The sequence below is a fragment of the Pelobates fuscus genome, chromosome 1 (assembly GCF_036172605.1).
Source record: "Pelobates fuscus isolate aPelFus1 chromosome 1, aPelFus1.pri, whole genome shotgun sequence".
Lineage (NCBI taxonomy): Eukaryota > Metazoa > Chordata > Amphibia > Anura > Pelobatidae > Pelobates > Pelobates fuscus.
This window is the reverse complement of record NC_086317.1, coordinates 22,301,994-22,446,172: the sequence shown is the minus strand read 5'-3', so window position 1 is coordinate 22,446,172 and position 144,179 is coordinate 22,301,994. Positions and strand designations below refer to the sequence as shown.

At 43.8% G+C, this 144,179-nt stretch overlaps 1 protein-coding gene across 1 annotated transcript; it reads left to right on the top strand.

Annotated features, from left to right (window-relative positions):
- Positions 1–35,918: 35,918 nt before the first annotated feature.
- Positions 35,919–114,783, top strand: MAEL (maelstrom spermatogenic transposon silencer). Its single transcript, XM_063446606.1, has 12 exons — positions 35,919–36,083; positions 68,641–68,751; positions 71,397–71,463; positions 71,683–71,838; positions 80,405–80,446; positions 96,910–97,037; positions 98,123–98,177; positions 101,878–102,019; positions 102,135–102,197; positions 104,951–105,074; positions 110,130–110,193; positions 114,627–114,783. Exons 1-12 carry the CDS (start codon positions 35,952–35,954, stop codon positions 114,740–114,742), a joined length of 1,200 nt encoding a protein of 399 aa, XP_063302676.1. The 5' UTR covers positions 35,919–35,951; the 3' UTR covers positions 114,743–114,783.
- Positions 114,784–144,179: the final 29,396 nt, after the last annotated feature.

Here is a 144,179-nt window from a genome sequence, read left to right as displayed (position 1 = left end):
CACCAGAACGATCAAGAACCACACTAGTGCACTGTGGGAAGGACAGGGGTGCCCTTTTATAATGAGGTGTGTTTCTCTTTAAAGCCACGCCCCCAAAAGGTCCGGGAGCGTGGCCACGTTTGAATTTTCGCGGCCAAATCCTGATGACGTCGGCACGCATGCGCCACGTCATAAGAGGGATTTTGCCGCGAGCGGCTAGCGTCCGACAGGCTGCGCCGCCTCCCGGAAGCAGCCAGAGGGATCGCCGCGCTGTGCGGGTTCAGCGGAGAAAGGTAAGGTATCGTCACAGTACCCCCCCTCGAGAACCGCTCCCAGGGCGGGGAGGACTCGGCCCGCGAGAATGACGTCTAGCAAAAGAACGAACCAGGCGAGGCGCGTGCACATCTGAGGCATCCACCCACGACCTTTCCTTGGGACCGTACCCTTTCCAATCCAATAGATACTGGAGACGACCTCTAGAAACACGAGAGTCTAAAATAGATTTTACTTCATATTCGTTTTGGCCTTCAACGAGCATAGAAGGAGGTCTCCTGGGTTTTCGAGTAAAACGATTACAAATTAAAGGTTTAAAAAGAGAAACATGAAAGCAATTGGGTATCTTCTTATTAGCCGGCAAGTCCAGGCGATAACAGACTGGATTAATTAGTTTGAGGATTTTAAAAGGACCAATAAAATGCGGAGTGTATTTCATAGAGGGGACTCTTAATTTAATATTGCGTGTACTCAACCACACTCTATCCCCTACTATAAAATTTGGAGTGTTTTTTCGCAGACTGTCTGCTTTACATTTTTGAGTTTCAGCCTTTTGAGTCAGGATACGTTTGACCCCTATCCAAGTTTCCTTCATATTCTTAACAGTGTAGTCGACGCTTGGCACTGCCGTGGATGAAAAGGAACTCGGAAGAGTAGTAGAGTCAAAGCCATAATTTATATAAAAGGGACTATGTTGTGTAGATTCGTGAACCCAGTTATTGTGGGCAAATTCAGCCCACGGAAGTAACTCCATCCAATCATCTTGGTGATCGGAGGTGAAGCAGCGAATGTATTGTTCTAGTGATTGATTCATCCTTTCTGTAAATCCGTTGGATTGGGGATGATATGAAGAAGAGAGATTAAGTTTGATACCCAATTGAGTACAAAATGCTTTCCAAAACCTGGAAATAAATTGTGGGCCTCTGTCTGAAACTATATCCGCGGGTATACCGTGTAAACGAACCACCTCCCTTATAAATACCGTGGCCAGTTCGGAGGACGAAGGAAGTTTTATTAAAGGGACAAGATGGGTCATCTTGGAAAATCTGTCTATGATAGTCAGGATTACCCGGTGATTTTTGGAAAGTGGTATGTCCACTATGACATCCATGGCGATACTAGACCAGGGCTTATCGGGAATAGGCAACGGCATGAGGAGGCCTAAAGGGCGACCTTTAGGAGATTTATTAGAGGAACAGATGTTACAAGCTAGAACAAATTCTCGGACGTCCTTCTTGTAAGAGTGCCACCAGAATAGTTTTTCGAGTATTTATTCTGTCTTATGGATACCGGGATGACCAGCAATCTTAGAGTCGTGTACAAAGGATAGGATTTGTCTCCTATAATTTAAAGGTACGTATAATTTCCCCTGAGGGATTGTTATGGAGTTGTGATCTTGGCATTTGGACAATACCGCCATTAAACTAGAAGAGATTTTAGCATGAACTGTGGCTACTATTTGTGAGGTAGGGATTATGGAGGATAAATGGGTTACGGGAGGAGATAGATGTTCATGTTGTCGAGATAGGGCATCCGCTTTGGTATTCTTATATCCGGGTCTATACGTTACTATGTAGTTAAATCGTGTTAAAAACAAAGACCAACGAATCTGCCTTTCAGACATTCTTTTCACCTCTCCAAAATAGGAAAGGTTTTTGTGATCAGTGAGAATGGTGATCGGTTCAGATGACCCCTCTAATAGATGACTCCATTCTTTGAGCGCTGAAATAATAGCCAACAGTTCCCTATCTCCTATACCATATCTTCGTTCAGTTTCCGTCAGCTTTTTAGAGAAATAGCCACAGGGATGTAGGGGTTGATCATTCAAGGATCTCTGAGAGAGTACAGCCCCTATCCCTGTCTCTGAGGCATCTACCTCTAATAGAAAGGACACAAAGGATTAGGGTGACTTAATACCGGGGCTGAAGAAAAAGCTATCTTTAATTTCTCAAAGGCTTCCTTAGCTTCGGGACTCCACACCGTATGACTTCTATTCTTTTTTTGTCATGGCGGTAATAGGAGTGGTAATAGAGGAAAATCCTCTGATAAATTTTCTATAATAATTAGCAAATCCCAGGAAACGTTGCATGGCCTTAAGTCCAATGGGTAGGGGCCAATTTAAGATTGCTTCCAGTTTTTTAGGTTCCATTTGAAAGCCTGAACCTCAAATTATATAACCCAGGAAATTAACCTTTTCCACGTCAAACAGACATTTTTCTAGTTTACAATAGAGTCAGTTTTTCAATAATTTAGATAGGACCAACCTAACGTGTCTATGGTGCTCCTTGATATTCTTAGAGTAGATGAGTATGTCGTCTAAATAAACAACAACAAACATTTGTAGATAATCCCTTAATACATTGTTTATAAAATCTTGAAAGACTGCAGGGGCGTTGCATAAGCCGAAGGGCATAACCCTATATTGATAATGGCTATAGCGAGTATTGAAAGCAGTCTTCCACTCATGTCCCTTCTTAATTCGAACTAAATTATATGCTCCCCGTAAATCTAGCTTAGTGAATATGGTTGCTCCATTCAACCTATCAAAAAGATCAGTTATAAGCGGGATAGGATAAGTGTTTTGTACGGTTATTTTGTTTAAACCCCGATAGTCGATGCAAGGTCTCAAGTCTCCCTCCTTTTTAGAAACAAAGAAAAACCCGTCTCCAGCCGTGGAGGAAGACTTCGTAATAAAACCCTTTTTCAAATTCTCTGTGATGTACTCTTCAAGTACTTTACTTTCGGTCACAGAGAGGGGATACACGGTACCCCTACGGGGCATAGTACCGGGTAATAGGTCAATAGCGCAGTCGTAGGAACGATGGGGTGGTCATTTTTTTGCTTCCCTTGGTTCAAAGACCGCCTGGAGATCCCGATATTGTTCGGGTACTTGGGTGGTTAAAGGTTCCATGGTAGGAACGTTAAGTAGCCCTATAGGTTTGACTCGACTGATACACTCCTTAAAACTCCCCATTTCACAATCTCTTTTCTCTCTCAGTCTATTAGAGGATTGTGTTTGGTGAGCCAAGGAAACCCAAGTATAACCGGAAAGGTGGGAGAAGGTATTTGCTGTAGGGTTATAGTTTCTTTATGCAATAAACCTACAGTCAAGACTAAGGGAGTAGTTTCCTGAGTAATAAAAGGAATTGATAGTGGTCTACCATCTATGGCCAAGGGTGTTGATCTTTCTTGGAATGGGAGATTGTGATGCTGACCGAATGTACGATCAATAAAATTCTCTGCTGCCCCAGAATCTATTAACGCAGTTACTATCTTTCCCTCCCATTCTATGGTTATAGGTAGAAGAAGCCTGAATTCTTTCCTGTCATTGAAGGAGGACATACACATTACACCCAAGGCCTGTCCTCCTTGAGGGCTTAGGTGTTGGAGTTTTCCGGCCTGCTTGGACAGTGTAAGCAGGAATGCTCTCTTTTCCCACAATACACACAAAGTCCCTCCCTTCGTCTATATTGTCTCTCTGGTTCACGTAACCGTGTGGTTCCCAATTGCATGGGTTCTGCTGGAGCGACAGCGGTTGCCTCAGATGAAGGGAATGTCAAAGCCAGGCGTTCCGGCACACGTCTAGGTCTATCCCTGGTGTTTTGTCTATGTCGGAGGCGTTCGTCTATATGTGCTAGGTAGGTAATTAATTCCTCAAACACATTAGGTAGATCTCTGGTAGCCACCTTGTCTACAAGCTTATCAGAAAGCCCATTCATGAACACATCTACAAAGGCCTGCTCATTCCATCTAACCTCAGCAGCATGAGTGCGGAATTTCAGGGCATAGTCAACCAGGGAGCGAGATCCTTGTCTCATTCGTAAGAGGGTTTTAGCGGCATTAGTACGTCTTCCAGGGGGATCAAATGTTCTCCTAAAGGCGGCGACAAACTCTGCATAGTTAAAAACCACAATAGTTAACAACCACATTGTTCTCCCACAATGGATTGGCCCAAACTAGTGCTCTATCCACTAACAAAGTTATAATGTAACCAATTTTTGATCTATCAGTAGGATAAGCCCTAGGATGAAGTTCAAAATTTATGCTAACTTGGTTGAGGAAACCACGACATCCTTTGGGATCACCCCCATAACGAAGAGGGGATGTAGCGTGGGCAGAAGCCCCCCCTGCCACCATCTCCATATGAGGTTCCTGAGGTCTATGACCAGGGATATGTTCCTCCGGCTGGAGATGAGCAGTACGGGCTAACAAGGTCTGAACAGCTACAGCAAACTGGTCCATACAATGGTCCAGTTCCTCAAACCGGTTATCAGGAACCGGCCCATGAGGATTAGCACCTGCAGGGTCCATGGCCCTAGTGTAATGTCACGACAATGACCCCTTCACACAGATGGTAACCCAGAGAGAGACGTATACCGGACCTTAGGGTGGCCGGACTTAACGTCATAGAATAGTCAAATGAATAGCCAAAGGTCAAGGGAGTACGGAAAACGGAATACACGAGAAAGCCAAGCCAAAAGTCGGGGAGCCAGAGAGGAGAATAGTCAGTAAGGAAGCCAAGGGTCAAAATACCAGGAAAACAGATGAATATTATCAAGAGCACCAGAGGGAACGATCAAGAACCACACTACGGCACTGAGGGAAGGACAGGGGTGCCCTTTTCTGATGAGGTGTGACCCAAAAGGTCCGGGAGCGTGGCCACGTTTGAATTTTCGCGGCAAAATCCTGATGACGTCGGCGCGCATGCGCCGCGTCATAAGAGGGATTTTGCCGCGAGCAGCCAGTGTTCAACAGGCTGCGTCGCCTCCCGGAAGCAGCCAGAGGGATCGCCGCGCGGGTTCGGCGGAGAAAGGTAAGGTATCGTCACACATAGAAGCCTTCGGTCCCCAAAAGGATCTCCAGATTGGCAAAAGAAGACTGAGCACCTCCTGCCGCTTTGTGATCAAGATGCACTCTGAAAACCGCAAGTGCCAACTATCCTACTAACAGTTTACTAATGTTGTTAAGCAACTCAGTGTTCCTATGGCTCCCAGTGTCTGTGTCCCCATGTCTCCCAGTGTCCCTAGTGTCTCCCAGCCAGTGTCCCTAGTGTCCTAGTGTCTCAGTAAACTATGCACCCCTGGAAACCATAAAGAACCATTGTTGCAAGCATTGCAAATAAAGCTTTTATTTCCCCTACACTCCATATTGTAAACCTATATACTTGTGACTTGGTTTTTCATTGGCATAATGTACAGATTGGCCCATACGTCATTACGCATCCATATATCTTGTGTATCCAGTGCTGGATGGGTAGGGACTTATGGGCCACCCTGTACGTGTTTTCTCTGTACATGTATATCCTGAAGTGTGTACTTCAAAAACAGTCCAATACATTTTTTTTTTATTTTTTTTTTAATAGTGCCTCTGCCCAACCCTTGACTTCCTGTCTGGCCTGTAAGGAATACGCCTAATTCTTCATCCATCTCCCACACCCCTCTGCTTAAATACAACAGCTCCTTGATCCCTTGCGCAATTTACTAAATTCAACAATATCAAGTTCAGGTACTCTTATTCTATTCTCTAACTACTCCATAACTTTAATGATAACCAGATTGGCCAATCACAATTAGGCAGCACTATTAAGCTCTGCAATCATATTTAGTGATTGACTTGTCAGGTGCCCATCATACCATAAATATCAAGCAAGGTGTAGTGTATGTGTCTCATTACAGAGGGAAACTATTCAATTAGTGTATTTTCTATTTCCAGAGAGCCTAAAAGCAGCAGCAGCAGCAGCAGCACATTCAGAGCTGAAGTCCCCACAGTGATGCGCCACACCTGAATCGAATATTAATTGATCTGGGGGCGGGGCCTGACTCTCAAGATGGCTGGACGTGTTTGCCAGGAGCTCTGGTAAACCTGAGACTACTATAAGATGATGCGTGCTGTCCGGGAGCTGGTGACACACCAGAATCGAGAGCGGGACATACCTAAAGCCACACAAACCCTGCTGAGCCTGCTGCTGCTCCGACCGGAACATTACGAAACCAGCCTGGCGATCATCAGAGGTGCGCGGCCTACCGTCTGGGGGGAGGTGGCCGATCCCCCAGCGTTGGTTGCATTCTCACAGCGATTGGATTGCAGCCCTGTCACCCCCCTTCTGGACCGGTGGGGGTTATCCCGGTCCCCACTAGAACGAAGTACCTTCTCGAAGCAGCAGACCTGTTTCCAGCGGACCCTGAGTGGCACACACGCCTCCAGTGCGGTGCTACCAAGATGGCTGCCGATCCACAATCAAAGCATAGCCACCCGGGCCTAACGTTCCAAGAATGGAGGGAAGCTTAAAATCAACTCAAGATCTCACCTGCCAGCCTCTTCTGCCAAGAGGGTGCCCAGCGCTATCATTCCGGCTTCCCGCAACACTTCTGGGCTGGAAGCCCGCCAAGAGTTTACTCCACGCCGTCCATACACCCTAGGGAACGTCCGGCACAAGGAAACCCGCGGGCCCACGATCCAACCACCAAGATTGGGAGGATCCATAGACATACGGCAAGGGCTGTCACTAAGGCCTGGAGCCAAAGAGGTGGGAACTTGGGACACGGTGGGATCACCCATACAAGGCGGGAAACTCACCTGCGCAACGCATATACCTCTCCATTTTGCGGTCGACGGACACAAGTTCTGGCGGGGTAACAAAATGTCTATCTATGGACAACGACCGTGTGCTTCACCGAGGTGACTGACGACGGCGGAGACTGGAACTCTCCCTCACAGGGAATCGGTTGATGGATCCACCGCCCTGCCAGCAGCCTGGCATTCTGCTACATACATGCCTACACAGTTTTTGTTTGTTTATAGATGCTAAAACTTGGGTGAATGCTGGCTATCGTTATATAATTAGACCCAGTGGTTTAGATCTACCCTGTAATTCTATCACCAGTTCCATGTTTCTGTGTGACTCTCTCTCTCTCTTATCTACAGAGAACTGAGTACCTAAGGTTTTTTCTATTATTTATCATATATAGAGCACATCCAAGCTATGTTTATATCTTATTTTTTATTTACTCTTGTTCATTACTCTCACCAATAACAAGATAGGATGTATCTCTTTGACATTAACCCATAAACTATGTGTGTGCCAGTATGTCCCCTATTGCAAAACCCAGCCTATAACCTATTGCACATACTAATCTTGTATACCCCTGAATGGTACTTAGTCAGTTTGTTATTTGTTTTACTCTACCAAGACAATATAGCTACTATTTCTTGTTACCTTTTCTACCAAAAAAAAGTGCAGTATACCTTGACTTTTAGCATGTATAACATCTGTCATGTCATTCATCAATATTGATTTGTGTACTTAACTCTGCACTTTGAAAAATAAAGAATAAAAAAAAAAAAAGAATATTCGCTGATCTATTTCAATGTAGCTCGTTGAACTATATGATACATTACGCACCGAAATCCAGACTAAGGTTCTATTAATATGAAAAGTTCCTTGAGGTATGTTGATGCCTAGTGTTAGAGCTAGCGCTGCCACTAATTTATGTACTTGGAAATTAGGCTAATCTAAAGAGTCTTGGGATCAGAACGCTACTATTGTGGAGAGGGGAATGATGAAGACATGCAAATGGTCAATATATTAACTTGATAGACCTGGAAGTTTGCTTCTTTACAGACATGAACCACTTCTGACAATGTTCTTTTGACAAAAGAAGAAATACATGTTTATAATAAAACCTAGCAATGCATAGTAATGTTTAAAAAGGCAGCTACATGAATGACTGTTCACAAAGAACAATGTAAGGAGTACAAGCCTCAGGGTCCAAGAGAGTGAAAATATGTTATAATTGTCATTTTTATTGGCAACTATTTATAGCTATTCTGTTTCACTGTTTGCACCTGTGCTTTAAGGTGCAAATTAGCCAAAACAGTGATAAGAGTAATAGACAATTTGCATATTTTGCAGATGGGTACAATTATCACAGAAATTGGAGGATGATTCTCCAGACTCTGAAGGGGCTTTGAACAATAATTTAATGCAGATTATGTGGTTTGCATTTCTACTGGAGGGCAAATTAAACATAAACATTTATTTAATTTATCCTATTTTTAACTGCATAAACATCAGGAATGTGGATGGGTATTGTTCTTTGGGAAACATATTATTATTATTATTTATAAAGCACCAACAAATTCTGTAGCACTGTACAATAGGTGGACTAACAGACATTTGCAACAAGACAAGCTGAAAGGACAGGAACAGAGGGTGCTGATGGACCTGCTAAAACTAGCTTACATTCTAGAGGGAATGGGGTAAAGAGGTAAGGGAAGGATGTATTAGTAACAGGAAGATGAGCCTCGCAGCCGCATTCATCATAGACTGTAACGGGGCCAGCTGTGAATCTGTAAGACCACTGAGAAGCAAATTGCAGTAGTCAAAGCGAAAGATGATAGCGGCATGGACCGGCACCGTAGCCTCATCCAGCGTTAGATAGGGGCTAATGTGAGCTATGTTTTGAGATAGACTGGACTCGAGGGCAAATGAGAGGTCGGAGTCAAATAGAACAACTAGGCAGAGAGTCTGTTGTCAGGATCCTATCATAACATCCAAAATCAAGTTTCATTTCTTTTGTTTTGTTTCTACAACTTCAGTTTTCCACCACTAGTGGCCTCCCTAGCCAGTAGTCTTAATCCACAATATCTCACCTGCCTTGATTGAATGATTACATCTGAATATAAAGAGCCACACCCTGCTCAGAAGGGGGCCTTTACATTGATTGAAGTTTATCGTCTGCCTGAAAGAACTTCTGATCCTGGCTCCTATAAACTTACCTGCTTTATACCAACCTGATCTACACTACCAAAATATTTAAGGTTACCAACCGGCTTATACTAACCTGATCTACACTACCAACCTGCTTTATACCAATCTGATCTACACTACCAGCGTGCTTAACCCCTTAAGGACACATGACATGTGTGACATGTCATGATTCCCTTTTATTCCAGAAGTTTGGTCCTTAAGGGGTTAAGGATACCAACCTAATCTATACTACCAACCTGCTTAAGGTTACCAACCTGCTTTATACCAACCCGAACTACTTTACCAACCTGCTTTATATCAACCTAATCTATACTACTAACCAGAAGTACTCCTTCTGAAACTGGGGGCTGATTATTTAAACATCTATTTAACTTGCAATTCTGAAACCTTTCAGTTCTATTCTGTTCTGTTTGTCTTGTCCCTCTATAATTTCCTCTATAGGTTTTCTCTACTATCTAATTATATCTTGTTAATAACCTGTCAGGGGCATACTGCCTAACGCTTGATTTCTGTTTTCCCTGTTTATGTATGCCTATAATATTGTTTATAGGTTCTCTATCTGCCTTCTGTCAATATCTCACTTATTGTCACGTATTCATTCACACATAAAAATGTGGTTAATGGCGTTTACTGTCCTGACAGGAAAAGTTGTGCCAAGCAACATTACTGTCCTGACAGGAAAAGTTGTGCCGAGCAGCAATCAAATCCACAGGAGGGTTTGTGCTGAGCAGCAATTATGCAAATGGAGGTCAAAGGTCGGTTACAGCAAATCAGATACACAGGAGGGGTATTTAGGCCCAGTTCTCCTCTTGCTCATTCTTGGAGACGTTAAGTCCAGCCATTCTAAGGTCCGGTTATACGTTATCCTTATTCCTGGGTGTGCTGGATCAACTTGTAATCCTGACACTTATAGATTAAAGGGACACTCCAGGCACCCAGACCACTTCTGCTCATTGGAGAGGTCTCGGTGCCAACTCCCAATACCCTTAACCCTGCAAGTGTAATTATTGCAGTTTTTTTTTTAAAACTGCAATAATTACCTTGCAGGGTTAACTCCACCTCTAGTGGCTGTCTACTAGACAGCCACTAGAGGTCACTTCCTCCTTCATAGCACAGATTATCTGTGCTAGAGCGTTGCTGGACGTCCTCACGCTGTGTGAGGACCTCCAGCGTCGCTCATTTCCTCATAGGCTTATGGTGTATTATAGCTACCATGGTAGTTATGGTGTAATGGTTTAAATGAATTCCCAGAAAGATCACTGCTCCCCATCCACTTCTGAGTCCTGTAAACAAATAGACACCAAGCAACTAGCCTTTTAGAACAGTTACCAACCCTAGTAAACACTACTGAATTGTTAACTTGGGAGCATTGTACTGTGCAGGTAGGTTTAAAAAAAGCAAAACAAAAAAAAACACACCATGTTCTGAACAACTTTGCAGGACTCACTAAGGAATATACAGAGAAATATTTATGTATTTATAAAATATTTTACCAGGAAGTATACATTGAGAGTTCTCTTGTTTTCAAGTATGCCCTGGGTCCACAAAACATTGCATTGTTACAATAAAATCCCAAAACAATAATAATACACACATATACAAACTTCAAGATAGAACAGGTAAAAAAATATCGTATTTATTTGAATCTAATGCACATCTTTTTTTGGAAAATAAAAGTTCCAAGTTTTGAATGCGCATTAGATTCGATGGCGCATTACATTCGAAATTTTGAGACGAATTACATTTGGCAAATTAAAACCGGTGAATTCAAACACACAAATTTATACTCACAAATTCAAACTGGAGTTCTTAAAAAAAGAATAGACTGGGGGCGTGGCCTGCTGCTGGAGCTGAGCGGACGCATGTAAGACCAGCTCCGACTTATAGAGACCAAAAGAGCAAAAATAAACGGCACACTGAGCGCAAAACCATCTACAAATACATATACTGACGGGGGAAACAACCACCATGTCGCACAGACAGAAAAATAAACCGGGTAAAACTGACAGAGCTTCATTCTTCTTAACAAAAACTGCGGCCTCCAGATTGAGGGAGAATCAGGAGCCTGCACAAGATGGCGACGCCCAAGAAAGGCGGGAAACTTCCCCCTCACCGCACACATCACCCTCTCGTGCACCAGACGAACAGCCCCTAACAATGGGAGGCATAAGGGAGATGATGGAAGAGTTCACTACCAATATACAAAACAACATGAAGAAGCAACTTCAGGAGCTGAAAGCTGAATTGCATAAAGAGGTGCAAGAGATCGGTAACCGCACCGCATTACTCGAAACAAAACTGGACGAACATGCTGTAGCCCATAACAGCCTGGCGGACAAACTCCAAGAACTGGACAACATTGTGGAAGCACACAGACTCAAATTGGCAGATATGGAAGACAGAGCGAGGAGAAACAACCTCAGGTTCCGAGGCATCCCAGAATCTGTCCAGACAGCTGACCTTCATAACTATCTGTCCGACATGTTCCAAGCTCTCACTCCAGAAATCCACCCTGACCAACTTATAATCGATAGAGCGCACAGACTGCACAGGCCTAAACATCTACCGCCTACAGCAGCAAGGGATGTGATCGCTAGAATTCACTTCTTTCACGCCAAAGACCGAATCATGAAAGCCAGCAGAACGGCAGGCATGCCTGACGAATATAAAGCTATCAAAATCTTTGCGGACTTGTCAGCAGAAACCCTGCACTTCAGGAAATCGATGTCGCCCATCACCACGACCCTGAGAGAACAAAATGTAAGCTATCGCTGGGGATATCCTGCTAAACTCCTCATCTCACATCAAGGTGCGGTCCACATGGTCGCTGATCTACCACAAGGCATTCGTAAACTGAAGGACGGGGGACTGCCGCTGCCACCCGGTGGACCTGAAAAACCGACGAAAGTTCCAAGAATGTCGCCAGAATGGTCCTCACAGTGAAGAGCTCGAGATATACGTAACTATATTACACAAACACACGCACACCTAAACAACATGACAACCCTAGACTCTGCTAAACCTCAACAGAACTTTTTACCCTCAATGCACAGCACAAGTTCGGACTGATTATGGTCATATAGCCATTAAGCCCGGGACATTGGCAGCTATCGCAGCTGGTTAGACTTCGACTCTGCCCCACACACAACAGATATCGCAAAAGGGCATGAACTGTGCACAGGGACCTTGTCATTTATCTCAATTAAGAGGTCAAAAGATGTGGGCTCTTGGCCTGTAAACTTAATATTTGTTTTGAATAATAATTGTTTGGTTAAAATGTATGTTCTACTGTTAAAATTGCTCTGAGGCCCCTAGGTGAATGACTAAGTTATTAATAGGCATCACCTGCACCCCCCCCACTACCCGCACCTACTGGTTAGGTGGCGGATCGCGGCCCCGAGTATGGGAGCCCGTCTGGGTACACCACCCATTGATTGCTCTGACCCCTCCCTACACCCCTCACTCTCGGCACACTAGTAACTTGTTACACCCCAAGAAAATGCATTCCTCTATTCAAAACCAAAGTTGGGCGCTCAAAACCGCCACGAAACACAGGGCACACTTAAAGAAACCATGGAGGCACAAAATTAGCACAGATAACACCTTTACCCCAACATGAAACTGGTCACCTATAACGTAAAAGGTCTAAACACACCAGGCAAGAGACGCCTTTTATTGCAAGAACTTAGATCTAAAGGGATAGATATTGCTTGTATCCAGGAGACGCATCTCCAAAACGCTAAGACACCTGAATTATACACTAAATACTTCCCCAATCAATACCATGCGCTGTCCGCAAGTAAAACGAAGGGAACATCCATTTTAATACACAAGGATGTAGCATTTATTGAGCAACGAAAACTAATAGACCCACAGGGCAGGTTCATCGTGCTGGTGGGTCTCTTTAATAATACTCAGTACACCCTGGTCTCGGCGTACTTCCCCAATACAGGGGCAGAGACCTTCCTTCACCGTCTCATGCAAAAGATTGAACTGATCAAATTAGGGGGGCTGATCCTCTGCGGCGACTTTAATTTTATCACTTCGCCAGAGGAAGACACGACAGCGCTCCCACAAGGTGTAAGACGGGGGCAGATGGTCTCCATATGTAAATCACTCTCAAAAAAAATCATACTACACAATATATACGACAGCTGGAGGGTGCTTCATGCAGGGGAGCGTGACTACACGTTTCACTCGAAAGTTCACAACACTTACACAAGGATCGACACCTTCTACGTAGACCAACAAACATTGGCACAAGTCTCTAGCTGTAACATTGGGGAAATAACTTGGTCGGACCATAGCCCAGTTTACCTAACCCTATTTGACTCTTTCCAATTTAAAGGAAGAGGAACTTGGCGAATGAATGAGTCGCTCTTACACGACCGCACTTTCACGTCACAGGTACATAAAGACTTGGCGAATTACTTTAAAGAGAATTCTAACGGGGAGGTGTCGGACCAACATGTATGGCTAGCACATAAAGCTGTCGTGAGGGGAATTTTCATTAGGCGCTCCTCTTACCTCAAAAAGAACAGACAGAAAACCTTACTAGAATGCCAAAAGCTACTGGCAATAGCGACATCCCAAAATAAACTTAACCCGTCCCCAGCCCTATTAGAACAAATACAAACATTAAATATCCAACTCATAGAACTGAATGCAGCGAAAACTGCATACTGTTTGCAAAAACTGAGGGCAACGTCTTACCACCACAGTGGGAAAGCAACTAAATACCTAGCCAATCGGCTAAAAACAAAGCTAGCCCAATCCAAAATACCCTTCATACACACCACAGACAACAAAAAGATCCAAAACCCCCTAGATATCTCTCAAGAATTTGCAAAATACTATGCAGATCTTTATAACTTAGGACAACGTCCCGGAACAGCTCCTCTAGACGACAACTTGATTAAAACGTACCTGGCAAGACTCCCCTTACCACAGCTAGACCAGGCACAACTTTCGACATTAATTGAACCGATCACACTAAATGAAATTCTAAACACAATCCAACAGCTACCAGTGGGGAAATCCCCCGGGGCGGATGGCCTCTCTAATTCGTATTATAAAACATTCGCAGACATATTGGCTCCGTGGCTGGAGCGGACGTTCAGGTCGGCAACAGACACGGGTCAACTCCCCCCTGAGATGCTTCTAGCCACGATAGTGACCCTACCCAAGCCAGGAAAACCCCCAGACCAATGCAAAAACTTCAGACCCATATCACTGTTGAATTCTGATGCTAAGATCTACGCCAAGATACTAGCCACCAGGATGAACAAACTACTCCCAACACTGTTAAATGACGACCAAACTGGGTTCGTACTGGGGAGACAAGGGACAGATAATAACAGAAAATTGTCCCTAATTCTGGAAAGAATGAGGGGAGCTGGTCCCGGTGGTCTACTCTTGGCCCTAGACGCCGAAAAAGCCTTTGACCGCCTGGGCTGGCTCTTCCTCCGCCGGGTATTGGAAAGGTTTGGGTTCCCGCAGCAATTCATCAAGCAAATATTTGCCTTGTACTCCCGCCCCACAGCCCAAGTCCTGCAGGCTGGCTTCATGTCCACACCATTCGATATTACCAACGGCACGAGACAGGGGTGCCCTTTGTCACCCCTGCTTTACGTGCTCGCCTTAGAGCCTTTACTCACTGCAATTAGAACCCATCAAGAGATAGAGGGAGTGGACTGGCACGGACGGCAGGTTAAAATCAGTGCCTTTGCGGACGATATTTTACTGTACACTACAAATCCAATAAAATCATTACCCCATATTATGCAACTCATTAATGAATACGGGGCGTTGTCCTACTATTCCCTCAATACTACTAAAACACAAGCACTGGGCTTGAGACTAGACCCAAATGTACAAGCGAGACTTAAGAGGGAATACGTATTTGAATGGAGGACGGACAACATAAAATATCTGGGCCTGACATTTACTAAAAACCCTCAAGATATGCTCCCCTCCAACTACATTAGGGTCTGGAGGGACTGCACCGAAACTCTGAAGGGCTGGGGAAATCTTTTTCTGTCCTGGACAGAGCGTATCATAGCAATTAAAACGACGATATTGCCCAAGCTTCAGTACCTGTTCAGGAACCTGCCATGGCAAGTGCCAAATTCCTATTTTAAAAATGTGCAAACCAAGTTGATACAATTTGTGTGGGGAACGGGACGGGCGAGAATATCCCAAAAAATACTAATGGCACCCGCAAAAAAAGGGGGGATGGCGTTCCCCCACATTAAGTCGTATTATCAAGCAGCAATACTGGCATCACTATTAACGCATCTTAAAGGGTCAGACCAACCCCAATGGGTACTTATGGAGAACCAAACCATGACCCCCTTCCGGGTATCTAGAATACTATGGCTCCCTAAGCCCCTCAGACCAGTAATCCCGTCCATGCCGACACAGCTCAGCTTAGCCTTTAAAACTTGGGACAAATATAGAATGCACTTCGAATCGCAACATCCACTACCGTTAGCTACCCCTATTGACGCAATCCCGTACTGCATCCCCACATTCCACGCAGCACCTTGGAGAGACAGGGGAGCCACTCACTTGACGCATTTATGCAAAGGTGGTAAATTATTGCCGTTCTCGACACTATGCAGCAAATACGAGATACCTCCCTCCTCCCACTATTCATACATCCAACTACAATCCTTTCTCCACAAACAGACTAAAGACAAACCACATGAGCAACCCCCAAAAGGGAAAACAACGATCTGGGAACACACGGGAATCACAGGGGTACTCCCTCAAACTCTCAAACCACTATCTGAATGCTACAAAAGTATTCAGCCCTACCAGCCGCTCCACAGCTCCACTCAGGCACAACAATGGGCTGCAGACACGAACAATAACATCACAGACGATACATGGTCACACATAGTGACATCAGTAAGGAAACTGGTGAAGTCAGCCCCACTGGTTGAACAATATTTTAAAACAATATATAGGTGGTACATGGTGCCAACCCGCCTGCACAGAGTGTTCCCCAATACATCCCCGACTTGCTGGCGATGCACCAGAGACGTAGGCTCCGTCCTCCATATCTGGTGGCGATGCCCAAAGCTGGTAAGGTACTGGGAGGAAATAAAACTAATCATAAAACAATCCACCAAGGTCGAACTGGCCTTAGACCCCCTGACCTTTTTGCTACTAGACATACCAACCGACTTACCTACCGCAACTAAAAAATTGATATATCACATTCTATTGACGGCACAGAGGGTCATAGCGAGAGCCTGGAAATCCCCTACTACACCGAAAACCCTTCAGCTCATACAAGACATTGACAAGCAACTCATATATGAAACCCATTACTCTGCGACACAAACGAACCAACATAAACACACAGACGCATGGGAAATGTGGAGATCATGGAGGGCGGACACACGATCTACCCCGAGTTAACACTGCTTTGTAATGACACGCAACAGACATAGACGTTCCATAGACATAGGCTGGACACTAGACAGCTATCCACTTGGTACCTAACAAACTATGCCAGGTAGCAGCGAGACAGACAAGGCGGACTCAGCAGAAATTACTTAAGTCACCGCAATCCCTATAGGCACGCAATTGTCGGTTGGGTACCACAACATACCAGGGCAAGCGGTTTGAAATATTATGCTGGGAATGTAATCACTAACTGTAAAATATGTAACGTACAATGTAAAGTGAACGTATGCCTTCCCTTCCCCCCCCCCCTCCCCTCTTCTCTTCTGTATCCCTCCCCCCGTTACCACGACTCGTGGAAAATTCAATAAACTTCAAGTTTCAAAAAAAAAAAAAAGAATAGACTTAACATGTATCACTAAAATTGAAATGCCATCAATGTTACTATGGTACATGGCAATAAACTTTTTCATAGTAGCACAATGTTGTATAGTAGTATAAATGCCCATTCAAATTTTCAGCTTCCAGGTTTCAAAAATTGAGGTCGCATTAAATTTGATGGCGTGTTAGATTCAAGTAAATATGGTTTATAATCAACCATGACAGTCATTGAGCATTCTGTTTTGAGATATGTAGAAAGGGATCTCTTAAAGGCTTTTAGGCATGGGGAATATTTGAAAGTATGCGGGAGGTCGTTCCATGATTGCAGTGCTCTATAGGAAAATGAGGATCGAGACGCTTTCTTTTTGTGTTGAGGTAGACTAAATAAAGTGTAGGTACTGGATCGGAGGTTATAGGAGGTGGGAACAGCTGGGAAGAGCATTCTACTCAGGTAGGGTGTGAGCTTCCCAGAAAAACTCAAACACAAGGCTTGAAAGATTAAGGGTGCATGGATTCCAGCGATAGCCATTTTAGCTCTTTTAACATGTCGATAAATATCATTTAAACGAAAAAAGACTAAAGTGAAATTGGGTGTTCCATTACAGTTGGAAAAAAAATGGACCCCTGTTTCACTAAAAGATATCTCTAGAATAAATTGAATAAATGTACGGTATAACCTTTATTTGGCCGCTTACGGACAACACAAAAAACAAGTGAAGTAATAGTGACACACTCGTGAAAATACAAGTGAATTAAAAACTGAGTAAATGCAGTATGGATATTGTCCACAGGTAATGGAAATGGCAGTGATATCTGAATTGTAATTAGAGTATAGAGTACAATATATAGTACGGTATAGATTAAGTCAGATATCACATACACCAAATTCCTCTAGAACTAGATATCCACAGTCTGTAAGACTTTTATAGGTATCTCGGCTATAGAGGTGGGATTGCACCGTCAGGCTGAGATGAGTTGTATATCAATACTATTATTTGTTAGAATCAATAGTAGTACATAGGAGACTGTTTGGTCAATGAAGACCGTAATAGCAGCCCCTATGTATATATACATATACACAACCACACAGAATACGCCAGTGAGTACCGTCTAATATCCAAAGTTCTCCTTGTAATAGTATACAGTAAACGGGAGATACATTTGATAGTGGATATATGGTACTTCACTGGGTCGAAACAGTAGTGAGGGGGGGTGTCTCAGAACAAGCGATAGGGGTATATAGTACAAAGGTATAGGTTGAGGGTGAAGGGATTGGTATAGCAAGACGTTTCTAAGAGTAAGTAATAGTAACTGGTTAGGCATACAGATCCCATACACAGACTGATACTCGCCAACCACCCCAATATTTCTCAGATATAAAAGCCACTTAACCATATAAACCACCTTGTTATTAGCTCAAAAGTAGATTCCTCACACACTGCTGCTTCGAGGCAGCCTAACGCTGATAGAGATAGCTATCTAACTAACTTAGGAGAGTAGCTGTTTCAAAGGCATCTAGTACTGAAAAGGTTTGCACTAATACTGCTGTTAAGAGGAGTATCTCGTTCTGTCTCCTATCAGCCTTCAGTACTGCTGCTACATCCAGCACTGAAAGGGTGTAGACCTGGTGCTGGGCTGGCTCCAAAGCACATCTCGATCTGTCTCCCCTTATCCCTAAGTGCTACTGTAACACACACTAACGTGCAGGCAGTCTGGTACTGCAATATGCCTGAACGTCCAGTTGAAAAAGGTTTCTATGAAGTTAAATCCCCCAATCTAGAATAGCCGTTTGCATTACTCAGTGTTAAAATAAAAAACCGGCAAACGCCTACTTCACTTGTTTTTTGTGTTGTCCGTAAGCGGCCAAATAAAGGTTATACCGTACATTTATTCAATTTATTCTAGAGATATCTTTTAGTGAAACAGGGGTCCATTTTTTTTCCAACTGTAATGGAACACCCAATTTCACTTTAGTCTTTTTTCGTTTAACACATATGGGGTTCATGCCCTTCTGATATCTCTGTAACCCATTGGGAATTTTTTGAGATAGACTTGCTCCATCTCGAATATTTCCTTTCTTGTTTCCAAATATCATTTAAATGAATGCTTGGGCATTCCTTCAGGAGTGCTTAACCCCTTAACACCGCAGCCAAATGTACAAGTTGTGAACGAAACAAAACGTAAACAAAACCTGGCATTTGCGCTATATGTCTGTCCAACCGTAATTCACCTCTTTCATATTAAATGCACCCCCCCTTATTATATATCATTTTATTCAGGGGAAACAGGGCTTTCATTTAATATCAAATATTTAGCTATGAAACATAATTTAATATGAAAAAAATGGGAGAAAATAAGATTTTTTTTTATTTTTTTCGTTCTACATGACATTTTAACTGTTAATGTCATAATACTGTTTGCTTTTACTGCAATAAAATACACATATTTGTATTCAGCAAAGTCTCACGTGTAAAACAGTACCCCCTATGTACAGGTTTTATGGTGTTTTGGGAAGTTACAGGGTCAAATATAGCGTGTTACATTTGAAATTGAAATTCGCCAGATTGGTTACGTTGCCTTTGAGACTGTATAGTAGCCCAGGAAATAAATTTACACCCATAATGGCATACCATTTGCAATAGTAGACGACCCAAGGTATTGCAAATAAGCGATGTCCAGTCTTTTTTAGTAGCCATTTGGTCACAAACACTGGCCAAAGTTAGCGTTCGTATTTGTTTGTGTGTGAAAAATGCAAAAAACGCCAATTTTGGCCAGTGTTTGTGACTAAGTGGCTACTAAAAAAGACTGGTTGTCTACTATTGCAAATGGTATGCCATCATAGGGGTAATTTTCATTCTTGGGCTACCATAGGGTCATAAAGGCAACGTAAGCAATCTGGCGAATTTTAATGTGAAAAAAATTAAACACAAGCATTATATTTGACGCTGTAATTTTTGAAAACACCATAAAACCTGTACATGAGGGGTACTGTTGTACTCAGGAGACTTCGCTGAACACAAATATTTGTGTTTCAAAACAGTAAAAAGTATTGCAGCAATAATATCGTCCCTGTAAGTGCTGTTTGTGCGTGAAAAATGCAAAAAACGTCACTTTTACTGGCGATATCATGGTTGTAATACATTTTACTGTTTTGAAACACTAATATTTGTGTTCAGCGAAGTCTCCCGAGTAAAACAGTACCCCCCATGTACAGGTTTTATGGTGTCTTGGAAAGTTATAGGGTTAAATATAGTGCTAGCAAATTAAATTCCCTATACTTTCGGCATGGGTGGTCAGGCAGGTCCCGCTAATTGTAATTAATTAGGATACCTAATTATGTAAAATTATTACATAAATATATGTGTAGAATTAATATATGTATATATATACATATGTGTATATATATATATATATATATATATATATTTTTTTTTTAATATTTTTATTTATATATAGGTATATATATAGTGATATATACGTATATATTTATGTATATAGATATATATATTATTTCGTTCTACGTGTATTTTGATAAATATATATATATTAATATCACAATACAGTTAGAACGAAATAAAACACATCTATATATTTTTTAATATTTTATTTTTAATTATTTATTATTTTTTTTTTTTTACGTATTTACATATTTTTTTTATATTATTTATAAATATATATATAACAATAATTATATATATATTTAATCAGTATCAGTCTACGTGTAATTTGATATTAATATATATATATATATATATATTAATATTTAAATACACGTCGTGTATGTGTAAATGTGTGTGTATGTGTATATATATATATATATATATACTTAGATCATATATATATAATATATATGATCTAAGTATATTTTATTTGTAACTGTCATTTTTTTTATTTCTTTTTTTAACTAATATTTTATTTTTATTACAGGACAGGGGGCAGAGACAGTGTCAGCCAGTGATTTCACATCACTGGCTGACACACAGGATCAGTGATCACAGTGACTGCCTGTCACTGTGATCACCTCCTGCAGATTGGGTAATTGACCACTGGGGGGAGTGCCTGGGTGGTACAAGCACTCCCCCCTTCCAATCTGCAGGGGGATCACTGTGCCAGTTACATGTGTCAGCCAATAGGCTGACACATGTAACACTGATCGCAGTGACAGGCTGTCACTGCGAACAGAGCGCTCTGAGATCGCAGTGACAGGCTGTCACTGCGATCAGAGAGCTCTGAGATCGCAGTGACAGCCTGTCACTGCGATCTCAGACTTAGCAGATCGCGGTCACTGACCCCAGGGGGACTGCCTGGGGGGCCAGGTAAGTCCCCCGACCGCGATCTGCAGAAGGGGAAAGCCGCCGGCCGCATGTGTCAGCCGATTTGAAATCGGCTGACACATGCTGAATACTGGTCGCAGTGACAGCCTGTCACTGCGATCAGAGACTGCAGATCGCGGTCACCGGCCACAGGGGGGGTTGCCTGGGGGGGCAGGCATCTCCCCGACCGCGATCTGCAGCGGGCGATTAGCGCCGGCCACGTGGGCGGCCATTATGGCGAGGACGTACTATTACGCCCGCCGGCGTTTAGAGCCGGTTCCTGCAGGGCGTAATAGTACGTCCTCCGGATTTAAGGGGTTAAATGGACACTAAAAGCACCAAAACAACTTTAGCTTAATGGAGTGGTTTTGGTGTATAGATTATGCCCCTGCAGTTTAACTACTCCATTATCTGCCATTTAGGAGCTAAATCACTTTGGTTATGCAGCCATAATCACATCATCCTGCATTTGACCTACACAGTCTCCCGCAAACCTTCTGTAAAATGGGATCTAATGTTTAAACTTCTTTTATTGCACAGTCTGTCTAATTTAGAATTACTTATTTACTGCTCCATTAAAAGCTTGCTAAACCCTGCGACAGCCTCCTGTGTCTGATTAAAGTTGAACTAACAGAGCAGGAGATAAGCTCTTCTACAGTGAACACATTGTGTTGATTGAAAATGAAAAAAAATTCTCATGCAGGTTTGTGAGTTACAGCCAGGGGAGGTGTGGTTAGGACTTCATTAACGGAAACAAAAACTCCTAAGTGGCAGAGAATTGAGCAGTGAGTGCGCAGGGGCATGATCTATTAAACTAAAGATTGGTTTAAGCCAACCAGAGTGCTCTGACAGGTAAATGAATAGACTGACAGGTAAGTCTCTACATTTACCTGTCACAGCACCCTGACTGGTTGGCTATAAATCCAACCAATCAGAGTGCTCTGTGTCATTTTACACAGCGTGGGAAAATTACAAAGAACTTTCCCACGCTGTGTAAAATGACTAGCACTCTGGTTGGTTGGATTCCAAGCCAACCAATCAGAGTGCTCAGAGTCAAATTGCAGGGCGTTGGAAGGCTTTATAAGCATTTCCCCGCCCTGCGGAGCTCAGTCTGCGCCGTGCAAAGAGATTTATTTTTTAGCGTCAGGTTTTATTCAGGTTTTATTCTTTTTCGTCGAGTTTTTTTTTGTGCTCTGTTTTTTTTATTTTATTTTTTACAAATTCGACGAGTATTATGGTTTTTATTTGGCTGTTTTGGGGGTTTAAAAATTAAGATTTTAGAAAAAAGACATTAAATGTTTTTTTGTTTTTTTTTACAGGTACTTAGTTCTTTTGTTCCCCCCTCACTATTGAGCGAGGTGGGTAGGTAGGCGTTTATTAAATTTTGTTTTGGGTGGGGGGGGTGACTAGGGGCTTGGGGACCCCTAGTCGCCTTGGGGGGGAACATTTTCATTTAGGACTGCTCAGGGGTGGGGGCTGAGGGGATCATATTGACCCCCATAGAGTGAGGGAGGACATGGGGGGGTGGGGGAGGAGGCTTAGGAAGTGGAGGGGAGCACTGCTCCAAGCTGCTTCTATTTTTACATTTTACAAGGAGGGAGCTGACGAATGAATGAATACATGAAATTCCCGTTCGCATGCCCAAGTGTTTAACTGGGCATGCACAGGAATTTCACAGCGCTATCTAGTCTGGGCAGATGACGTTTCCCACAGGGACTTCATCTACCCACACAAAGATGGAGGTCTGGGCAGAAAATAAAGTTTAAAAACTAGGTAATATGGGGGGCTTAAGGGCCTTTGGGGGTGACTATGGGGTCAATTAGATGTAGTGGAGTCGGGATGTGGGTAAAAACAAAAAGGGATTCGGCCATGACAGTGCCGCTTTAAGTATTCATCCAGAGGAGATGTAAAGGGGTTATCAGGTGATGGGATATAGAAAACATCCTACTGTTTAACTAGGATAAATTAGCTCATGTTAGAAGGACAGAATTAAAGTTAGAATTACCTGTACCATAAAATATAAAATTGCAGAAAACATAACCAAGTTGCTACATTTTAAAATCCTTGATTTAGGAATGGGAAAATATCGTTTGGTAATTTGGGTGATACCACAAAAAGCTTAGTTTCTTATAAGCAGGGCTCGAGTCCTGCAGGAACGCGTGGGAACGGCGTTCCTGCACTTTTTTTAGTGCAGGAACGCCGTTCCCGTTTATGGTCCTGCAGGCACTCAGGGGGCGGCAAAAAATGCCGCCCCCAAATGTCCCCGTGTTCCCCCTGTCATGGGGGGTCCAAGAGGTGGCCTAATGGCCACCTGAAGGACCCCCGGCCGGCTCTTGTCTTGCTGTCAGACGCGGCGAGGGAGCTGTGTCCTCTCTGCTCCCTCTCGCCGCGCCGTTTGCTGATGCTGGGAGCTGGAATATGACGTCATTTCCGGCTCCCGGCATCAGCAGACAGCCCGCGCGGCGAGAGGGAGCAGAGAGGACACAGCTCCCTCGCCGCGTCTGACAGCAAGACAAGAGCCGGCTGCACTGAAGCCCCACTGGACCCCAGGGACAGGTCCACGCCAGTTCTCCAGGTAGGGAGTCTGGGTGGACATTTCTAAATTGAAAAAAAAAAAAATACAAATAATTTTTGTGTATGTATCTGAGTGTATGTGTATGTGTGTGTGTCTGTGTCTGTGTATGTGTCTGGGAGTGTGTATGGTTGTATGTGTGAGTGTATGTGTGTGTGTGTGTGTGTCTGGGAGTGTGTGTGTGTGTCTGTGTGTCTGGGAGTGTGTATGTGTATGTGTGTGTGTGTGTGTGTGTGTGTGTGTGTCTGGGAGTGTGTGTGTGTGTCTGTGTGTCTGGGAGTGTGTATGTGTCTGTGAGTGTATGTGTGTGTCTGTGTATGTGTCTGGGAGTGTGTGTGTCAGTGTATGTGTGTGTGTGTGAAAGTTTTTGGGTTGGGATGGGTGGGGTTCTGTGTGGTGTATAAAAATAAAGGAGAATTACAAAAAACATGTAAGATATGGTCAACGGTATCAGTCCAAATATGGGTGGTGTCTCAACACATGTCCTACTTGTTTCTTGCTCTTCCTTGGAAAGTGACAACCTGGGCATGTGGCTGGTCTAGCTAAACGGAAATCTGGACCTGGTAACGTAAACTGCTCGGCAGGCTGTCTGTAGCTTCAGGGGCGGACTGACCGGTCGGGCACTTCGGACATGGTCCGAGGGCCCGGCCGGGAGGGGGGCCCGCCATCAGGGGGCCCGGCCGCCCCTTTAAATGCTGCAGCCGCCTGAGCGAGCGCTCAGGCGGCTGCAGCTTGTCACCTCACTCCCCTGTAGCGTGGCCGAGCGGCTTTCCCGTCCGCGGTGCCGGCCGGAGTGATAGGAAGGTGCACACTGAGTGTGCACCTTCCTGTCAGTCCGGCCGGGTACAGGAAACAGAAACTTCTGTTCCGCGCGGAACAGAAGTTTCTGTTTCCTGTACCCGGCCGGACTGACAGGAAGGTGCACAGTGTGCACCTTCCTATCACTCCGGCCGGGCACCGCGGACCGGAAATCCGCTCGGCCACGCTACAGGGGAGGGGGTGAGGGGATTAAAAGAGAGAGAGGGGGGGGTTAAAGAGGGAGGGTGGGGGTTAAAAGAGAGAGGGAGGGTGGGGGTTAAAAGAGAGAGAGGGGGGTTAAAAGAGAGGGGGGGGTTAAAAGAGAGAGAGGGGGGTTTAAAAGAGAGGGAGGGTTAAAAGAGAGAGGGGGGTTTAAAAGAGAGAGGGAGGGTTAAAAGAGAGAGGGGGGTTAAAAGAGAGAGGGGGGTTAAAAGAGAGAGGGGGGGTTAAAAGAGAGAGGGAGGGTTAAAAGAGAGAGGGAGGGTTAAAAGAGAGGGGGGGTTAAAAGAGAGAGGGGGGGTTAAAAGAGAGGGAGGGTGGGGGTTAAAAGAGAGAGAGGGGGGTTTAAGAGAGAGAGAGAGGGGGGTTAAGAGAGAGGGGTTAAGAGAGAGAGAGGGGGGGTTAAAAAAGAGAGAGAGGGGTGGGTTAAAAGAGAGAGAGGGGGGTTAAAAGAGAGAGGGAGGGGGGTAAAAGAGAGAGGGAGGGTTAAAAGAGAGAGGGGGGTATAAAAGAGAGAGGGGGTATAAAAGAGAGAGGGGGTTAAAAGAGAGAGGGGGTTAAAAGAGAGAGGGGGGGTTAAAAGAGAGGGGGGAGTTAAAAGAGAGGGGGGGTTAAAAGAGAGGGGGGGTTAAAAGAGAGGGGGGGTAAAAGAGAGGGGGGTAAGAATAGAGAGGGAGGGGGTAAGAAGAGAGAGGGAGGGGGGTAAGAAGAGAGAGGGAGGGGGGTAAGAAGAGAGGGAGGGGGGTAAGAAGAGAGGGGGGGTAAGAAGAGAGGGAGGGGGTAAGAAGAGAGGGAGGGGGTAAGAAGAGAGGGAGGGGGGTAAGAAGAGAGGGAGGGGGGGTAAGAAGAGAGGGAGGGAGGGTAAAAAGAGGGGGAGGGAGGGTAAAAAGAGGGGGAGGGAGGGTAAAAAAAGGGAGGGGGTAAAAAGAGGGGGAGGGGAGTAAGAAGAGAAAGAGGGGGCAAGAAGAGAGGGGGGAGCAAGAAGAGAGGGGGGAGTAAGAAGGGAGAGGGGAGTAAGAAGGGGGTAAGAAGAGGGGGAGGGGGGAGTAAAAGAGGAAGGGGGAGTAAGAAGAGGGGGAGGGGGAGTAAAAAGAGAGGGAAGAGGGGGGAGTAAGAAGAGAGGGAAGAGGGGGGAGTAAGAAGAGAGGGCGGGGGGAGTAAGAAGAGGGGGCGGGGGGAGTAAGAAGAGGGGGGGAGTAAGAAGGGGGGTAAGAAGAGAGTGGGAGTAAGAAAAGGGGAGGGGGGAGTAAGAGGAGGGCAATTGCCCCCTTCCCTGTCCGCATGCACCGTGCGGGCAGCCTGCAGGGGAGGGAGGAAGAGAGGACCCGGGAGCTCAGCCTGCAGCTCCTCTGGGTCCTTCTTGCGCGAGCACAGATCGTTGCCGCGGTTACCACGGCAACGTTACGGCTCTTGCAAGAGTAAACTCTAGCCCTGGAGCTACGGGCTAGAGTTCACTCTCAACACTGTGACCACCAGGTATTCCTGGTGGTCGCAGTGGTGAGAGTGAACTCTAGCCCAATAAACACACTGCCCCCACACACCATACACATTCACACACTGCCCCCCATACACACACACACTGCCCCCACACAGACCATACACATTTACACACATTGCCTCACACACACACACATACACTGCCCACCCATACACACACAGCCCCCAATACTAACATTGCCACACACATACACAGCCCCCTCGTACACACATTGCCCCACACACCCTACACATTCACACACTACACCCCCTCACACACACTGAACCTTTCACACACACACTGCACCCCTTACACATTGCACCACTGCTCCTATACCCTACTACAGCCTCATATCCCAGCAGACCCCAGGTAAGTTGTCAAACTGTTCTTAAACGGTTTGACTACTTACTCTAGGAGGGGGGCCCGGCCCTCCTGGCACCATAACAACTACACAGAGCAGTAGTGGTTATTGTGCATGGATTATTTCTTTAAATAATCTACGAGTGCCCCAGAAGCCAGCAAGCCAGCCAGCCCACAGGCCGGCCAGCCAGCCAGCCCACAGGCTGGCCAGTAGCCAGCCAGCCCACAGGCCGGCCAGTAGCCAGCCAGCCCACAGGCCACCAGTTAGGCTTAAAGCCAGCAAGCCACAGCCTGCCAGCCAGCAAGCCACAGCCTGCCAGCCGCAGCCAGCAAGCCCACAGCCTGCCGGCAGTAGCCAGCAAGCCCACAGCCTGCCAGCAAGCCCACAGCCTGCCAGCCGCAGCCAGTAAGCCCACAGCCTGCCAGCAAGCCCACAGCCTGCCAGCCGCAGCCAGTAAGCCCACAGTCTTCCAGCAAGCCCACAGATTGCCAGCCAGCAACAGTAATTAAGGTAAGAGGAGCCAACTTGGCCTAGGTATCAGCGAGCTATGTTGTGTTGCTATATTGTGAATAGGAACCAGAGTGTTGGAGAGACCCCCCTCCAGGCCCCATTAGACTCCATTGTAGTCTCTAATGGGACCTGGAGGAAATTATTTCTAACACACTCTCTAAAGGACACTGAGATAGCCTCTGCTAGAATGCCCCCCCCCCCCCTCCATGGCCCATTAGCCCTCAATTGTAGTCTCTACTGGGGCCTGGAGGCGACTGTTTCCAGCAGGGACACTGAGATGGCCTCTGTTAGAAAGACCCCCTTCCAAGCCTATTAGACTCCATTGTAGTCTCTAATAGGGCCTGGAGGGTATTCTTTCTAACACACTCTCTAAAGGACACTGAGATAGCCTCTGCTAGAAAGACCCCCCTCCATGGCCCATTAGCCCTCAATTGTAGTCTCTACTGGGGCCTTGAAGGGATTATTGCACTTTTGTTCCTTGTGTCTAAAGATTGTGTAGGGTGTGGCTGGAGGCAGTGCATGGAGGCGGGACATGGGTGGCGCTTGCTGCGGAGTATGGGTGGGGCCTGTAAGGGGGCCCTTGATTTATTTTGCCCGGGGGCCCTGAGGGTTCTCAGTCCGCCCCTGTGTAGCTTAATAAATAGGGTTAGGCAATATCAAACAGAGGTTAAAGGTAAAGACACGTGAATACCTTTACAAACCATTCAATGAGGAATATCACGTTTTTGCTTAAGAACTAAAAAGATCCATTTGATGGCACATTTTTAAAATTATTGTATTATCTTCAGCAGTGTACTAGGTTGTTTAGTCTACCAGTGTTTACCTCACAAAACTAAAGAGAGCCTTCCGTACAATGTATTATCCCTAGTAGTGTGTGTGAGTGTATGTATGTGTGAGTGTGTGTGTCTGTGTCTGGGAGTGTGTATGTGTCTGGGAGTGTGTATGTGTCTGGGAGTGTGTATGTGTCTGTGAGTGTATGTCTGTGTATGTGTCTGGGAGTGTGTGTGTGTGTGTGTGTCTGGGTGTGTGTGTGTCTGGGTGTGTGTGTGTCTGTGAGTGGATGTGTGTGTGTGTCTGTGTATGTGTCTGGGAGTGTGTGTATGTGTCTGGGAGTGTGTGTGTGTGTCTGGGAGTTTGTGTGTGTGTATGTGTCTGGGAGTGTGTGTGTGTATGTGTCTGGGAGTTTGTGTGTGTGTATGTGTCTGGGAGTGTGTGTGTGTATGTGTCTGGGAGTGTGTGTGTGTATGTGTCTGGGAGTGTGTGTGTGTGTGTGTGTCTGTGAGTGTATGTGTCTGTGAGTGTGTGTCTGTGAGTGTGTGTCTGAGTGTATGTGTGTGTGTGTCTGAGTGTATGTGTGTGTACGTGTGTGTGTGCACCTGAGTGTGTGTGTACGTGTTTATATATGCATGCAAGTTTTGTTTTTTTCTGGTGGTGGGGTGAGGGTGGAACTCGAGTGAGTTCCCACACTTTATTCCCCAGGACTTGACCCCTGCTTATAAGCATGTTAATAATTGGGAGGGAAAAAAAACCACAATGGGAATCTCAATAGCAGTACCTAGGTAGCAAGCATGGAAAAGGCCAGGGAGAGATTTTATAAACCAGAGCAGCAACAAAGCCAGAAATAACTATTAGCTTTAAAGTAGTTATGCAAGCATGTGCACTAGCTAAAGAAAAATAGCCCAGCTGGAAAAAAACAGTGGACTTTATAAGACACGAAGGTAAAAAATACACTATTAGTAAAGTTTAACAAGGCTAATGCAATATGTACTCTCTATCACACTGCAGGAAGCTATGTTAGGATATTAAGAGATGTCTCAAAACAGAATGTGAATGAAAGGGGCAGACTGTAGACTTAAAGCAATATATAATAGGGAGAGATTGTCCAAATCCTTTGATTTTCAAAGGTCTTTACATTCGGTGCAAGCACGTACAAAAAAGTTTAAGCCCAAAGTTGTGAATGCTGGATTCAATGCTTTTCATAAAGAGATATCAGATTGGTGGATCACAGCGATTGCTTGGCATGCACAGTATGTCGGTGATGCTTCTCTATAAAAGCATTGCCGTTGAATGAGGTAAAGTTTGATGATCTCACAGAAAGACGAATAAATGATTATTGCAATATGTAATGTCATTGTAATATGTAAAAAGAGAAGTGGCAGGGAGGAGAGCTCCCCGCCACTTCCTAAGCCCCCATGTCCTCACTCACTCTATGGGGGTCACTCTCTGGGGCGATGCTTCTCTATAAAAGCATTGCAGTCGACTGAGGTAAAGTTTGATGATCTCACTGTGAGCAGATTGGGTTGCAGTGAGTAGACAGCTCCGGCACTTTAATTACATACATGTGGAATGAAGACAATGTTTGGGCCAGCCTTTTGTACCACCTTGCTGTTAAAGAACATGCTACTAACAATCATTACTATTAAATATAAATATCAGGCCCATTACCACAAGGAACACTTCAAGCACCATTACAGTATGCTGTAGATATTGTAATTGTCCCCCTAGTCACTCCCAAATGCCCCTAAGCCTCCTATATAATCTATATTTCTAATCTTTATTTTCTGACCGGACCTAGGTTCTGGGCGCCGTCATCTGTGTGTGAGTAGATGAAGTCCCTGTGGGACACGTCATCTGCCCCCACTAGATAGCGCTGTGAAATTCCAGCGCATGCCCAGTTAAACACTTGGGCATTCGAACGGGAATTTCATCTATTCATTGATTCGTCAGAAATACAACTAAATGAATAGAAATTTCAAAAGAATGAACGAAGACCTCTTTGTTTGTTCGGTTTATTACAAGGAGGGAGCTACCGGCGTGCAGCTTCCTCATTGTAATATGTAAAAAGAGAAGTGGCAGGGAGGAGAGCTCCCTGCCACTTCCTAAGCCACCCCATGTCCTCACTCACTCTATGACCCCCATAATAGCAAAAGGGAGCTCCCAAATGTCCCTACTCACTATGCCGTGAATAGATGTCTACTAAACAGTGGCTGCTCACTGTTAAAAAAAAAAAAAAAAAAACCCTAGCGTCCCCTCCCGGCTCCCACCTGATGTAGAATTATTAAAAATCTTTATTGAACTTGTACTGAATTATTGTACTAACTCCATTTTAACCTCACACTGTAACAAACCCTCCATTTTGTCCTCATTACCTGACAGATTCTCCATCTTAAACTACATTACATGACAGAATTTCCCAGCAACATTTAATACAATGAACAGAGACTGTATTTTCTATAAAGACATAGCTGACTCCGGAATTATTGAATCTCCTGTAACATGCAACAAAGTATAACCAAGGCCAGAGCCAAGGCCATGAGAACACTGTACTAATGAAATGTTCTATTCATAAAAGAACCTTGGACCTGACCACAAGACCTGACATCACTGACTGTGTAAAATGACGCTCAAGCCCCCCTTTCCACAGAGTAAACCTCATGCTGGGAAAAATGGCGCCTGAGCCTTCTGTCCACACCCTTATCCAGAACAATACCACCTCCCGGTGGGAGGACACCTAGCTAGTCACTCAAACCCCTGAGCCAATTAATAATATTGATGGGTGGACACTGATATAGTCACATAACATTTAATCCAATTAATGAGGTTTATTTGTTATTATCTGATATTCAATGATGATGTCATTTTGCCTTTAAAAAGGTCTGCATAACTGTTTTCCAACCAGATGGCATTAAATTTTCTGAAGTGCTTTGAACCTGAACTCCATGTGTCAGTGTGAACTTACTTCTGCGTATACGCAATTTAATCATCTCAGATTTGGACAGGAACAGATAGACATTTAAACATATTTGTTTATTTCTAAATTAATCTACATCACACCCATGAGCGGCAGGTGGGGGCCCTAAATGAAAGTGGGGGAACCTATTGTCCTCCCCCTGCCCATGAGCGCCGGGTGGGGACCCATTGGGGCTCTGAATGAAAATGAGGGGGGACCTATTTTCCTCCCCCCCCTGGCCACCACCCATGAGCGGGCGGTGGGGGCCGTAATTAAAAATGGGGTGGTTGACCTATTGTCCTCCCCCCCCCCCGGCCCCCACCCATGAGCGGCGAGTGGGGGCCCTAAATGAAAATGGGGGCGGGGTGGACCTATTGTCCTCCCCCCGGCTCCCACCCATGGGCGGCAGGTGAGGGCTAAATGTTACCTCCCCCAGATGATTAGCCAAGCCCCTAGCCACCACCCCCACCCAAAAAGAAATTAAATAAATTCCTACCTAGCTCCCCCCATTAAAAATAGTGAGGGGGAACACAAAAAAATAAATACCTGTAAATAAAACAAACTTACCATTTGATGTCTTCTTTTTCCTAAAAAACTTATTTTTTCAGCCCCCAAAAAAGGCCAAATAAAAATCCATAATACTTGTCGAACTTTGAAAAAAAAATAAAAAACATAATACAAATTAAAAAAAAAAAAATAATAATCTTCACCCAAGGAGGGCATGACACAGACTGAGCTCCGCAGGGCGGGGAAAGGCTTGTAAAGGATTCCCACGCCCTGCAATTAGGCTCAGAGCGCTCTGATTAGTTGGTTTAAGCCAACCAATCAGAGTGTTCTGACAGGCAAATGAAGAGACTGACAGGTAAGTCTCTACATTTACCTGTCACAGCACTCTGATTGGTTGGCTTGAAATCCAACCAATCAGAGTACTCTGTCTCATTTTACACAGCGTGGGAAAGTTCTTTGGAATTTTTCTATGCTGTGTAATTTTACTCATAACTCTCTGATTGGTTGCTTTCCATTTGAAAAGCAACCAATCACAGTGGTATGATTTATCTATTGTCCTCCCCTCTGCCCCCACCCATTGGCGACGGGTGGGGGCTAAGTGTAAAAATACCTCTACCGTGACTACGGGTCCCCAAGCCCCTAGTCACCCCCCCACCTAGGGATGTATTTACCACAAGGCAAACAAGGCATTTGCCTAGGGCGGCACTTTCAGGTAGGGGCACCAAAAATGCCACCCCAAGCTCCCAGACAAATGCCTTGTTTGCTTCGTGTTCTGGGGCTGTCCACCTTACTGTGAGTGAGTATAGCTGTCAGTGTGTGTCTGTGAGTGAGAATGGGTGTGCCTGTGAGTGTGTGTCAGTGTGTGTATGTCATTTTATGTGTATCTGAGAGTGTGTGCCTGTCAGTGAATGGGTGTGTCAGTGTGTGTCTGTCAGTAAAAGTGTGTGTTGGTTAAACAGTGTGTGCGCCAATGACTGTGTATCTGTCAGTGACGTAAGTGTATATCAGAGAATGTATCAATGAGGGCATGTGTCTGTCAGTCAAAAAAATGGCCTTAACACGAATTGGGGGGGCAAATTTAGACTTTGGGGGTCCCCGAATTTAGTCATTCCTAGGGCAGCACAAATCCAAAATACACCACTGCCCCCACCCAAATAAAATTAAAATAATCCCTACCTATCCCCCTCACCCTAAGGTGGAGGTGGAGACATTAAAACTAAATACCTGGGAAAAAATCATACTTACCATTAGTAGTCTTCTTTTTTCTAAAACCTTTAAAAAAAAAAAACATAATATCCGTTGAACTTATCAAATAAACAAAAACCAGAGAGCAAAAAAAAAAAATCTGCCGGAAAAAAAAAACCAACACAACGCTAAAAATTAATCCATCTTCACCTGGCGAGGGCAGACTGAGCTCTGCAGGGCGGGGAACGGTTTATAAAGCCTTCCTACGCCCTGCAATTTGACTCAGAGCACTCTGATTTGTTGGCTTGCTCCCTGCCACTTCTATTTTTACATTTTACATGGAGGGAGCTGCACGCCGTTAGGTGTTTGTTCGTCTGACATTTCTGTTCATTTCTTCGTCTATCTGACAAATGCATGAATAGATTACATTTCCATAGCGAATTCCCAAGTGTTTAACTGGGTATGCGCAGGAATTTTACAGTGCTATCTAGTGTGGGCAGGTGACGTGTCCCACAGGGCCTTCATCTACCCACACAAAGATAACGGCGCCCAGAACCGGGCACAAAATAAAGATTTAAAAAACAAGTAATATGGGGTGTCTCAGGGGCATTTGGGGATGACTAGGGGGTCAGTTAGATGTAGTGGAGTCGTGAGGAGGGTTAAAAAATAAAAATGGAATCGGCCATGACAGTGCTGCTTTAATGCCTTAGTGCTGACGCACGTTGATATCATAATTTGTAAAGGAAGGGTGCACCCGGAGGACTTTGTTCACAAATTAAATTTACATTTGTCTGATTAAAGTTTCGACCCATTTGCATCTTTCTCAAGATCAACAGTGCAAACAACACAAATACACTATATAGATAAAATATTAAGTGACTTACCAATCAATGTGAACAGCCCTCCTCCTGATACGAACCAGATCCGGAAGTGCTTATGACAGCGGGTCGCTACAAGGTGACGTGTATCACCCAAGTGCTTCCTGCATGGTTGCTAAGTAACTTGTAAATAAAAGAATATCCCATTACTACAGCGCAAGTGCATATCATAGTATGGAGGCAACTGTATTGCAGAAACTAGAGTCGATCACAGACCTATAGTGAGAGGGAGTAACATTACAGAAAAAGGATCAGCCACATGGAGCAGGATCACAATATGTCATATTTTCCAAATTGTTCATGATAAATTTCACATGCTTGCATTCAGGTTGCTAAAAATTAAGAGAATAAAATATGCTTTGTTGCATAATTTGAGATTTGCAAAAGTAGACAACCCAAGGTATTGCAAATGGGGTATGTCCAGTCTTTTTAGTAGCCATTTAGTCACAAACACTGGCCAAAATTGGCGTTCAAATTAGTTTTCTGAATTTTTCACACACAAACAAATATTAACACTAACTTTTTTTTAAAAAAAAAAATATAAAAAAATATTATGGGAGATGTATAAAAAGTGCTTCCTGCGCCTATTTAATTCCCTGTGTGTGACACATTTTATGGTATGATTATACATTAGGCCGGTGCTGCATTCAGAAAAAATAGCCATAGGTGTGAAATGAAGCACACCAATTTTAAGATCACCATTATTATGTGCAAAGTAATAGTGTTATTTTAAATAAAACCATGCCAATCAATGGCTGATAGTGATAATCTGACACGCGGACTTTATTCGGTCAATTTGATTCAACTGAAGTTGTTATGGTGTCTACAGTTTATCCTAAAATAAAAATATTTTCTTGCAGCATTTCCCAGCAATGTGTTCTACATGCTTGTCAGGGATAATAACAAAATAAATAAATATGAATAATACACTAGGAAAAATGTACAAATGAACATCTAAAAAAAAAAAAAAAAAAAATCATACCGAAGCTGGAAACAAAACTGACATAGAAAATGTTTCTAACTGGTTCAGTTTGGGCTAAAATTTTCGAATATATGAAGAGATTTGTTTCTTAATTACCTAATTTAAGAAAGTGCATTTCTAAATGCAAAATTTAACCAAAATACTGCAACCATGTCGGCCCCAATACCGGGACATTACATGATGTACATAGTTCCTACTGTTTGCAAAACTGTTGCCCACCCATATGCCTATATAATGTGATCCCATTTACTGTCCCAACTACAGGTGCACGGTAGCGCATTGACATGCTACTCGCCCAGGCAATGCATACAGCCAACACAGCCTCACGAACCCAACAGACACTCACCGGATTGACTGACAGGCTAGGCTTCGCCCTTAGCTCGACACATGCCAAACGCTTAAGAGTATGGGATGCCCACATACATCAGGTTTAGCACCCACACCATATGTCCGCCTTAATAGGAGTATCGACCTCCCATCTGTCCCATAGCAATACAGTACACCACCGCACATAGACCACATCTTGGCGCAACACTTGCTTCTGCTATGCATTGTCCACACATTCCTGATTACAACATACTAAACTCAAACCGGACTAATATCGAGAAAAAAGCCCAGACGGCCTAACTCTTGTCCACCTTTACTTATATCCTTACCCCTATTACCGTACAATTATGCAAGCTTAATACGATGCCCCATATGACCACATGACATTCACTTCGACGATTGCTAACAAGACGCTTCGACACTGTATATTTTTGCCTCAAACACGACCTGCTAACACTGTCATTGGATTAACAGCAGACATATATAGGCCGGTCAACATGTAAGCTTTACTTTTATAATTAATGCCTCACTAAACACAAATTGTTTATATAAAATTGTGATTACTAACCCTCTGCTTGAGCTAATCGAGAACACTGTTGCAACCTAACTATGTATATCCCAAAAATGTGCCAGCTTACCGCATGCTACAACTTATACGAATTGTTTACTGCTCTAATTTGACGTCGCTGTTGTGGCGCACCAAAGTTTATTGTTATTCTTGTGCACAACAAAAATAAAGAATTTAAAAAAAAAAAAAAAAATTTAACCAAAATGTGCTTATCTAGAAAAAAAATACAAATCCATTAAATGCAGTTATATCACACGAGGGGAGAAAAACCTCGGCCAAAAATTACATGATTTCACTTCCAGAGTCTGAAGTGATTTTTATTTTCTATTATCAGCTACAAAGCAGATTCCAGATTATGGTTTTATAACAAGCAGGTTACCAGGATAGCTTGTGTCTCCCCCAGATGCTCTGCCATCTCACTCACCTCTGACAGACTGGCTCTACAGCACAGCCGCCATTTTGTCTACCCAGTCAGAGGTGACACCTTTCCCTAACTGAGGGGGAAAGAGAAGAATGAGCCTGGGCCAATCCGAGTCCAGAGCTGTGGAGATGTTGGCGGGGAGAATGGGCCGCGGCCAATCAGCGTCAAGCTCGCCGTGCACGTGATCAGCAGCCAGGGCGCGCCCGCTGATATCTCCCGCGCGGAGCACCGTGGGCGGCGGCCATATTGTGGAGCTGATTGCTGAGGGAAAGGAGCGAACCGCGGGGATGCCGAATAAGAAAGCCGCCAGGAACGCGTACTTCTTCTTCGCTCTGGATATGATCCCGGAGCTGAGACGCCGCGGCCTGGAGGTGTCCGGGGTGCGGGATGCCATCCCACTGTGCTCGGAGTACTGGGCGGTGAGTGATAGACCCCCACCTCGATTTATTCACTATAGTGCGAGCATGGCGAGCCCTGGGCGGTACAGCTGCCCAGCGTGTCATTCCCCTGGGTTATTTACCAACCATTCAGGGCGAATTTAACCGTCTAGGCCAGAGTAGCCGAACTGAGAGCCGGTTTAGAGACCTTTTATCCAGTTCGGCTATTTTGGCCTTGCAGGTTACATTGACTTTGGTCACTTGGAGACTAACCCTGTAGGTGAGCTACACCAGGCTGTTAAGTAAAGTGAGAAGAATTGTCAGGAATCGAAGATAAATTTCAAATTTTAGACCAAAAGAGCTGAACTGGAAGCGTAGCTGACATGGAGAATACTCCCAGTTCAGCTCTTTGCATTTAAAGATTCACTTTGAATTCCTGACAATTGCCCTATAGTAAAATGCTGACAGGGTGGGACTGTGTAGGTCAGGTAATGGCCATTAAAAGTACATTGCTTGTTGTTAAAGGGACACTATAGGCATCCAGGCCAGTTAATCTCAGTAAAGTGGTCTGGGTGCCCTGTCTTTGTGCCTTTGAACTTTGCAATGGGAAATATTGCAGTTTCATAACAGTGGTCCTCAAACTCCAGCCCTCCCCTCCCCCCCAGATGTTGCTGAACTACAACTCCCATGATTCTCTGGCTATCTATGTAATTCAAAGAATCATGGGAGTTTGTAGTTCAGCAACATCTGGGGGGGGCGGAGTTTTAGGACCCCTGCATTAAAACACAGCTTTCCCAACGTTGTGGCTACAGTGAAGTGCAGTTCACATGTACAGCCATGCTGCATGCAGTGACCGGTAGGACAGGAGTACTGCACAGCGCTTCCCTCCTGCCGATGACTACGGTAGAGGAGCTTCTGTACCCCCGACCCAGTCTGACAGGAAGTGCTCACGGAGAGTACAGAGCTGCCTCCTGTCAGACCATTATATAGGAAACTGAGGCTTCTCTGCTGCAGACTGCCCCCTCGGCCACGCTACGTGGAAGGAGGCACAGGGAGGGTAACAAAAGAAGGTTCCAAAGAGACACAGAAAGGCTGAGTGAGGATAAAGAGAAATCCAGAGGGGAAAACAGACACTCGAAGGGAATGAAGAAAGAGGCCTGTCAGCTGCCAGTCTGCCAGCCAGCAACAGTGATTTAATGTGAGAAGAGCCAATTTTGAGCTGGATATCGGAGAGCTATATTGTATATTACTGTATTGTGCATAGGGGCTAGACTATTAGAGACAGTTGAGTAATCATTGATGTACTGCACATACGCAATCGTGTAAAAAACAGATTTCTCGTCATCTCTGCTGACACCTCCGCAACCGAATGAAATGTTTGAGAAATAGAACACCATCTTGACCCCCGCTGTGTCCCAAAATGATGCACGTCTGAAAAATGTGTGAAAGCTTTCCCACACAGCCAGTAGAGATGCTTACTGGGATTTCACAGCGCTTAACTCCATGAAATGACGCTGGATGCCCCCACACTTAAAAAAAAAAAAAAAAAAAAACGCCATAGGAAAACATTGATTCAATGTTTATTTTTTTTTATTTGTTTGCGTGTCCCCTGGCACATGTGTGCGAGCCAGTACTTTAGCGAGTGTTTGCACTTGTGCCAGGGCCGGACTTAGAACGGTCACGAGGGACAAACTGAGGGAGGAATGAGACTCGTGCACATTGAATATAAAATGACGTTGCGCTTGAGAATATTAACGCGAATTAGAATTAAAAAAAAAAAATCACAAGTACACGGTGACTTACGGGATTGAGGCGAAAAATAGAATAGACAATTCTCTGTGAAATGACTGAAAGTCAGTTCCGGTGAAAAGGAGGAGGTCTTACAAAGGCTGTAGTCCTAAGAAAAGCAACTTTTAAAGCTGTTTTGGACTATTCCCCCAGTGAATACATACATAAAAATAAGCACTTATTCATTGGGGTATATCTATTAAATTTTGTTTAGTTTTTTTGTTTTTTCCCCAAATATGGAGTGGTCCTTTAACATAATGTTCCCCTACCCATTGGCGACGGGTCCTCTTAATAATAAAGTAGGTGCAAAACCTATTACCCCAACACGCGCACACACAACGCATTTAATAACTCCTAAATGGCATATAATTGAGCAGTGAGATTGCAGCAGCTTAAAGAGTCACTATAGTGTCAGGAAAACAAAGCTGTTTTCCTGTCACTATAGTGCCCTGAGGGTGCCCCCACCCTCAGGGTCCCCCTCCCTTGGCGCTGAAGGTGTTAGAACCCCTTCAGCAGCTTACCTTAATCCAGCGCCGGGCTCCCTCGGCGCTGGTGACCGCTCCTCCCGGTCCTACGTCACTGCAGCCGAATGCGCGGCAAGTGCAGCGAGCGCATTCAAAGTGTCCATAAGAAAAAAAAATTCTTAATGATTTCCTATGGAGGTGAAATTCACCTCCAGCGTCGTTGATGCACCTCTAGTGGCTGTCCGGAAGACAGCCACTAGAGGCTGGATTAACCCCAAATGTAAACATAGCAGTTTATCTGAAACTATGTTTACATGTGAAGGGTTAAAACCTGAGGGACCTGGCACCCAGACCACTTCATTGAGCTGAAGTGGTCTGGGTGACTATAGTGTCCATTTAATCTATACACCAAAACTGCTTCATTAAGCTAAAGGTGTTTTGGTAGTGTACCTTTCACATTGGAAGGAATCAATTTTTTTGTTACTTAGACAACCTCCTTATTGTGGCAAATTCAAAGAAACAAGCAGTGAGTCAGACCAAGAGAACTCTGACAACTTAGCAATTATTAGTTAGAATTGGTTAGTAAACTTCCAAAAGAGCCAATCTATTCCAGCAAGGAAAGTAATATTCCTAGGAACAGACATAGACACAAGAAAGAGTTGGATTTCTCTTTCAGAAGAAAGAAAAGACTGAATCATGAAGAATTTTATAGAATTGTGGGGGGAAAATAACTACAGCATCCTGGTGTGCAGGTCTCCTAGGTTCCCTTTCATCGATAACTGGACTGGTGAGATTGGCACACCAGCATCTGAGGAAACGAGGACAAGTCTTCCTTTAACCCAAGCATGTCAAACTCGCGGCCCACAAGGACCATCTGCTGCCCAGCGAACTGCAAGTGCATGCTCAGTGTTCTAGCAGAATAGGCAACTGCTTTCCCCATATTGCAGGTGCCTACTCTGCTAACACTTACCCGGCTGGGAGGTGGACCGCGAAGGATCTCAGTCTTCCAGCTCCTCACTACTCCCTCGCGCACGCCGACTGAAGTGAAGCCGGGCGACGGAATATGACGTCATATTCCGGCTCCCGGCATCACTAAACCGCGCGAGGCAGCAGTGAGGAGCTGGAAGGACCCCAGGGAGATGCCCTCCATTGGCTCCATAAGGTAAGCAGCAGTAATGAAAAGTGTGTGTGGGTACAAACATGTATTCCTGACCCTTTAGTGTTAAAACCACTATCTAGCCCCCTTTGCCTCCCTAAAGATAGTAAAATCTTACTTGTATTCAAGTCTGAAGCTGCTGCCTTTGCCTGTGAACTTCCTCTGACATCATCAGAAGTGATGACCTGATCCAATCACAGTGCTTCTCCATAGGATTGGCTGAGACTGACGGGCAGAGCCAGCACAATTCAAACACAGCCCTGGCCAATCAGCATCTCTTCACAGAGATAAATGAAATCACTGAATCTCTGAGAAAAGTTCAGTGTCTGTATGCAGAGGGAGGAGACACTTAATGTTTGGATGCATTTTAGGCAGCCATGACACAGGATGGATCTCTAACAGCCATCTGAGGAGTGTCTAGTGAAGTAATCACTAGGCATGGGCTAGGCAACCTACGGCACTAGTGCCATGCACTGCACTCAAGGTGTCTTTGCACGGCACTCAAGGCTGCTAGAGCTGTTATGGTACTTTTTAGCAGTAAACCAAAATGTTTAAATGTCTATCTGTTCCTGTCCAAATCAATAAAATTAAATTGCGTATATACGCTGAAGTAATTAAGTCTGACACACAAGGTTCAGGTTAAAATAACTTCGAGAAAATTTATTGGCAAGTGCTTAAAAAGCGGACGCGCAGGCCCTTTTAAGAGACATTTTACGTCATCATTGATTATTAGAATATCGGCAAATAAACCTCATTAATTGGATTAATTGTTAAGTGTCGGGATTAGTGTCCACCTATCAATATTATTAATTGGCTCAAAAGCTAAGTGGTTAGTCCCGTGTCCACCCACCAAGAGGTGGGATTGTTCTGGACACGGGTGGGGACAAGGGGGTCTTGAGCGTCATTTTACACGGTCGGTGATCTCAGGCCTCGTGGCCAGGTGCAAGGTCTCTTATGAATAGAACATTTCATTACTACTGTGTTCTCATGGCCTTCAAATTATACTATGTTGCAAGTTAAGGAAAAGTCAGCAATTCCTGTGTTAATCATGTCTTTGTTAGAACATACAGTCTTTGTCTTATTGTATTAGATATGCTGGGAAATTCTGTCATGTAAGGTAGTTTTAAAATGAACAAGTTAGGTTATGAGGACAAAATGGAGGATTGAAGAAGTCAGGTTAGGAGGACAAAATGGAGGATTGTCACAGTATAAAGTTAAAATGGAGTTAGTGCAATAATTCAATACAAGTACAATAAAGATTTTTAATAATCCCACATCAGTCCCCCCTATGAAATGTTGGATTCTAAGAGATAAAAACTTTATTAAGTTAGTACCAGGAAGACGTGTTAACCCAAAGGCACAGAAACCCCGTGGCCACTAGCTAGGTGTTAATGCAAAGTGCAAGACTGTCCCTAGATCTGACCCTGATAGGCTAACTCATCCGTCAGTTTTGCTCTTGAACACTTCACTCCCATGGGTGTCCCATGGCGGCTAACCCACCACTTCTCCACACGGGGACTTTACCATTCACTGACAGATGCTGTCCCTAGGCTGGTCCCTTCCTAGAATTCCTGCACTTTATCAACAAAAGGGATTGTTTGCAGCGGCAGACAGGGTGAGTTGATGTCTTGGAAATCTTGGTCATCAACTTCGAGATGAGTAAAAGTGGGTGCCGCTTGGTCAACAGTCTTCATGAGGGATTTTCTCAGACATGGGAGGATACAACAAAAGAGAAGAGCAAAGATAAAAAGAAAAATTAGTATAGCCATACCAATATGCATTAAAGCCTTTTGCCATCCTGTCATCCAACCAAACCATCTTTCCCAGGGATCTTTTATCCCAGAATTCCTTTTTAACTCTTCAGACAGGTCATTTAATTTCTCTATGGCTAATGTAACTTTACCATTAGGGCCTGTGTTTTCTGGGATATAGGTACAACATGTCATGGTGTCGGGCAAAATTTTACAAACCCCTCCTTTTTCGGCTAAGATCATATCTAGGGCCATTCTATTCTGAAAAGCCATTTGGGATGTTGCCTGCAACTGTTCGGCCAACCCCTGGAGGGCGTCTCTGGTATAATTAACAAAACGCTGTTGATTATAATAAATGTAATTTATCCAATTTAAATTCTTGTTCGTGGTAACTATGGCAAAAAGTGATTCAAATCCTGCAGCAACTTCATCTCTTGCCTTAAACTCATTGGGCACCCCCCTAGGCACTCCAATGGCATCAATATAAACATGAGGATCAAAACTTCCTTTCACTGGGGCGTCACGCTTAACCTTAGTGTGCCTGGACTCATGGGTGACGAGGTGTGTGTCAGAGATAATATGTATAGGCATAATAGCTTTAGCCAGAGTACACTCCCCCCACCACTCTTTGTCCATTCTGGATCTTAGCTGTAAATCCCCACACAACCAGTAAATATCCCCTAATGACCTGGTGTGAAACTGCAACAAGTTCATAGAGACATTTCTGTAGGTGGCACAATACCCCTTAGAGAAGTTACCCAAGAATTTACCAATTCCATCATAATTAGCATAACAAGTGTAATTACCTTTATACACGGTAATACCATCTGGGGGTTTGACATCCTTGGTTAGGAGAGGATACTCCTTTGTCCATGCTATACATATGGACCTGTTAAAATCATAGTGATAGGCAAAAAGGCTTAAAACACATTCTTCTATATCTACTGGCAGGATTAAAGGCACAGTACCCAGGTGAGGCCGGGCACCGCCACATACATAGCATGCAGTCTTATTATGCTTATTAGCATTATATTTCATCCATTCTAACCATAAATTTACATCATTAAAACCTGTTTCAGCGGCCATGGTATCTTCAAAGGTGGGGTTAGCAATGGCCATCATGTCTTGAAAGGTCTGGATATGAGGTTTTAATGGGTTAGGGACCATATGGGTGGCCCCTTGCCACTCAGAAGAGTTGCACATATCTTTTAGGAAGAAATGCCCTAATTTACGGTAGGAACCCTTTTTCCAATACATTCCCATCACATACTGGTCTGCATCCGTTGGGCTTGGATGCTCAATGTTAAGGATTTATTTCATTGGTGTACCCCCCCCAGGCTTTCTCAAAGTCATTCTCTGGAGAAGGGATCTACCTTGATCATCTACTTTAGATAAGGCACTTTTTGGTTTGTAACCCCAGGCAGGCCCGGCATTCCATCCCGCCGCCCCCCAATGGTTACAATTGTGCCCCCATTGCTTGTCAACTACACAAACATATGGGTCTTTTGAATGAGGGATATCTCTGTAGATACTCTGGATTTGTGATGTGGGGAACGGGCATTCTACAATATCACAATAGTCAAGGGTGTAAGTAGCCACATGGGTGCATGATGAATTGTACCAGAAGGTATACCCACTAATATCTTTGGTGATGGCTACTTGTTGGGCCTTTATGAGGCTAATTAAGGAGAAGGTGTACCAGAGGTACATGCTTGTGTGGTATCTGCTTCCTCGGGGGCTGGAGATTTCTTGCAGTGGGAAGCATGGATCCAATTTGGCCTACCGGCCAGTTTGACGGAGGTTGCGGTAATCAGGAGAACTTGGAATGGACCGTCAAATCTTGGTTCCAGGGTATTTTTCCGCACAAACTTCTTGACCAGAACCCAATCTCCGGGAAGCAGGTTATGGGTACCTGTATCCAATTCGGGATCTGGAATTGAAGAGAAAACTTGGGCATGTATTTTGTTCAAGGCACCTGCAAGTTCAGTTACATAATCTACTAAAACATCTGATTGGAGCTGTAACTGCTGCGGATAATAACAACCTAGTCTGGGTGCTGTCCCAAATAGAATCTCATATGGGGACAGTGAATGCTTCCCTCTAGGTGTGTGCCTAACACTAAATAAAGCTATTGACAGGCTTTCTGGCCAGGGCATTTTCGTTTCTTGTGACATTTTTAACATTCTGGCTTTTAGAGTGCCATTCATGCGCTCTACTTTACCACTACTTTGTGGGTGGTAAGGGGTGTGGAAGGCTAGGGTCACCCCTAGAGCAGTCCAAATTTCTTTAGTCACTGTTGCTGTAAAGGCTGGGCCTTGATCACTTTCAATGACTTCTGGGAGTCCGAACCTACATACTATCTCTGTAAGTAGGCGTCTTGCGGTTGTTTTTGCAGTGATATTGGCCACTGGGTAGGCCTCTGGCCATCCTGAGAACATGTTCACTATGACTAGTGCATATTCATGGGGCCCACTCTTGGGCATTTGGATGTGGTCAATTTGAATTCGCTGGAAGGGGTACATGGGCTTTGCCAGGTGTTTTGCGGGCACCTTGATTGGTCTTCCTGGATTGCATTTTGCACAAATGACACAGGCCTTACAGAAGCTGCTGATCAATGTTGTGATTCCGGGTGCTTCATAATACTTCTGTATGAGGGCGGCCATCAATTCCTTTGACAGGTGTGCAGGCCCATGTGCCCATTGGACAACTGCTGGATATAAATTTTTTGGAAGACAAAATTTGAAGTTGTTGTAATATACTCCGTCCTTTTGGACAGCTCCTTTCTTTTTCCATTTCTGGATTTCTTCAGGAGTGACTGCAGCTTGCTGTTCTCGCAAAATTCGCAAATCAGTAGGAAGAGTTTGCAGAGCAAAAATAGGGACTTCTTCTTCTTCTTGTCCGGACACTTCTTCATCCACTTCCTGCAGATCCCTGGCTGCTAGCTTAGCAGCCTGATCAGCCAAATGGTTGCCCTTTGCTTCATCTGTATCCAATTTCCCATGGGCCTTTACCTTCAAAACGGCCACTTCTTTAGGGAGTAGGAGGGCGTCCATTAGCTCCTTGATTGCAGTACTATGCTTGACTGGTGTACCGGCGGTGGTAAGAAATCCTCTTGTCTTCCAAATTAGGCCGAAGTCATGTGCCACGCCCAGAGCATATCTTGAATCTGTATAGATGTTGGCACGTTTTCCTTCGGAAATTTTGCATGCTGAAGTCAGAGCCTGTAATTCAGCTTCTTGCGCAGACATTGCTGGCGGTAAGGATGATGATGATTTGATAACTTCATCTGTTGTGGTTACGGCATATCCTGTATGATATCTTCCTTCTTCATCAGCATATCTTGAGCCGTCCACAAACAGGGTAAAATCTGGATCTGGTAACGGATTCTCATGCACAGTTGGTAGGTGCACTGTCTCCATTTTCATCTGTTCAAAACAGTCATGAGGTGTTTCGGGGTCATAGTCATTCACTATGACCAGATCTTGAAATTCTTTCTCTAGGAAGTGGCGTGGCCATGCTTCCAGAAGGTCAGTTGTTGGGTATTTGACAATACCATTTTCCTGTAGCTGTTCTTCATCCATGGTGGCCCATAACTTTGCCATGGGCCCAAGATCATTCCATGACCTTGTCTTCAATTTGGTAACAGGAATATGTGGGATAGCAGTATCCCAATGGCAGTAGAGGTAGTTAAGTTGTTGAGGTAGTTGGACCAAGACCATGCTATTGCCTTCAGAGTCACAATAGAAATCTTGAGCAGTGAGCTTCACATCAGTCCAGTGGTAAAGCTCATCTTCATAGCAAGGTTCGGGAGTAATGTTTGGTTTGTACCACATGGTACAGAAGGCGTAATCTGGGCCTTCACAGAGAGGCTTTTCATCTTCATAAAATGTCAAATGTGGATGCATGACTTTCTTGATACATCCACAAAGCAGGTAAATGTAGGTTTCATCCGTGATAAATCCATAATAGATACCCCCCTCAGGGAGTGGAAGAAGAGTGGATGGGTTAAGAACTTGACATCTTTGGATGGAAATGTTGTCAGGTAGAAGAAGATGGCACTGGAGGCGTAGGTGTCTGGCTGGAGACACGTGCTTGAGCTGGACTTGGTTGATGATGGCAGAAATGTCATGAGGGGCCAAAACAACCAGAGGGTGGCCAAGGACCAGGTCTGAGGTTCTTTCTATGAGCTCTCTTGCAGCAAAAACAGCCCTGAGACAGGAAGGAGTCCCTCTGGCCACAATGTCCAGTTGACATGAGAAATATCCAATAGGCCTCTGGCGGCCTCTTAAGTCATTAGTTTGGGTGAGAACTCCTGTTGCGTGGCCTTGTCTTTCAGAGACAAATAATTTGAAAGGTTTTGGAGTAGTCAGGTAGGCCCAAGGCAGGAGCAGAAGCAATGGCCCGTTTGAGAGCATTGAAATTGTCCAGAGCTTCATTAGACAAACAGAAAGGGTCAGACTTAAGTGCGTCATAGAGAGGTTGCATGAGCAGGGAGGCTTCTGGGATCCATGCTCTGCAATAGGAAATGAGGCCTAGGAAGGCATGGAGAGATTTTGAAGTCCTTGGAGTTGGAATATCCAGTACAGCTCTTACCCGGTCCCGAGTAAGATGTCTGGTACCTTGAGATAGGCAATGTCCAAGGAAAACTACTGAGGGTTGGCAGAATTGTAGCTTGATGAGCGAGACTTTGCATCCTTGTTCTGCCAAATAACAAAGAAGACTAATTGAGCACTTTTCAGTAGTGGGTATATCATCTCCACAGAGCAGCAAATCATCCACATACTGGAGCAGAACAACTTCTGGGTGCTCAGCTTGCCATGGGTCAAGGATGGTGGCCATGGCCTTTGCAAATTGACTTGGAGAATTTTGTGCCCCTTGGGGCATGACAGTCCAGGTATACTGTTGCATCTCATGGGTGAAAGCAAACAGGTATTGGCAGGATGGGTCCAGTGGGACACTGAAAAAGGCATTTGCTAGGTCAATGACTGTGAAAAATTTTGCAGATGGTGGGACTCCAGAGAGCAGAGTATGGGGATTTGGTACAAGAGGGGTGTCCAGGACAGTGGCTTCATTGACGGCACGGAGATCCTGAACCATCCTGTACTTCTCTGGCTCACCTTTTGGAGTTTTCTTTTTCACAGGAAATAGCGGGGTATTGCATTCAGATTTACATTTTACCAAGGCACCCTTCTCCAAGAGTGCCTTGATCTGGGTAGAAATGGCTGCAGCCTGTGCTGGTTTTAAAGGATATTGTGGTTTTCTTGGTAACTTCGCTCCTGGGATAAGCTTTACCACCACAGGGGGAACATTTAGGTGACCTATGTCCTCTGGGCCTGAGGACCATAACTTGGCGGGCACCTGTGTTTTTAATACCTCTGGGAAATTGGACCTTAATTCTGCTGCTTTCTCACTGGGCTTTTCTAAATGCAGCATCAGAGGCAATGAGCACAAGGCTGAGGTGTCTGATTCAGATAGGGGTGTAGACATTTCTACCTGACCGTCTGGGGTAAAGGTGATGGATGCTTGCAGGCGTGAGAGAACATCAGCACCTAACAGGTTAATTGGGCATGTGGAGGATACCACAAAGCGAGCAAGCAGGCTAGATCCAACTCGTAGTGGAGTTGTTAGAGGGCTATGCCTTGGCTGGCCATCCACTCCAACACAAGAAACATCAATATTGGACAGGAAGGATGGGTCTGGCAGGTCTTGTTCTCGCAGAACACTACGGGCTGCACCTGTGTCAACCAGAAATGTGGTAGGGTGGCCTTCAATGGGCAAAGTCACTGTGGCAAGTGGCCCCCCCTTATCCCCTGTAGACACTGCCATTACAGGGGTTACAGACACAGGCTTGCCAATTTCCTAATCATCGGGTTCCTCAATTATCGGAACCTCTTTCTCGGCCTTGGGGGCCGGGGCAGGCCTGGATGGCTTTCTTGGCTCTCTCTTGGGTTCTGGGCAATCACTTTTAAAATGTCCCTTAGCCTTACAATTAAAGCAATGGCCATCCTCCGGTCGGACGCCCTTGGGAACAGGGGTAGAGCGGGAGACCATGAGAGGAGCTGAAGTGGGTCTTCTTGGGGTCTGAGCAGATTCTAACCCTCTGGCAACTAAGAGCAGGGTATCCAGAGGAACAACCTTATATTCTGGGCGGGCAGCAATAATTCCCTTGCGTATAGAGTCTTTAACACCTTGGACAAACGCACCAGACAGCATTTGTGAATGAATCTTGTCAGTAAGATCAAACCCCAAATCTGTAAACATTTGATACAGTCTTGCATGAAACCTTTCCACTGATTCTCCTTTATCTTGCATAACATCAGTAAGGCCAGCAGCCTGATCTGCAAGTTTGTCCTTGGCCCAGTCTCTTAATTGGCTACAAAAAGTTACTCCAGAGGGGTAATCAACGTCACTGCCGAGCAGATCTGTACTGAGGTGTCGGGCCATGCTTGGCCAATATGCATCCCCTGCTTTAATAGCACAAATGCTCAGTAGATCACGCCATGCGGCGGAATAAGTCTTTTGAGTTTGAACTATCCCTCGGTAGAAGGGCATAGGCTGCTTTTCTGGGTCAGGGAGTGATTTCATTAGAGCACTAGCTTGAGTGGGGTTGAAAGCAACATATTTAGGAGGGGCCCGTTCTCCCCGACCCTTGTGGCCAAAGGGGTCATCGATAGAACGATGAGCTGAGGCTCCCGCAGCAACCTCCGATGAGACATGGGACACCCTGTCCTCCTCTTCGTCATCGAATTCTATGATATTGGCTCTCTTACGCGGTGTAGGGCCCGCGTGAGGTGAAAGGATCGGGGGTTGGGAAAGAGCCCCAGATGCAGGGGTGGCTAGCGAGTCATAACCTGGGGACAGGTAGTCACCGGGGATTACCGGCATCAGGGCTGAACTGGGGTCCGCCATATTGGAGGCGGGGAAAGGAGTTGCATTAGGATTAAGGGAAGAAGTGGCGGCCATGTTTGATATGGGCACTTCCGGGGCAGACTGAGCCGGACTGGGCATGACCGGAACCTGGGGAGTGGCTTGGGGAAAGGGAGGGTAACCGGGGTAGGGCAGGGCCATGGGATATGGGAAGGGGTAGGGCCAGGCAGGGGAGGGCAGAAGAGTAGGGTGGGTAGGTACATTTAAGGAGGTAGGATATTGGACTGGGGCGGAGCCGGTTATGGGAGGAGACAGGACGGGAATAGTAGGGATGGGTGCAGAGGGAGGAGTTGGAGCAAGGGAGGGAGGGGTAGTTAGTTGGGCGGATGCTGACGGGAGGGGATTAGCCATGGAAAGGGATTGCAGGGAGGAAATGGCAGATGAAATGTTAGGATTGGGCATGGAAGGTAGCGTGGGGATGGATGAGGATGATGGGACTGGTAGAGAAGGGGAAGGGGTAAAGAAAGATCCGTCAGAATTCAGGACCGGGCAGACAGGGGAGGTGATGGGATGGGATTCGGGAGGATTGGGAGTGGGGAACATAGTCAGCTGGCTATCACCTATTGCTGACTGAACCTTGGGGATAGACATCCCCTGGGCGCCATTTTGGGGCGCCGGCTGAGGGTAAACCCCAGCAACACAATTCTTATGATACACAAACAATTTCACACCTTTGTGATTTATCTCTTCCTCAACCCAACCTTCTAACTGAATAGCCTTCGCTACTCTGTACCATGCTTCAGCAGTCTTTAATAAACCATTATCTGTAAGCTTGCCTTTCATTTCTGCCAGTAACTTGCGCCAACTTTCTGGTTGCAATCTTCCACATGTCGGTACAGCAATTTTACATACTTTTGCAATCTTCTCAACACCTTTAACCATCTCTTCACCCTCTCTGTTCTCTACTAAATCACATGCTAACCAGCCCTTGCTGGGCTTATCTAAATCCTGTCCCATAGTCCCTTTACCCCTATACCAGCGTCCTAGATATAGAGAGAGAGAAGGAAAATTGAACAGGAACGTCTACAATGCTCGACTGCCACCCGAGAACCGTGGGACTTTCTCAGGTGCGTCTTCCCAAAACGTAGACCAGTCACTGAATCCGCCTACCCGGGGTGGTAGACACGGATTGGAGCGAGGTGAGAAGTGTGTGACCAATCACTTCTCTTTTAAGAGGAATGGGAGTGGATAGTATAATAATATAGAAAGTGTAGAAAAGATGAAAGGCAAGGAAAAAAATCCTTAGAGACAGACACAGGAGTTCATGAGACTCCTCATTAAACAAACAAGACAACAATACAGTTGAAATACAGTGCATGCATCACAGTTCAAATGAAATCAACAGTAATTCCTTTCCTTTACTCGTGTGCTTACTCCAAAGTCACCTCCCTCAATCCCGTAGTGTCTCCACTACCTGCAGCCGCGGAAAACAACTGACACCGGTCCGAGTTCCGCCAGCCTCCCTCGACACAGCAGCCCACTAATAGTGTCTGCGCTACCCTCACCCTTGTAGTGCCCCTATAAAAACCCACTTTATAAGTCTCACTACTCCGTGGCGATGAAAACAGCAATGCCTGCCCGAATTCATCCACCACAAATAAAAAATTGGAATGGCTCCAGCTCAGCGCTCAAAGCTGGAGGGTACCACCACTCTGCAAGCAGAGTAACGTGCACAGAGAAGCTAGCTAGGCTATCAAAGTGACACAAGAAGGATCCCCAGGAAACTATGAGTCTACACAATCTCCACAGATCCAACACACCTCTTTTTCCCTACAGCCCCAGCCACGAGGCTCCTAAAAGAGTTAAACAGGAAAAGATGACCCCCAGGAACACATCCACAGGTCAACCCCCCTTTTTCCCTACAACCACAGCACCGTGGTTCCTAAAAGGGGTAAAACAGGCAACAGAAGACCCAGGCAAATCCCCTCAGGTCCACCCCCCTTTATCCCAAAAGGGGTAAAATACAAACAGACAGATATACTGAAGACCCAGGCAAGTCCCCTCAGGTCCACCCCCCTTTATCCCAAAAAGGGGAAAACAAGCAAGACAGAACCCCAGGCAAATCCCCTGCAGGTCCACCCCCCCCCCCCTTTATCTCAAAATGGGGAAACAGGCAAACAATTCAAACACACCCAGGCAACAGACTAAAATGCAGGTAAACAAGTGAGTAACGAGGCACCGGGCAAGATATTACCTGTCTTTGATGTCCTCCCGGGAAGCAGTCACAGACACGTGGACGGGTCAATCAAAGGGGCCGGAACATACCGGTGGCTCTGCAGAAGTCTCTACCGTGTACCTGGAGGTGATCAATCTCCTTTCCTTCCCCCTGGATTCCTCCGTCCACTCTTGCCTTCCTTAGGACGGCTCACCGGCCGGACATAGCCCGATGCCCCACGTTGGGCGCCAAAGTTGTTATGGTACTTTTTAGCAGTAAACCAAAATGTTTAAATGTCTATCTGTTCCTGTCCAAATCAATAAAATTAAATTGCGTATATACGCTGAAGTAATTAAGTCTGACACACGAGGTTCAGGTTAAAATAACTTCGAGAAAGTTTATTGGCAAGTGAAGAAAAAACGGGCGCGCAGGCCCTTTTAAGAGACATTTTACGTCATCATTGATTATTCGAATATCAGCAAATAAACCTCATTAATTGGATTAATTGTTAAGTGTCGGGATTAGTGTCCACCTATCAATATTATTAATTGGCTCAAAAGCTAAGTGGTTAGTCCCGTGTCCACCCACCAAGAGGTGGGATTGTTCTGGACACGGGTGGGGACAAGGGGGTCTTGAGCGTCATTTTACACGGTCGGTGATCTCAGGCCTCGTGGCCAGGTGCAAGGTCTCTTATGAATAGAACATTTCATTACTACTGTGTTCTCATGGCCTTCAAATTATACTATGTTGCAAGTTAAGGAAAAGTCAGCAATTCCTGTGTTAATCATGTCTTTGTTAGAACATACAGTCTTTGTCTTATTGTATTAGATATGCTGGGAAATTCTGTCATGTAAGGTAGTTTTAAAATGAACAAGTTAGGTTATGAGGACAAAATGGAGGATTGAAGAAGTCAGGTTAGGAGGACAAAATGGAGGATTGTCACAGTATAAAGTTAAAATGGAGTTAGTGCAATAATTCAATACAAGTACAATAAAGATTTTTAATAATCCCACATCAGAGCCAAACAGGCTCTGGCCTATCAGGAGTCCCAGTAAAACTTCAGATATCTGCTAATACGAAGAGGTGGTGAAGGACAATCCTCAATTTATGCATTGCAGTACATAGAGGAAGTTATCTCAGATCTCTTCCTCTCAGCACTTGTGAATGTGAATCCACATTGTAGTATCCTTGACCTGTACCTGGCCAGCCTGGTCCCCACTGGAACCCAGGGAAGCCACCCACACTTCTAGATATACACAGAAATGCAGAATAACCCTCCCCTCATACAAATAATGCGAACAGCCCACAAACAAACATCCGCACAAACATAACCCGCTAACAATCCACATACCTGCACACAACCCCACATGCAGCCTCTCACATGCAATACCCCAAACAGCCCCTCACATACGCACACTACCAAACACACAATGTGACATTTCCATTCACACACACAATTCCACAAGCAGCCCACATTCATAGGTATCATACACGATACTATAAACTACTAATGAACATATACAATATAATAGCTCATATATGCACAAATACAACAATACAAAAGCAATTACAGTATAAATAACAACCTCAATTTACAAAAATAGGACCGACACGGTATGGGACATCACAATCTTATATCGGCACAGTGCTGCTAAAAGGTTGCCTACCCCTGCACTAAATACTGCATTTTCTCTGAAAAGACAGTGTTTACAGCAAAAAGCTTGAAGGTAATGATTCTACTCACCAGAACAAATTTAATAAGATGTGGTTGTTCTGGTCACTATAGTGTCCCTTTAACCCTGCAGCTGTATACATAGCAGTTTCAGAGAAACTCACAGTGAGAAGACTCTGACGTCAATACTTTCCTATGGACTGATCGAATGCGCGCGTGGCTAGTGCCGCCATCGGAAGAGGGAGATTTCCATAGCGCCGCGGGAGCCTGGCGCTGAAGAAAGGTAAGTGATTAACCCCTTCAGCCTGGTAGGAGTAGGACCCTGAGGGTGGGGGGGAACCTAAAGACCCTATAGTGCCAGGAAAACGAGTTTGTTTTCCTGGCACTATAGTGGTCCTTTAAGGACACAATCCTTTTTTGCGGTTTGTTTTCAAACGCAATTTGCATCTGTCATTTATTGCACCGTCACATATTATACATTTATACATTGTTTTTTAGAGGTCAAATGGGACCTTAACTTGATGTCACATATACAGATACATTCTCATTCATTAATTATAAAATAATTGAACAAAAAAGAAATTTGCAGTTTTGGCAATAATAGCGTGTGCATAATATGTCCAGCTTAGAAAAAGTAATTCAAAATAAATTCATTTATGTATCTTTATAGAGTACATCATATTTATAGGATTTCGGCTTATTTTGAAATTTACGGGTCACAAAATAAAGACTAAAATAAAATTTCAATTTGCAGAAATTTTAGAAGTTGGTATGTTTCTCGTGTAGGTTTTGCCACACAAGTATATATTTATATAAAGTAGACAGGCTATTTACCTAAGGTTAGCTTGACACTTTGTACATCTCTGCTAAATATTGAAGTAAAGTTGTGTTAATTCTTTATTTTGGCATATACACATATAACAAGGTTTTTGTAATGTGTATTTCGTAAAAAGCTGGTGTGGTATTCCTGCACAGAACCCCATATTGTGTTCAGCTACATCTGCTGAGTAGAACGATTCCCCCATTGTATGCCTTTGGCACTTTTCTGTAAAGCTACAATGCCATATAAGATATATTTCAGTTTCTAAAGTTAAATTTTTTTTAGATGGGTTTGACGGGCCTATGTCTCATTTTAGGGTATTATAGCAGTGTGACTGTTCAAATAACCCCACAAAGGGCTTTCATTTGATAAAGCAGACTCCCCAGGGTATCTTATACGGTGTAGATTGTGCCTTAACTTGTCACCATATTTTCACCAATTCATGTCAATGTTTGTGGTGAGGGGGTAAAAAAAAAATAGAATTTTTACATATATGTTGCATTTTTGCCGAGTATTTCTTACACTTACCGGTAATATGTACCACTGTCATAAAAATCCCCAAATTATGCCCAGTTACATCTTCTGAGTACAGTATGCCCAATGTATGACCTATACACTATTTTGTGAAGTTACAGTGCTGTAAAAGAGACGTGACAAGTTCAGGTTCTTAAAGCGGCACTGTCATGCCGAACTTGCCTTTCTTCGATTCCTCTTCTCTCCCTCTGTCAGGATCTTTTCTTCATTTCTTCCTGTCTGCTCTAGTTTTCTTTAAAATATAAGACAAAGTAGGGACTATTTGTCTTTTTTTTTTTTTTTTTTTGGACAATCTGTATTTATCATTTTTTATGTTTTCTTGTTTCCAAGATCACATGGGGTACAGAAAAGAGTAAGGGGCGGGGGTCAAATTGGATTACAGGACACGCATTAGCTACGACTGACAGGTACATGCACGTGTGGAGATATACAGTAGTTTATTTTTGACTTCATGCGGTTGTCTGAGGTTGGATGACCAGAGTAGCATTTATTGTTTGTTACAGTATTTCGTAGTACCGTAGTTCTTTTGCGACCTATCGTTGTACATCTCACCCATGTGTTTTTTTTGTTGTTCTGTTGTATTTGACTGTGAGGGTGTACATGGTAGGTTTGAGAGCTTAGGTGGGTCGAGCAGCGAGCTACAGTCGCGCGTAGGGTGGTAACCGGCCGAGTTTGTGTACTCCTGTATCGGGGACAGGCGTGTTACCCGGGCCGCCAGTCCCGACCCATTCTCGGATGGTCGATCGCTATATGTGTAGTGTTCCCTCTACCTCAGGCGTTAGTGCTTAGGTCGTCGTGTCGCCTTTTGGGTGTGCCCATTATGTCGGGGTGTTGCCCGTGTGTTGATTGGCCGGGCAGAGGCGCCTGTGTACTTGGGCCTATCGCAGCGTCTGCTATGTGCGTGGTCATGAGCTGTGGGGTATCTTAAGGCGACTTGGGGGCTAGCGATGTCGCTTCCTGTCTGTGTGGGGCTCCGTCTACTGGCCGTTCCTTTATCTGTGCGCAATCGTTCGCTCAATGCGTGTTCCGATCCAGTTCAGGGTATGGGTCAGTCATGTCTGGCTTGGGTCTGAGGTGGGGATGGGGGGGCAGGTGAGGAGGGGGTGAAGAGAAGGAGGGGGGTATAGCTGAGAAAGAGGTGGAAGAGGAAGTGTAGAGATGTGGGGTGGATGAGGGCCATGGTTTGAGTATAGGTTTCAGGGGGTTGTTCTGTCTGCGGCAATGTACAGAAGCCAGGGGGTCCACGTCAGGTTGCGTTTCTATGTGCGTCCTTGGAGGGATGCCGTCATAGCTTCCATGGTGCGGATTTCTCCTACCCTATCCACCCATTGTTGGAAGGTGGGGGCAGCAGCCTTTTCCCATAGAGTGGGTATTAGGGACTTTGCTGCTGTCAGCAGGTGTTTCGTCAAGGATTTCTTGTATGTTTTTAGAGACATGCTCGTGTGGTGTAGCAACATGGGGAGGGGTTGGAGCGGGAGTTCCGGGTCTGATATTTCACGGCTTTTGGTGTTAATATTCTGGTTATCTCCCAGAAGGGAGTGATGGCTGTGCATGACTACCAGATATGAAGCATAGTGCCTCTCCCCTCTCCGCATCGCCAGCACGTCTCTTCGATGTCCGGGTTCATGCGGTGCAACACATCCGGGGTTCTGTACCAGGACGTCAACAGCTTGAAGCTCATCTCCTGGTATTTTGAGCTGATGGAGCTTTTATGAGTGAGCAGGAATACTTGATCCCATTCTTGGGCAGTCAGGGCAACCCCAGTCTCTCTCTCCCATCTGGCAATGAATTTCGGCGACGGTCTGTTTTCTCCTTCCATAAGCATTGCGTACAGGTGGCGCCTGGCCATGCAGTGTTTCTCAAAGGGTGTGAGATCTCGGTGGAATTGTCGTTTGGCTGCCGATGTGGAGTAGTAAGACTTGACCTGTAGGTACCGGAACCGATCAAGGGTCGTTGGGGTGGTGTCTGGGAGCAGGTCTGCCAGGGATTTGAGGGTGCCACTGTCGCACCATTGGTGTCTGTAGATCCAGTCTGATCAAGTGACATTTTTCAGGTCCGCCGGTACCAGTCCTCCCCCTATGTTTGGGTTGCAGGTGAGAGGCGTTAGCGGGCTGGTGTGGGTGGTCAGCTGTTGTGGGTACCGAAGGGTGCACCAAGTCTTCAGGGTCTCATCGATCAGGGGGTTACCCGTCTTGAGGGTACTAAATGGAGTTCCCGTCCTCCATAGTTGCGATGGGATTATCCCCTCTGCCTGTGTTACCTCGGCTCTCACCCAGAGTTTTTCTGTTGGTTGGACGTGCCAGTCGGTGACCCTCAGCAGATGGGTAGCTCGATAGTATCCCAGAATCGAGGGGAGCCCTGCACCCCCACGCTGTTTAGGTTGTTCCAGTTGATGTTTACTGATCCTCGGAGCACCCCTACTCCACACGAATCCCCGTATTGCTGCTGAGATGGAGCGGAAGAACTCCTGTGGCAGGGAGATCGGGATTGTCTGGAAAAGAGAGAAACGGCGAGGTAGAATATTCATTTTTATTGCGTTTATGCGTCCAAACCACGAGATGTAGAGGTCCGTCCATCGTTGCATATCGGCCTGTAGAGAGGTCAGGATGGGGGCAAAGTTTGCCTGGTAAAGGTGTGCAAGCTCTTTAGTCAACCAGATACCGAGGTATTTCAGCTTGGTGTCGCACCATTTGAATCCGAATTGTGAACGTAAGTGCATTTCGGCTTCGGTGGGGACTGAGATATTGATGGCCTCCGACTTCTCCGTGTTAAGTTTCAGGTTCGAGATCTTCCCGAACTCACGGAAAAGACCCAAGAGGTTTGGTATGGAGATCAGCGGTTGCTTCATAAAGAAGAGCATATCGTCGGCATATGCTGCGAACCGATGCTCCACTCCCCCATTGTATGCCCCACTATTCCCCCATCCGCCCCGGACTGCCCCCAGGAATGGTTCCAAGGAGAGGGTGAACAGAAGGGGGAACAGGGGGCATCCCTGTCGCATGCCATTTCGTATGGGAAACAAGTCCGAGAGAGCACTGTTAACTTGGATTTGGGCCGTTGGGGTCGTGTATAATGCTGCTATCCAGGTCCTGATATTGGGACCGAATTCCATGTGCTGCAGTGTGGCCTCGAGAGGCCCAGTCCACTGGGTCAAAAGCCTTTTCCGCGTCTGTGGAGAGGAGGACCAAGCCTCCTCCCCGTCCCCTGGCCGAGTGAATGATGTTAAGGGCTCGGATCGTGTTGTCTTGTGTTCACTGCCTGGCACAAAACCCACCTGGTCCGGGTGGACCAGCTCAGGTAGCACCTTGGCGAGGCGAACGGCCATGACTTTAGCAAATAGCTTTAGGTCAGCATTTTTGGAGGGAGGTGGGGCGGTAGCTCGCACAGCAGGCTGGGTCCTTCCCTTCCTTCGGCAAGACTGTTACTACAGCTCGAAGCGAGTCTACCGGGAGCTGCCGGCCTTCTAGTATCGAGTTTAGGCCCGTCAATAGGTGTGGCAGCAGGATATCTTTAAAGGTGCGAAGGTAGCTTGCGGGGAGGCCGTCCGGTCCCGGAAGCCCTGTTGGATTTAGTTAGCTTGAGTGCCGCATGCAGCTCCTCGGTGGACACAGGTTGTTCCATGTCCGCGGCCCTCTCGGGGGTGAGTTTGCAGGTGACATGCGTGGCGAGATAGCCCGTTAGTTCGCGTCTGTGTCGTGCCGGTTCAAGCGCTTTGGTCGTATCTGCCAAGTTGTAGAGGCCGGTGTAGTAGTCGCCTGTAGGATCTCCGCTGGGAGTAGTGTTTCTTTCCATCCTTGGGTATTGATTTTGTGTATGTGGTTTTGCCTCCGTCTCTGTTGCAGGGTCCGGGCCAGTAGTCTACCACATTTGTTGGAGTACTCGTAGAAATAGCGGTTGGACCTCCGGAGCACATTGAGCAGCTTCTGTGAAAGTATGTCTCTGAGTCGTCTCCTCGCATCCGTCAATTGTAGATATACGTCATCTCTCAGTTCCTGTTTGTGTGGTTTCCAGGTCCGATATCTGCTTGGTCAGTTCCAGGACTTGTCTGGTGTTTTCCCGTTTGCGCTGCGTACATAGGCTGATATAGTGCCCTCGTACTACGCACTTATGTGCCTCCCATGTAATCAGCGAAGATACCTCAGGGGAGGCGTTAGTTTCAAAGTATTGGGTGAGCACTTGTGAGGTCAGAGCCGTGTATTCCGTGTCAGATAGTACGGCCTCGTTTAGCCTCCACTGGCGTTCCTTCGGCTTAAAGAGGGGTGATTTGAGTTGGATGGTTACGGGGGCATGATTGGAGTCACCGTGGATCTCTATATCTGCGGACATGAGCAAGGGGAGGTATTCCTGTGCCACAAAGATGTCGTCTATTCTGCTGTATTGGTTGTGTGGGGCGGAATAGCAGGTGTAGTCCATACCGTCGGGATGTGCTGCCCTCCAGCAATCGACCAAGCCAAGTCTAGTTAGTGTTTGTTTGGCCTTGTGCATACAGTGGTCTGGTATGGTGCTGGAGCCCCGGGATGTGTCCACCCGTGGGTCCAGTGGCAGGTTTATGTCCCCCGCCAGTATCAGGAGGCCCTCCCTGAACTTCTCCAGATGGGATAGCGTCCGGGCCAGAAATGAGTGTTGGCCGCGGTTAGGGCAGTAAACATTGGCCAGGGTATATGTGCGGTCCGCTATGGTTCCTTTCACAAAAAGGAACCTCCCCAGTGGGTCTGCACGGGTGGCAGTGCATTGAAACGGTACCGTCCCCGCAAAGAGGATGGCAACTCCTGAACGCTTGGAGTCTCGGTGGTTTGCAAAGAATCCCTGAGGGAATCGCCTGTCCCCCAGAGTGGGGGCACCCCCGTCTTTGAAGTGCGTCTCCTGAAGGAATGCCACAGACACCCTGAGGGACCACAACGTCCTCAGGAGTTGTCTGCGTTTTTCGGGGATGTTGAGGCCTCTGGTGTTATTGGTCTAGAACTTGAGTGAAGCTGGCTGGAATCCCTATGACATTGCTGCGGCCCGTGTGTGTGGGGGAGAATGGGGAAGGAGAAGAAAAGGGGGGGGTGGGAGAGGGACGTGTAGGAAGAGAGATGGAAGGGGGGTAGCTAGAAACAGATAAGAAGAGTAGGCAGGTGGGGAGGATGGTTTGTGTCAGTCAATTAGTGTCGGTCAACTGGTGCCTGGAGGGAAGGAAACGTCGGGTGTAAATAGACAACTATGGCCCTAGATCGGACGAGCGCACCAGGGTATATGTAACCCGTCCAAAGTCAGCGGGGGACCCTGGGCCCGATCTAATGTACAGTTTGGGTCTGCTGCGCGGGGTTGTAGTGACCAGGTAGAGTTAAAGTGTGTTAGAGGTCGTGAGGCTACTGCTTGTGTCCGGCTCAACAAAGCTGCTCAGTGCTCCTGTGCCTGGTAGGGGAGCCATGTAACAGGTTGTCCCATTCGTGGACGGCATGCATATAGTACAGTATAGGTAGATACCCCCCCTCTCCGTGGGGCCCTACCCCTTCTGTTACTGGGGTCTGCGGGATGTTGTGGCGGTCCCATCAGGATCCAGGCCACTGCCGTCAGGTCTAGGGCTCGCAGGAACCCAGGTACATTGTTCGGCCATCGTAGCGTGTGCCAGGCGTTGTCTTTACGTGCCTGCAAGCTGAACGGGTAGCCCCATTTGTACGGGATCCGTCTGTCTTGAAGCAAGCGGGTGAGCGGTCTCAGTGCACGACGAGCTTCCAGCGTCAGGGGTGAAAGGTCGTGGAATAGAGACACCTGTGCTTCCATGAAAGTAATGGCCTGCGGCCTGGCTGCTCGCATGATGGCCCCTTTCAGGTGGAAGTATTGCAGGCAGCATATAATGTCCCTAGGCAGACCATCATTCCTCGGGGGTCGGAGGGCTCTTTGGGCCCTTTCAATGTTGTATGTGTCAGGTGCATTCTCCCACAGTATTTGTGTGAAGAGTCGGGTCAGTATGGTCACGAGGTTTTCCCTACTTGTTCGGTCAGGCCTCTGACGCGTATGTTGTTACGGCGTCCGTGGTTATCCAGGTCTTTGACCTGTCTTCTCAGGTCCAGGAGGACCGCGCCATGCCGTGAAGTGGCGTTATCCGCTGCTTGGGAGTGTTGGGAGGCCTGTATGCAGTCTGCCTCCAGGTCTGTAACCCGTTGCTCCATAGCAGTAATATCCCTCCGCACCTCCTGGATCTCCCTGATGGCTGAGCGCATTTCTTTCACCATGGCTGTCTTGTCAGCCTTAGTCAGCTTGTTGGAGGCTATTGTTGCCAGCTCCGCCGAAATCTGTGATATGGAGTCTGTATGCATAGATCCCGCCGTGGATTCAGCTGTGCTGCTGGCGCCCGGTGAGTCGGCGCCATCTTGTCCGCCAGCCGCATGGATTTGAAGCCGTCGGGGGTGGACAGATATCCGTCCATGGGACCTGCCTGTCGCCTCGGGGAGGTGGTCCCTGGGGGTCCAGGGGTCATCTGGCGCCTTGTTTTCCCCATTTCTGGCTGCAGGAGGGCTATTGATTTGGGGCTTTGTGAGCCAGGGTTGCAGAGTCTCGTGTGTGTGCGGCTTACTCCATGTCCGGTTGGCCATGCCCCCGACCATTTGTCTTATGGTGGTTTCCTATGCCTGACCAGCAGAGGAGCAAAGTATGCTACATTTCCGGTGGTAATATAAATTTCCCCACAATTCTTAACTTTCCTCCCTGTTCCCACGATGCTTCCTATCACTTTTACTGAACGTCCTGTCACTTAGACAGAGTGCCAGCGAAACTACCAAATTGCGTCCTGAATGAAAACCGTTTCCAATACTAACAAAGTTCAGAATTGTGTCCTAACATGAATGAACAAACTGTTCTCATTCGTTAGGACGTTCGGGAAAAGTGATGGGAAGCATTGTGGGAACGAGGGGTGGGACAATAGGTCCCCCTCCCCCACATTCTCATTTAGGGCCGCCGCTCAGGGACTTCAGTTTAATATCCCCCACTTGCAGTGCTCGGGAGGGGGGTACTAAAGCTTTTCTTTTTTTCTTTTTTTTTTAAACGGCATAACGAGTAGTGGGCATTCGGGAGATTTTAATCTCCCCTATTCTATTATGGGGGTCATATTGACCCTCATAGAGTGAGGGAGGGCATGGGGAGCTTAGGAAGAGGCGGGGAGCTCTGCTCCCTGACTCTTCTATTTTTACAATTAGGGAGCTGCACGCCGGTAGCTCCCTCCTTGTAATATACTGAACGAACACTGATATTCGGTGTTTGTCTGACATTGCTATTCATTCGTCTTTCTGACGAATGAATGGATAAAATACCTGTTTGCATGACCAGGTGTTTAACTGGGCATGCGCGGGAATTTCACAGTGCCGTCTAGTGTGGGCAGATGATGTGTCCCACAGGGACTTCATCTACCCTCACAAAGATGGTGGCACCCAGAACCTAGGTCCGGGCAGAAAATAATAAAATACCTAGGTAATATGGGGGAGTTAGGGGTATTTGAGGTTGACTAGGGGGTCAATTAGATGTAGTGGCGTCGGGAGGGGGGTTAAAAAAACAAACTGGGTTCGGCCATGACACTGACGCTTTAAGTGTGAATTTTCATGGAGGGTTTTGATGCGTCCGTGTCCCACTTTGGAGCACTTGAGCAGGCTACATATAACGACTACACCATAAAGGCATACCATTTCTTAAAGGGGCACTATAGTCACGAGAATAACTAACTAACTAACTACAGCTTATTGAATTTGTTCTGGTGAGTAGAATCATTACCTTCAGGCCTTTTGCTGTAAACACTGTCTTCAGAGAAAAAGCAGTGTTTACATTACAGCCTAGTGATAACTTCACTGGCCACTCCTCAGATGGCTGTTAGCGATCCTTCCTGCGTCATGGCTGCCTAAAATGCATCCAAACATTCAGTGTCTCCTCACTCTGCTTGCAGACACTGAACTTTCCTCATAGAGCTTCATTGATTTAATTAATCTCTATGAGGAGATGCTGATTGGCCAGGGCTGTGTTTGAATCATGCTGGCTCTGCCCCTGATCTGCTTCCTTGTCAGTCTCAGCCAATCCTATGGGGAAGCACGGTGATTGGATCAGGTTACCACTTATGATTATGTCAGCAGACTGCTTGTTTTTCTGAGGCAAACAGGATGCAGATCTACAGCTTCAGGCTTGAATACAGTAAGATTTTTACTATATTTATGGAGGCATGGGTGGCCCATGGGGGCTAGATGGTGGTTTTAACACTATAGGGTCAGGAATACATGTTTGTGTTCCTGACCCTATAGTGATCCGTTAAAGAAGACATCCCAGGGTATTTCAAAAGGCATATTTTGAACCTTGGCGTGGGATCATTTTTTTTTCTAGTTTGTTCCAGGTGTAGTGGTAATGAGCATTTTAAAATGTATTTTATTTTTTAACTTTTTAAAACTAGTTTTTAAACTTTGTGGGTTTTTTTTTGCTGATTTTTTTTTTTTAAACTTTCTTAACATTATTTTTTAGAGTTAAAATTATTGTAAGCTTTTTTTTTTTTTTTTTTTTTACCATTAACCTCTAACTAGCAGTATGCAGCACTAACCGTAAATTCCCCAATTTCCCATATCGCCCACCCACTCCAGCTAGCAAAATATATAATTTTAAAATCTTTAAATTAATTAAATAAATTGAACCCCTGAGGGTTAAAAAAATAAATAAAAGTTAACCCTAAGGGTTTAAAAAAAAAATTGGATCACGGTATAATACTGTGATCTGCATTTTGATCACTGTATGTAGTGATCAACTGGCAGGGAAGGGGTAATTTTTTTATTAGGACTGGGTAAAGGGGGCTGGTCTTACCTTTTATTTATAAAAAAAAAAAAAATTTAATGTTATTAAAACATTATTTTACTTTTAAAAACCCATAGCTAGCCTAACACAAAATTCCCCAAATCCCCACTAACTTCCACCCACTCTAGCTAGCTAAATATATAATTTTAATATATTTAAATTAATTAATAAAATTAACCCCTGAGGGTTACAAAAAATAAAAGTTGACCCTCAGGGGTTAAAAAAAAAAAATCAGATCACAGTAAAATGTAGTCCTTGCCAATTGATCACTGTAGTCTGTGATCAATTGGTGGGGGTGTGATTTTACCAGGTCCGTCATCCGGTGGGAAGGGGTTAACAACTTACACTATAGAAACCATGGAGCCAGAAGATTTATATTTCACGAGATCTGAAGATTCATTTGACATGGTGGCTGAAAAGAACCCTGAGAATGGAGTTCCCCTGGAAGATCCAGAATAAATACATATATCAACAGACGCAAGAAAGGATGGGTGTGCTCACTTAGGGTAAATACAGTTGTATAAGATGTTTGATCAAATAAAGTTTACCCTCAAATGTACTGGGACTTCAGTTTTCAGACTTCTGCTCTGTTTCAAGAACCTGATCCTCAGACCGTGTGTACTGATTCAGACGGAAAACAAACCAGTAGCCTCTTGCTTAAGTAGGCAAGGATGAATGAAAAGCAGTTTGTTAAAGAAAATGAAACCACTCATGATATGGGCACAAAATAATTTAGAAGTTGTAAAACCAGTATACATTCCAGGGAAACAAAAGGCACAGATTATTTAGGTTGACACAAAGTGGACCCAGGCAAATGGATATCGGATCCCAAAATATTTATGAAATTAACTCCCAATTGGGGTTATCTGGAAATGGATATGCTGGCTACAAAGGAAAAACACAAAAGTTAAAGGATCACTATAGTGTCAGGAAAACAAACTAGTTTTCCTGACACTATATAACCTTTAGCTAAAAAAAAGTCATATTCCCTGGTGGGGATGATACCACCTATGCCATACTGGCTAGAGCAAGTTGTGCTCTTGCAAATGTGTACATTACTATTGTTTTTTATTTTATTTTATATTTTACCAATATATATATGCATTATGGGATTTCTATTTCCCCACATATTACCTGTATTCTGCTCGGAACTGCTAAGACTCACTCTGCAGTATATATCCTGAGACGGGGATTGTACCGTCTACGCGCATTAACAGCTGAGCTCTGGGAAATGTGAGAAACCACTTTAAAAGTACCCACACAATCTGCTTGTTATATTTACGATATTGCACTATTGTTTCTTCTAAGTTCTTTTACTTTGAGGTCAATTTCGGCGACGCTGGAGGTCCTCACATTTTTGTTCAGGAGAAACAGGGCTTTAATTTATCATTAACTATTCATATATGGAACATAATTCATTATGAATAAAATTTAAAAAAAAAATGTGAGAAAATAAGATTTTTTTTTTAAAAAATTTGTATTTCCGTCTGACATTTTAGCTGTGAATGTCATAATACTGTTAGGTTTTACTGCACAAAAATGCACATATTTGTAATCAGCGATGTCTCACGAGTACAACAGTATCCCCCATTAACAGGTTTTATGGTGTTTTGGAAAGTTATAGGGTCAAATATAGAACGTTCCATTTTCAAATAGAAATTTTCCAGATTAGTAATGTTACCTTTGAGACGGTGTGGTAGCCCAGCAATGAGAATTACCCCCATAAGGGCATACCATTTGAAAAAGTAGACAACCAAAGGTATTGAAAGTGGGGTATGTTTAGTCTTTTTTTAGTAGCCACTTAGTCACAAACACTGGCCAAAGTTAGCGTTCATATTTGTTTTTGTGTTAAAAAAGCAAAAAACTAATATTTGGCCAGTGTTTGTTACTAAGTGGCTACTAAGAAAGACTGGACATACCCCATTTGCAATACCTTGGGTTGTCTACTTTTGCAAATGGTATGCCATCATGGGGGTAATTCTCATTCCTGGGCTACCATACGCTCTCAAAGGCAACATAACCAATCTGGCAAATTTCAATGTCAAAAAAATGAAATGCAAGCCTTATATGTGACTCTCTAACTTTCCAAAACACCATAAAACCTGTACATGGGGGGTACTGTTATTCTCGGGAGACTTCACTAAACACAAATATTAGTGTTTTAACCCCTTAAGGACCAAGCTTCTGGAATAAAATGGAATCATGACATGTCACACACGTCATGTGTCCTTAAGGGGTTAAAACAGTAAAACATATTACAACAATAATATAGTCCATAAAAGTGCCGTTCGTTTGTAAAAAAAAATGCAAAAAACGTCACTTTTACTTAAATATCATCATTGTAATACAATTTACCAATTTGAAACACTAATATTTGAGTTCAGCGAAGTCTCCCGATTAAAACAGTACCCCCCATGTACAGGTTTTATGTTGTCTTGGAGAGTTACAGGGTCAAATATAGTGCTTAAATTCTCTGCACTTTCTCCCTGTGTTGTCAGGTATGTCAATCAAATTTTAATTAATCAAATCACCTAATTATGTTAAAAGATTAATTAAATATACACGTTGAATTTTAATATATATGCATTTATAGGTATTTAAATTCTACGTGTATACTAATGTAATTATATGTATATATATATATATATATATATATATATATATATATAGAATGTCATTCCAAGTGTATTTTGTTACATATATATATATATATATAAATACGTATAATTACAATAATAAATAAAATTAATGAATAAAATATTGAAACAAAATTTAATATAAATTATATATACATATGTAATTTCATTCGAACTGTATTTTGTTATTAATATATATATATTAATAACAAAATACAGTTCAAATGAAATTACATATGTATATATAATTTATATTAAATTTTGTTTCAATATTTTATTTATTAATTTTATTTATTATTGTAATTATACGTGTGTGTGTGTATATGTGTGTGTGTATATATATATATATATATATATATATATATATATATATGTATATATGTATATATATATATATATAATATATGTAACGTCATTCTAAGTGTATTTTAATATTAATATATGTACTTATTAGTATTAAAATACACTATGTATGACGTTAAATATATATAATATACATACATATATAATAAAAATTAAACATAAAATAAAAAATTAAACATGTTTAAAAATAAAGATATAGATGGATATAGATATATAGATATATATATATATATATATATATATATATATATATATATATCTCTTTATTTTATTTTTAAACATGTTTAATTTTTTTTTTTTTTTTTTTTTTACAGATCCCACCAGCAGGGGGACTGTCTGATATTTCAGACAGTCCCCCTGCTGGCAGATCCATAGCCAGCTATAGGGGGCCATGTGATCGCTCTTTGAGAGCGATCACATGGCCGCCGTGGGGGGGCTGCCTGGGCTGTGAGGCAGTCCTCCCGAAGCGGAGCGCCGGTAAAGTAAGTATACTAGGCGCTCCAGGGCTCAAAGCCGTTACGGCGTTCTATGCCGTCGCAACGGCTTTAAAGCGCAACGGCATAGAACGTCGTAACGGCGTTAAGGGGTTAAAAAAAAAATCATAAAAAAATGCTCCCTCAATTACATACACAAACACACATACTATTATATACACATACACTGCATTATATAAACACACTACACAAACACACTGTGTATATAATGCAGTGTGTTTATATAATGCAGTGTTTGTGTGGTGTGTATATAATGCAGTGTGTTTGTGTAGTGTGCATTATATAAACACACTACACAAACACACTGTATATAATGCAGTGTGTTTATATAATGCAGTGTTTGTGTGTAGTGTGTATATAATGCAGTGTGTTTGTGTAGTGTGCATTATATAAACACACTATACAAACACTGCCTTACATACACACACTACACAAACACACTGAATATAATGCAGTGTTTGTGTAGTGTGTATATAATGCAGTGTTTGTTCAGTGTGTTTATATAATGCACAATACACAAACACACTGTGTATATAATGCAGTGTGTTTGTGTAGTGTGCATTATATAAACACACTGAACAAACACTGCATTACATACACACTACACAAACGCACTGTATATAATGCAGTGTGTGTGTGTTTGTGTAGTGTGTATATAATGCAGTGTTTGTTCAGTGTGTTTATATAATGCACAATACACAAACACACTGTGCATATAATTCAGTGTGTTTGTGTATTGTGTGTGTGTGCGTATATAAAGCAGTGTGATTATATAATCACAGTGTTTGTGTAGTGCACACTATACAAATAAACACACTGCATTCACTATACGCACACTACACAAATTTAGTATATACAGCATTCACTTTACGCCCACTACCCACACTGCATTCATTAAATACACACTGCATCCACTACACAAACACACACAGCTCCCCTGTCTAAATGCACTGCATCCACTACACATGGCATGTATATTTTGTGCATTTACCTTTAGAAATGTTTTATTTTTTTCCAAAATGGTAAATGTACAGAATATTGGTAAGTTATCGGCCTGAAAGTTCACAAAATATCGGTATCGGCTCTAAAAAATCAATGTCGGTCGATCCCTACAGTGTTTACATGAAAAGGCCCGCAGGGACTGACTATACTCACCAGAACAACTACAATAAGCTGTTCTAGTGACTATACTGTCCCTTTAAATTGTCTATTGTCCATTTCAATCAAATGAAAAACAAGTGCTACCCTACTGTGCTACTATTTTAAATCTAGGGTCAAGATAAGTCAGAAATAAAAATTAATACATGTAGGTCACTCTGTAATCAAGCAAGTAGAAAGGGAGGGGAACAGCGCTACAGTACTGATCACAAGGGGGGATAGAGCTGCACACCTGAAAGGAAGGGTAACCCTCAAACCCTTCAGAGAATGGAGAGAACAAAAGACAACAAATACAGGGTGCGCTAAAATAAATAAAGGGAGATGAAAAGGTCTCTATAGGTACAATGTGGACCTTGAGTGAGTGTTCTTATGTTCTTTCTTTGGGATCTCAGTAGTTGAATATGGAATACAAAAGCAGAGAGGGGAGACCAATAGTGCAAGACCGTAATGCGGAAAGGATCACGAACAACACATGGACGTGGAGAAGTGCCAACTTACAATTTAAAGAGCTAAGCCCAGCTCTAGGTAAAACGGCATACAGTGGTATTTAGTACTCCCCACATGTAGGATATTGCTGGACAATTGGAGGTGTCTTCACAAGATTCCTTACACCATCCCAGACAGACGTCAGCATATAAAAGATGGAAAACCCCAATGGTGCAATAACTTTGGTAATACTGCAACAACAGACAACACTGAGGTCCTAAGAGTGCCAACTTACAATTTAAAGAGCTATGACCAGCTCTGAGTAAAACAGCATGCAGTGGTATTTTAACTCCCCACGTGTAGGATATTCCTCTAATGATGCTTGCCGTGCCGGTCTTATGAAAATAAAATCACAAGAGAGGGCCCATAGTGTCTTCCATATATAAAATGACAGTGGAATAAAAATGAAAGGTACTTACAGTGTTCAGAGCAGCCACACTGCTCTATGAATTAAGCGTAGGTGGAATAATCCCCACCAGGGATATCTTTTGAAGTACTGGATCTTGTTAAAAAAATCAGCCAGGATAAAACGGCAACATGTAAAGTAAATGTACTAACCAAAGGTAAGTGGTAGTCACAAAATACTTTAATTAAAAACAAAGTAAAAATACACAACGTGTTTCGCCAAACAGTCTGTAATCAAGCCCTGACCTGCATTTCACTGAACAGTTCTTCAAATGTTGCCCCCCTTGAATTTCTCACAGTGTAATGCACATCAAGGCTTCATTGGTTGCAAGAAAGATTATTTTTGATTACTGTGTGAGTCTTTCATTCACTTTGTATTCTCTCGTGCCCAGATCCCTTTTTTTTTTCTTTTTTTTTTCTTTTTTGGTCACTAGGTACCCATTTAGGGCTGTCTGCTCCCTGTTTTAGAGCTATTTTTAAGCTTTGTATAACATTATCATGCCTACTGATTAAATTAGGCAGATAACAAGGAACAAGAATAGCGACAGTTTTATGAACATAACTTGACTTATGTAGATTTTTTTTGTAGAGCAATATATATATATTTTAAACCAGAAAGCAAACCCTTTAAAACAAATATACAAACCAAAATAAAGCAAGAAAAAAAATGTAATTAAAAAGTATGTAATAACCATTTATAAACTTGGTCAGAATGTATTATTGTTTACGCCTCTGATCTAGGGGAGATTCTTTAGCCTCCTCTTACCCACACAGCTCTGTTTCAGACAATGTAATTGCTACTTTGTTGTGTCTTTTAGCTGTTTTTAATTAAGAATATTTTAATACAGAGTTTGTTTATGAAACTCTTAAATGTATTTTTTGGTTACAGACTTGCTTTAAATTCTTTACTTGCCGGCGAGAAGAAATTCTTCTTCTTTTTTTTTACATTTATTTTGCATTAAATATATGATGTTTTGCCTTTCACTAGTTATTGTCCAGTGAGGAAAAAGAAAAATATGCAGACAAGGCCCGGGGATTTAAGAACAATCCACCTAAAGAATCCCGTCCAAACATAAATTGTGTAAACCTGGGACAACAGGTGAGCATTAACATTGGCAGAAGATACCCTAACAGTGTACTGTGAGTATAACTGTAAAATGTCTTAACATCAAAGCATCAATTTTGAAGTCTTCTCTTTTTGCAAAATGGAAATAAATAGGACTCTCTTCACACACAAAGCTTTTTAGCGTGCTAAAGTATTTAGGGATATGGAGTGTCCCTTTAAAATGCATGGGGCGTAAGGAAAGAAAACCCAAAAAGAAAAAGGCATGGCTACTCTAAAGCTTCACTTTCAGTTGGTTAAACTGGTTTGCTTATATAATCTAATATATTATTACAATTTTCATCTATTTGGAATGTATAACTTGGAGCACTCTCCTTTGGAAAAGAGAGAACCTACCTTCAATTTTTATGTGCCAGTTGTAAACAACTTGTTAACCTCTAAGAAAATGTACTGTAGCAGGAAAAAATGAAAACTGAAATCTCTGCCTTACCTGTAGCTTTGCTAACACAAAAGACTATTCTTTCTTCTTCCAAACAAAAGCTTAGGCTACAAGATCATCAGTAGCTTGAGAGCAAAATAAGTTGATAGATTCTCTCTTCTTGAAGATGGTGCTGAGATTCTGGCTAAAGTTCTCAACAATTTTAGAGAGATTCTTTGATTTATCTATACAAGTTCTAAAGCAGTCTAGTTACTGTAGCCAGCAGAGCTATATGGTTAGACCCTAGACTGACTATGCATCTTGGCGCGCACAAAAAGTCAATCTGCCAGCAAGATACTGAAGTGTTACTCCTAGCAATGTGAACATATGCAGGACCAGCTCATTTGCTGAGAGTGACCGCAATGACATAAACCCTGGTTCTTGTCGAGAAGGTGACTGGCACCTGCCAGATCCCATGGAAGTTGTCAAAGCATTGGCAGTCAGTTCAGTCCAGGAGATAAACACCTTTTCGGTTCCCTGAACTGAGCTCCCCCTCCATTTTCCTTCTGGAAGCATGGAAGTACCATTCTGAAAAGGCTACAATGATTTTCATGACTTCCTTCATCTACAGAAGAGCTTGATCTTCAACACTTCTCAAATTAGTAAAACCAAAATATTAGAAACCTTCTCTTCAGCCATCTTAGAAAAATATTTTCTTCATGAAGTTCTAGTACTTGAATTGTTCATCTTTTAGCCTACATTTTTTGCAGTCTAAATAGTTACAACTGGCATTTACTAAAGGTTTTTCTCTTGCAAACTTAAAAGTGCACATTTCAGCCATACGCTATTTGTCTTGGAAATTATACTTCTCGTCCATTTTAATCATTCAGTTTGTAAAAGCCTCCTTGGGACTTTCCTATAGGAGAGCATTGGATTGGCTGAGATCATCAATTTTAATGATCTAAACATAGAAACATAGAATGCGATGGCAGATAAGAACCATTCGGCCCATCTAGTCTGCCCAATTTTTAAAAAGACTTTCATTAGTCCCATGCCTTATCTTATAGTTAGGATAGCCTTATACCGATCCCACGCATGCTTAAACTCCTTTACTGTGTTAAACTCTACCACTTCAGCTGGAAGCCTATTCCATGCATCCACTCCTCTCTCAGTAAAGTAATACTTCCTGATATTATTTTTAAACCTTTGTCCCTCTAATTTAAGACTGTGCCCTCTTGTTGTGGTAGTTTTTCTTCTTTTAAATATAGTCTCCTTTTACCGTGTTGATTCCCTTTATTTATTTAAATGCTTCTATCATATCCCCCCTGTCTCGTCTTTCCTCCAAGCTATACATGTTAAGATCCTTTAACCTTTCCTGGTAAGTTTTATCCTGCAATCCATGAACCAGTTTTGTAGCCCTTCTCTGAACTCTCTCTAAAGTATCAATATCCTTCTGGAGATACCTTCTCCAGTACTGCGTACAATACTCCAAGTGAGGTCTCACCAGTGTTCTGTGTAATGGCATGAGCGCTTCCCTCTTTCTACTGCTAATACCTCTCCCTATACAACCAAGCATTCTGCTAGCATTTCCTGCTGCTCTATTACATTGTCTGCCTACCTTTAAGTCATCAGAAATAATCACCCCTAAATCCCTTTCCTCAGATGTTGAGGTTAGGACTATATCAAATATTCTGTACTCTGCCTTTGGGTTTTTACATCCAAGATGCATTATCTTGCACTTATCCACATTAAATGTCAGCTGCCACAACTGACCGTTTTTCTAGTTTACCTAAATCATTAGCCATTTGGCTTATCCCTCCTGGAACATCAACCCTGTTACATCTTTTTGCTGATGATACTAAAATATGTATCTTACCATCAAGACCTTCTGCAATATCACTAATAAAAACATTAAAGAGAATGGGTCCAAGTTCAGATCCCTGAGGTACCCCACTGGTGTCAAGGAGATGTGGCCAGTGAAAATGTGAGTAAAACACTTACTGCAGGGACAAAGAAGATGCAGTGGTCTCTAGCTTCATTTACTGCACTCTGCTTTCATGATTTCCTTTAACTGGCAAAAAATTATGGGAAACAAAGAGCATATCTTAAATGCAGATTTTCCCACTACAACACATGCCATCTGCAATCTTTAAAAGTGGAATCCCTTTACATTGCCAGTAGGGAAAGTATAATCTGTTACATCATGCCGAACGTAATACCTTAACAATACCAATAGTTAAAATGTTTATTTTTATTAATGAAGGCTCCTGGAAAGACTGTGATACTACTACCTGAAGATTCTCATCCTGATAAAAATATGAACCACAAAGGTATGTCAGTGATTTAAACTGTCATTTCATACACAACTTGTTCAGCACTGAAACTGTGATACTCAATTTGATGTGTGTAACCTGCAAATTCCAAAAATAGATTAACACCTTAGCTAGACAATATACTCTAAAAATCTATATAATTAATTTAGCCTTTGAGGAATTCTTGTTTAAAAACTGTAAAGTGCCTTTATTTACACACCCATTTTATTTACTAAGGTTTGGACCAAAGTGTGTTTTACTTCCTGAACATCTTCAGTCATGGAGAGATGCCCAGTTTGTGTGAGCAGAGGTTTGTCCCTTGTGAGATTGGCTGTGTACGTTATTCTCTACGGGATGGCATAATGGGCACTTTTCATAACTTCATTGATCCTGGTAAGGGCGTTTTATAATCTTAATAGAGATATCAGTTTTGCAATGTTAAAACAAATGTTTGGGAGGGTTTTCTGCTTTCAACGGCATTGTGCTGCTACACACTAAAATACCACTGTGGTATTCTTTAAAAAAAAAAAAAAATAATAATAATTTTCTAGGTTAATCTAAAGGAAATATGTATATTGAAAAATGGACAATAAGCTTTACTTTTCCCTTCGTATAGTGGCAGTACTTACAAGTGGGATGTTCCTTAGGATTCTGGACAAGAAGTTCCCCGGTCTTTAGAATTTAAATGCTGTGCTCCGCCTGCTGCCTCCATATAAGCTGTAACCCAGAGACACTCACCCCTTCTTCTTGTCCCGGCAACGGGACGGACAGGTTCCCCCACAGTGCAGGTGGAGATTTGGTGCGTTCAGCACAGGTTGCTGACCGGGAGGTGAGTGCCCGATAGTTTCCCGGGCGGGAACTGAGCGGCAACAGTACTTCCGGGTTCGCGTTACAGAACGCGACCGGGTACTGTCTTTTGTGTGTTTTTTTTCTGACTTAGTTCCCAGGCGGTCCTCCTTCATTGCTCATTACGCATGCGCACAGCGGTGGAACGCACGCCCGGGAGGCTTTGCGTTCCATCAAACACAGAATCGCGCTACTGAGCATGCGCGAAACGGCGTTTTGGCGCCAAATTCAAAATTTGGATACAGGGCTGTGCAGGACCTTCCTGACCCCAAGAGTGGGTGTACAGTTCTGGTTCTCCGTGTCACCTGCCCTCCTACACGGATCTTAGGTGATTTAAGGTGAGATTTAACTCTTGAACTCTCCTTTTTTTTTCACCTTTCCTTATGCATGCTCCTAGAATATGTCCTATGTCTCCAGATAAGACAGATATAGACAAGATGTCAACTTCTGTTCCGAAAACCACAAGTAAATCTAAGCACTTATGTTGTCTGGTATGTGCGGTACCTCTACCTGACGGATGTCGCAAAAATACATGCAATCAGTGCGCAACGGATCGGCTAGAAAAAGCCGAGCAGACTGATATGGCATCCTTCATGGGCTGGTTTCAGGAAAATTTGTCCCAGACATTGGAAGCTTATAAAGATGCTGTGAATAAAGAACCGGCTATTCGGGAGAAACTGCCCACACAGCGTAGGAGGAATAGATCTCCTTCAGTGTCTGACGTCTCTTCACCTTCGGATATTTCCAGCCTGGCTTCAAGTGTGGAGGAGGGTTTTCCACCAGAAGAGCTGAAGAAATTTATTAAAGAAGTGACGACGGCGGTACAAGAAACTGAACCTATCAAGGGTAAGGTTAAAGGTTTCCCAATGTCTCCTAAAATCTTGGATCTCCATCATAGAGAATGAAAGAATCTGAAAGACGTACGTTCATTTCAAAACATTTTTAACTGCTGTTCAAGCTACAGTCTGAAGAAAAATGGGATGTTCAGATTGCCCAGCTATCAAAGAAAACCACTATACCCATTGGCGAAGTCTCAGGGCTTAAAGACCCAATGGACGAACGGGCCGAAACTTCGTGTAGAAGAATATTCCAGGCCGCAAGATATCAGTGCAGAGCTGGAATTGTAGGTTCAGCGGTTCTCAGAGCTCAGAGCGTTTGGCTACAAGCCCTGGAAGATTCCCTTATGGGAAATCGGATACAGATCCTTCCCATCTCTTGTTCCTACTGAAAGATGAGTTTTCTTCGTTTATCAGCGAGGATTATGGGTTTGTCGTCAGTAGCCAGAAGAGCTCTTTTGCTACGAACATGGACAGCTGACTCTGCGTCTAAGGCATCCTTATGGGAATTACCCTTTGAAAGGAACAAAAAATTTTTGGCACTCCTTTGGAAGACATTATTAGACAGATCTCTGATACGAAGAAAGCCCTGCCTCTGGAATCAAGAACCCAGAGATATTAAAGTTTTCAGTACAAGGGTCAGAGGTCCTTTCGTTACCAGGGCAGTTTTGCAGGTTTCAAAAACATGGTGGCCTCTGGCCATACCAGCCTTAAAATCCCTGATCTCGTCAGATCTCAGAAGCCATCCAGCCTCGGGCCTGGTTAGTACTTGTATGGGAGACCAACTAGGTACCTCAAATAAACAGCCAGTGGTCTAGATAGGCATCCAACAGGCATGACAAAAGAGGAATTTTTTGACGCCATAAGAGTGGGAGGACGCCTTCGGTTCTTCGCCCAAGACTGGGAAAGAGTGCTTCAAATAGGTGGATTACAAGAACCATTTCAGAAGGTTACAGAATAAAGTTTTCATCGAAACCACGTCCATCCTCCCTACTGTCAAGTTATCCATCAAGAGTAAAACAAATGCTCTTCTTTTAAGAAATGTGGTAGATAGGTACCCAAACGTTGGGAATTTCAGGGAGTTTACTCACGCCTTTTTTCTGGTTCAAAAACCAGATGGATCTTTCCGGCCAATCCTAGACCTGAAACTAGTAAACACCTGCATACCATACCAGAAGTTCCATATGGTACGTATTTGTCTGTGACACACATTTTACAAAGGGAGATTACATGGCAGAGTTGGTTTTTAAAGATACTTATCTCCATGTACCGGTTTCAGAATCTTCCCGGAAGTTTCTCAGGTTTGCGGTTCTAGCAAGAAAGCGAAGGATTCTCCATTTACATTCAACTCTTCCCTTTGACCTGTCCTCAGCTCCTCGAGCTTTTACGAAAATCCTGGCCACCCTTAGCGGCGGTTTTACGTCTGAAAGGTATCTCGATTGTTCCATACCTGGACGTTTGGTTCCTGAAGGCCCAATCAAGACAACTGCTAAATCTTCATCTCAAGATTACAATGAAGGTTTTAAGAGATCACGGTTGGATCCTGAACCTGGAAAAATCCTGGAAGAAGCTGACTGCGTCACGAAGTCTAGAGTTCTTGGGTCTTAGAGGAAATTCACAGTCCCCTCTTTTTTCTACCAATAGTGAAACAAATGAGGATTTTAAAAGCCGTATCAAAGCTGCATAAAAACCTAAGTTCAATCAGAGATGCTATGAGGTTCTAGGCCTCCTCGCTTCTGCAATCCCAGCAGTGGCCTGGGCAAAGGCAGAAGCAAAACCATTGCAATGGGACATCCTTTCCCAATGGACACGAAAACAGGAAGATCTAGACTCTCCCTTCCACCTATCCAAAGGAGTGAAAAGACTACTGAACTGGTGGAAACACAGAAGCAAAATCGCAAAGGGCCTATCATTGCTCAGAAACATGGTTTATGATAACCACAGATGCCTCCCAGATGGGTTGGAGCGCCCATCTAGCTTCTCAGTTCCATCAAGGTCTTGGAACATAGTGGAGGCAGGCGCTTCCTCGAGTTTCAGGGATTAAATGCGGTTTGGAAGGCACTGGTTTCCTTCCGTTCAGCCATCACCAATCAGTCAATGAGGATTCAGTCGGACAACGCCACTACAGTGGCTTTTTTTGAATCTCCAGGGAGGCACGAAGGTAAGGCTCTACAAGAGCTCTGCTACCACATATGTCTTGGGCTCAAGCGAATCTTCTCGCTATACCAGCTACCCATATCAGAGGGTCTCTGAACGTTTTTGCAGACGGCCTCAGCAGAAGCCTTTGATCTCAGGCAGACTGGGCACTGTCAAGCCAAGTTTTTTTTTTTTTTTTTTTTTTGGAGCTGGGTTCACGCTTCGGCAGGCCGGAGATAGACCTATTGGCCACAAGGAGGAACAGGAAAGTACAATGATTTGCTTCCCTCCATCAGGAGATTAGACGGTCTATCGATACCTTGGAACTTCGACATGGAGTATGTTTTCCCTCCTGTCGCTCTTTTACCACGGATTGTTCACAAGTAAGATGGAGAAGGCAAGTAATTTGGCAGTCCTGCCCTCCTGGCCGAACAGGAGTTGGTTTTCGGAAGAGGAAAACGTGACAATCTCACGTTGGCATCTCCCAGTCTCTTCTCAAATATTGTAGAATGTGCACTCTATAAACCATGACCGCAGCAGATTGCTGGCACTGTGGCGGAGATATAGGGACAGGCATATATGTCTGATAGTTCTGGCCAGAGATCACCCCTTTCTGGATCATGGTAAACGCGCAAATTCGAGAGATAACTGAGACGTGGGGTTTCATGCAATAAATGCAGTTTGTGGACCTGTTTGCCTCAAATGCAATCAATAAGATTGCAACCTTCAGTTAGCTGCCGGATTCAGATTGTGCGACCGCACACGCATTTGTACAAACTTGACCTCTTTAGATCACTTACGCCTTTTCTCCATTCACAATGATCTTGCGTGTCGATGAGCTGAGAACTTTTAGAAGGTGTCTCTCAATCTGATCTATTGAAACTGACTCAACTGGACCCATTGCTGGTTCTGGAATTTACTCTCTTTCTCCGCAACATCAAGGTAATCCAAATCTGGTCCAAATCTGGTCCAAGACCATCTCCATCTTATGGCCTGGACGCTTTCCAGGAATCCTACGGGTTGTGGCACTCTGTTAAAGACCTCTTGTGATATTTTATGAGCCAAAGGAATTGCAGATGCTCTTGCTTCCTAGGATTCGTGAAATGTGGCAGAAAAGGAATATCGATCCATTTACAGCTGCTATTCCTGCAATCCTGAAATTTTGTTTTCACGTTTATTTGTATCAAGTAGGTCTTTTTGATCTCAATGTTAATGCGGCCAGCTATCTGTTGTTTCACCCACCGACTCCTCGGTATTCACAGCTGTGGTTTTGTATTTTATTTGCATTTGGCTGGACAGCGAGGGTTTGTCTGTCAGTTGTCGGCTAAGTTTACCTTGCACTTGCGTCTAGTTTAGACTATTGTATGTGTTCAGTTTCTCCTTTTCTGGAGGGTGTCCCCTTTACGATTTCCCGTTGGACGAAATCTGACTCAACTAATGGTTTTTACATGCTTTTTTCATGACATTACTAAAATCTGTGTCTTTCCGATTTGCTTTGTTACGTGGAAGTTGTATTGTAACGCCTTCTTTGATCCTCCATAGCATCAACCCTGTCAGAGGTAGTATAGTGGTGTTTCTGTAGTATCGCAAGTTGGTTCTCCAAGGAGGTTATCCTAGTGTCGTAGGTGCTCAATGAGGCCTCCATCAGGGTAAGGCGAGAGTTGGGGCCTGCAATGGCCTCCTTGACTAGGCCATGTCGGCCGCAATATACATCCGGAGTTCCGGCAGCATGCTCTTTAGTAGGTCTGCCGTGACCAGGTTGCTGTATCCCGGCTGTGGTCTAGTTGAGGCCTCTTTTCCTGGGTCAAATGGTGTGTCGTCCGAAGAGTAAGAGGATTCCTCCTCATCCATCGCCGTTTTGTCCCATATGGATTTTTTAGAGCCCCGCAGGAGTATTCCTATGTCCCTGCTGTCGGGCCTTTATCTGCTGTGTTTATTCCTCCTCCCCATGGCACCTTCTCCTAGTAGATAAGGGTTATTGTAGTCACGTGAGTGCCCATCTTTACCCTAAAAGGGCTGTTTTAGTGCGTTAGGACTCAGAGCTCGGGAAACCGTGTCCGCTCTTAGGCGGTTTGCTCTGTCCCCCGGTTATGGGCTTTTTAAAATTGCAACATTACTATGTGATGTCAATTGTATGATGTTTATTGGGATTATGGGTAATTTTTAAGCTACCTTTCGTGTGTTTTCTTTTGTTTCAGACTATTCCTGCTATCCAGTATGTTTCTGGAAATTGAAGTTCCCTGTTCAGTCCTGTGATAGGATTGACTGGTTTCTCGTTAACGGCTCTAACTAATGCATCATTTAAAAAAAAAAAAAAAAATGTAATCATTATGGTTTTTTGGGGTTTTTTATTTACTATAATGTAAAGATTTGAAAAAGGACATAGAAGTTAATCATTTTGTATAGCACCAACATTCTGCAGCGCGTTACAATTCTAAAATGGGATGATTTGACAAGTATTGTATATACGGAATATAGGAGACGAGGTGAAGAAGGCCCTGCTCAGGAAGGGGCAATAACACATGAGAAACAACTGAATGTCAGATGAGGTCGGGATTTATGGATAAGATACTTGTGTTGAAATAAGCAAGTCAATAATATTATGTTTTCCTATCATTTAGGATTATTTTCTTTTCTTCCTTTCACTTCTGTATTTCTATAGCGAGTACAATTGTTAAAAATGTAGTAGGATCGGGGGGCGGAGCCAGCGCCTGAACGAGCAAGTCGCACCACACGACAGCTCCGTGATTGAAACCCGCTAAGCCACTTCTTTCAGCGGCCAAAATATACCCAGAGACCCAAAAACCGGCCCATCAACCCCGCACACCATGGGGAAGAAGGCGAAGAAGAGCCGAGCCGATCCGGATCCCGGTTCCCAGGATATAAGCACTTTGCACATGGCACAAGTGAGAGGTGAGGTCTCGAAGATCAATAGCCGTGTAGTGTCCATTGAAGAGTCCCTTAAAGGCACCAGGGTGGCACAAGCGGCCACAGATGCAACACTGGGATCCCTGCAAAAGCAATGCACCACGCTGACAGCCCAAATGGCAAGCATGGAGGACAAGGCCAAAGCAAGGAATCTGAGGATCCGTGGAGTTCCTGAAACGGTTACTACTGTGGAGCTGCCACATTACTGCAGGAGGCTCACAGCCACTTTGCTAGTCCCAAAGCAGGCAAAACAAGCAGGTATGGACTCATGCTTTCGCCTTCCTAAAGCGAACAAGGCACCCCAGGAAGCTCCTAGGGACGTGCTCATTAAGTTTGTAAGGGACTCAGACCGAGGGGCCCTAATGGGAGCTGCAAAAGGCTCACCTACAGTTACATTCGAGGGTGACACCCTAACGCTATACAGGGACTTATCCAGGCAGACTCTCATGTGGCGCAGGTCACTTCGCCCTGTTACCATGCAGCTAAGGGAGAACTCCATCACCTACAAATGGGGCCCACACTGCCTTATGACGGAACGAGCAGGAAGGCAGTTATCCATGTCACACATCAATGAGGCATCTACCTTTTTACAGGCGTTAGGACTCTCACTGCCGGAGGCACCAGTAGGCGCCCGCCCAATGTGGAATATGGAAGACATCACCCCGTTCACCCCCAGAGCAGTGACACCGAAGGCGACAGGCTCCTTAACCTGAGACTCTTCTAGTGGGCATACCACCCACATTTGGACTCCGCTACATACTATTGCAAACATGTAAAGTGGACTCGCAGTCTAAACCCATGTATTGTTTATAATTGATGACTATGGGTACATAATGTGTTTAATGTTTAGTTTACACAGTTAACTCTTTCTTTAAAATGAATCCTAGACTTCTCGCATATCGCTGAAAGCATGTAAAGTCTTAAATTGATAGCAACTGGCTCCGAAAGCAACTAGCCGGTAATTTTGTGTAAGATGACACCCCCCCCCACCACCACAACCACTCCCCCCCCTTCTCCCTCCATCTCCCCCCCTCCCGACCAACCAAGAGCTTGCACGCAAAAGTAATCCTGGCATCCTACATCCGAGCTCCTATAGCTGGGTACAAGCACCCTCCAAAATCGCAGCACCGAATTAAACTGCCTAGCAAGTGGGGGTTTAGAAGCAAATGTCAAAATAAAAAACGGGTTGACTAGCAAAGGTGCAAACATTTTAAATATGATAAGTTTTTTTGCTACATGTGTTAAATGCAAATGGATTATATGCAGTTGTACTATATACATATGTTCCTTTATACACACCTGTTGTAAAACAAGTTCGAATTATTGCAAACCCACAAAAATAAAGAATTAATTAAAAAAAAAAAACGCTTTAATTTTTCCCTCATCGTTTGTAATGTGTGCCTGGACTGAACTGGACTGGACTGTGGTGCCATTTGCTAAATATTTCATAATGCAAAGGAAAAATGAAGCATCTCATGAATAAAGTTATAGACAAAAAAAAAAAATGTAGTAGGATCCCTGGTTTCGGGAACTATTTTTAATTCAATATATTAAAGGTTAATTGTTAAACTTATTTCACCACAATCTTTCTATAATTCTGAATTGTTTTAATCGACACAACTAAAATCTAATGGGTTTAGTTAAAGTCTCTATCTGTCTTTTTGCCCCTCTGTGTCTCTTTGCCCCTCTGTGTCTCTAGGTGTCACTCTCCCAAGCCCTGGTCTGTCATTGTCCCCCTTCCACAGACCCTCTGGGAAGTGCTCATTTTTATGGTAAATTTTAATTGAGTTTGAGTAAAAAAAATTTTAGCTTTATTCATATTTTAGTTTTCTGAATTGTTTTATTCGATTAAATTTCAAATATTTTGTCGACTAAATTAGAGTAATTGTTACTCGGCAAAATCTAACACTGCAACGCAGGGTTTTGCTGCTACAAACTTTTTACATAAGAGAAGAGAAAAAAATTGAGTAGGGAGAGGAAAATCGATCATGAATGCGAGGCCAAATCAAATAACCGATGAGTTGACTTGGTGCACGTAGTGTCCTTTTAATTGGGAATCTATTTTATATGAATGTTTCCTAAGTGATGCCATATTATGGTCTCTGATTTCCCAAATTATTCCTACACTGACATGAATGATAAAGGACCTATCGATTCTTAACAAATCTGATCTATTTGTTGGTGCCTCTAACTTTTTCCATTGTATTTTTCAGGAGAACTTCCTCGGGGATTTCGCTATCACTGCCAATTAGGAAGTATGAGTATGATTTTTGTCACTCAGAATAAGTTGGTTTTGTTCACGTATATAAGATTATACTATTTGAAAGGTTCACTATAGGCACTGTAATTGCATTATATCATTGAAGTGGTTATAATGTCTGGAGTACCCTAGTCCTATCCTTCCACTAACATTGTTTTAATCCTCTCTGTTCTGCTCAAAGTAATGAGGAAACCTGAACAGCAATGGGCAGATTTTGCCTGAGAGTTTCCATCAGTGTCCATTGATGGTGTGGTTTGGTATAGCTAAAAAGAAGAATTTAATTTCAGCTTCGCCATATCTCCAACAAAGGCCAGTCTGTGGAAGTCCATGGACCCTATTTAGTTTTAAAGTGTTTGAAATAGTTTAACACTGAAAGCATGACTAAGGATGGTGTTTTAACTGTGTTTCTGGGTACTGTGTTGTAGTGGTGGGCACAATATTATTATTATTATTATTATTGCCATTTATATAGCGCCAACAGATTCCGTAGCGCTTGCCATATGGTGGAACTGAATCTACATATTTGTTTGCGGAGAGAGGAGATTCTAAGTAGCCTTGCCCTCAAAGAAAAATAAAGGAATAATTTTATCTGCGATCACACGCCAGCACAATGCTCTCTCTGTAGCCCGGTCATCCTCTGTCACTAGAAGGGGGAGGACAAATGTTGTACCCTTGTAAATTTTTAAAACACACTCCTAACAGTCACCTACGCTTCTTGAATAGGTTATGATGCTAGTTCTCAGTCTCTTTGTACATGTTCAAAAAAAAAAAAAGAAAGCAAAAACCACTAAATTTATAAATGCAAGTAGAACGGCATCCCCTTACATGGGATCCTTGAGTGCTCTTGTTAAGACTCTTAAGCTGCAGCTGTACAATTGCTTCTAAGTTCTCAATTGAATTAAGGGTAAACTGATGCAGCCACTGCACATCTACAATCAGCTTAGGCAGTAGTTCTGTTTACTCTATATCCAAGTATAAAAAAAGTGGAGCAGTGCTAAAAGAATATTTTTTGAAAAGTTCCTCATTTGCATATGGCGATGTCTTTGTAATAAGTCCTTAGTCACAAATGGCTCATAAAAAATAGTCTTTACATTTTAAAATTTGTGCAAAAATGTATCTTTATACAAAACAATACATAATGTGCACCTTCATTGGACCAAATTAATTGAAAAAATTTGATCCGTCTACAATCAAAATAAATATATTCCACAGATCAGGCTGCACTCACGGCTTTGTAAAAACCAAGAAGTTTATTGGGTACACATTAAAATGCAATTAACGTTTCAGGATCATTTTATGAAGCCTGTGAGTGCAGCCTGATCTGTGGAATTTTATTTACATCATCCCCAAGGCTTTGACACCCGGCACTGTGTGTGTGTGTTAGTTAGTTATATATAATATTCTCCATGGTGGGCATTGCTTTTCTTTGAGCCTGATCTTGTAGTCCCGTAGCTGGAGGACCACTAATGCTGTTGAATATATGAGCCTGTTCCTTTCTGTGATGGTGCAGGATAGGATTGTGGACAATGCTTTCCAGTGATCTTCGGTAGTCTTGTCCGCAGGTTAACGAGTGCTAGTTTTTCTAGGGTCATTTACCTTATATCAGTTGTTATGCCATCTTGGGGTATGGATTCAGGTTTACAATTCTCTGCAGGTAAGAATGTGGGTATGGGAATTTCTTCCTCCTCATGGTGTATGGTTGATTTCTTCTGTAGTACATTTATTTCCAGTTGTGACACTAGACTTCTCTTGAAGATGTTAAAACATTGTGTAACCAGCTGTTTTGGTGTTAGGGTAAATAATGGTCTCTTATTCATCCATCGCTCCCACATATGTTTCATGTTTTTTTTGTTTTTAATTTTTTTTTTTTTAAAGCGGCCCACGGAGAAGGGGGTGGGGCCAGAGAGGGGTGTGTTTTGTCATCACCAATGACAAGCATGCCCCCTCTCAAAGTGAGCATGTTGTTTCAATGCTCTTCCAGAGACCATGCGTGCACAGCCTTGGTGAAGAGCTCTTGCATAAGAAAAGGGCCCTTTATTTGTTCTAAGCAGCGCACGTAAATTTATTAACATGGTTGCGCTGTATTTGTTTGTGACTTGTCTCTGGTGTCTCCATAAGTGGTGTCTCCGGAAAGGGTATGGTGCATGTGTTTGGAGCCTGCTTGTGGGATTGTGTGTGTGTAGAGTGAGACGATTGTGGTGTTTTGTGTAAATAGATCGGTTTTAGTTGTGTTGCAATATATGTGGCTCGGAGCTGTAGAGTTGGGGAAAAAAGTGTGTGTGTATAGAGGATGTAGCGAGTGTGTGGATTGGGGCTATAGTATATGTATGTGCAGGTGATGTAATGTGTGTATGGGTTGTAAAGAGTGGTATTTAGGGAATGTAGTGTTTGCTTACAGGGAATCTAGAGTGTATGCCAGAAATGTAGTGCAGTGTGTTTGAAGGATGCAGTCATTGTGTGTGTGTGTGTGTGTGTGTGTGTGTGATGGGGAAAGTAGTGGTGAAGTTAGAGTGATTGTGTGTGTTTTGGGGTGCAATGGGGGAAAGATTAAAGTAGTGTGTGTGTGTGTGTGTATGTATATATGTGTGGATGTGTATATATACAAAGAAGGATCCAGGATGCACTCGCAGGACTTTGACAAAAATACTGAAATTTATTTAAGTAATGTGCATACAGCAAATAAAAACCGACGTTTCGACCCCTGTGGGTCTTTTTCAAGGTTACTGTGATACCCGGAAGTGTGTTAGGACCGCCTACATGACGTCATCACGTGTTGACGTCCGGCAGAATAAAAACATGATCACCATGTAGACCTGCTATACTACTGTGCAGGATCGCAATCCTGTGTGTAGTGAAGTGAACCGAGGGGTATAGTGAGAGAACATCACGACAGAAGATCCCTGGAGTTAACGGAAAATAGGCAAAGCCATGCCTAAATATGTACCAAGTACCAAAAAGCCACATGTAAGTGAAAAAATACTCAAAGGAGTGAAACGGTCTAAAAAGACGTGAGCAAGTGACAAGTAAAACCAAAAGTGCAACTGTGAATGCTCAAAGTGGCTAAATGGTACAGAGAACAAATATATGCATAAGTACTTGAAATATAAGCCATACATTGGTGAAAAATGTAACTATGAAATACTAAACATTGTTATAAAATAAACATGATTATCAGAACGTAGCCCATATGTAATTACCAAAGCATAGAAGCATATGAGTGCTATATACATCACTAAATATGATGGGACTAAAATAAAAAATAATACAATCTATTATAAAGCCCTACAAAAAATAAATCTCTAGGACATTCTCATAATGAAGCATAATGGCCTGACAAGCATATGAATCTTCTACACTATAGAAAAAATATTAACATGATTGCCAAACAGACTAAGAAAAATAATTGCTAAGATAAGGAACGTGCAACTGCACTATGATATAAAGATTGTCAATAAATGCCCAATAAGTCTCAAAACAAAAATATATACATGCACACTAAAATTATAATGTGCCTACACGAGCCATAAGGAATCTATTAAAAAAGATAAAAATAAAGAACAAAAAACAGGAACTCATGCTACTATGATTACAAAATAGAGAGTCAGAGTAAACAAACTAAAAGGTATATTAAAAAAAAAGAGTGAATGTACATGCTAACCCTGCACTAATCACAGCTGAACAGAAATAGACGCCAATACCTTAGAGGCTAAAGAGCAAAATAATCAAACTAAAAGGCGATTATGTATGTATATAAACGGGACAGACTATGGCTATATACAAAGGGTAGGTACAATAGAAAACAAGACGCCTAATATAAAAATCTACGTTGTATGATGGCCCAAATTTAAAGAAACAGAGTATGTGACATTTTCATTAAGTCCTTTGGGGGATGCTGTATCCAAATGATGGATCCAGTATGGCTCCCTTTGTAACAGGATTTTGGATCTGTCCCCACCACAGGGCAGAGGTGGAACGTGGTCGATGGCAATGAACCTCAGTGTGGGCAGCCGATGTTGTAGAGCCAGAAAATGTTTGGCAACTGGTTTCTCAGAGTGCTGGTCCCGAAAGGCAGTTGTAATTCCTGAGCGATGTCCTCTGATTCTGTCGCGGAGTGTTAAGTCAGTTTTGCCCACGTATGGTAAACCACACAGGCATGTGATCATGCAAATAACATGATCTGTAGTGCAGGTGATGTAGTGATTAATCGAGATACGCTTGCCTATTTGTGCGTGAGCAAAAGATGTACTAGATAACATATGGCTACACGTTACACATCCTGTGCATTTGTAGCAACCTTTTTTTTTTTGTAAATATGTTTTTATTTATTTTCACATAAGTACAGCAAACAGCGAGACTCGCAGGTCTCGTTTTTGAACCTTTAGTGTTAACTTTACATTTATAAATTCTGAGACTCGCAGGTCTCACTTTTTAACCTTTGGTGTTAACTTTTCACGTATAGAATCCGAAACTCGCAGGTTTCGTCTCTCCTGCGTACATCGTACTTTTGAGACACTTAGGTCTCCCGTTTTTTGTAGGTTTCATTTGAAGTGAGTTGTCCCATTTATATTAACATCAGTAAGTTTGAGAGTTCCATTGACCGTATTGTGTCGTGTTGGGAGGTGTAGCTGACCATGATTACATAATATATACATTGGGCTGTATAGGGGTATCTTGCTGTTCAGCTTGTATTGGACTCGCAGGTCCTCGGTTAAGTGTTCCGCTTTTTGGCTCGCAGGCCTCAATTACCCTATGCGTTTCAGGAAGTAGTTCCTGTGTGTTGTGTGTTGGTTATGGATGTGTAGCTATCTTTTATTGTGTCCGTGTCATTTCTGCGGGTACCTGGTGGTTGGGGAGGGTGGCAGCTCAAGCCGCTCCCTGCGTCCGGGGTCGGATCTTTCTACCCCTCTGGTGTTGTTGGGCGTGATGCCTGTCGCCCTTTCGTGTATCCCTTGCCCGATAAGTCGTGTTCGTGTTACGGTCATGCTTTCCTCGTTCTTGTTTAGACCTGTCTTCCTCTTGTACCTTCGGTCCTTCTAGTGGTCGGGGGCACTCGTTCCTTGTCTCTCCCTGACGGTCGATTTGTCCTGTGCGGTGGGGTTGGCGTGTCCAGTCCGATGTCGTGGCGGGTTGGGAGGGGGGGGGGGTGTAAGGCGTCCCTAATGGTCAGTTATCTATATACGACTGGGAGTTGTTCAGTCGACTAGAGGTCTAGCGGTCGGTGTCAGGTTGGAAGTCTTGTCGGAGCTTACGTTGGAAGTCTTCCCGTCCTGTCTCTAAGATCCATCGCGTCCATATGTCGGTGTAAACTGTTGGGTTTGTCGTGGTCGTCAGGGTCAGCTCTTCTATGGCTCTAAGTCTCTCCATTTGATTGAACCAGGTTAGTAGTGAGGGGGTTGTCTTCTGCTTCCATAATTGGGGAATGACCTGCTTTGCTATGTTTAATATTCTAATGGTCATGGATTTTTTGTACCTCGTTCTGGGTATTGTGGTATGGTGGAGTAACATTGCCGCCGGTTCCAGGGGGGGGGGTGCATCGGAGAACATCTCCAGAACTCTGTGGATCCCCTCCCAGTATGGTCTGATTAATTCACAGTCCCACCAGATGTGTCTTGCTGTGCCTACGTCCTTTTCGCACCTCCAGCAGAGGTCGGGGTGGGTCGGGTCGATGGCATGGAGGGTGTGTGGCGTCCTGTACCAGTTAGTCAATATCTTATAGGCCGTCTCCTGTGTCTTGCTATGTACTGAGCAGTGGTGGGTGAGGTAGCATATGGTGTCCCACTCCGTGTCTGAGAATGTAGTGGTCAGTGCCGTCTCCCATCTGCCCATGAATTGGGGCGTCTCTTGTGGTGTCTCTGTTTGGAGCATGGAGTATAGTAGGGATATGCCGTGTGGGGTTGGGGTTGGTTGCATGCAAATCTTTTCAAATGTGGTAGGGCTTCTGGTGAGTGCGGACCCCTGGGGCAGGGTGAGGACAAAGTTCTTGAGTTGGGTATGTTTGAATTGGTGCATGAATGAGGGGATAGTGTCTCCTATCATGTCCTGTAGCGGTTTGCATTTCCCGTCTCGCATTATGTGGTGTAGGCGCGGAGTGGGGTTCGGGAGGATGTGCCGAAATGCTCGTGGGTCTAGGCCAGGTGGGCAGGCTTCGTTATGGGTTAGCGGGGTTAGGGGAGATGGGTACGGCGCTAGTCCCCTTTGCTTTGCGGTCCGCCGCCACACCTCCAGGGTGTGTTTCGTGTATATTGACATTTCCTGGCTATCGGTGCTCTCCGTCCTCCAGGGTATCCCAGATATCGGCTTACCTGCCTCCGCCTCCTCCGCTGTCTTCCATAGTTTAGAGACTCCCTCTTTCGACCATTCCATTACCCTTTGTAAGTGTGTGGTGACATAATAAAGGTGGAAGTCCGGCAGGGCCAGCCCTCCCTTGTTTTTGGGTTGCATCAGGGTAGTGAGTTTGAGTCTGGGCCTCCCCCCGTTCCATATGTATTTAGTCATCGCGGAGTTAAGTGTGGTGAAAAACGTTTTAGGTATAATTATTGGGATAGCCTGTAGGAGATATAGGAGTCGCAGGAGGAAGTTCATTTTAATGACTTGGATTCGTCCCAACCACGATATGTGTGGGTACGACCAGTCTCTCATGTCAGTTTGGAATGTTTTAAGCATGTCTGCGAAGTTCTCCCTAAACAGGTCGCTGCTCTTCCTCGTTAGCCAGATGCCTAGGTATCTTATCTTACTGTCCGCCCAGTGGAATGGGAAGCTATGGCGCAGCGATTCGGCTCGTTTGGTCGGAATGCTTATATTGAGGATGAAGGATTTGGAATTGTTAATTTTCAGGTTGGAGACGTCTCCGAACACTTGAAGTTCTTTTATGATGTTAGGGAGAGTGATTTCAGGGTTGGAGACTATGAACAAGAGGTCATCTGCGAACGCGGCTACCTTATGATGAGTTTTGTCTATTTCTCGCCCGGTTATGTCTCTGTTTTGCCTGACGTGAGTTAGGAAAGGTTCCAGGGCCAGTATGAATAGCAGCGGTGATAGGGGGCAGCCCTGCCGGGTGCCGTTACATATGGGGAACGGGTCTGTGAGTGCTCCATTGACTAGGACCTGGGCTGTTGGCTCCGAATAAAGTGCCTCTACCCATCTCCGTATATGCGGTCCAATCCCCAGGTGTGATAAGGTCTCAAATAGGTACGTCCATCGGACCCTGTCGAACGCCTTCTCCGCGTCCGTAGACAGCAGGAGAAGGCCTCTCTCTTGTCCTCTTTTTCCATGCATGAGGGTCAGTGTTCGAATTGTGTTGTCCCTCGCCTCCCTTCCCCCCACAAATCCCACCTGGTCCGGGTGGACCAGTGAAGGGATGTGTTGTGTGAGCCGCGTTGCTAGGATTTTGGCCATGAGTTTAATATCGCAATTTATGAGCGAGATGGGTCTGTAGTTCCCGCAGTGTTCCCCATCCTTACCCTCTTTAGGGATGACAGTGATATGAGCCGTTAAGGCTTGTTTGGGTATTCGTTGCCCTTCCCTAATTGCGTTGAACGCCTCTACCATTGGGGGATATAGATGTTCTGCGTAGGTTTTGTAGTATGCTGTCGGGAATCCGTCCGGGCCCGGGCTTTTGCCCTGTTTCGTGCGTTTGACTGCAAGCGTCAGTTCCTCTATTGTGATAGGTTCGTCTATCAATGCCGCCGTCTCCTTATCTAGTGTTGGCATTGGGAATTTGGCGAGGTAAGTCCGTATAGAGTCTTGTAGTCGCAGTTTCGCAGCTTCGGTCTGTGGTTGTGGTATGCTGTATAGGTCTGAGTAATATGTTCGTATTGTCGTCATTATGTCTGTCGGGAGTCGGTGCAGTGTCCCGTGTTTGTCTCTGATTTTGTCAATGTACGTTTGTTGTCTCCGCTTGTTCAGCATCCTGGCTAGTAGTTTGCCACTCTTATTCCCATGTAGGGCAAAGAAGGCTTTGTGTCTGATTGCGTCCCTGTGATGTTTGGAGTGCAATAGCGTGGTAAGGTCCCGTCTCAGTTGTAATAGTTGGGTTTGTCGCGTGTTTGTTTGTGTCTGTTTGTTTAACTCCTCTAGTTTGTGTATGTCCGCCAGAATCTCCGATAAGCGGGCTTCAGATTGTCTCTTCAATCTCGCCCCCTGTTGGATGCAGTGGCCTCGTAGTACGCTCTTGTGTGCCTCCCATCTGATCATTGGCGATGTCTGATCTGAGGTGTTTAGTTCAAAGTATTCTTTGATCGCCTCTTCTATGGAGGCTTTGGTGTCTATTTTAGAGAGTAGATATTCATTGAGGCGCCATTTGGTGATGGTGGGGCGAAAGAGGTTAGATTTTAGGGTCAGTGTGACCGGGGCGTGATCCGACCACGTCGCCTCGTCTATGTTCACGTCGGTAACTAAGGGTAGGTTATGGTGCGTTACATAGAGGTGATCAATTCGGGAATAGGAGTTGTGGGGGTAGGAGTGGAAAGTGTAGTCCCTAACGTCCGGATGGTGGGCTCTCCAGCTGTCTATGAGTCGGTGTTTGCGGAGGAGGGATTTTATGTTTTGAAGTTGGTATGAGGGGGCCTGCGAGGTGCCCGAGGAGCAGTCCCATGTGGGGTCAAGTGCTATGTTAAAGTCCCCTCCCAGAATGAGTATCCCTTCTGTGAAGTCCTGGAGTTTGCGTAGCGTGTGTTTGAGAAAGCGGTAGTGGTGTTTGTTCGGGGCATAGACATTCGCAAATGTGTACGATTGGTTCGCAATTTTCCCTTTAAGGAATATATATCTGCCCTCTCTGTCCACCCTGCATCCCCCCTCCTGGAACGGCACCGTTTTGTGGAGGAGGATGGCTGTCCCCCTGGACTTACCGCCATGATAGTCGCTGTAGTAACCGTGGGGGTAGTGGTGGTTAGTCATTTTGGGCCTAGCTCCCTCCCTAAAGTGCGTCTCTTGGATCATTATAATGGAGGCTTTGCGTCGGTGGAAGTCTCTCAGTGCACCTGAGCGTTTTTCTGGTTTATTCAGTCCTTTGGCATTGATCGTTAGAATTGAGAGGAGTTTGGGCGTTAGCGCCATATCTTCTGGGTAGTGGATCTGGGGTTACTCGTCTCTGTCTGATGTCGGTCACTTCTGTGGGTGGGCAGGTTATATCGGTCGGGGGATAGTGTCCGTCGTCTGTCTCGGGGGTCAGGAGTAAACAGGTCGTGAGAAGAAGGTCTAGGTAATGCAAAGTGGGGGGTTGTGGTAACCTATCCCAATGTCCGTCGCTAGTCTGCGTCGGTGGAGGCGCAGGCGTCGGGGAGCGGTGTCTCACGCTATCACCTGTGATTAGCGTGGTTCGCTCACCTGTGTGGTGACGCCTCTGCCTGTGGGTGCGTCGGAAGGACGTCCAGATGTACCTGTCAGTATGGGATGGTTCTGGTCCAATACCGTCAGGGGTTCCTATCGTCCTCGGGGTGTGTCGGGCTATGTCCCGTTTCGTCCCTACTCGGCTCTGTGGATTGGTGTATGATTTGGTGCATTGTGTTTCCTCACCTTGGTGTACAGTGGCCCGAAGGCCGACATGGGTGTGTGTAAATCGGATTATGGGTGTGTCTCTGTTTGATGGCAGATCATAACATAGTATAAGCATCAACATTCAATAACATTCTATCAACGTCTGACAGCATAACTGTTAATAAACAATAAAACAAGTTACCGTTCCCGCCCTCCCCCATCCCGAGTGTCTCACTCCCCCTGCTACCCGCTTACTTCCCTTGGGGTGGCTCAGGCCTCGTGTGTCTCCGACTCCCCCCTCCCCGCTCCCTCGTGGGTGCTGAACCCCCCCGGGTGGGCCCCCCCGGCGTTGCCCCCCCGCCTGCTCCCCTTGGTTCGTCACAGGTCGGGTAGCCTCGGCGGCCGGGCCCAGCCAGGCGGTCGTCCCCCCACCCTTCTTATGTGTTCGTCTTGTGCAGTCGCCACGAGGCTCGGCTAGTGTGCGGTTTTCCCCCATGTGTGTCTTGTACCCCTACGTAGACTCTCTCTAAGTGGATTTTGTAACCATATTGCATTAAAACAAGAGACTCCTATCTTCCCCGTTGGGAGTCTTTGTTAATCTTAGCCTGCTCTACGGGTCCGGAAAGAGGGGGGAGGGGGGGGAACCCTAGCGCCAATATCAGCCCCCTGGGTACCTTTCCCCATGTGCCCCCCCCCCCCACCCCCGTGTGGTGAGCATGATGACCAGGCAAGAGTCTAGTGGGACCGCCGGCTTGGCGGAATACTTGCGGTTTGCTGGGTGCTCAGTGTCTCTGTAATTAGTCTATAGGTTCTTGCGTGCGGTGTCTCGTAGGGTGTCTGTGCGGGAGGTGGTGTAGTCCATAGGTGAGAGTCCGTGGTGCGTCGGGAGGGCGTTCTGCGCGTTGGGCCTTAGGTGTTGGCTCCCGATGGGCGAGTCGCCTGTTGTCGGGTCCTCCTCGTTCTAGCGGCTTGTACTGGTTGTTGCTGCGGATCTGACTGGAAGGCGTAGAATGTCATCGGGTCCGGCCATGACATTGGGATTGGTGGTAGTTGTAGTTCCCTTTGTAGGTCGGCTAGATCTTCTCCGTTCTTCACGTTGAAAGGTCCATTAGCTGTGGTGACCTGTAGGCCTGTTGGAAAGTTCCAGCGGTATCTGAACTTGTTGGCTTGTAGTGACCTAGTGAGCGGGCGCATTGCCCTGCGGTACGCCAGTGTTGCCGGGGACAGGTCCGGGTATATTTGGATTTCCACCCCGTTCAGCAGGATTTGTTTAGTGTCTCTCGCCTTACGGAGTATATCTTCTTTCGTTTGAAAGTGGGCGAGACAGCATATTATATCTCTAGGCGGGGAGTCTGGCGGGCCACGCGGTCGAAGGGCCCTGTGCGCCCTAACAAACTCAATGTGCGTAGTTTTCGGCCTGTTTAAGAGGTCGTTGAACAGTTCTGTAAGAATGTCTCTTATGGGAGCGACCTGGTCCTTTTCTTCAGGAAGGCCCCTTATTCTTAGGTTATGTCTCCGTCCCCTATTATCTAGGTCTTCAAGGTGCAGTGCCATTTGCCTAAGTTGTGACTCTTGGCGCCTTATTACACCTGTATTTGCGGCCTGCGCCGTTGTCATGTGGTCGCAGTCCGCCTCCAGTTGTGCTAGTTTAGTCTGCATACCTTGCATGTCTTCTCTGATAGCGTGTAGTTCGCCCGTGATACTTTGCTGTAGTGCTGCATTTGCTTCTTTTAAGTCTGCCTTTGTAGGTAGATTTTTGATCAGGGCCACCCAGTCTGGTTGTGGGGCGCATGTAGGGTCCCGTGTGTGGTCTTCCGACTGCCTCTCCAGCGGGGATGCTGGCATGGAGAGGTCGGAGGCCTCTGTGTCCCTTGGGGCCTGTGCGGCGTGCTCCGCCGGCGCCGTGAGGAATTGGCGCATGCTCGCCGGTTGGGATCCCCGTGGGGTGTTAGTTGCGTGGGCGGCTTGTGTGGCCCGATGAGTTTTCCCCATGTTGCCGGGTGTGAGTGCCGTTTCGGTGAGTTTTTGCTGAGAGCCTGGCGGGAGCTCGCGGGTTACGCCGCCATCTTGTCCGGCGTCCAAGCCACGCCCCCAGCAACCTTTTTTCTTAATCAGCTTGGTTTTCTGGTAACACTGTACAGGGTCATTGCGGACTCAGATTCATGTTTTGTTTATAACTAATGATCGGTGGATTTTGAAAAATGGGTGACAAGTGTTTATCTGCTTTTAATATGTCCCAATGTCTGTATATTTTGTCCTTAATTTGTGACGTGTTCGTATGAAAAGTGGAAGAAATAGGCGATCTTCATATGCTTCAATGGTTCTCTCCCTAGTTTTCTGGACACGTTCTTTTGCCTTGAGTTCAGCAATAGTTGGTATTTGAGGTGAATAACCTCTCTCCCAAAATATTTGTCGCATTTGTTGTAACTGGATGTCCATTTTGATAGGATCACTATTATATCGTAATACACAAATAAACTGAGTAATGGGGAGAGACTCTATCGGGTGTTTTGGGTGAAAACTCTTAGCTAGGAGCAGTGTGTTGCGGTCCGTCTCTTTGCGGTAAAGTGTATAAGCTATACCCTCCTCAGTTCTGATTAATGACACATCCAGAAACTGGATGGTATTGGTGTCAAACGTGAGTGTAAGTATGATTGGTGTCTGTAAATTGTTGATTTCGGTGACCATGACACACAGCTCTTCCTTGGTATCTTTCCAGATCAGCAGGATGTTGTCCACAAATCTAAAATACTTAAGTATTTTTGTACTGGATGTAGAAAGGATGTGGGTTTGTTCAAACCAGGCCATGACTATATTGGCGTATGAGGGTGCCATGGCCGCTCCCATCGCCTTCCCAAAGGTTTGTAGATAAAGATGTCTTTGAATTTAAAATAATTACATGTTAGTGCCACCGTCAACCACTCCCAAGAGATATTCTATAGGTGGTCCATCGTAAATCGTGGATCCCTTCTTGTCTTAGAGATACTCCAGATCTACTACAACAACTAAAAGAACTAAAGATTGAGAATGACCTGGAATTCATCTTTGCAATATTGGATGTACAAAATCTTTACACCTTAATACCTATAACAGAAGAAATACAGGCTGTACGGGAAACTCTCCTTAAATCCACGACTTACGATGGACCACCTATAGAATATCTCTTGGAGTGGTTGACGGTGGCACTATATAATTGTTTTTGCTGTCACAGTAACCTTGAAAAAGACCTGCAGGGGTCGAAACGTCGGTTTTTGTTTGCTGTATGCACATTACTTAAATGCCGCATATACTAGAGTATAAGTCGACCCGAATAGAAGTCGAGACCCCTAATTTTACCCAAAAAAACTGGTAAATGTATTGACTCGAGTATAATACTAGGGTGGGAAATGCAGCAGATACTGGTGAATTTCTAAATAAAATTAGATCCTAAAAAAATTATATTAATTGAATATTTATTTACAGTGTGTGTATATAATGTATGCAGTGTGTGTATGTGATGCAGACATACCGATGCATGGCCATTTTTATTTATTTTTTAAATATTTTTTTTATATATTAATATTTTTTTATTTTAATATTTTATTTTTTCTTATTTTTTATTCATATTTTTTTCGTCGCCCCTCCCCCCCCCCCCCCCCCCCCCTTTCTGCTTGTTAGCTGGCCAGGGAGGGGGGCTCTCATTCCCTGGTGGTCTAGTGGATGGGCTGTGTAGGAGGGGGCTGACAGGAAGCTGTTACTTACCTTTCCTGCAGCTCCTGTCAGCTCCCTTCTCTCACCTCTGTTCCGGTCAGCTCCCTTCTCCTCCACTGCAAGTCTCGCAAGACTTACAGTGGAGGAGAAGGGTGCTGACCGGAACGGAGGTGAGAGAAGGGAGCTGACAGGAGCTGCAGGAAAGGTAAGTAAACGCTTTCTGCCAGCCCCCAACAGGACCACCGGGCTTGTAATGAGCCCGTCGGTCCTGGTCTGTATTATGGCAATGTAAGTTGCCATAATACAGACAGTGACTCAAGTATAAGTAAATAATGAACAAAAATATTAATTGAGGCAGTCCGCTATACTCTTCTACATTCCTTCCTTTTATTTTTAGTCTATCTACACCTTTTTAGCCTGACTTAAGAGTGTGCCTTACCCCTTACTGTACATGTATCGGAGTGGCTTCCTGCAGACTATCACTGGATCAGGTTTAATGATATCACATTACTGTTGAGTATGTAGTTTAGGGCCTGTGGTCCTTCTGCACCACAAGTATAGCGTGAAAGTGAAACTATTAGGTTTGAGTATTTTGGAATCTTTAAGAAAAGACTGTATTGTAATTTCACTCAAATTTTAATGCAAATGGCCTATGACCATTTAGTGCCTACTTTGTTGATGGGCATTTGCCAAGGCTGAATAAAGATGAAGCAATAGTTATGTAAAAAGCGAGAATCTCTGGATATTTTTATTTTATACACCCATATACTTTGAACCTGAAGAGGGAAACGTCTTGGACAAGGGAAAATAGTGCAGGTAACTTTGTTTTTTTAGCATTGCAAGCTGGAATATGATTTGTGTAGATCTTTGCATAGATTTGTTAGCCACTTGATAACATTTGTAGCAGAATTACAACAGGGGACACAATTAAATTCCATTTGTAAGAATGTCTTGTAATAATACATCCAGTCTAATCACAAATACCATATGTTGCTAATGGTATCAACAAGGGCTACCAGGCACCCTCATGTTTTGTACAATCTATATCAATTCTGCTTGCATCTAAGAGTTCTGCTTTTGGCTTTCTATAGTATAAATCTGTCAATTAATACTATTGGAAAACCTTTGTGGTGCCCATAAAGCACTGAATGTAGAAAAGGACACGCTGTGCAATAGAAATGAAGTGAGCATCATGATTGGCAGAGTCCCTTCTTGGTTGATTAGAACTCGCTACACAGCCTAGGTAATTGGACAAAATGTAGGAACTGCATTTTCCCTCTGGTTTTTAGATTTTAATGCGTTTCTATTAAAATGGATCTAGCACCATTAACTTAGAATGTGCCTTTAAGTCAAATATGTGTGATAGACCCCCTGGTCACCTAAGCAGGGCACATGTCTCCCCAAACTCCCACCCCTCTCTTTTAGCCCATGCCACCAGCTAGGGGCCCTCTGAAGCACGGTGCGCCTGACTATGAGTGACTCTGAACTTCTCTTAAGTTTTGAACACTGAGTCGCCGCTGTCCGCTAAAACTTAAGCGATCGCTCTTGGTCACAAGACCAGCAATCGGGAGCTTTTTAGAGGTCTAACAGAGGGGGTGGCGAGGCATCAAATGACACGAAGGATTTAGGGGATCTTCAGGTTCCAATGGTAAGCGCGGTTTCTAGATGACCGGGGAACTCTACTTGGCATCTTGGAACTCTGCGCTGGATTGGAGCCTAGCCACGTCCCGCTAAACTTTGGACTAGCCACATCTGATCCAAGTGCTTTTGCACAGAACGGTCGCTCCAGAGATACCTCTCTGTGGGATACATGATATGTGGGGGTGATTTGCTCTTTCTGTATCCGGGAGATAATTTAACCGAGGGCTGACTAATTTTCTCCCACACACACAGGCGCCTGGGCGGGCTTATTTTATATTGAATAGAGATCCCATGCAGGGGGTCTGTGTGTATATTTCTGTGCCTTTGCTTTATAAAATCAGTCGTTCTTAACCCTTCATTAAAGGGATTCTATAGTGCCAGGAAAACAAGCCATTTCCCTGGCACTATAGGCTCTTGTACTGCCTCCCTTCCCTTTTACAAAAGCTGACTCAAAAACCTTTTCCATTACCTACTCATATAATCAGTTACTTGAAAGCAGGGATGATGTTTAAAGGGAAACTCCAGTGCCAGGAAAACGGACTGCAGGTCCCCTCTCCCTCCCACCCCCCAAACCCCGGTTGCTGAAGGGGTGAAAACACCTTCAGTAACTTACCTGAGGCAGCGACTATGTCCCACGTCGCTGATTCTTCCTCCCCGCCGCTCCTCCCTCTGATTGCATCGGCCGGTGGGCGAGACTGATCCCGCCCACCAGCCAGGGAGACCTAATGCGTTCCCCATAGGAAAGCATTTTCAATGCTTTCCTATGGGGAAATGAGCGACGCTGAGGTCCTCTCACAGCGTGAGGACGTCCAGCGACGCTCTAGCACAGATTTCCTTTGCTAGAAACCAGGAAGTGCCCTCTAGTGGCTGTCTAGTAGACAGCCACTAGAGGTGGAACCCTGCAAGGTAATTATTGCAGTTTATAAAAAACTGCAATAATTACACTTGCAGGGTTAAAGGACCACTCTAGGCACCCAGACCACTTCAGCTTAATGAAGTGGTCTGGGTGCCAGGTCCTTCTAGGGTTAACCCATTTTCTCATAAACATAGCAGTTTCAGAGAAACTGCTATGTTTGTGAATGGGTTAAGCCTTCCCCTATTTCCTCTAGTGGCTGTCTCATTGACAGCCGCTAGAGGCGCTTGCGTGATTCTCACTGTGAAAATCACAGTGAGAGCACGCAAGCGTCCATAGGAAAGCATTATGAATGCTTTCCTATGTGACCGTCTGAATGCACGCGCAGCTCTTGCCGCGCGTGCGCATTCAGCCGACGGGGAGGAGAAGAGGAGGATCGGAGGAGGAGAGCTCCCCGCCCAGCGCTGGAAAAAGGTAAGTTTTAACCCCTTTCCTCTTTCCAGAGCCGGGCGGGAGTGGGTCCCTGAGGGTGGGGGCACCGTCAGGGCACTCTAGTGCCAGGAAAACGAGTGTTTTCCTGGCACTAGAGTGGTCCTTTAAGAGTAGTGGGAGTTGGCACCCAGACCACTCCAATGGGCAGAAATGGTCCGGGTGCCTGGAGTGTCCCTTTAAACACTTGAGTTGCTCTTTACATATTCTGTAATTACACTGCATTTATTTTTGTGGGCCCTTGTCTTGTAATATGTTTTGTAAACACTGCTCATATTGACATATGTACTAGATTCTGGTTAATCTTTCAGGTTCATCAACTCATCAGATACCGGTTTCAGGCTTTGAACTTGCAAATGGTGACTACCATAACCTATTCCGTAACCTTTGTGAATTTGTCTGTCCAGCCTTTGGCATGGTGCCAACCGTATACTGCAAGGTTTGTTACCGTTCAGTTTTTATTGGCTTGTAAACTGATTTGTACTTCAGACCAGAGTTTGCTCCCTACTTTCTCTATGTAGACAATTTTTGACAACAAGATGCAAAATAGTCTGTCATTATTGGTTGACACTTTTTAGATATAATTTTACAGAGTAATATTTGTGAAGCAAGTAATCTAAAAGGACACTGCAAGCAACACAGTTTATTCATCTGAATAAAGTGATTTGAATGAAGGACATGCTTGGGAAGTTCTGCCCCTGCAATCTTGCAAATACATGTGGTTTTAAAACAAAGTAGAGGTGATTTTGCTAGGGGAAATAAGAAAGTCACAATATAGTGTTTAACTGTGTATAAACCTTTGTTAAAAAAAAGTTAGATTGGCCACTTATAGAAACCTAGAAACACACAAATATACACCCAGACCCACTGCACGGGATCTCCATTCAGTATAAAACAAGCCCGCCCAGGCGCCTCTGTGTATATATCCAATGATACTGAGATGTGTATTTGTACTTGCTTGGGGGCCAGAATCGAATTCTAAGTGAGTCACTACATTTCTTACCAGAGACCCCCTGGGCAGAAGTTTTGCTTTGAAAACCTGAGTAAATGTTTAGGGCTTCTGTTATTTTATCCCTTTTGCTTTTATCTGTTCTTGGTGTAACTAATTTGATTATCAGCTATATTTTTGTATGCACTGTGACTATATTTTTTTTGCTCATAATAAATATTCCTTTATTAAGTTCTGTCTCTGTATGGTAAAGAATCATGTTACCTGAAGAGACTAATTAGTATTTTGCAATGACATGGATATTGTGCTAAGTTACATTTGGTGGGTTTTTATTAAGTTACCTGGGGACTAAGGCACCCCATCTAAAAATTGTGTTGTTGGTGGCAGCGTTAAAATAGTAATATTTATATTATGCTTATGTGTGGGTGGTGGTGGTAAGGGTAATTTTATTCTTTCTGGTCCAGTGCAGACAAAAAGTGAACTTTAACCCTTGCACCGCAACAACTACGTCACGCACACTCTTGAAGTATGGTGCGTTCGTAACACCGCCAGTAACTTTTGTTTTGTTTTATTAGGCAAATGATGCATACAGAGTTAAGTGGTGTCTACAGTGGCTGGCTACAAAATCAAGTAAGTGTATTTCAGAGTTGTCTTGCCATCACAGTGTAGCCAGTTACAGCTATATAACTTCTAAAATCAGGGATGAGATCTCTCATCTCTCTCCAACCATTACCAATCTTTTCCCTAACCACACTCCCTCAGCTGTCCTATGCTCATTTGCACCCATTACAGCAGAAGATGTTTCTGCTCTTCTCTGTTCCTCCCTCCCCACCACCTGTTACCTTGATCCTTTTCCCTCGTATCTTATCTGCACTTTGTCTTTTTCTCTTGCTCTACCTCTCACTAAAATTTTCAATCTCTCCCTCTCCTCTAGCACATTTCCTCTACCCTTCAAACATGAAACCGTAACCCTGATTCTGAAAAAATCCCATCCTTGACCCTAATTCCCCGTCCAACTACCGCCCTATCTTGCTACTGCCGTTTGTCTCCAATATCCTTGAGAGAGTTTTGTTGGCGAGATTGACAGACTTCCTCAAATCCAACTCTCTGCTTGACCTGCTCTAATCTGGATTCCGCACTCTTCACTCTGTTGAAACAGCTGTGACCAAATCATCCAATGATCTTATCACTGCAAAATCCCATGGCCACTACTCTATCCTAATTATCCTCAACCTCTCTGCTACTTTTGACACTGTTGTCATCAACAGCTTCTTCTCATCCTCCGTAATCTCTGGCTACGAGATACCGCTCTCTCTCTTGATGCAATCTTACTACCAAAAATTCCTCTCTGTTGGTGTTCCCCGAGGGTCTGTCCTTGGTCCCCTATTGTTCTAAATCTACACCTCCTACTGTGGCAAACTCATCAGCTCCTTCGGCTTCCAGTATCATTTCTATGCGGATGACCCGAGAATTTTATCTGTCGTCCCCCGATTTCTTACCACTCCTCTTGACTCGTGTCTCTGACTGCCTTTCTGCTATTTCCAACTGGATGGCTGCTCTTTTTCCTTAAACTGAACCTGTCAAAAACAGAACTTCTGGTCTTTCCTCCCTCAAGTGTTGCTACTCCCTTGTCTGTGTCCCTCCAAGTCAATGGCGCTGCCATCCACTCTACCTCTAAGGCTCGCTGCTTTGTTGTTTTCTTCAACTACCACCTCTCCTTCAACCCTCATGTCCAATCAGTTGCCAAATCCTGCTGCTTCCAATTTAAAAATATTGCGTTCATCGAACGTTATTTAACGCCTGATACGGCAAATGTGCTTGTCCATGCTGCTGTCCTCTCTCGCCTTGACTACTGTAATCCGCTTCTCAGTGGTCTTGTGTGTTCCCAACTTGCCCTGTTACGGTGTATAATAAATGCAGCGGCGAGGCTCCTCTTCCTGTCCGCCCACGCCTACCCCCTTTGTCAGTCCCTACATTGGCTTCCTGTAAGATACAGGACTCTACTTAAGATCCTGATACTTGCTTACAAATCTATACACAATGCTGTTCCAACCTACTTATCCTCACTATTACACAAATATGTCCCATCTAGGTCCCTACACTCTGTCTGAGAGCTACGTCTAACCTCTGTTTGTACTCCTTCCTCTGATGCTTGGCTTAAAAACTTCTCTAGGGCTGCACCGTTCCTATGGAACGCCCTTTCCCTCTCTGTTAGACTTTCACCCAATCTCCACTCCTTCAAAAAATCTTTGAAAACTTATTTCTTTAGGAAAGCATTTCAATTAAACCATCTACAGCTTTCCCTCCCCGCACCCTGATTCCTCTCCTGAAACGGTTATCAAAACAAAACACTAAGCCCTCAATGAACACTATCCTAGCAACCTACTTTTCTACCCTACCCTTACCTTTTGTGTCACATTACCCCACTCCCTCTAGCATGTAAGCTTGTTGAGCAGAGCCCTCAATCCCTCTGTTCCTGTGTGTCCAACTTGTCTTGTTTACAAACATTTGTCTGTTAGTCCACCCATTTTACAGCGCTATGGAACTTGTTGGTGCTTTATAAAAAACTGTGTACCCTCGGGGGTATCTGTAGGTGATGGCAAATCTTCCCAGCAAGATGAATCCTCAAAGGACAAACAAAAGTGCAAATAGTGTGATATTGTATAAAACTATATAACCATTTAATTCATTATAATTTCATTTATAATTTGTGTTCTCTACTGGCCACTGTATCTCTTAGGAATGGAAGAGTCTCTATTTGATCCAGTTGCTAGTGGAGATAAGCCTGATGTTTGCTTTCTTGATGTAAGTGCAACCTTGAATTATATTGTTATAGTTTTATATATCACACTATTTTCACGTTTTTTTTTTTAAGTCCTTTGAGGATTCATCTTGCTGGGAAGATTTTCCAGAAACTACAGATATCCCTGAGAGAAGATAAGCGCATATACCATTTACATTCTTGTAAGATTTTCTCCACCTGGAGCTATATCACTATTCATACGTATTTCACCATATGTAGCTTTTTATTCCTATATTCTACCACTATTTCATCCTGATTCCCGGGTTGAATCTCTTTTGTACATAACTTTGTGTTTCACCACCCTGCACCGAATACTTCCTAGGGTCTTATTTTTGTATGTATTTATCCAAACAGCATCGTTTCATGGATTGAAACTCCGGTAGACTGCCACTAGAGGCAGTCCTTAGTACTGCATACATTGCAGCTTATCTAAAACATTTTTCAGACCAGTAACAGGTCCAAAAACTCTGCTACTGGGATCTCCGAATTAGCAAATCAAGACATGTAGTTCATGATGGAATGAAAACAAGCAGCTTTAATTTTACTCTGGACTAGCCCATATGCACATTACTTTGAACTTACTCAGACAATGTTAATATAATGCAAATACCCAAATCACATGGGGAAACCTACAGGAACTCATATTAACACATATGTAATGGGGTTGGGAAGACAGTAACAAACAAGAAATGTCTCCCCTGCTTGCAGAATCCATAATATGCAAATCTACCTGAATATGCAAATTAACAAGTTAATGTAGATCCTTACAACAAACAGATGGCACTGCACAGGCTCCACAGCCAAATCCACCTATTTGGTTGAAAGCATTAACAGGGTAAGAAAGGAGACAAATCATTTAAGAATTAAATTATATTATACACACCCTGCGGCTATAATGGGCACAGGGTGACTAAAACATAAGAAAATTCTGGGCACCTATATAGAGTGTCCGTATAATGCTCCCAGTAATGGGGACTAATGTCACAAAGATATGGTTAAGTCACAGATGAAGTATTTGAAAAGTGAAATTAACAGAAAAAGAGAAAGTTGTAACACTTGTAAAATATTTATTAAACTAGCACTATCCCAGATAAGAAGCTTTATATTTTAGAATAGGAAGTAGTGCAGACATCGAGGAGGGACCTAACATTAACCAACAAATTGAATTGTATGCAAATCAGAACAAATGTAGAAAATCTCCCCAACGCTCTTAGTTTGATTATGAGTAAGCCCTAAGGGGCTAAATGTGAAAAGCTGAAACAGAAGTCCTCTTCTATTGTATTATTTTTGTACAATAAACTTTTTTAAAACAAAACCCTTTTCTAATAGGCTACAATAGAAATACAACACCAATTCATATTTACTTGTTTGGAGGTAGCCATCTTGGAATTAAATCACACTCCGGCACTGTTACAGATGAGGGAAAACAGCCTGCATAGTATTTAACATTGTGATACAAATAGCATCTGTGATTTTTCCACCATGTACTTACATTTGTTTTTTTGTTGTTGTTCTTTTTTACCCCAGGAATCGATAACCGTTTTGAAATATTTGATGTGGAAAATTTAATTGTAAAACTTTATGGACATAAGCTTGGAGAAGAGCCTTCAAGAGCTAGTGTTTCTCGTTCCCTTGAAGCAGTTTACTGGGATTATGCGAGTAACACAAGGTCATTTTATAAACCTGTGTGTGTGTGTGTGTGTATACACTGAATAACAAATTAGCAGCATATGACCGGCTTCCTATTTGTGTTTACCCCCCCTTTTTTTTTTTTTTTTAAACAGATGCAAATGGCATGAAGAAAGTGATATGTGGTGCTGTGCTCTTGCAAGCTGCAAGAAAATTGCGTAAGTTGGTCTTGGAAGCATGTTTATAATTGCATAATAAGGCACAACATTGATTACTCCATCTTGCTGAAAATCATTTGATTTGGAGTATATATAGTTTTCACTACTCGACAAGTTTCATAGAATTATCACTGCTGCACAATCTCACAATTTTAGTGCATCATAGACAAGCCAATACAAAAGGAGCAGAGGACCTCTCTCGTGAGTTGAGAAATGGCATTTACCACCCATATGTACAACATTCTAAGCTAAATGGCTCGTGAGCTTACAATCTTAAAGGACCACTCTAGGCACCCAGACCACTTCAGCTTAATGAAGTAGTCTGGGTGCCTGGTCCAGCTAGGGTTAACCCCTTTTTTTTTTTTTTAAATAAACATAGCAGTTTCAGAGAAACTGCTATGTTTATACTGAGGGTTAATCCAGCCTCCAGAGCCTCTAGTGGCTGTCTCATTGACAGCCGCTAGAGGCGCTTGCGTGCTTCTCACTGTGAAAATCACAGTGAGAAGACGCCAGCGTCCATAGTAAAGCATTGTAAATGCTTTCCTTTGCGACCTGTTGAATGCGCGCTGCTCCTTCCGTGCATGCGCATACAGCCGATGACGTCGCGAGGAGAGAAGGAGGAAAGCTCCCCGCCCGGCGCTGGAGAAAGGTAAGTGTTTAACCCCTTCCTCTCTCCAGAGCCCGGCGGGAGGGGGTCCCTGAGGGTGGGGGCACCCTCAGGGCACTATAGTGCCAGGAAAACGAGTATGTTTTCCTGGCACTATAGTTGTCCTTTAAGGTTACGAAAAAGATTTGAGACAAGAGGGTAATAGACAAGTAGCCGTAGAGCATTTACACAGACTTGCACTATATGATTGAGGAGTTTCCACAAACCTGGAAAGGCTTAGAATAAATGTAGCAGAAACCAGTGTGGATTAGTGAAATAAATGGAAGATACTACTTGGGGTGGATTGTGTTGTGAGGCCTCTAGATGGGATAGAATGAAGAAATATGAGACCCTGCACTGCTCTCCCACTAGATTTTATGATCCTAGAAATTAAAACTCTCAGGTACTGTAAGTACCACTAGTTTGCATATTCGGGTGAAGGCAGTAACCGTGAGTAAAAAACAAAATCTGCATGTCTAGAAGAAAGTGTGTAACTCTGCCTTAGTCAAATTTCCAGTGGGGATGGAGATATGGAAAACTTTAAAACCTCCTTCAGTGTTGAATTACTTGAAATTGGTTAAACTCTAAATGGAGGGACTCCAGGCACTAGAACCAATTCAAGGAGATGAATTGGTTATACATCCTACAATCACTTTAATGCAAACTGTAGGGATGGAAGAACCCATTGAAACTTTATTTACTATGTAGAAGGAGATTGCACTTTCACTTGCTGAAATTAAATGAGTGATCGTTAGTAGCTTCCTGCATCAAACTTCATTTCTAGGTATAAATGAGAGTAAGTTGCCTTTTTAAAAGATCCGAGTTAGGATGTTGTGATTGTATTTATTTTAATTTCATTGAATTGGTTATAGTGCCCTGGAGTCCTATAGCACGGTCTCTATATTTGCAGGATTATTTTCAAACGTGCGTATTCAGATTGAAGGCCAGAGTAGCCAACCTGGACATTAGCAGACTCTGATAATTTTTCCAGTTTGTCTTTTTTTTACTTTTAATGTGAACTTCACTTTGAATTCTCACTGGCAGTGTTAAATCATTTTCGAGCTATTGAACACAAAACAAAATGGTCTCTAGTCCCCACTTCAACTTTGGCTAAGGTATAGATTACACACTTTCTTCAAGCCATTCCGATTCATACCAGCAATGGTTGCTGTGATTTGCAGTCAATCACAGCAATGCTTCCCATTCCTGCTTGGCCTAATGCTTCCTCCTTTGTCCAAATGGTGCTGAGGGCTATGCTGCTGGGGACTCTCGTTTAATCTTGAACAGTTTTTAAAGTTTTAATGCTAAATATAAACAAAAAAAGAAATGGTTTCACACTGAATGGCATGACTGCACCAGTGGACTTCAGATTCTATAACAACTTCACTGAGATGAAGTTAACAATACCTACAGTGTTCCTTTAACATTGACTTTGCACCTGCAGACCCCAGGCACTATAATAACTTCAATTGGTTGAAATGGTTATAATGCCTATTGTCCCTTTAAACTATGTATTGACCATTTTAGCAGAGCTGCACAGTCATCTGCCATGCCCCGAATGGCTATGTGGCAAAGGTTGCGTTATTCTCTACTTTAAACCATACTTGGGTTAGCGGGCAGTGATCGGCTGAGAGGGCAAACCTGTCACTGCCAGCAATTCTTAGTAAGAATTTTAATTGAGGCAAAGCCTAACTCACTATCTGAAAGCCATAGCATTGGGGTTTGGTCGGCAGCCTGCATGGGACCTAAAATCTTCGAGAGCTGGTGAGTAAACTGTTCAACATTTATGCGGGACCTAACACCTATGGACTGCGGGCATCATAACCACTTTAGTCATTTGAAGTGGTTACAGTGCCTATAGTGACCATTTTAAAGTTGGCACTCCACGTTTAAACTGTATGCCTACAAAGTATGTTACACTGTTACCTTAGGATACTGCTGCTACAGCTTGTGTTTTTGTGTGTTTTATCCAGCTATTTTATAGATCGTCAAAAATTGTAGTGAATTTGAGCTTGTCCCTTTCAATCCATCTTTAAATGAGCACACATTCTTAAAATGAAAAAAAAATAAGCTTTGTAATGTATAATTTATTAATTTTTTTCTCCAGCTACTGTATGAGCAAAGCTTTGTTGTCTGTTTATGGCATTGCCATTACACCTGCTCATTTACCGAGCTTTGACAATGGTCCTGGGAATCCTAAGGTGGTGATTCTAGATACTGTACGCTTTCAAGTAAGTTGTTTTTTTTTTTTTTTTTTTTTTTTTTATCCCTTCTAGGATATAACGATTCATTTGATATATCCCTTATTCTAGATTGAAGTAATCTTTCATCTTTAGCACTACTTAGCCTCTTTTTTAAAAAAAAAATTCTGCTACTGCCAGCACATGGACATTTGGTGCTTGTTTAGCAGGTGTTTAAACTAACTAATCCCGTCATCCAATTCCTTAATGGACCTGCTTGGCAGACACTCTAACATGCTTTAATTGCCATTGCATTATCTTGTGAGGGAAGTGGTGTAACTCAATTCGTATTAAGCATCGACTAGAATGCATCACCACACAGGTGCTGTAGTTGCAGTGAATGCAAGCAGGAGAGCCACCTGTTGGTGTATAGTAGCAGTATATAATGAGAAATGATTGAAAGATGGAGACATTTGTATTTTGTATGAACTTGTAATCAGTTCTGTTGGTACAGATTAAATTGTATGCCGTATACATTTAAAGGAACACTATAGGGTCAGGAACACCTTACAATCTAGTCCCCTTGCCTACGTAAATACAGTAAACTCTTACCTTTACTGCAGACTGCTGCTTACTCTGTCCCTGATCTGCCTGCTTGGCTGACATCAGAAGTGTTGATCTGAGCCAATCAATGCATCTCTATGAGGAAAGTTCAGTGTCTCCGTGCATAGGGTGGAGACACTGAATGTCAGTTACACTGTGCAGCACTGCCCCAGGAAGCACATCTAGCATCCATCTTAGAAGTGTCCAGTAGAGCTATCACTGGGCTGTAATGTAAACACTGCCTTTTCTCTGAAATGGGTTTACTGCAAAAAGCCTACAGTGAATGATTTTAATTGCCAGAACAAATCCAATAAGCTGTAGTTGTCCTGGTGCCTATAGTGTCCCTTTAACTGTCTTTTTTGACTGTTAAAATAAAAAATAATTCAATGTCTCTCTCTCTTCTCCCCCCCCCCCCCCCCCCCGCTCCTCCCCCCCCAAAAATGTCCTCATGTGGACTCTGGAATCAAACATTATTAAAATCTTTAACTGTCTTTATAACTAAATTACCCAACATACATGCTTTTATATTGTGCTACTGGTGATCAGTAGATAAAACATAAATTACATTTACTTAACTTCAGAGTAGTTTTAAAAGCACATCACCTATGTAGTTATACACTATTGTAACATGTAGTGTGTGTGTCACCATCAGATTCCGTAGCGCTGTACAATGGGTGGACTAACAGACATGTAATTGTAACCAGACCACTGGACATACAGGAACAAAGAGGTGGAGGGCCCTGCTCAATGAGCTTACATTCTAGTGGGAGTGGGGTATAGTGACACAAATCGTATGAAGTAGGTTGTTAGAAAAGTATTCACTAAGGGCTTAGTAGGTAATTTTTGACAGTTGCAGCAGAGGAGACATGGGGGGGAGAAAAACCTGCTAACCGTTTAATTGATATGCTTTCTTGAAGTGAGTTTTCAATTTTTTTTTTTTTAATGAGTGGAGACTGGGTGAAAGTCTTACGGAGAAGGGAAGGGAGTTCCAGCGAAGAGGTCCAGCCCTCAAGAAATCTTGAAGGCGAGCATCAGAGGATAGGCGTAGGTGTTTGGCAGAGCGCATGGGCCTCGACTGGACATACTTGTGTATTAGTAAGGATAGGTAGGTTGGAGCAGCATTATGTAGGGACTTCTAAGCCAGCACCAGAATTTTAAATTGCGCCCTATCTAACTGGAAGCCAGTGCAGGGACTGGCAGAGTGGGAGGTGCGAGCAGACAGGAAAATTAGCCTCGCCGCTGCATTCTTTATAGATTTCAGCGATGCAATCTTGGAACACTTAAGACCACTGAGAAGGGGATTGCAGTAGTCAAGGCGAGAGAGAACAGCCTGGACCAGCACCGTAGCCGCATCCGGCCTTAAATAGGGGAAGATGTGCGCTATGTTTTTGAGATGAAAATGACCGGATTTGGCGATTGATTGGACATTAGGGGTGAAGGAGAGGTTGGAGTCAAAAAGAACACCCAGGTAGCGAGTCTGCGAGGTAGAGGTGATGGTAGCGCTGTTGACTTAGAGGGAGACGGACACGGGGGTAGCAACACTTGAGGGAGGAAAGACCAGAAGTTCTGTTTTGGACAGGTTAAATTTAAGGAAGTGAGCAGCCATCCAATTGGAAATCGCAGAGAGGCAGTCAGAGACACGAGTCAAGATGGGCGGAGGGAGATTAGGAGATTACAGGTAGATCTGCGTGTCATCTGCATAGAAATGATAACTGAAGCCAAAGGAGCTAATGAGTTTACCAAGGGAGGCAGTATAGATAGAGAACAGTAGGGGACCAAGGACAGAACCTTGGGGGATGCCGACAGAGTGGTTGGGGGAAAGAGGCAGAGTCAGAGAAAGAAACCCTGAAAGAGCGCTGGGAGAGGTAGGGGGAGCACCAGGAGAGAGCAGTATCCCGTAGACCAAAATTACAGAGAATGCGAATAAGCTGTTGATGATCAACAGTGTGAAAGGCAGCAGAAAGATCAAGGAGAATTAGGATAGAGTAGTGGCCACGAAATTTAGCAGCAATTAAATCGTTGGATACTTTGGTCACAGCCTTTTCGCTTGAAGGACCAGCGCAGAGAGTTGGATTTGAAAGTCTTTCAATCTGGTGTACACAAATCTCTTGAGGAGATATGTGTGTGTGTGTATATAGACGTAAAAAAAAATGCTTTTTTTATTGGACTAACATAATTTTTTTAATGACTAGCTTTCAGGAGAACCTCCCTTTCTCAAGTCTGAAGCATTTCTGAGCAAGAAAACACATAGAATTCAAAGTTGAGTTGTGATACAGGGGTTAAAGCAGATAAGACAGGTTTGATAGAACATAGACACCATTCTTGCAGAGAGGGTCGTAAATATCTTATGCGAAGATCAGAGTGAGGGGGGAGAGAGTTAAAAAAAACAAGCTAAGAGTGCAGAATATGGTGCTAGAAGGGGGGGGGGAGTATTAATATAAAGAATGCATGAATTCTCATCCAAGAGTTACAGGATATGCATGAAGACCTTTATCCTGTATACACAGACACACTTACACACTCCTGTACATATACACAAGAACATGCACACTATACACAAGTACATACAATATACATATAAATACAACCAAATGCCCAAATATATACATACACTTTATACATACATGTATACGCATACACATAAATACATGAACACATATACTTGTATATTGATATACATATTGGAATGCATTTTAAAATGTAAGAGAATGCTGGATCTGGATAATGCTCCAGATGTTGCTGAACTACAACTTCCATAATTCTCAGCCTATCTATTTAATTCATAGAATCATGGGAGTTGTAGTTCAGCAACATCTGGAGGGCCAGAGTTTGGGGAAACCTGATGTAAAGTGTTGGTAGTGGGACAGGAAGCCCAAATCAAAATTTAGTCCTCTATTCTTGCTGTTAAACAATGTGATCGTTCTGACTTCAAAAGTCTTTCTTTTCTTGGGTATTTTTAAAACTGTACTGTAAGAGTTGTATTGTACAATATTAATAAATAATGTAACTTCACCTTTAAATGAATGCCGTTCTCTCTGTATACTGCTAAACACGGATTGTTTTAAGTTATACATACTGTGCCATCAGCGGCAATATTTTCTCATGGTTGTAATATTAAAAATTAAATGAAAAATTAATAAAAAAATAATCTCAACATAAGGGACACTATAGTCACCCTGACCACTTTAGCTCAAGGAAGTGGTCTGGGTGCCAGGTCCCTCTAGTTTTAACCCTTCAGATGTAAACTTAGCCGTTTCAGAGAAACGGCTATGTTTACATTAGGGGTTAATCCAACCTCTATTGGCTTCCTGACAGCCGCTAGAGGCGCATCTGCGAAATTTGCATCCAGTGTGCAGAGCGTCCATAGGAAAGCATTGAGAAATTTGGGAGCTGACGTCGGCAGGGGAGGAGAGGTCACCAGTGCCGAGGAAGCCCGGCACTGGATTAAGGCAAGCTGCTGAAGAGGTGTTAACCTACCCAGCGCTATGGGAGGGGGACCCTGAGGGTGGGAGGACCCTTAGGGCACTATAGTGTCAGGAAAACGGGTTTGTTTTCCTGACACTATAGTGATTCTTTAAGTATTTTTACTTGGTATTAAAGTAGTTTGGAAGACCAAAACTAAGAAAAGAGGGCTTTTTGTAAGTGGAGTTTTTCATCTTCTTAGTAGATAGCTCCCTAATTCTTGTTTGGCATTGCCATAAGGATACCAAATAAAGGATCTATCTACTTAACGGCTCCCTAATTTGATAACCTAAAATATGGCAATCCCAAAAGAATACTTTTTTAGCGAGTTATCTGCTAAACGGATGCAAATGCAGCAGTGGCACAGATTACAAATTTCTTTCATCCATGATATTCCAAAAAGAAAACGGCCACATTTCACCCTAAAACAAGTAAACGAAATGTGTTTGTGCTTTTTTTTTCTTTTCTCAAATGTATTTAGGGAAATTGAATTTCGGTGGCACCCAAGTCTATCTATACTTAAGTCTATTCTCCCTTTGAAGTGCATAATTGGGGCTGTATATCTCATTGTTATGCTCCATTATATCGGTATGGTGTAGTGGTAAAAGAAGTTCCCTGGTTATATTGCCTTAGAACTGCATTAAGTGGTGTACAAAGAGTCTCCCAGCTGTACTGCCTTATACCTGTATGGAGAAGGAAATTACGAAAAATTAAATTCAATTCATATTTAGACATCTACTGACATCTTGTGGTTATTACTTGGTACTATAATTAAAGTTTGTTTAATACTGGATTAAAAGAGTATGTCTATCTGACAAGCAAGTCTTGTAGTTTTTAATGTGACTTTTCTTATTTTGATCGAACTCGTGGTTTATAGTTTGGTTCGCTTTTCTATTATAATGGATTTATATTTATTTTAAAACGTTAGAAATTGTCATTTCCTATGAATCTAGTTCAGCCTTTTAGTAGATATGCATGAGGGGAGTTGTAATCGAACACGTTATTTAATTTTTTTTTAATACTCTTTTTTTGCTTTTATAGAAGCAGGCTAATAGGGATCACATAAACTCCACTGAAAGATCTGGACCCTCAGGTAATCTACATGGTGAGTACTAAATAGGTACTTTTTAAATAAGTATTAAAGATTTTAGTGGCTTCATTAAGGAAATAATTAGCTTCTTTTCCTCGGGTCTGCATATGCTAGTGTATCCATGACTGGGTCCAAAACGCGACGGGCAGCTATGGACTGCACGCATCCCACAAAGTTTTACCCTTGTTTTGATAACTCTTTATGCTTTTTGTGGTTCCTATGGCTGAGACAGGGTTACCATACCCGGTGCACCCTCCTTGTGTGGGAGCTGGTATACGTCTGCCCTCCATAAGAAGCCTCACAAGGATAAGCGATGACCCATGAGATAGGAGGGTAGGAATAGGGCAAGACACCTACTACAACTCCTCCCCCCAGCCCCCCTTGGTTAGGGGGACTAACGGCCAAAACCGGCCCACTTCACGCCGCAACACCACTACTATCTAGACTCTAAAACCGAACACCAAGGCTATCCACAACAGGAGGCACTCACTGACACTCACGAACTGCAGCTCACATCAAGCAAGACCGCAACCGACTGACAGTAGCAACTCTATCTGTTCCAACTCAGATCTGTTAAACCCAGTTCTCGACCACCCCCATCTAGCCTCCAGACAGGCATCACATACCCACAAGCACAGATCGCAGGGTGTTGTCCATAGCTGGACCGTGATGCCCTTGCAGCATCCACTATAAGGACATGCAACTCCCACAAGGGAGCCTCAGCCCAAACGGCACTTAAAAGACCACTATAGTGCCCTGAGTGTGCCCCCACCCTCAGGGACCCCTCCCGCCAGGCTCTAGGGGGAGGAAGGGGTTAAATTTACCTATTTTTACAGCGCCGGGCTCTCCTCCTCCATATCGCCGCCATTGGCTGAATGCGCATGCGCGGCAGGGGCCGCCCGTGCATTCAGCCAGTCCATAGGAAAGCATTCTATGGACGCTGGCATCTTCTCACTGTGAAAATCACAGTGAGAAGCGCGTCTAGCGGCTGTCAATGAGACAGCCACTAGAGGCTGAATTAACCCTAGTATAAACATAGCAGTTTCTCTGAAACTGCTATGTTTATAGAAGAAAGGGTTAAACCTAGCTGGACCTGGCACCCAGACCACTTCATTAAGCTGAAGTGGTCTGGGTGCCTATAGTGGTCCTTTAAGACAGGTTTCACATACTAGAGCATATCACATCGCACCAGGTATCCTGCCCGATAAACAAATTAAACGTTTACTATTGTTATGTTTGCGCAATATCTGGTTCAAGGCAGGACTCCGGACCTAATGCTTGTTAAGAAAAAAAAAAAATGGTGCAACTTTCTAAACATGTCTGGTGTTCTCACACCATAGCATTATCGCTCAATGTCATGTCTATACTTGCATGTGTTCATTACGCGCACCACAAAAATAAAGAATTACCACAAAAAAATACAATGTGTTTCTTGTAATACCTTCTTACCTTTTTATTGATTTCATTTTAAAATGCAATCCAATATGTTCATTCTTTCAATATACAAAGTACTACGTGTAGACCTATGCTTTCCCACACTCTTATGCATAAATGCTTATATATGTGACTGTGCACTTACATTTGTATGAGTTTATGTGTATTTGTGTATGAGTAGACATATATACAGTTGCAAGAAAAAGTATGTGAACCCTTTGGAATGATATGGATTTCTGCACAAATTGGTCTTAAAATGTGATCTGATTATCATCTAAGTCACAACAATAGACAATCAGTCTGCTTAAACTAATAAAACACAAAAAATGAAATTTTGCTATGTTTTTATTGAACACACAATGTAAACATTCACAGTGCAGGTGGAAAAAGTATGTGAACCCTTAGACTAATGACATCTCCAAGAGCTAATTGGAGTGAGATGTCAGCCAACTGGAGTCCAATCAATGAGATGAGATTGGAGGTGTTGGTTATAGCTGCCCTGCCCTATTGTGTGTGTGTGTGTATGTATGTATAAAGTGTGTATATACATGCATACGTGTGTAGGTACATGTTTTGGTGTGAATGTACATATATTTGGGCATTTGGTTGTGTGTGTGTGTGTATATATATATATATATATATATATATATTGTATACTTGTACATATACACTATGTGTGTGTCTGTATGCTGGATATAGGCCTTCATGCATATCCTGTAACTCTGGGGTGGGAATTCATGCATTCTTAGTATAAGCACCATCTTCTGCACTGTTTGCTTGGTGGTGGTTTTTTTTTTTGTCCCCTCTCTCTTCACCCTCACTCTGTGATCTTCACACGAGATATTTACAACCATCCGAGAATGGTGTAATTTTTCTATGAAACTCGTGTCGCTTGAACCCCTGTATCACAACTCCACTTTGAATTCTATGTGTCGTCTTGCTCAGCAATGCTTTAGATTTGAGAAAGGGGGGGGTTCGTCCAATAAAGAGTATTACAAGTATTACGCTAAAATTACTGAGTTATAGTGGAACGCAAGAGGAGAGAGCAGTTGAACGCACGCAGCACTTTTTCACATACTGACATATATTTTTCCCTGTCCGGAGTGAAGGACTGTGACAGCCACTAACAGCCTCTCGGTACAGCATTCTTACAATACACTCTGTTTTTAGCCACAAATTTTGAGTGTTTTAAATTCATTTTACTTAATATATTTGAAACGGTGAGTACTGTGGTTTTCTACCTTACTGTTTTTTAGAACGACGGAACGGTTGTGGTACTTAAGACCAACATATGATCTTTAAAGGAACTCTATAGTCACCTAAATTACTTTAGCTATATAAAGCAGTTTTAGTGTATAGATCATTCCCCTGCAATTTCACTGCTCAATTCACTGTCATTTAGGAGTTAAATCACTTTGTTTCTGTTTATGCAGCCCTAGCCACACCTCCCCTGTCTATGATTGAGAGAGCCTGCATGGAAAAAAATAAACTGGTTTCACTTTCAAACAGATGTAATTTACCTTAAATAATTGCATCTCAATCTCTAAATTGAACTTTAATCACAAACAGGAGGCTATTGCAGGGTCTAGCAAGCTTTTAACATAGCAGGGGATAAGAAAATCTTAATTAAACAGAACTTGCAATAAAAGCCTAAATAGGGCTCTCTTTACAGGAAGTGTTTATGGAAGGCTGTGCAAGTCACATGGAGGGAGGTGTGACTAGGGTTCATAAACAAAGGGATTTAACTCTTAAATGGCAGAGGATTGAGCAGTGAGGCTGCAGGGGCATGTTCTATACACCAAAACTGCTTCATTAAGCTAAAGTTGTTCCACTGTCAGTACTAGAACAAATGGCCTGTTTAAAGCAGAGTAACCCCAGCTGTGCTGGTAACTGGGGTGATCTGATACAGGCAGACACTTTACATATTTGAAAATATTTGAATATCTTTTAACATTGTATCAACTGCATCCTAGTTAACTGTTTTGTGTCAATATTCCATAAAGACTGAAATTCAAATAATACTAGGACTAGTATATTGAAACAATTTTGTTATACACAGACTATTTTACTTTGATATTTCTTAATGAGGTATTCTATACACCATAAGTACTCCTGGCAATCTGTAAGATTTTATCTAATAACACTCTTATTTTCTGAAGACTTTGGCTTTAAGTGGGAGCTTTTTTTGTCCAGTAGAGTAGTAACACAGCCATTACTGCCTATCCTAAGTTGAGTATTATTCTCATCTACATTTGTTTTATAGATACAATTAAGCTTATAGTTATTAGTACCTCCATCAAATGTAATACATACAATACATTCACACAGAGACACTGCTAAATACATTCTCACACACACAGAGACTGCACCCCTCAATGAAGTGTGTGGGGGAGGGGGGAGGGAGGGGGCACAGCCAGCCCCGGTGGACCAGTGGTGAGTTCTGTGTAGCCTGCAGCTTGTCTGACTGTAGGCTGTCTCCTGTCCTCCCAGGCGCAGAATGATGTGTGTAGCATTGCCATGGTAATGCGCGTCAACGCTCCACATTCCCTGCTCGCTGAAGGAAGCGATCTGCCTTCCTCCGGGTCCTCCCCATCTCTACCTGATCGAAGGACCCTTGGGATAGGCATACTTTTCTAGCTTATCAATAATATAAATATTTACTCCATGGTGGTCCTTGTATGTAAGCTTGGTAGAAAAATATGTAAAGGTTTTTTTTAAAAAAAAAGAAGAAAATCATACAAACACTATGCTGGCCATTGAAGAGAGGGTGTCTGGATCTTTACATGTGGGGGAAAAATTTTTTTCCTACCTTATGTTGGATTTTATTTCTCGTGATGATTCAGTTTGGTAGGAAATATTGGATTTTTAGGCTGACTTTAAGGAGAGATGCAGTCTCACTATGGTAGAACAATATCCCATTATGCTTCACCTATTAGCCACTACTGCTTTAAATAAACAGGACCGCTTGTCTTTCAAATCAAAATACTTTTATTCTCTGTTTCTCAAATGTTTAGATAGGACTACTCTGGAACCTAGAGGACTGCAAACTTTCAAATGCCCTGTGGGACGAGGACGAGGAATTCTCAGGCTGTTGGACAGCATCAATGCTTTACAGAGTGACAACAACTAGAAAGCTGACATTTAAGTCTAAAATAACTACAAGTTAGAAAGCTGGGGAATTTTTTTCCAAAATTATGTTTTGAAAACTTGTTCCTGAACAATTGTGTTTTTGTTTTGCTGTATTACACTAATGTTGTATAATAAAAACGATCTATCTCTGCTCTAAAGGTTTGTTCCATAAATTCCTCATGACAGACCTTCTCATGCATCATGTTTTAAATAGACCTTTATTTCAAACTGTTACTTTAGCAGATGAAGTGAATCACCTGTTCATATCCCAGTATCATAAATTAATTCTTCTGTCCTACATGTTTCTACTGGCATCAGGAGCCAGAATTACACCAGGCTTTCTAAAAGTTTGTGTTGAGAAATAAGTTTCTGTTTACAGTAGTTGGTTATACTTATGTCAGGATTTCTCTGCTGTTTTAAACTGCAACCTTTTCACATTGTGTCTGGGTTGGTCAGCTGTTTTTAACTATCTACTCCTTTCATCACGGTTACTTACCTGGTTCCAATTAGGCAGCCCCTTCTTCTACTTGGTGCAGGCTTTTTAGCCCCTTAACGACGAGTGACGGACGAGGTCCGTCACACGGGGGAATGCGTTAATGACGAGTGACGGACCTCGTCCGTCACGCGTTAAAATTAACGCCGCGATCGCGCAGTGCCGGCGATCGCGGGGTTAATGCTGTTGCTGGGTCCCTCCGAGTCAGGGGCAGACCGGCAGCAGCAAATCCGGATATCCCAGCCCATGTGATCGCTGTGATAGCCAGTCACAGCGGTCACAATGCTGCTGGGATATCTGATCCGCCTCCCTCCACCTCGTGTGGGTTTGTGAAGTGGAGAGAGACGGATCGGTGCTACATTGTGTCCCTGATTTATTGCAGAGTTATACTTAAGTATAAAATTCACTTTTGTGGAGTTAAAAAAAAAATTAACCCTTTCCCTGCTGCTTGATCACTGCTAGCAGTGATCAATATACAGGTCACAGTACTTTACTGTGATCTATTTTTTTTTTTTTACTTTCAAGGGTTAATTTTTAGGTTTTTTGTAACCCTAAGGGGTTAAATTTTATTATTTGATTTTATTAATTTGTGATTTAGTTATTTTGGTGGGTGGAATTTAGTGGGAATTAGGGTATAAAAAAAAAAAATATTTTTTTTTTTGTTAGAGTTTTGTTAGCTGTGTTAGCTGTATTAACAATGTTTAGAAAGTATAGCGCGGAGGAGGCTTATGCCCTGTTAGCGGCAGACTCAGAGGCGACTGACACTGCCTCAGAGAGTGAAGCAGGGAGTGACGCAGGGGATGCAGGGGACATGGACTATGTGCCAGATACTGCAGGACCATCAGGAGAAATCGACGATTCCCCTAATGCTGACCATGGCGCAGATGACTGGGTACCCCCTAATAATTTTTCCCCAGACATCCCAGTGTTTACAGGCAATCCTGGCATACAGGCGGACCTGTCTGCCTATAGTGCGCTGGATGTTATGCAGCTGTTCTTGGGGGATGAGATTTTTGGGGAGATAGTCACCCAGACTAATCTCTATGCGGAGCAATATCTGGCACACAATCCAGACTCTCTTATCTCTAGGAAAGAGAGATGGTACCCAACCAGTGTGCCAGAATTTAAACAATTCTGGGCACTGACCATGTTAATGGGGCTAATTAAAAAGCCCACAATTAGGATGTATTGGGCTAAACATCCTATTTGCAATACTCCTATTTTTGCCGAGACAATGACAAGGGAAAGATATGAAGACATACTAAGATTTATGCACTTTAGTGATAACAACAAGTGCCCCCCAAAAGGTGATCCGCAGTATGATCTTCTTTACAAACTACGCCCTTTAATTGCCCACTTTAACAGTAAATTTGCCGCTATATATACCCCCAATAAAAACATTTCCATTGACGAGTCCCTAATGAAGTTTAAGGGAAGACTGGGGTTTAGACAATATATCCCATCCAAAAGATCCCGATATGGGATCAAATTTTATAAACTATGTGAAAGTGGCAGTGGCTACGTATACACCTTCCGTGTATACGAAGGAAGGGATAGCCACCTTGATCCCCCAGGTTGCCCAGATACAGTAGGGACAAGTGGAAAAATTGTCTGGGACTTAATAATGCCACTACTTAATAAAGGTTATCATCTATACATCGATAACTTTTATAATAGCATCCCACTGTTACAAATGTTGTATTGCTTCGAGACCGTGGCCTGTGGCACTATTCGGAAGAGTCGCACAGGTTTCCCAAAGGCTCTAGCGAACAAAAAAATGAAAAGGGGGGAAACAGCAGCTCTCTGCCAGAATGAACTGCTGGCACTCAAGTACAGGGATAAAAAGGATGTTTTCATCTTAACCACCATCCATGGTGAAAACACTCGGAGGGTCGCAGTTCGTGGCAGAGACGAATATAAACGGGTGCCAGTCTGCATACGGCAATATAATCGGCATATGGGGGGCGTTGACCTGTCCGATCAACTGATGCAGCCATATTTGATCATGAGAAAGACCAGGGCATGGTATAAAAAAGTGGGCATATACCTTTTGCAGATGGCAATCCACAATGCCTTTGTTATTTTTAAAAAGGCAAATGCTGGGCTGAAAAGCACTTTTCTTTCTTTCCAGTTTGAGCTAATTTCTAAGCTGCTAGAATGCCACACAAGGAGACCATCAGTGGAGCCTAGCAGAAGAATGGAGGCAGGTCACTTCTGCTTTAAGATTCCACCAACCCCTAAAAAACAAAACCCCCAGAAAAGGTGCAGGGTGTGTTACAAGAGGGGCGTAAGAGTTGAGACCAGCTATTACTGCCCTGATTGCCCCTCTCAGCCCGGCCTATGTATTGGCCATTGTTTTAAAATTTTTCACACCCAGGCCGAATAAGTAGACCAGTTTTGGGGTGTGATTTTTGGTTACCGAATCTTGGCTTTGTCTACCGTTTATCCTGTCTTCTCTGATCCTTGACCTCGGCTTGTCCTATCGTTGTTCCGTTTCTCTTTACTCCTTTGACCTCGGCTTGTACCTTGACAATTCTCTGCTTGTATAGCCCGGCCATTCTAAGGACCGGTATTACAAGTTTCTCTCTCTGTGTTCTCTCTCTTTGTGGTCTGTCTGTGTTTTGGTTTCGGAATCCATGACAGCTTTGCCCGGGACGCAGATAACTGTGTACTACCCCCGGATAAGTTTACCCCAACTATTCTGTATATGGGGGTATCATTGCACTAAGATGACATAGCTGAGCAACATATTAGGTGTTATACTGCCGTAGCACACATAAGGATAGCAAAATATACAGTAACATCTCCAAGTGTGTGTCAAAAAGGCAGAAAAAATGCTAATTGCAACTAGACTTGGTACAAACTAACAAAAAAATGATCCTACACTAAGGTTTAGAATATACCTTTTGAAATACCCTGGGGTGTCTACTTTAAGAAATGGTAGGCCTTTGTGGGGTAGTTTGAATTTAATACCTGCTAAGATGCTTGGAAATTGCACATAGGCCCAGCGTCAAAATTCAAAGTTCGGTAAAAACTGATATGGCTTGGTCTCCTATATGGCACTGTAGCTTCACAAAATAGTGCCAAAGACATTCATTGGGGATGTCTTTTTACTCAGAAGACTTAGCTGAGCATAATTTGGGGGTTTTGAACTTAGTGGCACATATGAAATATACAAAATGCCCAGCAAAAATGCAATCCGTATGTAAAAAATGCACAAAATTATTTTTTACCACATACTTTGGCATATATTGGTAAAAAAAATGGGGGCATGTTAAGGCACAATATGCACCTTATGAGATACCCTGGAGTGTCTACTTTTACAAATGGTAGGCCTTTGTGTTTTGTTTTTTTTTTGAACAGTCAAACTACTATAATACCCCAAATGGAAGCATAGGCTCATTAAATCCGTCTCTCAAAATTCTACTGTGAGTACTGAAAAGGACAGGTCTCCTATATGGCACTGTAGCTTCACGAACTAGTGCCAAAGACATACAATGGGGGTGTCATTTTACTCAGAAGATTTAGCTGAACATAATTTGGGGGGTTTGAACTTAGTGGCACATGTGAAATATACAAAATGCCCAGCACAAATGCAATCCATATGTAAAAAGTGCACAAAATTATTTTATACCACATACTTTGGCAACTATTGGTGAAAAAATGGGGGCATGTTAAGGCACAATATGCACCTTATGAGATACCCTGGAGTGTCTACTTTTACAAATGGTAGGCCTTTGTGGGTTTTTTTTGAACAGTCAAACTGTTATAATACCCCAAATGGAAGCATAGGCTCATTAAATCCGTCTCTCAAAATTCTACTGAGAGTACTGAAAAGGACAGGTCTCCTATATGGCACTGTAGCTTCACGAACTAGTGCCAGAGACATACAATGGGGGTGTCATTTTACTCAGAAGACTTAGCTGAACATAATTTGGGGGGTTTGAACTTAGTGGCACATGTGAAATATACAAAATGCCCAGCACAAATGCAATCCATATGTAAAAAATGCACAAAATTATTTTTTACCACATACTTTGGCATGTATTGGTAAAAAAATGGGGGCATGTTAAGGCACAATATGCACCTTATGAGATACCCTGGAGTGTCTACTTTTACAAATGGTAGGCCTTTGGGTTTTTTTTTCGAACAGACAGACTGTTATAATACCCCAAATGGAAGCATAGGCTCATTAAATCCGTCTCTCAAAATTCTACTGTGAATACTGAAAAGGACAGGTCTCCTATATGGCACTGTAGCTTCACGAAATAGTGCCAAAGACATACAATGGGGGTACCGTTGTACTCAGCAGAAGTAACTGAACACATAATAAAACTTTGTACAGGAATAGCACACACCAACTTTACAAAATACACATGAGAAGTTCTTTGTTATAAGTTTGTGTGCGAAAACCCCCAAAAAACACAATTTTACTCCAATATTTAGCAGAGGTTGGCGGTAAAATGGCTACGTAGAAAGTGTCAAAACAACCTTAGGTAAATAGCCTGGGGTGTCTACTTTATATAAATATATACTTTTGTGTGGCAATTTTGTTTTCTTTTATGGCTATTAGGCTTACAAGACAAACATACCAAATTCTAAAATCGCTCCACATAAAAAGTGTATTTTACTCCTTGTGCTTTGTGACCTGTAACTACCAAAAAAAACTGAAAATCCCAGACACATTATATATTCTGTAATTCAGAACAACTAAATGAATTTATTTTTAATTACTTTCCTTAACCTGCACTAATTATGTACACATTATTATGGCAAAAACTGTAAAAAAAAACACACAAAAATTCATTTTTTTGCATATTTCTGTATTTTTTTAATAATAAATAAGCATTTATATATATATGTGTTACATCAAATTAAAGCCCTTTCTGTCCTTTAAAAAACGGTATATAATATGTGTCGGTGCAATGAATAAGTAAAAAGCAAATTGCAGTTGAACGCAAATAGCAAAAAATGCAAAAAATGCCGTTGTCATTAAGTGAAAGACAAGCTTCTGAAGCTCTGTCCTTAAGGGGTTAAGCAGCTAGTCTTGGTACCTCCTTGCCCTTGCGTTTTTTCCGATTTCCTGTTGTACCTGGTTTGGCTGACTTTCTGTCCTTGTTCCTGCCTTCGCTGATCTGTTCTCCTGCTTCTAGCTTACCTGGCTACCCGCTTTGTTTCCTGTCTCTGGCTAGCCGGATTACCTGTTTTGATTAATGACCCCGGCTTGCCTCCTGGACTTTGCTTGTGGAATATTTTTCTATTTACTACTAAAGGTGTTTTGCATCTCTCTCTGTCTGGTTCCTGGTCCCCAACACCTTACAATTCATAGCACTAGTATGAGGTAGCACACAAGAGGACCAAAGTATACAATGTACACTGATCAGCCACAACATTAAAACCACCTGCTAATATCGTGTAGGTACCCTTGTGCTGCCGTGACGTCTCTAAGGCATTAAAACATGGATTCCTCAAGACCTCTGAACATATCCTGTGGTATCTGGCACTAAGATATTCGCAGGAGATCCTTAAAGTCCTGCAAGGTGGATCAGATTTGTTGTTCCAGCACATCCTATAGGTGCTCAATTTGATTGAGATCTGAGGAATTTTGACCCAAGGCATAAACTTGAACTATGAACTATTTGTATTACACAAACCAATTCTGAACCATTTTTGCATTGTGGCAGAGAGCATTATCCTGCTGAAAGAGGCCACTGCCATCCGGGAACACCATTGCCCTGAAGTGGACTCTCCGTTACAAAGTCAAACTACGGATTTATGCAGACCCTGGGTCCCAAACAGAACATTAACTAGCTCACAGGACTCGGGTACCAAGACAAGCCAAGGTAACTCTTTTGGTTGGTTTCCCATCCACCCCAGGAACTCCATTTATTTATAGCACAAACTCTCCTCAACTATCACACTCCCTACCTGCAACCCCTGAACCCTCATATCTCGGGACTTTAAGATCCCCCATTCATCTAATTTTGCATAACTAAAAGTTTTCATTCTTCCACTTTACTTTCTTCCCCTCTCTTTTTATCCCATGCACTCTACTTATACCTTTCCAGCCTATCTCCACCAACCCTTTCTAAAACCTCTAAATACACACCCTCTCACAAAAATTTTAAAACTCCCACCTTCTCTTACTCTCTCTCTTCTAGCAACTGGTGAAGTCTCTCCCGGTCCCACCTCTGCAAACACACCATGTGTTAACTCCAGGAATCACAGTAATCTCGTACCCATCTCATGTCACTCTTCCTTTAAATCCTCCTTCTATACTGCCTCTGGAGTACACGATCTGTTTGCAGTGTTACTAATTCCACTGCTGTGCACAACCTTTTCATATCTCGTTCCCTAGACTAACAAGCCTTAACAGAATCATGGCTTTCTCATTCTGACATTGCTACCCCTGCCTCTCTATGCTTTGGTGGTCTTCAATTTTCCCACAACCCAAGACACTGAAGGCAAAGGTGGTGGTGTAGGGTTTCTGCTCTTGCCTCACTGCTCCTTCAAAACTCTACCCACCCCCCTTCCCTCTCTATCTCCACATTTGAATTTCATTCAGTTTGCCTTTTTTCAAACCCATCTCTGCTAACATTGGTTTTATCTATCGTCCCACTGGTTCCCCTCTCCTCTTCCTTGACCACTTTGCTGCTTGGCTTCCCTACTTCATCTCCTCTAATATTCTATCCCTATTACTTGGAGACTTCAACACTCCTATTAACCTACCCTTGTCCTCAGTAGCCTCAAAACTGCTTCCAATGACCTCCTCCCTTGGGCTATCACAGTGGGCCAAGTCCCCCACCCATGTAGCTGGCAATACCCTTTATCTTATTTTCTCTCATGAATGTACAATCTCTAATCTCTGTAACACTGTACGCTGGTGACACTCTGATATACCTCTCCCCTGCCATCCTGCAACGTGTTACTGCTTGCCTTTCTTCCATCTCTGATTGGATGTCCTCCTGCTTTTTGAAACTCAATCTCTCTAAAATCCAACTCCTTGCCTTTCCTCCTCCGAATACCGATTCTCCCCACACCCCCCCACACACACACACACTTTTCCCTCTCCCTTCAAGTGAGTCGTACCCATATCCGTCCATCCTTGCAAGCGCGCTGTCTTGGCGTTATACTTGATTCTGGCCTCACATCCAGTCTGCAGGGCCGGACTGGGAGAAAGATTCGGCCCGGGCATATTTTTTTTTTTATCACAGCAGCCCACTAAGGGGGCGGGGCAGAGAGGGTGTGTTTCGTCATCACCATTGACAAACATGCCCCCTCAGAAAGTGAGCATGTTGGTTCAATGCTCTTCGAGGGCAGACCATGCGCAGAACTCTGTTAAAAGAGCTCTAGCATGAGAACAAAATCCCTATATTTGTTCTGCACAGTGCAAGCAAATTTAATAACATGCTTGAGCTGTGTTTCCTTGCAACTTGTCTCTGGTGTCTCTATAAATGGATACCAAGAGACGAAAGGGCTAGGAAAGAGTATTGTGCATGTTTTTTGTGCCTGCTTGTGGAATTGTGTGTGTGTGTGTGTAGAGTAAGCTGATTGTCGTGTGGTATTGTGTAATAAGGTCGGTTTTAGTCGTGTTTTTGGTGTAATGCATATGTGGCTAGGGGATGTAGTAAGTGTGTGTGTGTGTGATGTAGTGGTTGTAGAGAGTGTGTGTTTAGTATGTGTTTGTTTACAGTGAATCTAGTGTGTTTATAAGGGACCCAGAGTGTGTATTTTAGGAATGTAGTGTGTGTTTTGGAGGACCCAGAATGTGTAGGAGATCTAGTGTGTGTGTGTGTATATGATCCAGAGTTGGGTAAATGATCTAGTGTGTGTCTGGAACGTAATGTTTGGGTGTGCAGTATGTGTGTGAGGGGTGCTGTAGTGTGTTTTATTTATATATATATATATATATATATATATATATATATATATATATTGGTATGAATTTCTCTTTATTGAAATAATTTTTCTTTTTCTAAAACATTCATAGATACACAATTATACTTTTGTTATCATCAGTGTAAATACGTATAAAAATTACAATACTTAACACATGACAAGACATACCTAAGAGACATAACAATCATTAACAATTATTGGTTGGAATCTATAGATTGGAAAAAAGAACCCATATCATCTAACATATAAAAAAAAAATAATATTCATTGAAAACGTTCTTTAATCTTTCTTATCCAATTATCAAAATGATGGATATATTTTCTATCATTATTTAAAAATGCAACTCCTCTCTCCATTTCAAGCTAGAATAACAATTGAGCTATAAATTGTTTCCTATCTGGTGTGGTTGTTTGTTTCCAAGTTCTTGCTATTAGTATCTTCGCTACAATAAAAGCATGGATGATCAGTATTAATTGATCTTTGGCGAGTCTATGCCAGTTGAAATGGAGTAGACCTTTCTGTGGACATTTTTTAATTTTAATATTGAAAAACTCTAAAAAAACAATATATTGATTCCCATGGAGTGGACATTTTTGGACAGCTCCACCAGATATGTAATATATCTCCCTCATGTGTTAGGCATCTCCAACATAGGGAGGAATTAGATGTAGATATTTTAGCCAGCCTTGTTGGTACTAGGTACCACCTATGGAGAACTTTAAAAAAAAGTTTCAATTACATTTAAACAATGTATATGTTTTCTAAGTAGTTTCATAGGTGTGCACCAAGTCTTATCAGATAGTTTAATATAAAGATCTTTTTCCCATTATTTTTTTTTAGCTGTGGGGTAAGTATCTGAGTAAATTTGTCTAATCAAACCAGTTGCAATAGAACATATTGATTTTGTTTCCTTTTTTATCAAAAACTCTATAAACCAAGTTATTTATGTTGCTTTCCTTTCTTAATAAGGACTCATTTAGAAATCCTCTTACTCTCATGTAAGAAAAGATTTCTATGTCAGAGAGATTAAGTTTAGATTTAAAATTATTAAATGGCAACAATTTGCTATTTTGAAGGAGATCTTTGATATAGATCTCTTTATCAACTCTCCATTTGGGGAGGTTTATATCTGGAATAACTCTTTCCATAGCCCGAATATTTGCTCCTTCAATTATTTTTTTTGATATCTTATTGTTGTATTTTAACATTTGAAAAAAATAATTAGTCTCTACTATATTTTGAGGATTTGCCGTAATAGTAATTCCTAAATATTGGAGCTCTTTTTTAGTCCACTGGAAGTTATATTTCTCTAGAAGAGAACCTAACATATGAGAATTTATATTAATTGTTAAAGCTATAGTTTTATGAAAATGTATCTTATAATTTGATACATCTCCGTAGTTTTTAATCTCTTGCATTAAATTAAAAAGTGAAATATCAGGATCTGTTATTGAGATTAATACGTCATCTGCATAAAGACATATCTTTGCTTCTACTACTTCTATTATCATACCTCTTATTCCTAAATTTTCTCTGATAGTTATAGCGAATGGTTCGATTGAGAGAACGTATAGCAGGGGCGATAGTGGGCACCCCTGCCTCGTTCCGTTGTTAATATCAAACCATTCTGAACATATGTCATATCCTATTATTCTTGCTGATGGGCCTTTGTAAAGAGCCCCTATTGCAAGTGCAATCCAAGCCGAATGCAGTCAAAACTCTATTCATATATCCCCATCCGACCCTGTCGAAAGCCTTTTCTGCATCAATCGACAGGGTCAGAAGGGGCGTCTCTGTTAATTGCGCATATTCAAATAACTCAATGATTCTACTGGAATTATCACTAGCGTGGCGGCCTTTAACAAACCCTATTTGGTCTATATGTATCAATTCAGGAAGTAATAAATTAAGTCTTTTGGCTAGTACTGCGGCATATAATTTGACATCTATATTTATTAACGAAATAGGCCTATAATTTGTTATTTCTGTTGAAACTTTGTTAGGTTTCAAAATAGGCTTTATATTGGCCCTTAATAATTCTCGTGCTATTTTGCCTGAGGAGGCAATTTCGTTGAACGTTGCAGTTATATTAGGTATAATTTTTTTGAATATTTTAAAAAATAAATTAGAAAAACCATCTGGGCCAGGTGTTTTTGATGATTGTAAATTATTTATGGTTTCTTCTACTTCTGTCTGTGATATTTTTTTATTTAAATTTTCTCTTTGGATTGAGGTAATTTTAGGAATTTTTTTTTTTTATGTAAGTATTTATCGATGGCCTGATCTGTGGAGATATGATGTAAATTATATAGCCTTTCATAATACTTCTTGAATGAGTTCCCTATATTTTCTGTGGTCAATAAAACCTTTCCATCTTGAATAATTTTGTAAATCTTATTCTCCATTTTATTTTTTTTAAGTCGACTTGTTAATATTTTATCTATTTTATTGCTCCGGTAATAGAATTTAGTTTTTAACTATTGTATCCTGAGAAATTTCTTATTATTTTGAGCTTGAAGTTTGTATAATTGTAGGTAGAGTTCTGATAATGGAGCCCTTCTCAGTTTTTTTTCATAACTTGCAAGTTTTATTAAATAGCCCCTAGTAACCGCTTTATATGTACACCATACATTTTGGTTGGATGTAGAATCCGGAAGATTTTCAGCAAAAAATAATTCAGAGAGATTTTTTTATATATTCTATATTGTTTTTTTGCTAATAAGGAATCGTTGAGTTTCCATGGTGAAAAATATTTTTTCCCATTTTCTTTAATTTCTAATATAAGAAATTCATGGTCTGACCATGTATTGATCTCTATTTTAATAGATTTTACTAATTTTATAGGGTCAGAATCACCCCAACACATATCTATTCTTGCTGAGGTTTTATGGGCAGATGAAGTATGGGTATAATTACGGTCCGTGGGATGGAAAATTCTCTATAAATCAAAAATATTGTTTATTTTACCCAAATTACATAATGAAGATGCTTGATTGGCAAGATTTTTATCTGGAAGTTGGCCAGGTTTTATTTGTTTGTCTAATTTAGGATCAGCCACACAGTTAAAATCTCCTGCTATTAATAATATTCCTTTTCGGATTGTTTCCACCCTTCTCATTATTTTGGAAAGATATTTAATTGGGGCTTTATTGGGAAGATAAATATTGAGTAGAGTGTATTGAATCTCGGTAATCTTTCCTATCCTTATAATGGATCTCCCTTCTAAGTCACTTTCGGAGTAATCACATGAGTAATTGATCAAGTTAGAAAACAATATTGCTACACTTTTTTTTTTTTTTTTTTTTTTGTTCTGATGCTTCAGCAATAATAATGAACTTTTTATAGTTCCAATAAGTTATTTTGTTTATTTTGCTTCTTCCAATGGGTTTCCTGAATGAAGGAAATTTGAGCTTTTTCTTTAAGTAGAGTATTATATAAATAAGCTCTTTTGTTTGGGGAGTTGAGTCCTTGAACATGAATTGATATTAGTTTTAACATTTCCAATCATTAATTTTAATTCATTTCTTTTCCTTTTTTCTGTAGCATTACAATTTCCATTGTCCCCATCCTATCCAACCAAATAACGGTACAATAACATTTATACCCAAACAACAAATATTTTAAGATGTTAAAAAACATCATACAAAAAGAAACGTTGCAAATTATGCAACATTTACAAATTGGAATACAACATGACTCCAACATCAAAGTATCGTATAGATACCCACAGGGAGGGAAAACTCTCTGGGAAAGTAAATATGTTCGGAAGTATTGTGTATGTGTGAGGGGTGCAGTAGGTGTCTGTGAGAGATGTGTGTATGTGAAGGGTGCACTGTGTGAGGGTACTGTTTATGATGTGCGTGAGGATGATGTGTGTGATGGGTGTGAGTGCTTCACGATTTTTTTAGGTCCCGCCATCCCACCTTATTTCCCTGTTGTCCAGCTTTTGGGGAAACCTTTGAACAGTTCCCAGCAAGTAGAGAGAGATCGCATCATTAGATGCACTCGCCAATGTGTCTGAAGCAATATCAGGGCACTAGGACCATGCAGAGAGCTCTGAAACAGCTTCCCTACAGAATCTGGTCTCAGTGAGTTTGCCTGAATAATAGAACTGCCAGAAATTAAGGCGGACCTGAACCCTTTCCAGGTGGGTCTGCCTCCTTTTGGGCAGAGTTGGTGATGCAATCCTATCATTGGTCCACCTCCTTACCCTCCTGCCAATGGCAACCAAATTCGCAGCACAACTCTATCTCCCCAACTCCTCTGCCAGCACATCACCACCACGAAAGTGGTCTAAATTCATAAAATATAGCAGTTGCTCCCTGGTCTTGTGATTGATTACAATGTCTCAGGAATCTTCAAAATTATTTTCCCATAATGCCTATCTTACCATTATACATCCTGTACATAATAGCAGGGGCGGGCTGGGCCGGGAGGCAATTGCCCCCCAGGCCGCCCGAAATTCTTTTAGGACCGGCCTCGATGGGCCGGCCCTTTAAATGCTGCAGCCGCCTGAGCGCTCTGTAAAGAGGGGGGGGAATAAGAAGAGGGGAGAGGGGGGGTATAAGAAGAGGGGAGAGGGGGGTATAAGAAGAGGGGGGGTATAAGAAGAGGGGAGAGGGGGGGTATAAGAAGAGGGGAGGGGGGTATAAGAAGAGGGGAGAGGGGGGTATAAGAAGAGGGGAGGGGGTATAAGAAGAGGGGAGGGGGGGTATAAGAAGAGGGGAGAGGGGGGGTATAAGAAGAGGGGAGGGGGGGTATAAGAAGAGGGGAGAGGGGGGGTATAAGAAGAGGGGAGGGGGGTATAAGAAGAGGGGAGAGGGGGGTATAAGAAGAGGGGGGTATAAGAAGAGGGGGGAATAAGGAGAGGGGGTATAAGAAGAGGGGAGGGGGGGTATAAGAAGAGGGGAGGGGGGTATAAGAAGAGGGGAGAGGGGGAATAAGAAGAGGGGAGAGGGGGGGATAAGAAGACGGGAGAGGGGGGATAAGAAGACTGGAGAGGGGGGCGGTATAAGAAGAGGGTAGAGGGGGTGTAAGGAGAGGGGGGAATAAGACGGGAGAGGGGGGAATAAGAAGAGGGGGAGGGGGGAGTAAGAGGAGGGGGGGAGAGTAAGAAGAGAGGGAGGGGGTGTAAGAAGAAGGGGAGGGGGGAATAAGAAGAGGGGAGGGGGAGAGTGAGGGGAGGGTGGAGAGTAAGAAGAGGGAGGGGGGAGTAAGGAGAGGGAGGGGGAGTAAGGAGAGGGAGGGGGAGTAAGGAGAGGGAGGGGGAGTAAGGAGAGGGAGGGGGGAGTAAGAAGAGGGGAGGGGGAGAGTTAGAGGGGAGGTGGGGAGTAAGAAGAGGGGAGGGGGGAATAAGAAGAGGGGAGGGGGAGGTGGGGAGTAAGAGGAGGGGAGGGTGGAGAGGAAGGGGAGGGGGAGAGTAAGGAGAGGGAGGGGGTAGTAAGAAGAGGGGAGGGGGAGTAAGAAGAGGGGTCAGTAAGAAGGAGGGGAGATAAGAAAAGGGGGGGAAGAAGCAGGGGAGATAAGAAGAAGAGGGGAGGGGTGAGTAAGAAGAGGGGGGAGTAAGAAGGAGGGGAGATAAGAAAAAGAGGGGGGTAAGAAGAAGAAGGGGAAGTAAGAAGAAGATGGGGAGGGGGAGTAAGAAGGAGGGGAGATAAGAAAAAGAGGGGGAGGGGGAGTAAGAAGGAGGGGAGATAAGAAAAAGAGGGGGAGGGGGAGTAAGAAGAGGGAGAGGGGGAATAAGAAGGAGTGGAGATAAGAAAAAGAGGGGGGAGGGGGAATAAGAAGGAGGGGAGATAAGAAAAAGAGTGGGGGAGTAAGAAGAGGGAGAGGGGAGATAAGAAGAAGAAGGGGGGAGTAAGAAAAAGAGGGGGGAGTAAGAAGTAGGGGAGATAAGAAAAAGAGGGGGATAAGAAGAAGGGGGAGTAAGAAGAAGAAGGGGGAGTAAGAAGAAGTAGGAGGGTTAAGAAGCTTTATGGGACAGAAGGGACAGCTCTATAGGACAGGGGGCAAGACAGGGAGCTCTTTCACACTATGCGCACACACAATGCATCCCTATACATACACAGAAACACAACATGCTTCCCTTACACACAGAGAAACACACAATGCATCCATTACACACACACACAATGCAACCCCCACACAAAGACAATGCATCCTTTGCACACATACACAGAAACAGACAATGCAAACACACACACACTGCTTTTCTTACATACACACAGAAACACAATCCATCTCTTACACTCAATGCACACACATACAGACACACACCTTGCATCCCTTATGCATACAAACACAGATTCACACAATGCATCCCTTACACACAACCAGAAACACATAATACATCCCTTATACACAAATACACACTGCTTCCACTACACACAAACACACTGCATCACCTGCACAAACTGGTATCCCTATAAACTACATACAATAAGCACACATATTAGATCCTCTACAATAACTCATAACACATCCCCTACACACTCCACTCCCTGTGAGCGAACTCATGGGTGGGTGGAACATACAGGGAGTGCAGAATTATTAGGCAAATGAGTATTTTGACCACATCATCCTCTTTATGCATGTTGTCTTACTCTAAGCTGTATAGGCTCGAAAGCCTACTACCAATTAAGCATATTAGGTGATGTGCATCTCTGTAATGAGAAGGGGTGTGGTCTAATGACATCAACACCCTATATCAGGTGTGCATAATTATTAGGCAACTTCCTTTCCTTTGGCAAAATGGGTCAAAAGAAGGACTTGACAGGCTCAGAAAAGTAAAAAATAGTGAGATATCTTGCAGAGGGATGCAGCACTCTTAAAATTGCAAAGCTTCTGAAGCGTGATCATCGAACAATCAAGTGTTTCATTCAAAATAGTCAACAGGGTCGCAAGAAGCGTGTGGAGAAACCAAGGCGCAAAATAACTGCCCATGAACTGAGAAAAGTCAAGCGTGCAGCTGCCAAGATGCCACTTGCCACCAGTTTGGCCATATTTCAGAGCTGCAACATCACTGGAGTGCCCAAAAGCACAAGGTGTGCAATACTCAGAGACATGGCCAAGGTATGAAAGGCTGAAAGACGACCACCACTGAACAAGACACACAAGCTGAAACGTCAAGACTGGGCCAAGAAATATCTCAAGACTGATTTTTCTAAGGTTTTATGGACTGATGAAATGAGAGTGAGTCTTGATGGGCCAGATGGATGGATTGGTAAAGGGCAGAGAGCTCCAGTCCGACTCAGACACCAGCAAGGTGGAGGTGGAGTACTGGTTTGGGCTGGTATCATCAAAGATGAGCTTGTGGGGCCTTTTCGGGTTGAGGATGGAGTCAAGCTCAACTCCCAGTCCTACTGCCAGTTTCTGGAAGACACCTTCTTCAAGCAGTGGTACAGGAAGAAGTCTGCATCCTTCAAGAAAAACATGATTTTCATGCAGGACAATGCTCCATCACACGTGTCCAAGTACTCCACAGCGTGGCTGGCAAGAAAGGGTATAAAAGAAGAATATCTAATGACATGGCCTCCTTGTTCACCTGATCTGAACCCCATTGAGAACCTGTGGTCCATCATCAAATGTGAGATTTACAAGGAGGGAAAACAGTACACCTCTCTGAACAGTGTCTGGGAGGCTGTGGTTGCTGCTGCATGCAATGTTGATGGTGAACAGATCAAAACACTGACAGAATCCATGGATGGCAGGCTTTTGAGTGTCCTTGCAAAGAAAGGTGGCTATATTGGTCACTGATTTGTTTTTGTTATGTTTTTGAATGTCAGAAATGTATATTTGTGAATGTTGAGATGTTATATTGGTTTCACTGGTAAAAATAAATAATTGAAATGGGTATATATTTGTTTTTTGTTAAGTTGCCTAATAATTATGCACAGTAATAGTCACCTGCACACACAGATATCCCCCTAAAATAGCTATAACTAAAAACTACTTCCAAAAATATTCAGCTTTGATATTAATGAGTTTTTTGGGTTCATTGAGAACATGGTTGTTGTTCAATAATAAAATTAATCCTCAAAAATACAACTTGCCTAATAATTCTGCACTCCCTGTATAAGTGGACTTATGAGTGGGCCTTATGGGCATACTCGCCGTCAGGCCCTGGGGCCCAGACCTTGAGCTGTGTAAGAGGCCCCCAAAAAATGGAGCTGCTTCTAATTCTCCCAGAACATTGAATTTTATGACCACAGTTGCAAACAGCCTCCAGAGATCCTGTTCTACACCAGACCAGTGGAGCCAAACTGCAGCTCATCATCATCCTCATCTAATTGTAAGTATGCAATCTAGTATATTATTAGTGACACTAATCTATAATTTACCTCACATTAAAGGGACACTATAGCTTAAAGAAGTGGTTGTGGTGTCTATAGCTGGTCCCTGCAGGCTTTTTAATGTAAACACACACTGTGTGCAGCACTGGCGTTAGTTCATATGGCAGATCATATGGGTGGGGCATTGTGATGTCACATGGGGGGGCGGCAAATTTATATTTTGTCTAGGGCGGCAAAAATCCTTGCACCGGCTCTGATCCTGGGCAGGTGCACCAGTCTACTGGTGACCCTCAGGAGGGGAGTTCACTGATTGCACTGCACTCTCCTCCTGCCCAGACCCGTCTTGACCGCAGTGCAAGTGCCCTCTGCCCCTAATTTACAGTGGCTTACACTCACAACAAGCAGTGCCTGGAGCCCTTTGCAGAGACGGAAACAAAGAGGTTCTGCGGCAGCTGGCCGTCCTGCAAGCATTACATTAAACAGCTGTTCCCCATGCAGCCACAGGTGGCGTTGTGCTGGGAGACTGTGATTACTCTTCACTTCCTCCCAGCCTACAGAGCAGCGCATGGGGGAGAGAGAGGAGGAGGCATGATTTAATCTTACAATAAATCCTCTAAGCAAACCTTTATACATTTGGGGGGATCAGCTCTGTTTCCACAGTTTATTGGTGTTTACTCTGATGTCTGTATTAATATTGAGGGTTGTCTAAGTAGTAACGTCAGTGTGTGTCAGCAGGGCCAGCCGTTGGGGTGGGCAAGCTGTGCGGTCACGCAGGGTGCCATGACAACAGAGGCACCCGGCGGCCAACACAGCTCACAAGTTGGGTACACCAGCATATTTAATTTAAACGATTCGCTGGTGGTCCACTGGTGCGCACCAGCAGTAGGTGCAGTCAGATCATATCCTCTCCCTCGTGGTTCCAGCGCTCAGTTAGTGAGTCAGAGCACAGGCTCAGAGATTCTCAGCCTGTGCTCTGACAACATTGAAAGTCAGAGCCGTGAAGGAGTGGGTATGGCAAAGAGCTACTGATTAGCATAACATCAATATCCGTTATAAAACCAGGAAAAGGTGGGCATGGATGGTGAACTGATTTGGTGGCGCAATGGGCCACTTGACTGGTTTTGCCCCCCAGGCCTAAGGCTACCAGCCCTCCCCTGCATAATAGCATATTATAACATGAAAAGATCTCACAAACTCACAGTATAATTATTTAAGGAAGACTTAGAAAATGAATCATTAATCTGTACTATTTATTTGTGCATGTGATTTTTCTGTTAAATAGCTTGATTTGACTTATTCCCATGCTATAACCAAGGTAATGGTAAAACTAAACACAACACTAATCAGAAGCAAAACATTTTATTGGTAAATGCAGCACAGTTTCCTTCACATGAAATGCCTAAACTGCTGATTGCAACATGTGCTGTGTGTGAATATTAGAAGGGATTGTGTGTGTGGGGGGTAAAAAATAAAAATTAAGCCGGCATTAAATCCCCCCATCCCTTCTTACCTTTAGCCTGGGAGGAGGGGACCGGCACGGTGGTATCTGGGAGGGGGGTTCAGACACTCGCACTCCGCACAGCATCCCTGGTGGTCCAGTGGTGAGGGAACTCTAGCCTGCGGGCTAGAGTTCACTCTCGCGAGATCCGGTCGTTGCCATGGTCGTTATCCTCTCCCTCAGCTGCATGTCTGTCCAAGGGGGCTGGTGAGGGAGATCTTTGATCTCCCCACCGGCCCGTCATTGAAAACAGCGGGGCTGGCACTCGGATAGTGCTGGCCCTGCATAGACCGGCAGGGGAGATCCTGGGACCTCCCCTGCCGGCCTCGGCCCATGACCACCGCGGACCACCAGGCATTTGCCCGGTGTGCCCGATGGCCAGTCCGGGCCTGCCTGTCTGTTACCAAATCCTGTAGATTCCACCTTAAAAACATAGCCTGAATACACCCCTTTCTTACGCGAGATGCTACTAAGGAGCTTGTCCATGCTCTGGCTCTCGCATGGATTATTGTAACTCTCCTAATAGGTCGCTAAAGTCTGTATGTATGCTGCAGCTAAACTGATTTTCCTCTCCTGTCGCTCCTCTCACACATCTCCCCTCTGTAAGGCTATACATTGGCTTCCTGTATCCTATAGGAGTCAATTCAAGTTACTAATCCACACCTAAGAAGTACTGACCATTTCTAGCCCCTCCTATATTTCTTCACTGATCCGCAGTGTGCACCTTCTTGGTCTCTCCGCTCTGCCCATGACCTTCTCCTGTCTGCTGCTCGCACCCGTACAGCCAACTCAAGCTTGTAGGACTTCTTGTGGGTGGCTCTTTTCCTTTGGAATAGCCTGCTTATGACCATCAATCTCTTCCCTTAGTCTTCAATCATTTAAAAAGTGCCTCAACACCCATCTCTTTTGGGAAGCTTATGGCCTCCCAAAGTAACCTCGATCTCACATACCTGTCCCTTGCTCTCTGCTAACGGGCAGCGCTCTATTCTCTCCTCCAGCTCTGCTTAACTCCACCTTGTTTGATTGCTACCTCCTGTTGGCTTTTACGCCCCACCTCCTATAGACTGTAAGCTCGTTTGATCAGGGCCCTCTTCAACCTATTGTTCCTGTAAGTTTTTGTAATTGTCTCATTTATTGTTAAATCTCCCCATTCGATAATATTGTAAAGCACTACAGAAAATGCTGGCTTTATATAAATACCAGTAATCATAAGTGGTGTACGTGCCCTATAGACTGTAAGCTCGTTTGAGCAGGGCCCTCTTCTACCTATCGTTCCTGTAAGTTTTCTTGTAATTGTCCTATTTATAGATAAATCCCCCCACCCCCCCAATAATATTGTAAAGCGCTACACAATCTGTTGGCGCTATATAAATAGTGATAATAATAATACGTGGTATGCAACAATCTCTAGTTAAATAGATTCTAGAGTTCTTTCCCTGGCACTATAGACTCCGGCCGTGTCCTCTACCTCCCCCTCCCTCCTGTGGTGCTGAAGGGGTTAAAACCCCTTTAGTCACTTGCCTGAATCCAGCCCCAATGTCCCTCGGCGCTCCCCTCCCCCACCGACGTCAGCCGATTGGGGAGACCTAATACGCAGCAACGCATTAGGATTTCCCAATAGAAAAGCATTATTCACGGGGCGTGGCCTAGCAGCCGACTAAGATGGCAGCTTAACAAGCGAGCTCCCGCGCATCCACGCTCAATCAAGCATCTGTAACAAGCATCGCAACCCCAAACTGCTACCTACATGTCCCACACGGGCACCGGAGCCACCCCATGCAGGAAGAAAAGAGGGGAACCACACGAATCATCCCCCACAGTGGCCGACATGTTTGCGGCCTCGCGATCCACTCAGGCCGCACAAGATGGCCGCCGGACGGGTGCACGAGGCTCCCAATCCCCCACCACTGATACAGACGGGGGACACCCGGGTCACAGCGGCGGTAACACCGCACAAATTCTGCAACAACTAGCGGAAGTCAAGACGTACCTGGCGGGCGAAATCACTCGCAGCACGCTGGACATCAAGGCCGAAATCCAGGCCCTAGGCGCCCGCACATCGGAGCTGGAGCAGTTCATGGAAGGGCTAGTACAAGGCCATAACTCAGTGATACAGCACTCCACATCCCTGAACCATCACCTTCTGGAACTGGAAATGCAAGTGGAGGATCTTTCCAACCGCTCAAGACGGAACAACCTCCGAATCAGGGGCTGGCCAGAAGCACCACAAGAAGGACCTCTCGCACCCCTCATGGAGGCATACTTTAGCGATTTGCTGCCGGACATACCAAAGGCACAGTGGGCGATGGACCAGGCACACAGGGCTCTGCGTGTCCGGCGCCTGAACACAGACATGCCAAGAGACATAAGAATATGGTTCCACCACTACGCCACCAAGGAGGCTCTCCTGAGACACAACAGGAACCATGAATTCACCTACAAGGCCAAATCCATCTCCCTTTATCAGGATCTGGCCCCTAGCACACTACAGAGACGGCGGGAGTGGAGGCCATTAACAGATATCTTGCGGCAGCATGAAATCCGCTTCACCTGGGGCCACACATTTAAGATCATAGCCTTCAAAGCTGGAAGAACACTCACGTTCTCACCGGGAGGAGACCCGCGAAAATTCCTCCAGGACCTGGACGTCACTCCCCCACGAGACTTTGCCTTACCGGTCCGGTTCGACGAGCCCTCACACCTCTCCCAAGAGACTGGTACACAGTCTCAGCACGAGCTGACCAGGAGAACTAACACCTACAGCTGATCTAGTCGGCCCTGTTGGGGCTCCCACAGGACTCAAGGCAGCAGTATCTGCACGCTGGACAGCTAAGTTTCACAAAGGGGATACCATACCAAGCCTTGTTATCATTTGGGGGGAACACATGGCACTAGTTGTAGAGACGTAACTGGGGTCTTCCCGGGGGAAGGTGGGAGGGAGGTGGATTAAGACGGAGCAATGTTATGTATAATGTCATGTATAATGCACTGGAGAAATGTTGGAGTGGATGCACTGCAGTATTGTAGGCCCCGAGGAGGTTACACACACGGGTGCCGCCTGCATCCGCGGCAACGCATGGACATGGCGGACATGCAGCTGGCGCGCATGAGGCCTAGGATAAACCCACAATACTTGGCGGGGACAGGGGAGACATGGGAGACATACCTGACATACGAAGGAGGGGTGGAATGGCACGACAGGCACTTGTCAGGATCGGGACAGGGATCCAACACGCAGAATACAAACAGTAGCCAGATACGTATACCGGACCTTAGAATGGCCGGACTAACGTAAGTAGTACAGTATAGAATGGTCAAAGACAAGCCGAGGTCGAGGGTAACAGAAGACAGGTAAGCGAGAGACAAGCCGAATCAAGGGTAACAGAGATAAGCAGAGTAAGGTAAACAAGCCGGGTCAAAACCAAAAGGGATAATAGAATACACAAGCACTGAGTGACTAGAACAAGCTAGAACCACGACAGGGCAATGAGCTAATGAAAGAAGCTCTGTTAAATACCCTGTTCAGAGCAGTAACCACGCCTCCAAGGCGTCCTGATTGGTCTTGCAGCCATTGACTGACAGGTTGTTCCGGGGGAGTGTCCTGATGACTACTTCCTGCCTAGATGCTGTAAAAGGCAGTCACTCCCTCGCGGCCGGCCTAGCATGACCGGATAGACCGCGGGGAAGGGAGCCATCAGACCGTCTGGATGGAGGAACAGCTAAGTCTCTACCTCTTTCGGAGGTAGAGACCACAGGTACCCTGACAGTACCCCCCCTCTCAGGGGGGAATGAACCGGGACAGTACCCCCCCTCTCCGGGCGGAATGAACCGGGACGAGATGGGAAGCGAGAGTGATACGCCCTGCGTAGACGGGGAGCATGAACATCCTCCTGAGGTACCCAACTCCTCTCCTCAGGACCATATCCCTTCCAATCAACCAGATATTGTACTCTCCCCCGGGAGATTCGAGAATCAATAATAGAGTTAACCTCATACTCCTCCTGACCCTCCACCTGAACGGGGCGAGGAGGGGCTATTGTGGAGGAAAATCTGTTACATATGAGTGGTTTCAGCAATGAAACGTGAAACGAGTTCGGGATGCGTAAGGTATTAGGAAGAGCTAAACGATACGCAACTGGATTGATACGGGTCAGCACCCTGTAGGGTCCAATATAACGAGGAGCGAACTTCATGGAGGGCACTTTTAAACGGATGTTCCTCGTGCTCAGCCATACCCTATCACCTGGAACAAAGACCGGAGCCGCCCTTCTACGTTTATCAGCGTGTTTCTTGACCAACATAGAGTTGTGCACAAGGATTTGTCGAGTTTGATCCCACAACTTCCTCAAATTGGCAACATGAACATCAACCGACGGCACCCCCTGGGAAGGGGAATCCGAAGGAAGAATAGACGGATGAAAACCATAATTCATGAAGAAGGGGCTTGAATGAGTAGAATCGCAAACGAGATTGTTGTGTGCAAACTCCGCCCAAGGAATCAAAACGACCCAATCATCCTGGTGTTCAGAAACAAAGCATCGTAAATATTGTTCGATTTTCTGGTTGGTACGTTCAGCAGCTCCGTTAGACTGAGGATGATAGGCAGAAGAAAAGTTTAATTTAATACCAAGTTGAGAGCAGAAGGACCTCCAAAAGCGGGAAACAAATTGGGAGCCTCTGTCCGATACAATTTGAGAGGGTATCCCATGTAGGCGAAAAATCTCCTTAGCGAATATCTCTGCCAATTCGGGGGAAGACGGGAGTTTAGGCAGGGGAATGAAGTGTGCCATCTTAGTAAACCTGTCAACCACGGTGAGGATAACAGTCTGTCTTTTAGAGATAGGTAGATCGACAATAAAGTCCATGGCCAAACAGGACCATGGTTTTTCTGGAACCTCCAAGGGGTGCAGGAATCCACATGGAAGCGTATGGGGTTGTTTGGTTTTAGTACAAACTTCACATGCAGCGATGAACTCCTCAATATCCCTCCGCAAAGCAGGCCACCAGAAGTCCTTAGAGATCAACGCGTAAGTTTTGCGAATACCAGGATGTCCCGCCATCTTGCTATTATGTAAACACTGTAAAAGTTCCAGTTGAAGAGCAGGAGGAACGAAATGACGGCCCGCAGGAGTCTGTTTAGGTGCTAGATGTTGCAACTTAATGATCTCGGCCAGTAATGGAGAATGAATCCTGAGATTCGTATTAGCAATAATATTGCATTTCGGAACTATAGAAGAAAGAACTGGTTCAGGTACAGTAGAAGGTTCATATTGGCGAGATAATGCATCGGCTTTAGAGTTTTTAGAACCAGGTCTGTAAGTCAGTACATAATTGAAGTGAGTCAGGAATAAGGACCAACGAGCTTGTCTAGAGGATAAGCGCTTAGCCTCCCCAATACAGGACAAGTTTTTGTGGTCCGTCAAAATCGTAATAGGGTGTAGGGTCCCCTCCAACAAATGTCTCCACTCCTTTAAGGCTTTAATGACTGCTAACAGTTCCCTTTCCCCGATGTCATATCTGCTCTCAGGCCCAGAAAATTTCTTAGAGAAAAAACCACAAGGGTGTAACGGTTTATCCACCCCTAACCTTTGAGACAGAACAGCCCCAACTGCTGTCTCAGAGGCATCGACCTCGAGCAAGAAAGGCAGAGTCGTATCAGGATGGACTAGAATGGGAGCCGAGGCAAAAAGTTCCTTGAGAGTCTTGAAAGCACCAAGAGCTTCCTTAGACCAGAACTTAGTATCAGCCCCTTGTTTGGTCATATTGGTAATAGGCGCAATGATAGAGGAGTATCCTTTAATGAAGCGCCTATAGTAGTTGGAAAAACCAATAAACCTTTGGATAGCCTTGAGTCCTTTGGGCAAGGGCCAGTCTAAAATAGATTGGAGTTTTACAGGATCCATTTTAAAACCCTCCCCAGAAATCACGTATCCAAGAAAGTCTACCTGAGACTGATCAAAACTGCACTTTTCCAATTTGCAATATAGACCATGTTGCAGCAGCTTGTGTAATACCTTTCTGACCTGTCTATGGTGAGTCTCAATCTCCTTAGAGTGTATTAGTATGTCGTCCAGGTAAACAATAACACAATCATGCTGAAACTCCCTAAGTACCTCATTAATCAAATCTTGAAATACTGCAGGAGCATTGCATAGTCCAAATGGCATAACAGTGTATTCGTAATGGCCATACCGGGTATTGAATGCCGTCATCCACTCGTGACCTTGCTGAATTCTCACCAAATTGTAAGCCCCTCTGAGATCTAACTTGGTGAAGATTTTGAAGCCCTTAAGACGATCAAATAACTCGGTAATCAGTGGGATAGGATAGGCATTTCTGACAGTTATTTTATTCAAGCCTCGGTAATCGATACAAGGTCTCAGCGTGCCATCCTTCTTCTTAATGAAAAAGAACCCAGCCCCGGCCGGAGAAGAAGACCTCCTGATGAATCCCTTTTCTAAATTCTCCCGAATATACTCCTCTAGAACCGAGTTTTCCTGAACAGACAAAGGATATACATGGCCCCTCGGAGGCATAGTGCCGGGTAGCAGCTTAATCTTACAGTCAAATGACCTGTGTGGAGGCAAAGAATCGGCATTCTTCTTGTCAAACACTGCCCTTAAGTCTAGGTAAAGGTCTGGTATTTGTCTTTCTGTGGACTGAGTAGGATTCTCCGGTATGTTAATATTAGCTAATGGAGAAACCTTGCACAAACACCGATCCTGGCAGCCCTGGCCCCACGAGAGTATCTCTCCTAACTCCCAATCGATAATAGGGTTATGTTTTTTCAACCATGGGTACCCCAGAACTATGGGAACGGAAGGAGACGAAATGAGCAGAAGAGATAAATTCTCCACGTGTAGGATACCAACATTTAAATCAATGGGTACGGTCTCACGAAAGATAACAGGGTCTAGTAGTGGTCTACCATCTATGGCCTCAACGGCCAAAGGTGTCTCCCTTAGCTGGGATGGAAAATTGTTCTTACTAGCAAAGGCTTGGTCGATAAAATTCTCAGCAGCACCGGAATCTATCAATGCCATAGCCCTTACTACTTCCTTCCCCCAAGTTAAGGAAACTGGTAGCAGAAGCCTGTGATCCTTATAATTAGGAGTAGAGGACAAAATAGAAACACCCAAGGCCTGTCCTCTAGAGGGACTTAGGTGCGAGCGTTTCCCGGGCGGTTAGAACAGTTCGAGAGTAAATGACCCTTGGCTCCACAATACATACACAAACCCTCTCTTCTCCTGTGCTGTCTTTCCTCCTCAGAGAGGCGGGTATACCCTATCTGCATAGGTTCAGTAAGCAAAGATATCGTGGAGTCAGGACTTGGAAAAGCAGGAGCTAACCTAAAAGAAGGTCTCTGGTTCCTCTCTCGAGTGTTCTGTCTCTCTCTTAGACGTTCATCTATACGAGAGATGAACGAAATTAAATCCTCTAAATTCACAGGGAGTTCTCTGGTAGCAACCTCATCAAGGATTACATCAGATAGGCCATTCAAAAATACATCCATATACGCCTGCTCATTCCACTTGATTTCTGCCGCCAGAGACCTGAACTCTAGTGCATAATCCACCAGTGTTCGGTTCTCCTGTCTCAGGCGCAACAGTAATCTGGCTGCATTAACCTTTCTACCTGGAGGGTCAAATGTTCTTCTAAAAGCAGCTACAAATGCGTTATAGTTATAAACTAATGGGTTATCGTTCTCCCATAGTGGGTTGGCCCATCTCAGAGCTTTCTCAATGAGTAGGGTGATAATAAATCCTACTTTTGCCCTATCTGTAGGATAAGAGCGAGGTTGCAATTCAAAGTGGATACTAATTTGGTTTAAAAAACCACGACACTTCTCAGGAGCCCCACCATAGCGTACTGGGGGGGTAATGCGAGAAGAAGCACCCACTGTGGTTACCTCTAGACCTGAACAGACAGGAGAAACAGGGGTATTACGTATCTCCTCTGGTGGGTTATTGGCACAAGCTAATAGAGCATGTAGCGCAAGCGCCATCTGATCCATTCTGTGATCCATGGCTTCAAACCTAGGATCAGGAGCAGCCAGCTGACTGTTTGTACTTGCAGGATCCATTGGCCCTGTCGTAATGTCAGGATCGGGACAGGGATCCAACACGCAGAGTACAAACAGTAGCCAGATACGTATACCGGACCTTAGAATGGCCGGACTAACGTAAGTAGTACAGTATAGAATGGTCAAAGACAAGCCGAGGTCGAGGGTAACAGAAGACAGGTAAGCGAGAGACAAGCCGAATCAAGGGTAACAGAGATAAGCAGAGTAAGGTAAACAAGCCGGGTCAAAACCAAAAGGGATAATAGAATACACAAGCACTGAGTGACTAGAACAAGCTAGAACCACGACAGGGCAATGAGCTAATGAAAGAAGCTCTGTTAAATACCCTGTTCAGAGCAGTAACCACGCCTCCAAGGCGTCCTGATTGGTCCTGCAGCCATTGACTGACAGGTTGTTCCGGGGGAGTGTCCTGATGACTACTTCCTGCCTAGATGCTGTAAAAGGCAGTCACTCCCTCGCGGCCGGCCTAGCATGACCGGATAGACCGCGGGGAAGGGAGCCATCAGACCGTCTGGATGGAGGAACAGCTAAGTCTCTACCTCTTTCGGAGGTAGAGACCACAGGTACCCTGACAGCACTACCGCGGATGGGAGATGGGGGACACGAGGGAAACAACTCGCAACCCCCCCCAAAAAACAAACGCTAACTACTAATAAAAATAAATGTACACCGGCCCCCACTATTCTTCGGACAGGAAACCCCCAGCAACGTCGAAACAGTGATGAAACCGCCTACATACAGAAGGAGGGGCCTTAGCTCGTACCCAAAGTGATCGCAGACACTACCGTGGGACCCACGCACAGCTCCCCTAAATCTTACCACAGCACCCCCAGCTCAGACAAGACCGGGGTCCACTCCTTAACACAGCGTACAGGGGAACCCGCATTCCAACAGACCTTAGGGACACTACACTGAGCAAAATACGGAACAAAAGCAACTCGGGGTGGACGCTGCTGTACAGCAGAAAGAGCACAACCACTGTGCACAGGGCTCCTAATACAAACACTACCAGCCCATTGCACCAACTCAGACTGTGGGCTATAACTCAACGTTGGTTGCCTACCACACTATAGTGGAAAAACGCAGGGAGATCACCTATTCCGAGGGGTGACCTTTTGTACACCACTCGGAGGGGGTGAGCACCCCCACCTTAATCTGGCACATGTTAAGACCAGATTGTTCTCATATGTTTATTTTACGTGTTTATTTGTATGTTTATTGATGATGATGTCCCTTGACACTCAACTCTTTTTCCTTTCTCTTATACTATCTCTTATGACAAGTACTGATCTCCACCTTAATCGCTTTGGCACCCAACGGTATTCGGAGAACCAGGGATCCCGAAACTTCACTTTTACTTAAAATATCATCGTTGTAATACAATTTACCAGTTTGAAACACTAATATTTGAGTTCAGCGAAGTCTCCCGAGTAAAACAGTACCCCCTATGTACAGGTTTTATGGTGTCTTGGAGAGTTACAGGGTCAAATATAGTGCTTGCGAATTAAATTCTCTGCACTTTCTCCCTCTGTTGTCAGGCATGTCAATCAAATTTTAACTCAAATTACATAATTACGTTAAAAGATTATTTAAATATACACATAGAATTTTAATATATATGCATTTATAGGTATTTAAATTCTACGTGTATACTAATGTAATCTTTTATGTAATTATATGTATTTATCTATATATATATATTTGCGGTTATTTGTATTTTATATATAGATAGATATATATATATATAGAATGTCATTCTAAGTGTATTTTGTTACCGATATATATATATATTAATAACAAAATACAGTTAGAATGAAATTACATATGCATATATAATTTATATAAAATTTTGTTTCAATATTTTATTTATTTATTTTATTATGTTATTTATTTATTAGTTTAATTATATGTATTTATATATAATATATATATATACATTTATTATATATATATATACATATTATATATATGTAACGTCATTCTAAGTGTATTTTAATATTAATATATATACTTATATTAATATTAAAATACACTTAATGTGTATGACGTTACATATATATATTTCAGACAGTCCCCCTGCTGGCAGATCCATAGCCAGCTATAGGGGGCCATGTGATCGCTCTTTGAGGGCCTCATTTGCCGGAGGGGGGCTGCCTGGGCTGTCAGGCAGCCCCCCAGAAGAGGATTGCGGCGGAGGTGAGTACACCTCTCCTCCAGGGGCTTAAAGCCGTTACGACGTACCATGCCGCTGCAACGGCTTTTTAATGCCCACTTAAAGCGGGACGGCATGGTACGTCGTAACATCGTTAAGGGGTTAAGGTACTATCGTTTAATGTCAAGGGCCTCAACTCCCCTAATAAGCGAAGGTTATTAGCAAGGGACCTAAAGTCCAAGAAAGTAGACATTGCCCTGATACAGGAGATGCACCTCCCCAGGTCGGCACCCACCAAATTGACTGACAGAACCTACACGACCGTACACAAGGCTCGTACACGACGTAAGCGAGCAGGGGTAGCGATCCTCCTCCATAAAAATTGCCCACTACACATCACCACCACCCAAGCAGACCCAGAGGGCAGATTTATCTACATAGGGGGCACACTATACACCACCAAAGTGCACATCATAAATGTCTATGCACCCAATGAACCGGACCAGCTATTCTGGGCGAGTCTGGAGAAGCTGGTCGCGGGGGCTGGGAGGGGGGTTCTCCTTGTGGGTTGTGACTTCAACGCAGTGCCGTGCCCGGCGGCAGGCAGAAGCTCAAAACCAGGTACCGTGAGATCACAGGGTAGAGGGAGCCAAGACAAGCTATTACACACATTCTTGACACACACAGGCCTCCTGGACGCATGGCGGCTGCAACACCCGACTACCTCCGACTACACGTTTTACTCCACTCCACACAACACTTATTCCAGAATCGATAACATGTTCCTCAATGGGGCAGGGATGGCTAAAGCCCTTCACACAGACATTAACAGCATCACATGGTCAGACCACGCTGACATAACACTCACCCTCTGCAACCTACGGTATAACTCCAACTGGTCCTGGAAACTAAATACTAGTCTCCTGAGGGACAACACAACACAAGTCACAACCCGACAAGCTATCACAGAATACTTTGAGCTTAACGTGACTCCCGAAGCACGGTGTAACGAAAATATACCC

Coding starts and splice junctions, on each gene's coding strand:
- MAEL (XM_063446606.1), top strand. CDS start 35,952: ATGCCGAATAAGAAAGCCGCCAGGAACGCGTACTTCTTCTTCGCTCTG. Junction 98,178..101,877: donor GTGGCTGGCTACAAAATCAA/GTAAGTGTATTT, acceptor TTTTTACCCCAG/GAATCGATAACCGTTTTGAA. Junction 102,198..104,950: donor GCAAGCTGCAAGAAAATTGC/GTAAGTTGGTCT, acceptor TTTTTTCTCCAG/CTACTGTATGAGCAAAGCTT.